This window comes from Schistocerca piceifrons, chromosome 2 (genome assembly GCF_021461385.2).
Source record: "Schistocerca piceifrons isolate TAMUIC-IGC-003096 chromosome 2, iqSchPice1.1, whole genome shotgun sequence".
In the NCBI taxonomy this organism is placed as follows: Eukaryota; Metazoa; Arthropoda; class Insecta; order Orthoptera; family Acrididae; genus Schistocerca; species Schistocerca piceifrons.
In genome coordinates this window covers 117297552-117441730 of record NC_060139.1, presented here as the reverse complement: position 1 = coordinate 117441730, position 144179 = coordinate 117297552, and the positions used below count along the sequence as shown (strand labels likewise).

Here is a 144179-nt window from a genome sequence, read left to right as displayed (position 1 = left end):
GCTCGTATATACTTCGTTGCTGGGGGTTGTAGGGGGTAGCTTGGTGATGCTGCGTATTAACCTCCTTTCCGTTTTGTATAGTTTTTCCGCTACGTGGGCCTGTATTCCCCCGAGTTGGGCGACTGCGTATTCGAGTATTGGTCTTATGAATGTTTTATATGTATGTAGGACTGTTTCGTCGCTGCAGCCGTGGAAGCGTCCTTGAACCTGTCTTATTAAGTTTTGTCGTAGTCGTGTTTTGTTCAGAAGGTGATTTAGGTGCGTTTTCCAGTTCAGGTGTCGGTCTAAATATACTCCTAGGTATCTGGCTGAGTTGGCCAGTGTGAGTGGCGTGTTCCATAGTCTTAGTCGGATGTCGTTGTCGTCTTGTTGTCGTTTTTCGGTCAGATGTCTGTGTTTGAAAAGAACTGTCTGTGTTTTGTTGGGATTGGGCCGAATTCGCCACTTGGTCATCCATTGCTCTAGTCGTGTAAGGTAGTCGTTCGTCTTTCGTTGTACAGTGTTTGTTCTTAGTTCGGTGCACCAGTAAGCTGTATCGTCTGCATACAGTCCTACGGTTTCGGTTTGTGTCCTGACAGTGGGTATGTCTGCTGTATATAACGTGTAGAGTAGGGGCGATAATATTCCGCCTTGGGGGGTAAAGGCTTCGGATTTTTCTTTTTCTACATGTACTATGCAGGTTCTGTCGGTTAAGTAAGCTTTTATAATTCTTGTCATTTTCGTTGGGATTCCTATTTCTGTTAATTTGTAAAGTAGTCCGTTGTGCCATAATTTGTCAAAGGCGCGCTCGATGTCCAGGAGTACAGCGAGCGTGCAGTGTCCTTTGTTAAACCCTTTCGCTATGCTGTCAGTCAGTCTCAGTAGGGGGTCGTTGGTGGAGTGCTTCTGTCGAAAGCCTGCCTGTATAGGGGGGATTAGTCCTTTGTCATCTGTGTATTTCCGTATCCTGTCTGCCAGTATCCGTTCATATGTTTTTCCTATTACGTCTAGTAGTGATATTGGTCTGTATGAACGGGGGTCAGTCCTTGGTTTGTCGGGTTTGGGGATCATTATAGTTCTGCTGGTTTTCCAATTTGTTGGGATAGTTTCGTGAGTCATGCAAAAGTTCGCTGCTTCCCTATTTATATATTCTAAACAATGGATGTTCACTTGGACCATTATTACTTAATAGTGACAACATATTTTAATCGTATTTACAATTAAAAGTTCCAAAGCTAAGATGTTCTGATTACACAGAATAATACGTCTAAAATTACAAAATTGAATAATATGTGAAATTTATAATGTACAAATGTTTTTAAATGTGAAAATTCCATCTAAATATGAGTACAATAATGAACTTCACAAAATTAATTAATACACGCTAATTATACAACGACTCACATTCCTAATAGTAATTGAAACTAAGAGGATAAAACGAAACAGGTTTTGATTGACAGAATTTGTAACACATGCCTAGAATTTTATAATTAGGCGTATATCTGGTTACAACAATACGATTTTAATTAATAAAATCATTAAGACGGAATGTTCTTTACAGCTTTCATCTTAAATTTACGTTTTACAATATGTGCCTTCATTTGCAAGCGACAGAATAACTTCTTGAATGAGTAAACTGCATTTGTAAAAGTCCAATTATTTGAATAATTACAATTGGTGATTAATACCGTATATTTTATTCCTACCATTTTCACTAATTCAAGTCTTTCCCATTACTATAATGAATGCCACAGTTTGTTAAAATACATCGTCGTTTGTTTTATTTTGTAATAGTGTCTGCTAATTAGACTTCAATTTAGTGTCATTTTTATGAAATTCACGAATCACCACAATACCAATCATTTTAAAGAGACGTATTGTACTACACGATGTCAGGGAATCGGAGTTTTCATTAAGTCTTTGTATATTAGGTATATTACAATTGTCAAAATGATGTTCACTGCAGATCACTGTAATTTCTGTTTGATTCAAGATCATTACCATCAGCATCACCATAACTTGAGTGCGTAGTACTGATGATAACTTAATCGATAATCATTCCCATTATTCCATCTCATGCCCAATACTCTTGCTCCAGCTGCTGCTCTTACTTGCCAGTCCTGTGCAGTAACTGAAAGGAAAGGAAAGCAGTATTAACAAATTCTGCAATATTTCCTTCGGCTTGTCGCCAGTGACATTGTTCTCCCTGAAATGTTGTTTTATTTTGGCCCATGTCAATTCTATAGGATTTATATCGCAGTAGTAGGGCAGTGAACGGACCGTTTTTGGCTTCTGCTCTCAGTGATTTCACGGCTGGTTTGTTTTCGTTTTTAAACAACATTTAAAGTCTCCCTCATTGAGTCGTTGCAGTTTATTTGCCTGCCTCGCAACCACTCTAACATCTTAAACCTGGAATCATATTTATTCGGCATTCTGACGAACTTCCTGTTGTGGTATGGCGTATTATCGTGCAATCATAGAATTGGGTGCAATATAGGAACTGCCATGTCTGCAAACACCCCCCCCCCCCCTCCGTCGTTATCCCGTAGTTTCGTCAATTTCAAGAAATTCCAGTTCGAGCCCCGGTCTGGCACACAGTTTTAATTTGTCATGAAGTTTCAAATCAGCGCACACTCCGCTGTAGGATGAAAATTCTTCTAGTTTCTTACATCTTACTGCAATTACTTGCCAAATTTGTCATTAAGTGAACATTTTTTTCAAACCTACCGAGATTGTGTGTGTTCCCGATGCGAAAATGTCAGTGTCGAAAATGAGAGTGGGAAAAAGACAGATGAGCCGAAAAAAATGTACCATTGGACCCCTCAAACACACATAATTGGCACCACCAGTAAAAGAAGCGCGAAATGAGTTTACCAATCAATTTGTTTCACTGGAAGGGAAAGCAGAATGGCGATATAAACGTCTTTAAATTTTAGCTTTTTTTTTTTTGTAATGTTACCGTAAACATAAATGCATTACATTTTTGGTAAAAGTAGTAAGTACTGCTTGCAAAAATCGAAGACTAATTAAAGGGCAGTCTCTTGGTGAGATACTGCGCCGCATTTTTCTTTCCTGTTATTCGGTATTTGATTATACAAGAGATGTTCGAAATTTGCATATGTTGGTCAAAGTCTTTAATCTAAGTGACATGTTCCGATTTTAATTAACTGAATAGTGTTTCTTGGTAACATCAATATGTACTCCTATAAAATTTTTCGCATTTTTTAATATTTGTGTTTCGTTACGATTTTTATTAATTAATAATAACGCAACAAGTGAAGACTGTTTAGATTTTTAAGAATAACTGCACTTCTGCAACAAGTACTTGCAAAATGTTCGTGAAATATACTTGCCCCGGTGACTTGACAAGCAAACTTGAGTAAGATTTCATTCTAATATAAACACCTCAGCAAGTGCTTACATAAGTTACTTGCTAGTAAACACAAGCCTTTCGTAATACTTCGAGTCCAGGGGCAGCTTGACGTTGGCAGCGCTCGAAGACAAATGAATATCTTTCAAGTGGTGTCGTATTTCTCTGCTTCTGGCAGCACTAGCGTAGTTGTCAACTTATGTATCGCATGTGGAAGCTGCGGAGCGTTACGCATCCGAAATGTTCCTTCGAGACGTGTAGACATGCTGAGCTGTACACAGTCCACACTGGACTGTTCACAACTGGAGACACATTGAACTCTACAAAACTGTAGTAAGAATAAAGGTTCATCTCCATTACACAGCGATTTCGGATCGCCAAAAAAAAATATCTTGTGAAAAATTTTCCAGTTCAAAAAAATATATGTTATGCAAGGTACAAGGGTGGTGCAAAAAATGGTTCAAATGGCTCTGAGCACTATGCGACTTAACTTCTGAGGTCATCAGTCGCCTAGAACTTAGAACTAATTAAACCTATCTAACCTAAGGACATCACACACATCCATGCCCGAGGCAGGATTCGAACCTGCGACCGGAGCGGTCGCTCGGCTCCAGACTGTAGCGCCTAGAACCGCACGGCCACTCCGGCCGGCCAAGGGTGGTGCAGAACAAGTCTTGCTTTTCATCTTTTCCACCAGTTGAGACAAATTATTATGCTTTAGCTGTGTATAAAAATGCCAGTTATTGTATGCACGTTGTATTAGTTGATTGGGATAAATCTTATCCCTTAATTTCAATAAGTATATTTCAAACCTAAAAAAATAGATCATACCGGATATCTTAAAACAACATAACGATTCAGTACCGAAATTCTTGGAATTCAACAAATAAATCCTCAGACATCACTGTGAAATAATCATCAGGCAGCACTGTGAATAGTATATAAGTTTCCATGATTGTGTGAAATTAACTGTTTTATTCGTTACCTTTGCATCTTGTCCATTTGTAAGACATTAGAGCACAAAAACTGGCGAGGAATGATTTCAGTTTCGTTATTGCTTCGACAGATGCTGCAAGCATAGTAACGAATCCTTTATCTCTACAATCATCCTGAATCAATTATCTTTACTGTTATCCTTTCAGCGTAGAAATAGGAAATCGTATGATACCTGTGTTGTAGGTGCTACGGATTGGGAAAATTCTTACGTTTGTTGAGAGCCTACCTTCTCAATGGTACCGTTGCTCCGTGGTCTTCCTGCAAGCCTCGGTATTCTTAAGTCTTTGCTGTCACTGGAAAAGAAACATTCATGTTGCCCTCGTACTGATGCTCAGCAATAGCGTGGGACTCTTCTGGAAACTTTGTATTGTTGAGAATTGCGTCACGTCGTGGTTTGTTATTTACTCTTAAGAGGATAGGCGGGAAATTATCGCCATATAATTAAGGAGCCTACTGCCTTAGGACTCGAAAAACAACTAACTGAATCTATGGAACCAAAGGGTATAAGTGTGACCCAATGTTGCGGCCAAGGCTATGACGGATTATCCGTCATTAATGAGGTGTGGAAAAAACTTAGCGCTTAAGACGCTGTAGAAACTAAATAAGAAACAACCATTAATTCGATACATTTGAGAGTAACTACACTGAAGAAGAGTTTCAATGATGTTCTCAAGGTTCTAACACAATTTTAATTAATTAGAAATACACTCCTGGAAATGGAAAAAAGAACACATTGACACCGGTGTGTCAGACACACCATACTTGCTCCGGACACTGCGAGAGGGCTGTACAAGCAATGATCACACGCACGGTACAGCGGACACACCAGTAACCGCGGTGTTGGCCGTCGAATGGCGCTAGCTGCGCAGCATTTGTGCACCGCCGCCGTCAGTGTCAGCCAGTCTGCCGTGACATACGGAGCTCCATCGCAGTCTTTAACACTGGTAGCATGCCGCGACAGCGTGGACGTGAACCGTATGTGCAGTTGACGGACTTTGAGCGAGGGCGTATAGTGGGCATGCGGGAGGCCGGGTGGACGTACCGCTGAATTGCTCAACACGTGGGGCGTGGGGCCTCCACAGTACATCGATGTTGTTGCCAGTGGTAGGCGGAAGGTGCACGTGCCCGTCGACCTGTGACCGGACCGCAGCGACGCACGGATGCACGCCAAGACCGTAGGATCCTACGCAGTGCCGTAGGGGACCGCACCGCCACTTCCCAGCAAATTAGGGACACTGTTCCTCCTGGGGTATCGGCGAGGACCATTCGCAACCGTCTCCATGAAGCTGGGCTACGGTCCCGCACACCGTTAGGCCGTCTTCCGCTCACGCCCCAACATCGTGCAGCCCGCCTCCAGTGGTGTCGCGACAGGCGTGAATGGAGGGACGAATGGAGACGTGTCGTCTTCAGCGATGAGAGTCGCTTCTGCCTTGGTGCCAATGATGGTCGTATGCGTGTTTGGCGCCGTGCAGGTGAGCGCCACAATCAGGACTGCATACGACCGAGGCACACAGGGCCAACACCCGGCATCATGGTGTGGGGAGCGATCTCCTACACTGGCCGTACACCACTGGTGATCGTCGAGGGGACACTGAATAGTGCACGGTACATCCAAACCGTCATCGAACCCATCGTTCTACCATTCCTAGACCGGCAAGGGAACTTGCTGTTTCAACAGGACAATGCACGTCCGCATGTATCCCGTGCCACCCAATGTGCTCTAGAAGGTGTAAGTCAACTACCCTGGCCAGCAAGATCTCCGGATCTGTCCCCCATTGAGCATGTTTGGGACTGGATGAAGCGTCGTCTCACGCAGTCGGCACGTCCAGCACGAACGCTGGTCCAACTGAGGCGCCAGGTGGAAATGGCATGGCAAGCCGTTCCACAGGACTACATCCAGCATCTCCACGATCGTCTCCATGGGAGAATAGCAGCCTGCATTGCTGCGAAAGGTGGATATACACTGTACAAGTGCCGACATTGTACATGCTCTGTTTCCTGTGTCTATGTGCCTGTGGTTCTGTCAGTGTGATCATGTGATGTATCTGACCCCAGGAATGTGTCAATAAAGTTTCCCCTTCCTGGGACAATGAATTCACGGTGTTCCTATTTCAATTTCCAGGAGTGTATTACGAATGAATTGTAGCTATAGGTCTTAAAACATTACTGAATCCTATAGGTTCGTTGTCCAGTGCAAAGTACTAGAAAGTTACAGTATTGATCCTACTGCCTTGAAACCTGATGGACGTTGTAGCTGCGTATAACCACTTAGGATCGATGCTGTCAGAAAGGACCATTCGACAAAAACAGCAAAGAAGCACTTCGACAAATTTTGCGAGCACAGGAGGCCGAATAGCCCGTAACTAGACTTAGAATGACTATTTATTTATCCAATGGTTGGCGACATTTATTCGCAGCTAAATACCTGGTTTTAAGGATTCCTATGTCATCTGCTCGTGACATTTCTCTTCCGTTGCCAGCATAGCTAACGTAGATAATGACTTTATCTAAAATATGTTTCGAAACTGTTAATGTACTGCAGCAAGCGCCTCGACTTTCTCCTGATAATAACATATTCGTAGCAGCGTATCGTACTTTCCTCTTGTGTGTATAGCTAAAATTTATTTTACGTTATTACCTTTGATTACTTTGCGACAAATATTTTTTCGTTTGTGCAATTTATGTAATTTGTTCGATGCATAAAATTCGCATACTGGAAACTGCCTATTTCACATACGGTTCAAAATTTGACCAAAGATATGATGTCATATTCGACATGTTGATTATGTAGTCTGACGCATAGTCACGTAGTTCATGCATGAGTAGTGAAAGTAAACACATGGTATCGTAATCTAAACATAATCACTTTTTTTCTCACAGCATTTATGATATTCTTGTGGATATTTTTTAAAGGTTACATATGTCGTTCCGAAACAACTGAAATCAAGCTCTGGATTATTTTAATAAATATAGCAACCAGCCACTTTGTTATGCATTTTTATTTAAACTAATACGCTTTAACTATGTACTGACCGACGACCTAAATATGTAGTACGCTAACTGAAGATGGGTGAAAGCTCGAAACGTGCTTTAGTGACTTCTTAGTCTTTATTTTATTGTTAGCTTTGGTTCCGTGACACACTGCAAATGTTCCATGACGACTTGGATGTTTTTCCAATGAGAGTTCTTTTACAAAACAGGGCAGACATTTAAAAGCAAAAATTGATTTAAGTTTTAAGACATATGAAAAAAGAAATAGACTATATTGTGCATAAATAAGAACAGAAATTGATAACAATTTTCATTAAACGGGGTTTTCAACAGTGAAAAAGTCAAGTCTGTATTAGGAGAAAACCACAGTTTGTTGACGTTCTCTAAGACCTAGAAAGAAAAAATGCAATTTATAAAGCAAGGAGGCCCTATGTATTGCCTTCTAAATATCGTTTGATATATAAGTATGTACTGTATATATTTTCTCTAGCAAATAAATGTGGATATTTTGAAATGCCTAGACGACACATTTCCTATTCATATTTTACTTCCAACGGGGTCCTTAGATAAAATATTTTTTGAATGATAATCTGCTGTACAGGCTGTGGTAATTTGCACTGGGATATTCTTTTGTTTTGTCTTTTGCATTGATGTCAAGTCCCGGCTGTCTCCATCTTCCAGTGCGTAAAGGTGTATCTTTTCAAAAATAGCGATCAAGACGGACAATAATATGGACATGTTCGTGTTACAGTTTCACTTGACCATACTTTGTTAAAATACAGCTGGACTGGAATATAAACATGAAACCAAGTGTTTCTTGAATAGCTGTGGCGTAACAGCTGACTCAGTGACGAATGTTACTTCACAGCTGTTCAAGAAACACTTGCTTTCATATTGTTTATTTTGAGGTCCGACCGTCAAACTGCATGTTAACAGTGTATGATCAACGTTTAAATTTGGCTTTAACCCAAATGTGTCCGTTTGACAGGTTATACGAGGACTGCCCAGAAAGTAATGCGCCGCATTTTTTTTCTCAGCCGAAAACAATGCCACGAATGCGAAACGTTACGTATGTATTAGTTCAAGTCTCCTGAGTGAGCACGCTAAGTTTCCGTCACTACCGACAGATAGTGTAGCTGCAGGACAGTTTCAGAATGGCATCTGTAGGTGATGTACGTTACAAGCAACGTGCCGTCATTGAATTTCTCACTGCAGAGAAAGAAGCTGTGAGGAATATTCACAAATGCTTGTGCAAAATCTATGGAGCATCCGCTGTCGACATAAGTACAGTTAGTCACTTGACACGGAGGGTGAGGCCATTAGAAGGCAGTTCGGCGGAGCTCCACGATTTGCAGCGGTCGGGGAGACCATCCGTTGCTGTCACACCTTACATGTTGCAATGAACTGATGTTGTCATCCGCGAGGACAGATGATTACGACTCGGCAGTTGGCGTTGCTTCTGTCAGTCAACAAAGGAAGTGTGGGTGCAGTTATCCGCACTCTTGGACATTCAAAAGTGTGTGCAAGATGGGTCCCACGGAGGCTGACGGTGGATGACAAATCACCCAGAAAAAACGTTTGTCTTGATTTTTTGCAACTTTTTAAGCTGAGGGGGAGGCCTTCTTGTTCCGGATTGTGACATGTGATGAAACCTGGGTTCACCAGTCGATGGAATGGCGCCATTCCCACTCCCCACAGAAGAAAAAATTTCGAAGCAACTGCTTCCGCTTGTAAGGTAATGATCACCGTGATCTGGGACTGTGAAGGTGTGGTTCTCATTGATATGACGCCAAAGGCGGTACCATTAATTCAGAAACATATGTCAACGCATGAACAAAACTCAAGAAGCGCTTCCGGCGATTTCGGCAGCACAGCAACCCAGGAGATGTTTTGCTGCAACAAGATAACACTCGGTCCCACACAAGTCTGAGGATTTCTGAACACATAGCAAAACAGGGTTGGACAGTGTTACCCCAACCACCCTGTAGCTCTGCCCTAGCCCCTCCGGACTTCCACTTGTTTGGGCCATAAAAGGATGTCATTCATGGAAGACATTTTGAGGATGATGAGGAGGTTATTCGCACAGTGGAGCACTGTCTCCGCCACCAGGACAAGGATTGGTACCGACAGGGCATACCCGCCCTTGTTTAGAGCTGGAGGAACGCCATAGAAGGGGATGGAGAATACATGAAACAATAGGGTGCGTAGATAAACACCATTCTTTCGTGTGTGTAATTCTCTTTATATCCAATAAAAAATTGTTGAAGAAAACAAATGCGTTATATTACTTTCTGGGCAACGCTCGTACCATGCACCTGAAAATGTGTAGTTGTAAAAAAAAGGGCAGAACAAAATCGGTCCGTGCACGACAGTTCCAAAAAGCCGTGCGCAAAAATTCGGTTTTTCAGGGAAACATAACTCGGGTTCTATTGATCACAGAGATAAGGGGTCGAGCATTTAACATAACCTTTGACCACTTATTTACCTATCGGAAGAACGGGCGTACTGTAGCTATTCTACAGTACAGAGTCAAAATTAAAACTTTACACACTTCCTCCAACCGAGACAAATTGCGTAAGTCGGAGGGCTCTTTAGTACTGGGTGTCGTCTAGGTTGGACCTTCGGCGGCTTTGTTCAAGCGCCCGGTTGTTGAGTGCGAAAAGTACCAGTTGTGGGGATGGCCACTTCTCCAATTCTGTTACCTGGCACAACACCGAAATTTTTACCATATGTTCTTAAGGTGATGTTCTTAGGGAACCTTGAAACGTTTTTCAATATCATTAGCCGTTACGGAAATCCACAGGTTCATATTTATCGTACTTATGCACGTAACATCCGGTCTGAAGAGCAAATGTAGTTATACCTGACGCAGTGAACACATGGTTAGGGTTCAAGGATCATTGCAAGGATTTTGAGGCCACACGACTGGTTTTTTTGGGAGGCATTTTTTCAGTAATAAAACATTATGACGCTCTGTCTCTGTATAATGAGAGGCAATAGCATTTATACTCTTTTAAGATACAAATCATAAGTCGGGTATTTGCGATGAATTGAGACCGACGAGGAAAAGCTTCCAAAAAAATGTAAAGCAAAAGACTTTATGTTAACCTTATACATTGAAGCGCCAAAGCAACCGGTATAGGGATGAGTATTCAAATACAGAGATATGTAAACAGGCAGAACACGTCGCTGCGATCGGCAACACTTACATAGGACAACAAAAGTCCAGCGCAGTTGTTAGACCGGTTGCTGCTGCTACAATGATAGGTTATCACAATTTAAGTGAGTCTGAACGTGCTCTCATAGTCGGCGCATGAACAGTGGGACACAGCATCTCCTAGGTAGCGATGAAGTAGGGATTTTCCCGTACGGAATCAGGTAAACATCAAATCTCCGACATCACTGTGCCCAGAAAAAGAGCCTGCAAGAACGGGACCAAAGACGACTGAGGAGAACCGTTCAACGTGACAGAAGTGCAACCCTTCTGCAAATTGCAGCAGATTTCAATGCTGGGCCTTCAACAAATGTTGGCGTGCGAACCATTCAACAAAACATCATCGATATGGGCTTTTGGAGCCGAAGGCACACTCGCGTACCCTTAATGACTGCACGACACAAAGCTTTACGCCTCGCCTGGTCCCTTCAACACCGACATTGAACTGTTCATGACTTGAAAATGTTGCCTGTAGGGCGAGTCTCGTTTCAAATTGTATCGAGCGGATGGACGTGTGCGTGTTTGGAGACAATCTCATGAGTCCATGGACCCTGCATGTCAGCAGGGGACTGTTAAAACTGGTGGAGGCTGTGAAACGGTGTGGGGCGTGTGCAGTTGGAGTGATACGGGACCCCATGATATGTCTAGACACTACTCTGACAGGTGAAACGTGCGTAAGCACCCTGTCTGACCACCTGCATCCATTCATGTCCATTGTGCATTCCGACGGACTTGGGCAACTCCAGGAGGAAAAAGCGAAACCCCACACGTCTAGAATTGCTACAGAGTGGCTCCAAGAACACTCTTCTATGTTTAAACACTTCCGCTGACCACCAATCTCCCCAGACATGAACATTAGTGAGGCATATCTGGGATGCCTCGCAACGTGTTGTTCAGAAGAGATCTGCACCCCTCATACTCTTACGGATTTATGGACAGTCCTGCAGGAACCATAGTGTCAGTTTCCTCCGGCACTACTTCAGACATTAGTCGAGTCCATGCTACGTCATGTTCCGGCACTTCTGCGTGCTGGTAGGGGCCCTACACGATATTAGGCAGGTGTACCACTTTCTTTGACTCTTTAGTGTATTATGCTTACTTATTTATTATTTACACTACTGGCCATTAAAATTGCTACAACACGAAGATGACGTGCTACACACGCGGAATTTAACCGACAGGAAGAAGATGCTGTGATATGCAAATGATTAGCTTTTCAGAGCATTCACACAAAGTTGGCGCCAGTGGCGACACCTACAACGTGCTGACATGAGGAAAGTTTCCAACCGATTTCTCATACACAAACAGCAGTTGACCGGCGTTGCATGGTGAAACGTTGTTGTGATGCCTCGTGTAAGGAGGAGAAATGCGTACCATCACGTTTCCGACTTTGATAAAGGCCGGATTGTAGCCTATCGCGATTGCGGTCTATCGTATCGCGACAATGCTGCTCGCGTTGGTCGAGATCCAATGACTGTTAGCAGAATATGGAATCGGTGGATTCAGGAGGGTAATACGGAACGCCGTGCTGGATCCCAACGGCCTCGTATCACTAGCAGTCGAGATGACAGGCATCTTATCCGCATGGCCGTAACGGATCGTGCAGCCACGTCTCGATCCCTGAGTCAACAGATGGGGACGTTTGCAAGACAACAACCATCTGCACGAGTAGTTCGACGACGTTTGCAGCAGCATGGACTATCAGCTCGGAGACCATGGCTGCGGTTACCCTTGACGCTACATCACAGACAGCAGCGCCTACGATGGTGTACTCAACGACGAACCTGGTTGCACGAATGGCAAAACGTCATTTTTTCGGATGAATCCAGGTTCTGTTTACAGCATCATGATGGTCGCATCCGTGTTTGGCGACATCGCGCTGAACGCACATGGGAAGCGTGTATTCGTCATCGCCATACTGGCGTATCACCTGGCGTGATGGTATGGGGTGCCTTTGGTTACACGTCTCGGTTACCTCTTGTTCGCATTCACGGCACTTTGAACAGTGGACGTCACATTTCAGATGTGTTACGACGCGTGGCTCTATCCTTCATTCGATTCCTGCGAAACCCTACATTTCAGCAGGATAATGCACGATCGCATGTTGCAGGTCCTGTACGGGACTTTCTGGATACAGAAAATGTTCGACTGCTGCCCTGACCAGCACGTTCTCCAGATGTCTCACCAATTGGAAACGTCTGGTCAATGGTGGCCGAGCATCTGGCTCATCACAATACGCCAGTCACTACTCTTGATGAACTGTGGTATCGTGTTGAAGCTGCATGGGCAGCTGTACCTGTACACGCCATCCAAGCTCTGTTTGACTCAATACCCAGGCGTATCAAGGCCGTTATTACGGCCTGAGGTGGTTGTTCTGGGTACTGATTTCTCAGGATCTATGCACCCAAATTGCGTGAAAATGTAATCACATGTCAGTTCTAGTATACGGTAATATATTTGCCCAATGAATACCCGTTTATCATCTGCATTTCTCCTTGGCGTAGCAATTTTAATGGCTAGTAGTGTATATGTGTCATAGTGTACAAATATGTCCAAGTATGTATATAAACTGTCAAAAATTTTCTGGCCTATAGAATTCATTTTAAATAAGTAGCCCCCTCTGCTGTCTTGGGTAAAAACTAGCGGAAAAATAATCTGTGACAGCACAAAATATGCGAATATGATCCTCTTTAAAAGACTTAGACAGAAAATTGAGGAACCAGCTGCCTCAATCCTCATTCCGCCTACCTCACCAAAAATTTTGGCTCGTGAACATTTTTGCACTTCTTTGCGCTGAAAGAGAGTACCAGCGACAGTGACCGTGGAACAGTGAGGAGACAGTGATGATGGGAGAGAAAACGTTTTAGTGAAAGAGTAAGAGAGATGGCTGGAGGCAATTGTAGTAGGAGCCAAAGAGAGAAGAGATACTGATGCTTAGTGAGGAAGAGTGGCTGTAAAAGAGAAAGAGAGATTGGTGGCGATAGAAAAAGTGGGAGCGAAAGAGAGAGGAGACAGTGGAGGACTGGACGCTTGCTCACCGAAGAACTTTAACACGTAGGTATTGCGCAGGGCGCATTCTGGACGGAGATTTTAAAGACTGGGCATAGGGGAAAAATAAGTTGGACCACCAGAAATTTTGAGCTGCGGTACGGTTGAGACAGTGGCAATGGGGAAAAAGGACAAACGGAGACAGTGTAAGTAAGAGAGCAGACAATGGCAGTGGGACATACTGTACATCAATGGAAGAAAAAGGAGACAGTGGGAGAGAGAAATACATACAGTGATCAGCCAGAGCATACTGACCACCCACCGAACAGCACGGATAACTGAGGCGACGCGTAGAGGCATGGAAGCAAGGTGCATTGGTAGGTAGCTGGAGGGAGTTGGCACCACTTCTGCACTCACAATTCACTTTATTCCCGTAAGTTCTGGGGAGGGAGCTGACGAGTTCTAACGCAACATTCAATCGGGTTCAGATTTGGCGAGTTGAGGGAACGGCACATCAATTGGAACTCACTCCATCACACTCCTTGCCTCGTGACATAGCGCATTGTCTTGCTGAAAAATGCCATGATCGTCATGAAGGGGTGTACGTGGTCTGCAACCAGTGTACGATATCCTTGGCCGTCATGGTGCCTTGCAGGAACTCCACTAGACCCATGGATACCCACATGAATGTTCCGCAGAGCATAACGGAATCACCATCAGCTTGTCTTTCGCCAACACCTAATGCTGATGGTCACGTGCCTATTTCAGTCGTAGTTGTCAATGTCGTGGTGTTAACATTGGTATATGCATGGGTCATCGGCTGAGGAGGCCCATTCTTAGGAGTGTTCGATGCACTGTGTATTTAGACACATTTCTGCTATGCCCGGCATTAAAGCCTGAAGTTATACCACTGGCCATTAAAATTGCTACAACACGAAGATGACGTGCAACAAACGCGAAATATAACCGACAGGAAGAAGGTGCTGTGATATGAAAATTATTAGCTTTTCAGAGCATTCACACAAGGTTGGCGCCGGTGGCGACACCTACAACGTGCTGACATCAGGAAAGTTTCCAACCGATTTCTCGTACACTAATAGCAGTTGACCGGCGTTGCCTGGTGAAACGTTGTTGTGATGCCAGGTGTAAGGAGGAGAAATGCGTACCTCCACGTTCCGACTTTGATAAAGGTCGGATTGTAGCCTATCGCGATTGCGGTTTATCGTATCGCGACATTGCTGCTCGCGTTGGTCGAGATCCAATGACTGTTAGCAGAATATGGAATCGGTGGGTTCAGGAGGGTAACACGGAACGCCGTGCTGGATCCCAACGGCCTCGAATCACCAGCAGTCGAGATGACAGGCATCTTATCCGCATGTCTGTAACAGAGCGTGCAGCCACGTCTCGATCCCTGAGTCAGCAGATGGGGACGTTTGCAAGACATCCATCTGCACGAACAGTTCGACGACGTTTGCAGCAGCATAGACTATCAGCTCGGAGACCATGACTGCGGTTACCCTTGACGCTGCATCACAGACAGGAGCTCCTGCGATGGTGTACTCAACGACGAACCTGGGTGCACGAATGGCGAAACGTCATTTTTTTCGGATGAATCCAGGTTCTGTTTACAGCATCATGATGGTCGCATCCATGTTTGGCGACATCGCGGTGAACGCACATTGGAAGCGTGTATTCGTCATCGCCATACTGACGCATCACCCGGCGTTATGATATGAGGTGCCACTGGTTACACGTGTCGGTCACCTCTTGTTCGCACTGACGGCACTTTGAACAGTGAACGTTACACTTCAGATGTGTTACGACCTGTAGCTCTACTCTTCATTCGATCCCTTCGAAACCCTACATTTCCGTAGGACAATGCACGACCGCATGTTGTAGGTCCTGTACGGGACTTTATGGATACAGAAAATATTCACTGCTGCCCTGGCCAGCACATTCTCCAGATCTCTCACCAATTGAAAACGTCTGAGCAATGGTGGCCGAGCATCTGGCTCGTCACAATACGCCAGTCACTACTCTTGATGAACTGTGGTATCGTGTTGAAGCTGCATGGGCAGCTGTACCTGTACACGCCATCCAAGCTCTGTTTGACTGAATGCCCCGTCGTATCAAGGCCGTTATTATGGCCAGAGGTGGTTGTTCTGGGTACTGTTTTCTCAGGAACAATGCACCGAAATTGCGTGAAAATGTAATCACATGTAAGTTCTAGTATAATATATTTGTCCAATGAATACCCGTTTATTATCTGCATTTCTTCTTGGTGTAGCAATTTTAATGGCCAGTTGTGCAGTTCCGTCACAGTTTGCCGCCTGTCCTGTTTTACCAGTCTGCCCAGCCTACAACGTCAGCCATCTGTAATGGGGAATGGTCGGCCAAACCCACGACGTTTGGACGTGGTTTCACCTTGGTTCGCCACTCACCACCACACTCCTCCAACACCCGTCATATCGTGCAGTTTCCAAAATCCTCGTGCCGAGCCTCCGGGCCATCACAACCTCCCCTCGGTCAAACTCAGGCAGATTGCGCGCCTTCCCCATTCTACACACGGACAGCACTCTCACTGATACTACACGCATCGTGCGTGTGTCTGATTAGCAGTCGCTCCTCGCCAGATGACGCTGATATAGCTTGGACGGGTTTATATCGATAGTGGGTCGGTGGTCATAATGTTATGGCTGATCAGGGTAGATAGTGGCAGTGTGAAAGGCATGCTGAGGTTTAAGGCTTACCTACAAACAGAGAATAGATTAAAGGAATTTAGAATAATCTCTGTTAAAAGAGCGCGAACATGTCCGTTTGCCAACATTTTTGGTGAGAAACGTGAAGTGTGGGTTGAAGCAGCTGGTTTCCCACTTTTCTGTCAGACTCTTTCAAAGAGCAACATTTTCGCTTTTTTTGTGCTCCGAAAGGCGTATTTTTCAGCTGGTGATTATAATCCAAATTACGAAAATCAGCGCTGCAGATTATCGTCATTCAAACAACTTTTCGTACAGTTTTAGTCCTCGGCAGTTTGGCATAACTACTCTGTTAAGAATATCCGTTATGAATTTTGCTACAGCCATTACTAAACTTTATCACTGCTAGTTTGTTTCGGATATGATATTCCAATTTCCGTATCACGGATGGACTCTCATAACCTTTCTTTAACAGTTCAGTACTGACCTAAGTGAAGTGCCGTTTTGTTGGCGTTTCGTCTAGAGTGAACACATCTCCACGTGACGGTAATGTCACCTCCATTTCCGTCAATGTCCAGTGTGAATCCAGGCGTGGATCCGGGTTCAGCTCTTTGCCGTCACAGGTTATTACCACCTCATCCCCGACCGCCGCCGTACCTCGGCCCACACACAAAGCTTTAGGGTCTGTCACATGGAGATCTCGGTACAGTGTATGTCCCCAAATGTCCCCAGTTCCTGTGTACACCTGTACTAGTCAGGGTACAAGTGAACATGTGAACTGTGAACTGGCGAGATAGAGTGTACCGAGATTGTTAATGTGATTCTGATTATGGCTGTGGCCGAAAAGCATTAAGGTGAATATATATATATATAACGATCAAGACGTACAATTGTATAGACATGTTGGGCTTTTAGTTACAACCTGGTCATACATTATTAAACTGCAGTAGGTTGGCTGTACTGTAAATAGCTGTCACGTAACAGCTTACTTAGTGACCAATGTTAATGCACAGCTGTTTAAAAAACACTTGGTTTCATATTGTTGATTTTGATGTCGGACCGTCCAACTCCATTTTAACAATGTATGATCAATGTTTCCATTTTGGCTGTAACCCAAATATGTCCCTTGGACGAGAAGATTTTAACAATAAGAAGAATAAACAATTAAGGTGTTTTAATGTAACGATAAAAACTCGACTACATGCGAGAATGTGGACATATTACAAGACAGCGCAACATGTTTTTTCATAACTTAAACCAGTGCTTCTCAACCTTTCTGAGGCCGCTGAGTGCAGTCAGCTGTGAGAAAGTTCCCCCCACCTCCAACGTCGGCAACATTAGTGTGTAACTAACTTTTATGTTTAGAATAATGGTTATTTATCGTATAATGAACAAATGGTTCTTCTCAGTTCTAATAACCTTTTCTTTTTCCTAGAATGATGAACCACTTAGCAGTGCAGTACTTGTAACTCCTCTACAGAAAAGAACGCTAACTATCCACATTGAGTATAGAGACTTGTTACAAAGAATGCTTCCACTGCACCACTTCTCTCACTAACAACTCTTACTACCCCCCCCCCCCCCCCCCCTCCCGACAAAAGCAACCGAATTAAAATGCGCTGCTACACTTACTGTTAGTAAATTACTTCATTACTGGACTCATTACTTCTGAACTGGCAAAGATTGGAAGACCTTATTCTGCCAATGCATTATGTCTGGGCACTGCTACCCCTACTACTACTACTAATAATAATAATAAAAATAATAACACTGTGTATGCCCTCCAGCAATTTAGTAATCGTTAGTTACTGTTGTGTTGTTCCGTCGATTAGATGGCTTATCTGTTGCCAAATGAATAATGAAGCAGTTTGTGGTCCACTGCGGGAACTACTTACAACTCGGAGAAGGCATTTTGATGAGATATAAAAGCATATGTGATATGCTGATATGTATCAATTTTCCTGTCATAAATGCGTGGCACAGAACATAATGCTTGTGTGTAGTAGGTGGCTATGTGAGGAAGAAGGTGTTCATAGATTCGTTTCATAGGTCTCAATCTCAACCAAATTGTGTCCCCAGGCTAGTGCTTGTATTTGGAAAAAAAGATAAGGGGTGAGAAGTTAGTAATCACTGTTACAGTCTTACAAAATAGTGATAATATTAATTCCTGCATAATTCTAATTCTTACGTCTAACCATTGAGATCAGAACACAAACACATTGTTTCAAAATTTATAGGAAACCTACAACTTCAGACAGAACAATATGTTCTTGCACGCAATACCCAGTAACACACAAATATGCTTAAGTCAGTGGTGAATCGTCTCATATCTCTTCCGAAGTCCAAAGATTTTCAGGTGCAGTTAGACATTATAAAATGTAGTATCTCAAGCAATGGGTACAATCCTTGCATAGCAAACGACGTCGAAAATTATTACCCCTCGTGTGTCCTGCCCCTGCTGCTCCTTCCACTGTCTGCAGCAAGTGATGTACAGTGCCGTACCTAGGACAAGTATCACACAGTGTAGCGAAAACACTCAAATTCTGCAAATATAGGATTTCCTAGTACGTGAGGCACACCACAGCACAGCGTATTTTCAATAGCAAATATAATACCCAATTACTAGCCAGCAGTGGTGCATATGAAATTTATTGTCCTGATAGTAATATGTCTTACATCAGTAATCAGGCAGAGACATAGCAGTTAGGAAGTCTGGAAATGAACGCAGCTGGAGGTCGCAGAATTATGACTCCATATTTGCTGAGCATGTACTGAGCGAGAGCCAAAGCTACCACCCACAGCCCCTTGTCCTTCTCTAAGCGAACAATGGCCCAAAACTCAAATTGTTGGAACCAGGGTAATCAACAAACATCTGGAGCACAGTTTTGATTTAATATTAAACGACCATACATAACTCAGTACTTCCCCACTTGTAAACTTCGCTTAATCCTCACAGTTTTCCGGATGCTTCCCACAACTCCTGTTCTTTTCTATTCCTCCATTTTCCTGTTTGTATTTATTTTATTATGATTGCCCACGTACCCCATTTATTCCGTTGTTACAATTGACAATTCTGCCTTTTACTCTATTCATGTATCCCGTTCTATTTGTAACACCCCTTCAAGTCATTCTTTAATATTCCTGTCAAGTGCTAATTTTATTATTTTTTGTTATTAATTTAATTTAAATTGTTACGTAGGCTTCGTTTTTCGAGTTTGGTATTAATGTTTTTCCTGGTTTGCTCTCTTAATATTTATTTACTGTTCAACTTTTTAACGTTTTAATTACATTCCTCTGCAACAAAAAGCATAGCATTTTCTGTGTGTTCACGCCTGAGTCTAGATGAATAACATCTATCCCAATATTGTTTGCAAATGTTGTAATTTCTTTGACGACGACAGTTGGTTGAAGTCTGCTGATGACCTTGTAAGCCTAAAAGCATTTAGCAAAGTAAATTAATACTGTACAATATATACAATATTGTGTTTTTCTTCATAAATTACAGTTACACAAAAAAGCTACGCACCGCGAAGGAATAATCCGAATGGGACGGAAATTATTGGATGGGAGGTACGTGCACAGACAAACAAATGAATACAGTTTCAGAAAAATTGGCTCATTTTTTCAAGAGGGAGAAAGAACTTTACAAACTGAACAAGTCAGTAATGCGTTGGTCCACCTTTAGCCCTTATGCAAGCAATTATTCCGCTTAGCATTCGTTGACAGAATTGTTTGACCTTCTCCTGAGGGATATCGCGGAAATTCTCTCCAAATGATGCATTACATCGTCAAAATATCGAGCTGCTTGGTGGGTCCTGCCCATAATGCACCAAACGTTTTCGGTTGGAGAGAGATTTCGGCGACCTTGCTGACCAATGTAGGGTTTGGGAAGCACGAAGATAAGCATAGAAACACTCGCCGTGTGCAGGAGGGTATTATCTTGCTGAAATGTAAGCCCAAGATAGCTCTGCATAAAGGGCAACAAAACAGTGCGTAAAACATCGTCGACGTACTGCTGCGCTATATAGATGCGCAGATGACAAACAGAGGGGCCCTACTATGAAAAGAAATGGCGCGCCAGACCATCACTCCTGGTTGTCGCGCCATATGGCGGACGATAGGCACGTTGGAGTCCACCGCTCTCCGGCCCCAGACACGTCGTCGGCCTGGGATAACGCTGAATGGAGCAGAATTATTTTCAGTGATGTGCCCTGCTTCGAACTGAGCTCCGATGGACAGCGATGGAACACCATCCTGAACGTTCAGAAGGCTCTAAGCCCTGTAGGACTTAACATCTGAGGTCATCAGTCCCCTAGACTTAGAACTACTTAAACCTAACTAACCTAAGGACATCACACACATCCCTGCCTGAGGCAGGATTCGAACCTGCGACCGTAGCAGCAGCGCAGTTCCGGACTGAAGCGCCTAGAACCGCTCGGCCACAGTGGCCGGCCCTGAACGTTCCTCGCCATACTGCCGGACAACCAGGGGTGATGGTCCAGGGTTCACTTCTTTTCACAGCAGAACGCCTTTGGTCGTCATTCGAGGCACTCTTACAGCACAGCCGCAACTCGACAATATTTTTATGCCAATTTTCTTGCCCTTCACGGTGAGCCATATTGGGCATGTTTTAGTAAGACAACGCTCGCCCGCACACGGCGAGAGTTTCTACTGCTTGTTTTCGTGCTTTCCAAACCACACCTTGGTCAGAAAGGTAGCCGAATCTCTCCTCAATCGAAAATGTTCGGAGCATTACGGGCAAGACCCGCCAACCAGCTTGCGTTTTTGACGATCTAACACGCTAATTGGACATAATTCGGCACAATATCCCAAGCAGAATAAGTGCCTGCATAAGTGCCAGAGATGGACCAAGGAGTTATTGACTTGCTCAATTTGTCAAGCTCTTTCTCTTGAATAAATTACCCAATTTTTCTAAGACTGTAATCATTTGTTTGTCTGTAAATGTACATCATTTTGTTTAGAGAATGTACACTCCTCGAAATGGAAAAAAGAACACATTGACACCGGTGTGTCAGACCCACCATACTTGCTCCGGACACTGCGAGAGGGCTGTACAAGCAATGATCACACGCACGGCACAGCGGACACACCAGGAACCGCGGTGTTGGCCGTCGAATGGCGCTAGCTGCGCAGCATTTGTGCACCGCCGCCGTCAGTGTCAGCCAGTTTGCCGTGGCATACGGAGCTCCATCGCAGTCTTTAACACTGGTAGCATGCCGCGACAGCGTGGACGTGAACCGTATGTGCAGTTGACGGACTTTGAGCGAGGGCGTATAGTGGGCATGCGGGAGGCCGGGTGGACGTACCGCCGAATTGCTCAACACGTGGGGCGTGAGGTCTCCACAGTACATCGATGTTGTCGCCAGTGGTCGGCGGAAGGTGCACGTGCCCGTCGACCTGGGACCGGACCGCAGCGACGCACGGATGCACGCCAAGACCGTAGGATCCTACGCAGTGCCGTAGGGGACCGCACCGCCACTTCCCAGCAAATTAGGGACACTGTTGCTCCTGGGGTATCGGCGAGGACCATTCGCAACCGTCTCCATGAAGCTGGGCTACGGTCCCGCACACCGTTAGGCCGTCTTCCGCTCACGCCCCAACATCGTGCAGCCCGCCTCCAGTGGTGTCGCGACAGGCGTGAATGGAGGGACGAATGGAGACGTGTCGTCTTCAGCGATGAGAGTCGCTTCTGCCTTGGTGCCAATGATGGTCGTATGCGTGTTTGGCGCCGTGCAGGTGAGCGCCACAATCAGGACTGCATACGACCGAGGCACACAGGGCCAACACCCGGCATCATGGTGTGGGGAGCGATCTCCTACACTGGCCGTACACCACTGGTGATTGTCGAGGGGACACTGAATAGTGCACGGTACATCCAAACCGTCATCGAACCCATCGTTCTACCATTCCTAGACCGGCAAGGGAACTTGCTGTTCCAACAGGACAATGCACGTCCGCATGTATCCCGTGCCACCCAACGTGCTCTAGAAGGTGTAAGTCAACTACCCTGGCCAGCAAGATCTCCGGATCTGTCCCCCATTGAGCATGTTTGGGACTGGATGAAGCGTCGTCTCACGCGGTCTGCACGTCCAGCACGAACGCTGGTCCAACTGAGGCGCCAGGTGGAAATGGCATGGCAAGCCGTTCCACAGGACTACATCCAGCATCTCTACGATCGTCTCCATGGGAGAATAGCAGCCTGCATTGCTGCGAAAGGTAGATATACACTGTACTAGTGCCGACATTGTGCATGCTCTGTTGCCTGTGTCTATGTGCCTGTGGTTCTGTCAGTGTGATCATGTGATGTATCTGACCCCAGGAATGTGTCAATAAAGTTTCCCCTTCCTGGGACAATGAATTCACGTGGTTCTTATTTCAATTTCCAGGAGTGTATGTTGTTCTACCAAGAAGCACAGAAAGAATCAGTTAACACGATCAATTTAAAAAGTGTAGTGCCTGGAAACTTTCACGACTTCAACAACATCGTAATTTGCCATCTAAAATCGAAATGAGCACGCACCAGTCTACGTGATTCACTGAGCACTACATCTGTGAACTTATGTCTGCAGACTTTGGCTTTGCGGGCCTGTAAACGAAGTGTATGTCATTTCTTTCAGTTTTTCTGCCAACGCTCGGAAAGTCAGTCTTCCAGCTAGTTGTTGTTGTTGTTGTTGTTGTTGTTGGTTTTTTTTTTTTTTTTTAAGTCTAAGTCCCTTCCCTCTCTGTCTTCCATTACTCGACAGTCGACTGCCTTTAGTTCATCTGTTCCACCTGTTGACTCCAAACTGTGTAGGATTTGTAGTTGACAGCAGGTATGCTCAGTGTGTGCATGTGCTCTTTGAACTGGCTACCATGTTACCGCCAGACCGCAAGTCTGTCAATATGGGCAGGCCCTTATGAAAGCAATTTAAAAAATATTTAATTTTTTATCCATTTCTGACAGTGTTTCTTCCGTGACTGTATTACTTCCGTAAAATAAAGAACAACCGCCTTAAACTACAATTGTGATTTTATTTCAATGCACGATGCGTTTCGAGTCCTGGGGGCACATCTTCAGGTGCTTTGACAGCCCACATCGATTATTTTTCCAGATTTAGGTTAATTCTGTGGTAATAATACAGTGGTATATTACAAAGGGGGTACATTGTGAATATAAGGTTACAAGACTCATACAAATCGAAAAATAACTTACTGTCTTCAATGAAGGATACATGGTTGTTGAAGTACAAAACATGGTTCAAATGGCTCTGAGCACTATGGGACTTAACATCTGAGGTCATCAGTCCCCTAGAACTTAGAACTACTTAAACCTAACTAACCTACGGACATCACACACATCCATGCCTGAGGCAGGATTCGAACCCGCGACCGTAGGGGTCGCGCGGTTCCAGACTGAAGCGCCTAGAACCGCTCGGCCACATTTTGAAGTACAGTATGAGTAAACATGTTTATGTACATATATAGTATTCATTGAACAGCACAGTTCGTAAAAACAAGTCAAAGAATTTCAAATTTAAAGATAGAACATTTAATAGTGCAACCATTTGATAACATAATCCACGTTTGACACATTCACTAATATTTGTTTTGTAAATGATATCATGTATAACTTATAATAATGGCTTTGCTTCTTCTTTAAATAATAACACTTTTGTATTCATAGGAATGCAACTTTTTTTTATTTGAAATTCTTTGATTGTGACTTGTGTCTACAAAATGTGATGTAGAACGAAAAGTGCATGTATGTACATGAACACGTTTTATCATACTGCGCTTCAGAAAACCTGTATCCACCACTAAGATCGTAAGTTATTTTTCGATTTCTATTGGTTTCGTAAATTTATGTCACAATCTGTAATCTTGCCAGGAGCAGAAAAAATGTAATTGTCGTGTGACTAGAGCCTCCCGTCGGGTAGACCGTTTGCCGGGTGCAAGTCTTTCGATTTGACGCCAATTCTGCGGCTTGCGTGTCGATGAGAATGAAATGATGATGAGGAGGACAACGCAACACCCACTCCCTAAGCGAATAAAATCTCCGACCCAGCCAGGAATCGAACCCGGGCCCTTAGGATTGACATTCTGTCGCGCTGACCACTTTTTTTTCCCACTTTGTTCGTTGTTGATCGTTGTGTTTGGTCGTTGCGGACGTCACATGACATCCGTTCAAGTTCGTTTGTTCATCCTTCCACTCAGTTTTTTATTTCAGAGGCCAATCGGCTCTCTGACACTCAGCTACCGAGGGCGGACGCCAGGAGTAGAATTAACCTACATCTGGAAAAATAGTCAATGTAGACTGTCAAAGCCCCTAAAGATGAGCCTCAAGGACTCGAAATGCATTGTGCATTGAATTAAAATCACGATAGTGACTGAAGGCGGTTGTTCCTATATTAAATATAGCTTACAATTTCTGGAATTCCTTACCACTTTGGTAAGCTTAGATTTCACGATACTTTATTCTACTAAAGTTACCTGCGAAATTTTGAAACTGAAGTATTTTTTTGGGTGTGGGGGGGGGGGGGCTATGACGCAATCCCCCCCCCTCTCTTCCCCTTTGTTCCGCGCCTACGTGAACCGACCTTTAATCGGTGCTGTCGAGTGCCCTGCACCTGTCGATCAGGCCGTTAGTCATCCGGAAGCGGGGAAGGGTGCACTCGACTCCGACGGGTCCGCCCACTGACTCACGAGACAGCGCGGCCGGGCCGTTCACTCGCGCAGTATCCGCTAGCGAGGACGCGGATTAGAGAACGCCTCGGAGCAGCCAGCGCTGTTGTGTAATCGAAACAGAACCAGTGCGGCCTCTGTCAGACTGCTGACTCACGATTTGTATGTGTAATAGGGTAACAGCGGCGGACCGATACCGGAACGGGCGGCGGTCGTCGTGGGGTTTCCGCGAGCTGGTCTGCTCGCAGCATAGCCGCACACACACACGCAAGGTGAGCGAGCGAGCGTGGCCGCGCAGCCGCGCCGGGTCGATGACGCACCAGTAGATGCGTGGCCTTGCCGCCGTCACCACCACAGCCACCAGCTGGCGCGGACGCTCACAGTCGCCTCTAGCGTGCTGGCGGCTGCACTCGGCCGCCTTCTGCAGAAGACCGCTGGCCATGGCGTCGAGCGCTCCCTTGTCGGTGTTGCTACTGCTGCTGGCCACTTCGGCTGCCTCGCCGGTGCTGCACGGTTACGACGAAGTCGACGGCTCTCCCGTGGACGGGCACTCCACTACCACCCTCCACGATCCGAGTGACTCCACCTCGCGGCACGAAACTGTCGGCTCTGGACGCAGCGACTCTGTATCAGTAACACACAGACAGCCTACGTCACGAGTTAGCCCAGATGGAGAATACGCTCCTCCTCGAGAACTAAACGCTGTCAGTGGGTGGAGTGACGAAGTTACGGACGACAGCCTATGGAACTTCATTGTCAGTCCATCAGATACGTATGAGCATGACGAACAGCAGCCACCAATTGCTGTTGGCAAGAACGGATCACCTGTCGACGAATTCACAGATGATCCAAATTCCGAGGACGCCCATTTTGGTGAGAGTGTTACAAACTGGGAAGAAGGCACTGGTATTTATCTGGACGGAGGAAATTACAACAAAAGTGTGCAGGAATCTGATGCGGAAAGCTTCGAAGGAGAGATGGGCGAGCAGACACCTGCACCGGGGAGGAATGCTAGCAAACTCGGCCCAGAGGTGGGCAGCGAGGAGTTCGAGCAGTCGCTGGGTGCCGCGCTGAACGAGACGCTGCGCAAGATGAAGGAGGTGCTCGCCGGGTCTGCTCCCCAGCAGGACGGCGGTGGCTGGCGGTCGGCGCTGTCGCGGCTGCGCGTCAAGCGCAGTGAGGACCAGAGCGAGGACGACGAAGACCTGCCGGTCAGGAGCCTCAACGACATCGTCGACGTGTTCCTCATCATAGCGCGACAGTCCCTGGAGGACCGCGGCCTCGACCAGGTGAGCATCGCCAGCCAAAATTACACCGTGAAAGAATGCGTTAAGAGGGGTAGGACGTCAAACGGGCCGACTTGGAGCAGGAGAGGCACCACAGGACATTTTAATTTCCACTGTCTATACTTTTACAAGTAAATTTATAAAACTTTGTCAGCATGACCAGGAAGGATTCAGGATTCACACTCGTAGCAGCGGAAGTTCAAAAACATAACAAAATAATTTTTTTTACATGTGAAATTTCATCATTTTTCCACTTACTATTGGCTGCATTTGTTGCTATAGGTACCCTTTTCTTCATAAGTAAGAGAGACTGTTCGATGAATTTTGCACAGCATTCAAACCATATTTACAGGTGTCTGAAACTCTAGAATCTATTTAATTTATGAAAAAATGAATGAGCTGTTACGTTTTAAACTTTATGTTTAGAAAATAATCAAATTTTGTAGTTAATTATCTCAATTTTTACCACAGTTTTTAATAGATTTGGAAAATTCTAGAGTTTCATACACCTGTAAGTATGGTTTGTATGCTGTGCAAAATTCAACAAAGAATCTCTCTTACTTGCGAAGAAAAATGTACCTATAGCAACAAATGCAGCCAACAGTAAGTGAAAAAATGATGAAATTTCATATCTAAAAAAAATTATTTTGTTATGTTTTTGCACTTCCACTGCTATGATTGTGAATCCTGAATCCTTCCTGGTCATGCTGACAAAGTTTTATGAATTTATTTGTAAAAGTATAGACAGTGGAAAATAAAATGTCCTGTGGTGCCTCTCCTGCTCCAAGTCGGCCCGTTTGACGTCCTACCCCCCCTTAATAATCGACTTTGTACTATAATGGGCATGTAAATTAACCGATAAGTCTGTAGAACCTTACCAAACAATCTTTTAGAGAAACTGACACTCTGGCATCATCGACTCAGCCTGCTTTGTGATGTTTTTGTTGTGGTTCAAATGGCTCTGAGCACTATGGGACTTAACTTCTGAGGTCATCAGTCCCCTAGAACTTAGAACAACTTAAACCTAACTAAGCTAAGGACATCACATACATCCATGCCCGAGGCAGGATTCAAACCTGCGACCGTAGCGTTCACGCAGTCCCAGACTGAAGCGCCTAGAACCGCTCGGCCACCCCGGCTGGCGTTTTTGTTGTGGTCTTCAGTCCAATGACTTGTGTGATGCAGCTCTCCATGCAACTTCCCCTGTGCAAGCCTCTTCGTCTCTGAGTATCTACTGTAACCTACATCCTTCTGAATCTGCTAACTGTATTCATCACTTGGTCTACTTCTACGACTTCCCTCCCATCCTCCTCCACCACCACCACCACACTGACTTCCAATACTAAATCGGTTGTCTCAAAATTTGTCCTATCAACCGATTCCTTCTTCTAGTCAGGTTGTGCCACGAATTTCTTTTCTCTCCATTTCTGTTATGGTATTCGGCCGAACGTTGGTCACCAATGTATTGGCGTTCGGCTTCTCACCCACACAAACGAACGGCTTGGGGCGAAGGGATTCGCCATGTGGAATCGCAGTTGGCTCTGATAACTTGCCGACTTTGCTCCCATTTTATTTTTGTTATAAACTAGCTTTATAATTACAATTTCACCTGCCGATATTATGAGGGAAGAAGAGGATTTAGCAGTCGCCGCATCTGCTGCATATGTTTTAGTGCAAGGAGATGATTATCAGAAAAAGAAAAAGAAACATCGCTTGGGGCGACCGCTCTTTTAAAAAGTAGGGAGCAGAATGGTGCGGTAAAACTAGTGTATCACCTTAAAGCTGACGTGGAATAAGGGCTATTTCGTAAATTTTTCCCGAATGGAAGATACACATTTCGAACTGTCACTGAATTGTGTAGGCCCTAAAATTTCCCAAAAATGACACCTCTTTTAGGAGAGCTGTGCCAGCAGCAGAAAGATTAATGGTCACTGCCAGTTGAGTTTCTCTATCTTTGTCATGCACGGCGAAAAGACGTCAGTTCGTTGTTGTTGCCTTCAGTGCAAGCTTCTTCATCTCCCAGTACCTACTGCAACCTACATTCATCTGAACTTGCTTAGTGTATTCATCTCTTGTTCTCCCTCTACGATTTTTACCCACCACGCTGTCTTCCAATACAAATTTGGTGATCCCTTGATGCCTCATAACATGTACTACCAACCGATCCCTTCTTCTAGTCAAGTTGTGCCACAAACTCCTCTTCTCCCCAGTTCTATTCATTACCTCCTCAATAGTTACGTGAACTATCCATCTAATCTTCTGTAACACCACATTTCAAAAGTTTCTGTTCTCTTCTCGTCTTAACTCTTTATCGTCCGTGTTTCACTTTCATACATGGCTGCACTCCATACAAATACTTTCAGAAACGACTTCCTGTCATTTAACTCTATATTAGATGTTAAAAAATTTAAATTTCTCTTCTTCAGAAACGCATTTCTTGCCATTGCCAGTCTACATTTTATATCCTCTCTACTTCGGCCATCACCAGTTATTTTGCTGCCCAGATACCAGAACTTATCTACTGCATTAAGTGGTTCGTTTTCTAATGCAATTCCCTCAGCATCACCTGATTTAATTCGAATACATTCCCTTTTTCCTTCTTTCGCTTTTGTTGATGTTCATATTATAGCGTCCTTTCAAAACACTTTCCATTCCGTTCAACTGTTCTTCCAAGTCCTTTGCTGTCTCTGACAGAATTATAATATCATCGGGAAACCTCAAAGTTTTATTTCTTCTCGCTAAACTTTAATTCCTTCTCCAAATTTTTCTTTGGTTTCATTTACTGCCTCCTGAACGTTATATACAATGTATTCTTGAGAATCAATCTAACTATTAGTGCTGGTCAGCAAGATGTATGAGACACGCGAATTACCCTCAGACTTGAAGAAGAATATAATAATTGCAATCCCAAAGAAAGAAGGGGTTGACAGATGTGAAAATTACCGAACTATCAGTTTAATAAGCCACGGCTGCAAAATACTAACACTAGTTCTGTACAGACGAATGGAAAAACTGGTAGAAGCCGACCTCGGGGAAGATCAGTTTGGATTCCGTGGAAATGTTGGAACACGCGATGCAGGACTGACCCTACGACTTATCTTAGAAAATAGATTAAGGAAAGGCAAACCTACGTTTCTAGCATTTGTAGACTTAGAGAAAGCTTTTGACAATGTTGACTGGAATACTCTCTTTCAAATTCGGAAGGTGGCAGGGGTAAAATATAGAGAGCGAAAGACCATTTACAGTTTGTACAGGAACCAGATGTCAGTCATAAGAGTCGAGGGGCATGAAAGGGAAGCAGTGTTTGGGAAGGGAGTGAGACAGGGTTGTAGCCTATCCCCGATGTTATTCAATCTGTATATTGAGCCAGCAGTAAAGGAAACAAAAGAAAAATTCGGAGTAAGAATTAAAATCCATGGAGAAGAAATTAAAACTTTGAGGTTCGTCGATGACATTGTAATTCTGTCAGAGACAGCAAAGCACCTGGAAGAGCAACTGAACGGAATAGATAGTGTCTTGAAAGGAGGATATAAGATGAACATCACCAAAAGCAAAGCGAGGATAATGGAATGTAGTCGAATTCAATCGGGTGATGCTGAGGGTATTAGATTAGGAAATGAGACGCTTAAAGTAGTAAATGAGTTTTGCTATTTGGGGAGCAAAATAACTAATGATTTTCGAAGTAGGGAGGATATAAAATGTAGACTGGCAATGGGAAGAAAAGCGTTTCTGAAGAAGAGAAATTTGTTAACATCGAGTATAGATTTAAGTGTCAGGAAGTCGTTTCTGAATGTATTTGTATGGAGTGTAGCCATGTATGGAAGTGAAACGTGGACGATAAATAGTTTAGACAAAAAGAGAATAGAAGCTTTCGAAATGTGGTGCTACAGAAGGATGCTGAAGATTAGATGGGTAGATCATATAACTAATGAGGAGGTACTGAATAGAACTGGGGAGAAGAGGAGTTTGTGGCACAACTTGACTAGAAGAAGGGATGGATTGGGAGGACATATTCTGAGGCATCAAGGGATCAATTTAGTATTGGAGGGCAGCACGGAGGGTAAAAATCGTAGAGGGAGACCAAGAGATGAATACACTAAACAGATTCAGAAGGAGGTAGGTTGCAGTAGCTACTGGGAGATGAAGAAGCTTGCACAGGATAGAGTAGCATGGAGAGTTGCATCAAACCAGTCTCTGGACTGAAGACCACAACAACAACAAGTTCTAGGGGACTGATGACCTCAGATGTTAAGTCCCATAGTGCTCAGAGCCATTTGAATCATTTGACTAAACCCCATAGGGATACCAAATTTCAGGGATATTGGTCGCTACGATTCACGTGCTGTTCGAAACAATCCTAGATATGAGGAGATACTAAAAGAAACCGAACTTATTTTTTAACTTATTTATTCACATTTTAAACACAAGCCTTCAATCCCCTTCAAAGTACTCTCCACTTGCACTAATACACTTGTCTAATCTTTTATTCCATTTTTCAAAACATGATTTAAATTCAAATTTTGTGACGCTTAACAGCGCCTCCGTCGTTTCTTCTTCACCTTAGAAACATCAGCAAAACGCTTGCCTTTCATTTCGCTTTTCATTCTAGCAAACAAAAAACAAACAAAAAATGCCGCGCGGGACAAGATCGGGTGAGTATGGGAGTTTGAGGAACGGGTCAAGAACTGTCACACCACCAGGACTGTGTGAGCAGGGGCATTGTCATGATGGAAAATCCAGTCACCCGACTGCCACAAATCATGTCGCTTCCGCCGCACACAGTAGGAAAAAAAAAAAAAAAAAAAAATGTTCAAATGGCTCTAAGCACTATGGGACTTAACATCTGAGGTCATCAGTCCCCTAGACTTAGAACTACTTAAACCTAACTAACCTAAGGACATAAAACACATCCACGCCCGAGGCAGGAATCGAATCTGCGACCGTAGCAGCAGCGCGGTTCCGGACTGAAGCGCCTAGAACCGTTCGGTCACAACGGCCGGTACAGTTTCGCAGTCTTTTCAAAACTTCCAAGCAGAAAGCCTTACCCTGTGCAACAAACTCCGAAAGTCACCTGTAATAATTTTTGAAAAAAATTTTTCGTCATTTCGGGTGTCTTCTTTCAAAGCATAACGTTCTTCCACAGGACCTTGTTTTTTGTTGAGCTGTCAGCAGTCGAGTCACGAATTCGAGAGCCATTCTTTTCATTCCCAAATCTTCTGTCACGGTGCACTGCACTGAGTCTCTCCTGACAGCTCAATAATTTCTTCAATGGTCCGTCATCGATCTTCGTTGATGACTGCATAAATGTTTTCAACATCTTTGTGTGTTCAGGACGTGGAAGGAGGGCCACAACGAAGTTTGTCGTCAACTGACATTTAACCAGTTTTAAACGGGAAAACCACTCAGACACTTGAATTTTCCCCACAGCATCGTTCTTGTACGCCGGTTTTAACAGTTCAAGAGTTTCTATTCCACTTTTTCCGAGCAAAAATCAGATTTTCACCGTTGTAGTCTATTCACGAAAATCAGCCATTGCAAAACCGATGTTCACACTAAACACTTTTCACTATAAATTCTGCCGAAACTAGTACTGACCTCCTTCAGCTATAGCACTCGGCTTGCTGGATCTGTAATGTGGGCTCTATGTGCCTTAGTGGGAATACGTGGTAGTACAAAAGCTCCGCCCACCAAAACATTAGTTCGGTTTCTTTTGTATTTCTATCGGATTAAGATCACGTGATTTAGCGGGTCAGTTGACGTGGAATAGAATGCATGAGGATTCGTCCAGTGAGGAAAGTGGACGTGCAGCTTTGTGAAGACGGCTGTGGTCATTTTCGAGGAATACTCCTCTTGAAGATACAGAAGAAAGGACAACATTCGGTCACCGAGAATGTTGAAATAAACACCCTCTTTCATGCCCACAGCAACGTGAATGAGTGGACCCAAAGCACAGTGCGAAAAACACCTGAAAAAGATCACATCATATTTCCAGCCTAAACTACATCAAACCACACTGCGGGTTAAACTCTTCATTGGATCGTCGTCCACCCCCGGTATCAGAGTGGTCAGCGCGACAGAATGTCAATCCTAAGGGCCCGGGTTCGATTCACGGCTGGATCGGAGATTTTCTCCGCTCAGGGACTGGGTGTTGTGTTGTCCTGCTCAACATTATTTCATCCCCATCGACGCGCAAGTCACCGAAATGGCGTTATTCAAAAGACCTGCACCCAGCGAACGGTCTACCCGACGGGAGGCCCTACTCATACGACATTTACGTTGGATCGTCGATACACTCGACGCCTTGCATCATTTGAAAAGAGGCAAAATCGCGCCTCTAGTCAGATAATACCCAATTTCTGTGTTTTTATGCCACTGTAAGCAATGGCCTTTTGTGAGGTGTCGGACTCCAGATGTTCATCCCATGCAGCTACCTTAGCAGCGCTCGCTAGGAAACTGCTTGAGACGGACCTGCAGTCACTGACAGGGTGCGACTCTCGCTTCCAATCTCTGCCGATCAGTACGTTCTTACGCCTCCTTACCTTGCTGCAAGTAGTAAACCAATCCTTCTGTTAGCGTCAAAAAGATCATATGCCATTACTGGCCAGGAGGCTACGTCTGCCATTGTTCGGGCGCCTGGTGCAAGTCTCTCTGTTTGACGCCCGTTCTGCGACTTACACGTCGACAAAGATGTGATGAATGACGAGGTCTACACAAACACCCAGTCTCCCGAGGTCTACACAAACACCCAGTCTCCCGAGCATAAAAAAAATTTATGACTCGGCCGTGAACCTGGGAGCCTGCAATTTAGAGACAATGGCTGTAACCACTCACCAACTGAATCCGCATTGATACACCAACCAGTCACGCAACTTTATTCACGCTGTGTTCATGCACAAAAACATGACAGCCCATTTCTGTCACTTCTACACGCCAGGCCATGTTACTGGGCTGAGCTGATTCCATACAATCGACAGCCATAACTAACATAAGCGGTGGACGGTCAGGTGACTGTCTGGTTCAGTTCTAGACTATCTGCAGCGCTCCAAAGCTACCGGTGTGATGTATTAAAAAAGCACGCCGTCTTCAGGCCACAAGTGGCCCATCGGGACCCTCCGACCGCCGTGTCATCCTCAGTTGAGGATGCGGATAGGTGCGGCGTGTGGTCAGCACACTGCTCTCCCAGTCGTTATGAGGTTTTCTGTGACCGGAGCCGTTACTATTCTGTCGAGTAGCTCCTCGGTTGGCATTACGAGGCTGAGTGCACCCCGAAAAATGGCAACAGCGCATGGCGGCCCGGATGGTCACCCATCCAAGTGCCGGCCACGCCCTACAGCGCTTAACTGCGGTGACCTGACGGGAACCGGTGTATCCACTGCGGCAAGGCCTTTGCTGATGTATTAAGGGGGCGACTAATATTTTGCTGGCGATAATATCGACTGGTCCATCCTTGCTTCCTAGGAGCTGTGAGCGAAGGTCTTTAGACATATCCTGTGCCAGTCTCTGTGAAGATTAATATAACCGTTGCTACTTCGAAATTTTGTTCAGAAAAACGGTATCTTTAATCCGGCCGGAAATACCTTTGTACCTTCCACTACTTACACCTGTAAATCCTCAGAAGTCGCAGTTAGCGGATTTACTATCCGTAACGGACCGTCAAGCAGACAATGTAATTAATGTCCAGAAATACTAGCCTGACCACGCGTTTTGTAAGGAGGCGTAATTTTTGTGTTTCCCTCTTCCCCCAAACATTTATCTGCTTCGTATTCGAACTATTTTACGTAGCTTAAGGCCCCACTGCACGCTGTTAACAAAGATACGAGCATAAGGAATAGGTTCCCAGATATGTGAATGATTCGAAGACTTCCTAAGCAATTGTTCCCAATACTCTGTCCTCGATGATGATGTTTATCAGAGACAAGAGTAGCGCCAGGAGTACGCCAGGGAAGGGCTGTTTGCTGATGACGCTGTGGCGTATGGGAGGATGTCGTCGTCGAGTGACTGTAGGAGGATACAAAATGACTTCGACAAAGTTTCTAGTTGGTGTGATGAATGGAAGCTGACTCTAAATGTAGAAAAATATAAGTTAAAGCGAATGAGTAGGAAAAACAAAACAGTAATGTTCTGATACAGCATTAGTAGCGTCCAGTTGACTATGTCAGGTCGTTTAAACATCTGAGAATAACGCTACAAAGCGATATGGAATGGAACAAGCATGTGAGGCAAATGGTCGACTTCAGTTTATTGGGAGAATTCTAGAAAAGTGTGGTTCAGCTGTAAAGGAGACCACGTACAGAACTCTAGTGCGACCCATTCTTGCGTACTGCTCGAGTTTCTGGGATCCCCGCCAGGTCGGATCAAAGGAAGACATCGAAGCAGTTCAGAGGCGTGCTTCTAGATTAGTTACCGGTAAGTTCGAGCAATAGGCGAGTATTACGGAGATGCTTCGTGAGCTCAAACAGGGGTCCCTGGAGGGAACACGACTTCCTTTTCGTGAAACGCTATTGAGAAACTTTAGAGAACTGGCATTTGAAGTTGACTGCAAAAATACTCTACTTTCGCCAACGTATAATTCACTTGAGGCCCACGAAGATATGATAAGAGAAATTAGGACTTTTACGGGACCATATAGATAGTATTTTTTCTTCCCTTATTTGCGAGTGGGACAGGAAAGAAAATGACTAGCAGTGGTACCGGGTACCTTCCGCCATGCACCATGCTGTGACTTGCAGAGTATGCATGTAGATGTAGGTGTAGGTGTAGGGCCGCCTCTGGTTAAATGATGCAGCAATTAAGGATCATGAATACGTATATTCCATTTTGCGAAGGAAAAATGTGAAGGATGTTTTATTCCAGTTTATTACACTATCATTCGCTTCACAATAGTTCTACAAGCGAATGATTTGTGATTCACCAGAGGTCAACAACACCTTGCCCTATGCCCTCTTTAAGTTTATTCAGAGGACGTGTATAAAAACTTTCGTCTGTTTCCCTCCACCGCTCGACACTCCGCACTTCAGCCATTCATTATCAGGCAAACAATTCGCTTTGTTGAGGAATGTTAATGTAAGATACAGATATAAGATAATTTACCAACAAACTTCGTGAATAAAAAAGTGAACAAATTTCTTAGTCAATCTAACACTTACACTTTGCAAATTATTTTCATTTACGTAAATACTTGGAATTTTCATGCAATTCATTTCTGTATTCATATGGTAAGTTTCATTTACAGCGAATCCTCCTTTTGAGCTTGTGGTATTTCACTAGAGAATCTTTGTAACAAATTTATGCTCAACTTAAGTATATGTCGTTTTTTCACTTACTTTGCATTTCCAATATCAACTACAAGGAAATTCACTTACATTCTTATGTCTTTATAAATTGCTCAGATATGCAACGTTAGAGGAGAAAGTAAAAAGTAGTTAGTCCTTCAAATTAGACATCAGTGCATCAGAACGGAATACATCTGTCTCTAGTTACCCTACCGTCGAAGGGGCGCTCAAAAATAAAGATATAAAGGGCGATTCAAAAATAACTGTGCATACGTCGTAGGAGTAATGTATGTATCAAAGTAAGCGTAAAATATTGCATCTACGCGATTACTCTGCTATTCACAATATAGTGCCTGGCAGAGGATCCAATGAACCACTTTAAAACTGTCTCTCTACCGTTCCACTCTCGAGAGGCGAGCGGGAAAAACGAGCATTTAAATTTTTCTGTGCGAGCCCTGGCTTCTTATTTTATCGTGATGATCATTTCTCCCTATGTAGGTGGGTGCCAACAGAATGCTATCGCAATTGGAGAAAAAATTGGTGATTGAAATTTCATGAGAAGACCCCGTCGCAACGAAATACGTCTTTATTTTAATGATAGCCACTCTAATTCACGTATCATGTCTGTGGCACTATCTCCCCTACTTCGCGATAATACAAAACGAGCTGCCTTTCTTTGTATTTTTTCGGTGTCACCCGTCAGTCCCATCTGATGCGGATCCCACACCGCGCAGTAATACTCCAGAATAGGGCGGACAAGCGTTGTGCAAGCAGTCTTTTTAGTAGATCTGTTGCACCTTCTAAGTGTTCTGCCAATAAATCGCAATATTTGGTTGGCTCTACCCACAACATTATCTATATGATCATTCAAATTTGGGGTATTTTTAATTGTAATCCCTAAGTATTTAGTTGAATTTACAGCCTTCATATTTGCGTGAGTTATCGCGTAATCGAAATTTAGCAGATTTCTTTTAGTACTCATGTGAATAACTCACACTTTTCTTTATTCAGGGTCAATTGCCACTTTTCGCTCCATACAGATATCTTATCTAAATCATTTTGCAATTCGTTTTGGTCATCTGATGACTTTACAAAACGATAAATGACAGCATCGTCTGCAAATAATCTAAGACGGGTACTGAGATTGTCTCCTATGTCATTAATACAGACCAGGAACAATAAAGGGCCTATAACACTTCCTTGGGGAACGCTGGATATTATTTCTGTTGTACTCGATGACTTTCCGTCTATTACTACGAACTGTGACCCTTCTGACAGGAAATCACGAATCCAGTCGCACAGCTGAGGCGATATTCCATAGGCACGCAGTTTGGTTAGAAGACGCTTGTGAGGAACGGTGTCAAAAGCCTTCTGGAAATATAAAAATATGGAATCAATAAGTAAAGGTAAAGGGCTAGTTGTGTTTCGCAAGAACGATATTTTTAAATTTGTGCTGACCATATGACAATAAATCGTTTTCTTCGAGGTACTTCATAATGTTCGAAAACCCTACTGCAAATCGACGTTAGTGATATGGGCCTGTAATTCAACGGATTACTCCTACTTCCCTTTTTGGGTATTGGTGTGACTTGGGTAATTTTCCAGTCTTTAGGTACGGATCTTTCTGTGAGCGAGCGGTTGTACATAACTGCTACCAAATATGGGGCTATCGTATCAGCATACTCTGAGAGGAACCTGACTGGTATACAGCCTAGCCCGAAGCCTTGCTTTTATTAAGTGATTTAAGCTGCTTTGCGACACCGAGGATATCTACTTCTATGTTTTTCATCTTGGCAGTTGTTCTTGATGGATTTCAGGAATATTTACTTCGTCTTCTTTGTTGAAGTTTTGGAAAATCGCGTGTAATAACTCTGCTTTAGTGACACTGTCATCAGTGACTTCACCGTTGTTATCGCGCGGTGAAGGTATTGACTGCGTCTTGCCATTGATGTGCATTATGTATGACCAAATCTCTTTGGGTTTTCTGCCAGATTTCGAGACAGTGTTTCGTTGTGGAAATTATTAAAAGCATCACTCATTGAAGTACGCGCTATATTTCGAACTTCTGCGAAACTTTGCCAGTCTTGGGGATTTTGCGTTCTTTTAAATTTGGCATGCTTTTTTCGCTACTTTTGCAACAGCGATATGACCCGTTTAGTGTACTATGGAGGCTCAGTACCATCACTTATTAATTTATGTGGTATATATCTCTCAATTGCTGTCGATACTATCTCTTTGAAAACATTCCACGATTTTTCTGCCCTTACATGATCAGATCATAAGGAGTGCAGACTGTCTCTTAAAAACAAGTTAAGAGCATTTTTATCGGCTTTTTTAAATAGATATACTTTGCGCTTCTTTTTGATGGTTGTAGGAGTTACGGTATTCAGCCTAGCAGCTACTGCTTTGTAGTCGCTAATTCCTGTATTCGTCACGATAGTCACTATTTGTCCAGGATTATTTGTTGCTAAGAAGTCAAGTATGCTTTCGCAACCATTTACGCTTCGAGTGGGCTCATGAACTAATTGTTGAAAATAATTTTCTGAGAAAGCATTCAGAACAGTTTCGGATGACTTTTATGCCTGCGTCCGGCTTTAAACTTATAATTTTTCCAGCATATCGAGGGTAGATTAAAGTCACCACCGACCTTAATTGTATGAGTGGGGTACCTACTTGAAATGACACTCAAGTTTTCTTTGAACTGTTTAGCAACTATATCTTCTGAGTCGGGGGTCGGTAAAACGACCCAATAGATAGTTTAGTCCGATTGTCAAGTATAACCTCTACCCATACTATTTCGCAAGAACTATCTATTTCAATTTCACTACAAGGCAAACTATTTCTGACAGCAATAAATACTCCACCACCTTTCTGAAAACTGTTAGATCGTTTGAAAAAATTTCTGCTGAACTTATTTCCGGCTTTAGCCAGCTTTCTGTACCTATAACTATTTGAGCTTCAGTGCTTTCTATTAGGGCTTGGAGCTCTGGTTCTTTCCCAACACAGCTACGACAATTTACAACTACAATACCGATCGTTTCTACAAGTAACTTACTGTGTTTTACCTGCCCTCTTTTAGACAGACGTCCTTTCTGTGGTTCCCTGAAGCTCTATGCCTAAAAAACCGGCCAGTCCCTTCCACACAGCCCCCGCTACCCGTGTAGCCGCTTCCTGTGTGTAGTGGACTCCTGACCTATTAGGCGGAATCCAGAAACCCACCACCCGATGGCCCAAGTCAATGAATCTGCAGCCCACACGGTCACAGAACCACCTGAGCCTCTGATTCAGACCCTCCACTCGGCGCTGTACCAAAGGACCACAGTCAGTTGATGCTGCAAATGGTGAGCTCCGCCTTAATCTCGGAAGCAAGACTGGCAGTCTTTACCATTTCCGCTAGCCGCCCAAAACCATAGACAATCTCCTCCGATCCAAAGCGACATACGTCATTAGTACCGACATGAGCCACCACCTGCAGTTGGCTGCGCCCTGTACTCCTCATGGCATGCGGAAGCAGCCTTTCCACATCCGTCAGGACTCCCCCCAGTATGCACACCGAGTGCACACTGGCTTCCTTTCCCACTTTGGCAGCCATGTTCCAAAGGGGCCGCATTACGCGCCTAACGTTGGAACTCCCAACTACCAGAAAACCCACCCTCTGTGAACTCCTAGACCTTGCGGGCCGAGAAGTTTCCCCTGGACAGGGTGGACGACTGCATCTGGCTCAGAGATATCGTCAGCCACAGATAACTCCCAAAATCTGTTCGTCAAACGAACCGGGGAGGCTATACCATTGGCCTCTCAGGAAGTTTTTCGCTGCCTGCCAGACTTTGGAATGATCTCCCACTCGACCACAGGTGAAGGGTCAACCTCAGTGCAGGCAGTATCCGGGGCAGACACAGCAGCGGACCGAACACGGGACACGTGGGACGTGCTCGACGTCTCTCGCATCCCCGAGTGCGATCCCCCACAGTGATGCAGCTTGGCAGCAGCCTCAAGCTGTGTGCCGGAAGCCTACGCAGCCTGGAGCTGTGAGCGAATGGTCGCCAACTCAGTTGGCATCTGTACACGGCAGTCACAGTTCCTATCCATTACTGCAGTCGCTCCCGTTTGAAGCTCGTAAAAACATACTACAAATTGTCAGTAGGCTGTTTAGGTTTTTATGTTGGTAACGCCACGTAGCGCTCTATATGAAAATCAGTGACTGCGCTGTGTGAAGTCCGTGGCTGGTTGGCATTGTTGGCATATTCGCTATTGTAGTGTTGGGCAGTCGGGTGTGAACAGCGCGTAGCGTTGCGCAGTTGGAGGTGAGCCGCCAGCAATGGTGGATGTAGGGAGAGAGATCGCAGAGTTTTGAGAGCGGATGATCTGGACGTGTGTCCATCAGAGACACTAAATTTGTAAGACTGGATGTCATGAACTGATATATATATTATGAATTTTGAACACTATTAAGATAAATACATTGTTTGTTCTCTATCAGAATCCTTCATTTGCTGACTATGCCTATCAGTAGTTAGTGCCTTCAGTAGTTAGAATCTTTTATTTAGCTGGCAGTTGTGGCGCTCGCTGTATTGCAGTAGTTCAAGTAACGAAGATTTTTGTGAGGTAAGTGATTCATGAAAGATATAGGCTATTGTTAGTCAGGGCCATTCTTTTGTAGGGATTATTGAAAGTCAGATTGCGTTGCGCTAAAAGTATTGTGTGTCAGTTTAGTGTTGATCAGAATAAGTAAAGAGAGAAATGTCGAAGTACGTTCAGTTTTCCTCATCTGTTTGAAAATCAAATAACGTAAGGGGTTTATCAGTTCAGCATTCATAAATTTTTCTAAGTGGACGTTTCAAAATGAACGGTGTACTCGGCTTGTTAGCAGCAGGAATTCGAAGTGCTCTCTCACTAACAGTCTCAAAAAAAAAACAAAAAAAAAAATGGTTCAAATGGCTCTGAGCACTACGGGACTCAACTTCTGAGGTCATCAGTCCTCTAGAACTTAAAACTACTTAAACCTAACTAACCTAAGGACATCACACACATCCATGCCCGAGGCAGGATTAGAACCTGCTACCGTAGCGGTCGCGCGGTTGCAGACTGACGCGCCTAGAACCGCTCGGCCACTCCGGCCGGCAAAACCCATTTCATGTTCTAAAAACTGTCGATACACTCTGTGAGTCAGGCGTTGTGTAATAAAATTCGGCACGAGTAACTGAATGTCCACAATATCACACCAAATGTTCACTGCAAAACGATTTTGATATCGTCGTACTATAGTTGCTTGAGTATTCTCATGCGAGTGTTCATGATACCCGCATGGCCAAAGAAGCTCTTATCCGTAAACAGTAACCGACGACCGAACAGTGTATCAGCAACATGGCACTGACAGAAATTCTGACGTTAGAGTTGTCTACAGGTATGTGTTCCTGTATATTCTGCAGGCGAAATGGGTGAAATTGCTGTCTCCGAAACAGGCACCCTAAATTTGATTTGAGGAACCCCTACAGTAGCACTAATACGGCGGCTTCACCTACCATTTCTAGGATGTTCTCAACACCTATTCCATCCACTCGAGGCCGACCTACCTGTGGCTCACCACAAATGCCGTATTCCCTTAAACGTCTCTCCTCAGCTGTAAAAGTCTGACGATTTTGTACTATATGTTTGTAAATAGTTCCATACGCTGTCGTCCTGCTGATCGTGCATTGCCTCCTGCTACGCCGTAAAGAAGGCGTAGATCCGCCTATTCACCGTTTGAATACGCCTTAGTACTGTACACAACGACTGCACTCCATGGACTGCCGACATAATCAGTGTACGTAGTACATCTGGTACCGCACCACTACAACAGCGCCACAGAATACAACGGACCGTATCGACGTCAATTAAACAAAAGCATTTCATGCGAAAATCAGCCTAGTACTGTAGAGAATACTACGAAGCAAGCGAATACGATAGGCCAAAAGCCTGCACTGGCCCATGAGTAATGCCTACCAAAAATGGCATTACGCATCATAACTCGGAAATAAGACAATTTCAGACAAAATTTTATTTAACATTTTACTCTTATTTTGATGCACATATTACACCATCGAAATGTGTACAGTTACATTTGATTCACCCCGTATATTGGGGTGTACAAACTTTTCCGTTTTCACGGAAGTATAAGTAAACGAAGCTGCTATTTATGCCTTTGGTATCCTTTTAGACGGCATACGTAGGGAACACAATGTGTCAAACAAAACAAATGAGACTGCAAACATTGTTTAGAAACTACGCTGCTGGCCATTGAAACTACAAGATTTTACTTATTGTGTATAACAGTGTAGTAGGAAGAACAATATTAAATTTGAAGGTTATAATGAGAAATTTAGTACACACAGCTGTCACTTCTGGCAGCAACAGCGGCTCTATCACGGCTGGACAACGAGTCGAACTAAGCTTGGATGACAGATACGAGCACATTATTCCATACTGCTTCAAGTCTCTGCCATAGTTCGTCAATCGTATCTCTGCAACCCATGACAAGATGTTTGCAATGGGTAAGAGATCTAGACAACGCGCTGGCCACAACAACAAACGGTGAGGCGAGTTCGTTCTTCGCACTTCTAACAGATCATTCCACCCGCGGTACCTCAATAAGCTTCTTAGTGTCTATCTGCTTCACTCTATGCTGGTGGATAGTTGTTCACTCGACCAAAAAAGCGTCGAATAAAATTCAACTGAATACCTACAAAGGCCGTATAACCCAATCTTGTACGCAGCTCTGTAATTTCGTAAGAGTATCGTGTTATGTATGAAGCGGAAATATGGGCCTCATGGAAAAAGGGTGACCAGGCTGAGTCACGCAATTTGACTCTTAGTCTGATCACGAGGTGTGGCCATTAACTGCACGCGTTGATCACGTAGGCTGACGTGAGGATCAATGCACTATACTTGAGAGATGTATCTGGAACATCTTAGGTGATTAGAAAGCTAGTAGGCAGGAATACAATTAAATACTCAGCTTTAATTCAGCATCAGCGGTGAACGTCGATCTTGACTTTGTACAATAATATTTACAAGTGCAGTTGTAGACTGAACTGCGAATACTTCTTTACAATTCTGATTGCTTCACACATATAGGTCAATTGTCAATGCATAAACTGTATGTGGCGCCTGGCTAGGTCGTAGCTACTGACTTAGCTGAAGGCTTTGCTAACTAGTGTCTCTGCAAATCAGATCTCTGAAGCTATAACAAGTGAACCATTCCTATTAACCCTGTGGTGCATGAATTTCACTGCAGTGGACAACTTTTAATGGTCTTTTTTTTGTTTTTTTCTTTATTGTGATTTCATTCCCCTGCCCCATATGGGCAGGCGAGGGCTGTCAGCAGCACAATCCGCCGCTCTTCAGCCGAGTGACATGACAACTAAAACAAGAATAAAATAATACATACATAAGGAGGTAAAAAAGGGGAACATAAAACAGAGGAAGGGGAGAAAATGGAGGTAAAAATACACTGACATGTACACGTTCATTGGGGACAGTTAAAAAAGTCACCAGAAAGTTAAAAAACACAGTTGGCGATTCTTAAAACACAGAGAAGACACTGGATGCGCATGCACAGGTTAAAAGTTGGCCACAGTATTAAAAACACTCTGAAACAACACACTTAAAACCCACTTGGAGCACACACGACGAAGAATAAAACTACCAGGTGGGACCTGCCGAGGGAAAGGTCAGAGAGAATGGAAAAGGAGGGGAGAGCATGGGGCAGCTGGGGAAGCGGCGGGATGAAGAGAGGAGGGGCAACCGTGGGTTCACGAAGAGGCAGGAGACACATGGGGCGGGAGAGGAAAAGGGAAGACAGGGCAGGAAGGAGCGCAGAGACACTGAAAGAAGGCACAAGAGACGGAGGGGGAGTAGGAGGGGAAATCCGCTCAGAAGGAGGGAGGGGAGGAGAGGGAGCCCTGAGGACGAGGCAGGAAGAGGGGGTTAGAGTTGGTAGGAAGGGTAGATGTCAGGGCGAAGCTCATCATCCAGGAGTGATAGACGGTGGAAGTTGTGTTGGGAAAGGAGATGGAGGGTGTGGAGATGGAGAGAGGGAGGGACACAACGGTAAAGGCGCGGCAACTGGTTGGGAGTGGAGAGGAAGGGAGACACCAGGGGGTGAGGGGGATCAAGGCGGTGGACTTTAATGGTCACTTCTCTGGTGTTTTTAATCAATCATGAGGCTGCAAATGCATGCAGGACTCAACACCAATAGGGAGTGTCCACTGCAGTGAACTGTGTGCATTTGCAGCCTCAGGACTGATTTAAAATGCCAAAGAAGCGACCATTAACAGCTGTCTACTGTAGTGAACACTATGCGCCACATGGTTAAAGTCGGCTGTAGAACTGGCCAGTGCACTAGCTTGTCTCCTAAGATCAGCCGAGTGGCGGCGCTCGGTCTGCTAGCGTCGACAGTGGCGACTCGCGGGTCCGATGTGTACTGACAGACCGCGGCCAATTTGAAGCCTACAACCTATCAAGTGTGGTGCCTTGCGGTGACACCACATATCGGTCGTGCGGTATTTTACAGTACTTTGCAGGGAAGTATTTGGTTGTCTCATAAGTTCGTTCGTTTTGCTCGCGCATTCCATTTATAGTGCCTGCATACCGTGCACCCGCCATGCCCCCCAGGGTAACACAGTTAGTTGTCTATCCGCCCCTACCACGAAGAGGTCGCCAAACACATGTGCAACTGGAGCACCTTTGGATATGTTAGTGTGTGTTTCTGCATCGATACTTCTCAATCTACCATACGGAGCGTGGCAGAGTGTACTCTGTACCACTACTAGTCATTTCCTTTCCTGTTACAGTCGCAAATAGAACGAGGAAAAAACGATTGTCTTTATGTCTCCGTATGAGCCCTAATTCTCTTATCTTGTATGTTGGCGGCAGTACAATCGTTCGGGAATCAGCTTCAACTGTCGATTCTCTAAATTTTCTCAGTGGTTTTTCTCGAAAGAAACGTCGCCTTCACTCCAGGGATTCCCGTATGAGTTCGCAAAGCAACTTCGTAACACTTACGTGTTGCATGAACCTACTGACAACAAATTTAGCAGCCCACCACTGAACTGCTTCGATGCCTTCCTTCAATCCGACCTAGCACGGTTATTAAACACTCGAGCAGCACTCAAGAATAGGTCGCACCAGCGTCCTTTATGCTGTCTCCAGAGTGACACATACCCTTGCTCCATAACAACTTATGGGACAGAAATGTAAATCAGGAGACTGGTGATCCGGAACTGTATGCCACCGCCTTCTGTAACAACGCTCTCCAGGCGCTGCCTGACCTTAGTAAACTGAGCCCTGGGGTGACAGCTTCCTCCCCTGTTCGTGGCTCACGGATATCAGCTTCCTCCAGTACTTGGGGCAGTGATTAACCTTACCCTCTCGCTTCATCACTGGACTTACGATCAAGCGTCTAATAAATATTACGGATAGACGAGGAGATTACAAAGTTAAGTGGGAATCGTGGAGCGGCTAAAATAAATAGTGATATTAGATGAAACCCTCAAATAGATACAAGAAGTTCACTTAATTAATTAATGTGATAACACTGAAATGATAATCAAAGCGCGCTTAAACTGTTCAATCTTTAGAGGTTATTGGACTGGTAGTAACGACACGGTCAACAGGAGAAAATCGCACACAATCATTATTGTAATACATTGGGAGTCACTTGTAATACAGTTGTCTGCCTCTGCCAAACTGCGGAAACTTTGCTGTAGCATAGACGTCAGAATGCAGCTGGACATGGTTCGTTCCTGAGTCAGTGATGTTTGCCACTTGCTATATGAGACTAGGAAAACGAGAGAGAGAGATTCAGTTGAAAGGTGCTACGAAAGCAACAGGACGTTTAGTAATAGAGTTGTGTCGTCGAGCGAATAACAGTATGCTTAAAATGTTTGCTCCTCGGAAACAGGCAGCCTCCTCCAAACTTCTAAGGCTTCACAATCAGGAGCACTCCTACATGTCGTGGCAACGTGTACTGCCTTCTTCATTGTGGTTCAAAAGGAGCAAGTCACTGTTCTACATCTACATCCATACTCGGCAAGCCACCTGACGGTGTGTGGCAGAGGGTACCTTGAGTATCTCTATCGGTTCTCCCTTCTATTCCAGTGTCGTATTGTTCGTGGAAAGAAAGATTGTCGATATGCCTCTGTGTGGGCTCTAATCTCTCTGATTTTATCCTCATGGTCTCTTCGCGAGATAAAACGTAGGAGGAGAAGGTATGTTCTCAAAACTTCAACAAAAGCCCGTACCGAGCTACTGAGCGTCTCTCTTGCAGAGTCTTCCACTGGAGTTTACCTATCATCTCTGTAACGCTTTCGCTATTACTAAATGATCCTGTAACGAAGCGCGCCGCTCTCCGTTGGATCTTCTCTATCTCTTCTATCAACCCTATCTGGTACGGACCCCACACCGGTGAGCAGTATTCAAGCAGTGGGTGAACAAGCGTACTGTAACCTACTTCCTTATGGTAATTCCATTTTAAATTACTCCTAACGCCTACCCGCAGATAATTTATGGAATTAACTGCTTCCAGGTGCTGACCTGCTATATTGTAGCTAAATGATAAAGGATCTTTATTTCTATGTATTCGCAGCACATTACACTTGTCTACATTGAGATTCAATTGCATTCCTTGCACCATGCATCAATTCGTTGCAGATCCTCCTGCATTTCAGTACAATTTTCCATTGTTACACCCTCTCGATATGCTACAGCATCACCCGCAAATAGCCTCAGTGAACTTCCAATGTTATCCGCAAGGACATTTATATATATTGTGAATAGCAACGGTCCTACGACACTCCCCTGCGGCACACCTGAAATCACTCTTACTTCGGAAGACTTCTCTCCATTGAGAATGACATGCTGCGTTCTGTTATCTAGGAACTCTTCAATACAATCACACAATTGGTCTGATAGTCCATATGCTCTTACTTTGTTCATTAAACGACTGTGGGGAACTGTATCGAACGCCCTGCAGAAGTCAAGAAACACGGCATCTACCTGGGGACCCGTGTCTATGGCCTTCTGAGTCTCGTGGACGAACAGCGCGAGCTGGGTTTCACACGATCGTCTTTTTCGAAACCCATGCTGATTCCTACAGAGTAGATTTCTAGTCTCCAGAAAAGTCATTATACTCGAACATAATACGTGTTCCAAAATTCTACAACTGATCGACGTTAGAGATATAGGTCTATAGTTCTGCACATCTGTTCGACGTCCCTTCTTGAAAACGGGGATGACCTGTGCCCTCTTCCAATCCTTTGGAATGCTAAGCTCTTCTAGAGACCTACGGTACACCGCTGCATGAAGGGGGGCAAGTTCCTTCGAGTACTCTGTGTAAAATCGAACTGGTATCCCATCAGGTCCAGCGGCCTTTCCTCTTTTTAATTGTTTTTCTATCCCTCTGTCATCTATTTCGATATCTACCATTTTGTCATCTGTGCGACGATCTAGAGAAGGAAGTACGGTGCAGTCTTCCTCTGTGAAACAGCTTTGGAAAGAGACATTTAGTATTTCGGCCTTTAGTTTGTCATCCTCTGTTTCAGTACCATTTTGGTCACATAGTGTCTGGACATTTTGTTTTGATCCACCTACCGCTTTGACATAAGACTAAAATTTCTTAGGATTTTCTACCAAGTCAGTACATAGAACATTACTTTCGAATTCATTGAACGCCTCTCGCACAGTTCGTTTTAGGAACTGTTTAAAACCCGGTTCCTAAAGAATGCGGTTGACAAACATGCTGCTTTACGACAGGTTCCATTGTCTTGCTGATACAATCATCGACTCCGAACTGCTCTCGTACTGTAAGCAGTACGCAATGCTGCAAAAGTCCGCATTTTTCGTTTTGTTAAGCGCAATCAAAGGGCCACACCATAACCACGAAAAACAACCCCATACCGTAAGACCATCTAATGCGTACTTCACTGCTGGCACTACATACGGTGGGCGGTAACATTCTCCAGCCGTTCGCAAAACGCAAGTCCTGCCATCGGACTGCCACAGGGTATGGCGTGATTCATTACTCCAAACCTCTCGTCTCGAGTCAACCAGAATGCAGCAGCGTCTCTCTTTATCCACCCCAAGTGTCGTTTAACATGGTCTGCAGAAATGTATAGCTTATGAAGAGCTGCTCGACCACCGTACCCCATTCTTTGTAACTCCCTACGCACAGGCATTGTGCTAGTTGGACTCACGAGTGATTCCTCACACTGGTTTCATTCTATGTTTTAGAACTACCCCCAAAAACACTCGACGGTTCCTTTTAGTCAGAACACAATGTCTGTCTTGTCTTGGTTTACTTGGGGTTGTTCCTCCGCTTTTCCACTTCAGAAATGCTGTTCCACTGAGACAGCAATATACACTACTGGCCATTAAAATTGCTACACCACAAAGATGACGTGCTACAGACGCGAAATGTAACCGACAGGAAGAAGATGCTGTGATATGCAAATGATTAGCTTTTCGGAGTATTCACACAAGGTTGGCGCCGGTGGCGACACCTACAACGTGCTGACATGAGGTGAGTTTCCAACCGATTTCTCATACACAAACAGCAGTTGACCGGCGTTGCCTGGTGAAACGTTGTTGTGATGCCTCGTGTAAGGAGGAGAAAAGCGTACCATCACGTTTTCCACTTTGATAAAGGTCGGATTGTAGCCTATCGCGATTGCAGTTTACCGTATCGCGACATTGCTTCTCGCGTTGGTCGACATGACTGTTAGCAGAATATGGAATCGGTGGGTTCAGGAGGGTAATACGGAACCCCGTGCTGGATCCCAACGACCTCGTATCACTAGCAGTCGAGATGAAAGGTATCTTATCCGCATGGCTGTAACGGATCGTGCAACCACGTCTCGATCCCTGAGTCAACAGATGGGGAAGGTTGCAAGACAACAACCATCTGCACGAACAGTTCGACGACGTTTGCAGCAGCATGGACTATCAGCTCGGAGACCATGGCTGCAGTTACCCTTGACGCTGCATTACAGACAGGAGCGCCTGTGATGGTGTACTCAACGACGAACCTGGGTGCACGAAAGGAAAATCGTCATTTTTTCGGATGAATCCAGGTTCTGTTTGCAGCATCATGATGATCGCATCCGTGTTTGGCGACATCGGGGTGAACGCACATTGGAAGCGTGTATTCGTCATCGCCATACTGGCGTATCACCCGGCGTAATGGTATGGGGTGCCACTGGTTACACGTCTCGGTCACTTCTTGTTCGCATTGACGGCACTTTGAACAGTGGACGTTACATTTCAGATGTGTTACGATCCGTGGCTCTACCCTTCATCCGATCCCTGCGAAACCCTACATTTCAGCAGGATAATGCACGACCGCATGTTGCAGGTCCTATACGGGCCTTTCTGGATACAGAAAATGTTCGACTGCTGCCCTGGCCAGCACATTCTCCAGACCTCTCACCAATTAAAACGTCTGGTCAATGATGGCCGAGCAACTGGCTCGCCACAATACGCCAGGCGCTACTCTTGATGAACTGCGGTACCGTGTTGAAGCCGCATGGGCAGCTGTACCTGTACACGCCATCCAAGCTCTGTTTGACTCAATGCCCAGGCGTATCAAGGCCGTTATTACGGCCAGAGGTGATTGTTCTGGGTACTGATTTCTCAGGATCTATGCACCCAAACTGCGTGAAAATGTAATCACATGTCAGTTCTAGTACAATATATTTGTCCAATGAATACTCGCATTTCATATTGGTGTAGCTATTTTAATTGCCAGTAGTGTACAATCTCACTGTCCACATTATAGAGTCCTTAAATAGTAAAATGTCACCAACAGGAATTTTCTGTGACTTGTCCAAAGCATTTGATGGTGTGAACCATGACATGGTACAGAAATTACAGTTCTATGGTATAAATGGAATAGAATATGAGTGGTTTAAGTCCTACCTACAGAACAGGAAGCAAAAAGTTTCCTTATATGGGTCAAGTGATTTAAATAAGTTGCCACTTCATCTAACTGTGGTGAAATTACATTAGGTGTTCCATGGGGTTCAATCGAGGGTCCATTCTGTTCTTGATATATGTGAACGACCTCCCTTCCTATCTGAAACAAGAAGCTGAACTGACGCTGTTTGCTGATGATACAAGCATCATTATTAATCTGGTAAAAGAAATTCCAATTGAAAATGATACAAATAAGGTCTTTGGAAAAGTCATTAACTGGTTTTCTGCAAATGGGCTTCCTCTAAACTTTGAAAAAACACAGTACATCCAATTTTCTGCTGCAAAAAGTACTGTTCCTTCAATAAATATAACACATCAACAGAAGTTAGTAGACAGGGTAGAGTATACTAATCTTTTGAGTGTACACATAGATGAGAATCTTAATTGGAAAATTCATATTTTGGATCTTCTAAAGCGACCAGGTTCAGCAACTTTTGCAATCAGAGTAATTGCCAATTTTGAGGACATAGGAACAAGTAAGCTAACATACTTTGCATACTTTCACTCTCTGATGTCATACAGAATAATATTTTGGGGTAACTCAACATTTAGACAAAAAGTATTCACTGCTCAAAAGAAAGTGGTTAGAATAATGTGTGGGGCTCATAGTCGCACATCTTGTAGGCATCTTTTTAAAAGATTGGGAATTCTTACAACAGCCTCACAGTACATTTACTCACTAATATAATTTGTTCTCAACAACATGGACCTGTTTAAAAACGACAGTGACATTGATGCTTATAATACCGGAAAAAAGAAAGACTTACACTATCCTTTACTCAACCTATCATTAGCACAGAAAGGGATAAAATATGCTGCTATAAAAATTTTCGACAAATTACCAGATGAAATAAAATGTCTGACAGGTAGCAGTAATAGCTTCAAAAATAAATTGAAATCATATCTCCTTGACAACTCCTTCTATACCATAGATGAATTCTTGAATAGGAATAAATAAATCTATAAATATAGTATATGCATTTTGTGCCATTTAAGGTAATGGGGTAAATAATAGAAATATTAATCCTTAACACTGTATCGTAATATATATATATATATATATATATATATATATATATATATATATATATATATTGTTTATATATATTTTGTTTCATATGTGCATTTCTTGTGACTTGACCCGTTCCACATCATAACGGCCACCGTACCGTGCGATTGATCAATGGAACATGCAACCAACCAACTAACTAACTAACAATCCCCTCACATCGATTTGGGCAGCTTTAGATGTCTAGAAATGTCCATGATGGATTTGTTACCTAGCTGACTTCCACTGACCGCTCCATATTCGAAGTCACTGAGCTGTCCTCACCGACCCATCCTGCAGTTGCTCTTTTTCTACCGACAACACAATACTTTCTGCCTCCCTTTATACTGGCTGCCATGCCTCTGCTGAAATACGGGGCTATCTGGATACTGTAGATCAGCTAGCGTATAAGCGACATCGGTTGTTGTTGAGATGTTTAATATAGTAGTAAATGCAATCAAACGGGCACATGTGGTTCGAAGAAGGCTGGAAGAAACGGCCTTGTGCCGAAATGTGAAGGAATTGGTAAGTGTTGTCTGGGCTCCGCCTAGGTGAGGAAGTTTCCCTATTGCGCAGAGCCCCGACTGCCACCGGACATGGTCCGTGTCTGAGCCAGCAATGCTTGTTGCCTGCTGGCCGAGATTAGATTTCACCTTCGTACGAAAGGAAAAGGCAACCAGTCGCCCTTGCGAGCATCCCCGAGAAACCTCAGTTTGTGGGACTGCTTCTGTAATCGGCCAGTCTGTGTAACTTTACGTAAGTAATTTTTCGCCATTGGGAAGCATATATGCACTTCAACACGAACCCAGCCCACCGTATACCCCAGCGTAAATTTCGATGAAACGTATAGATTTCTAAACTGTAAGAACTCTCTCTTTTTTGGAAATAATTTCCTGCCTAATATGCTTCCAACTCTCGCTGTAAGTAGAGTTTCATTATAATAAAATTTCAAAACAATAGTTGGAAATGATATTGAACTTCAATCTTATAGACGTCACAAGAGGTCTTAAGGATGCACCGCCCTAGCATAATTTGTGCATCACACTGGCACAGAAATTTGTATTTTCAGAAGGTTAAAACCATTTTTTCTGTATTCTGTAATAATGTATGGGTCATCATATTTAAAATTTACAGAACAGTGAATAATTCCCCTGTGTGTGGATATCACATTTAAAACGAATTCGTGCACCATGTTCACAAAAACAAATTTCTGTTCCCACGGGGCACGAATTCGTTGTAAATGTGATACCCAGACGTTCGTCACCGACGTACATCTGCATCTCCTCGATCTGATTACTATGTAATTGACTGGGAAATTGGGTTTAACGTCCCGTCGACATAGAGGTCATCAGAGCTGTAATTCATACTTTGATGCCTAGCAGAGGGCTCATAGAACAACTTTCCCACTGTATCTCTATGGTTCCACTCTCAAACAGCGTGTGATAGAAATGAACACCGAAACCTTTCCGTGCGAGCTCTAATTTTTCTTATTTTATTACGATGATCATTTCTAGCTGTATAGGTGGGCGTTAGTAAAATATTTTCGCATTCGGGATGACAAAGTTGACCATTAAAATTTCGTGAAAACATCTCGTTTCGGAGAAAAACGGCTTTGTTTCAACGATTTCCACCTCAACTCGCTTATCATATCCGAGGAACTCTCACTCCTCTTTCGTGACAATACAAAATGAGCTTTCCTTATTTGAACTTCTTCGACGTCATTCATCTATCCTACAGGATAAGGATTCCGTACCGCGCAGCAGTATTCTAGCAAAGGACAGAGAAGCGTAGTGTAGGCAGTCTCTTTAGTGGATTCGTTGCATCTTCTTAGTGTTCTGCCAGTGAGACGTAGTCTTTGGTTCGCCTACCCCACAATATTATCTATGTCATTGTTCCAGCTTAAGTTGTTAGTGATCGTAATCTCTAGGTATTAAGTTGAATTGACAGCTTTGTGATTTGTATGACTTATTGCGTAATCGAAATTTAATGGATTTCTTTTCGTATTTTTGTGGATGACCTCACACTTTGAGTTATTTAGGGTCAGTTGTCACCATATCTATACGAGCATCTTGTCTAAATAATTTTGCAGTTGGTTCCTATCTTCTGATGTCTTTAATAGACAGTAAATGACAACATCATCTGCAAACAATCTAAGAGAGCTGTTCAGATTGTCTCCTAAATCGTTTAGATTGATTAGGAGCAGAGGGCCTAAACACTTCCTACGGAACTTTCAGATAGCATTTCGGTTTTACTCGATGAATTGCGTCGTTTAGGTTATGAGAATAACAAGACTTTGTGTCAAAAGTTCTAAGTTTGGGTCTGATGATGACAGAAGTCGAAACATGCTTTAAAATAATGCAATGAATTAAAATTTAGTAAGCTCTTTGGACAATATTGTTCGTAACAGTTTTTAGTGGTCGCGGATACATTTCAGGTATTTCCTTTTTTGAAATGAATCTTACCGACACATGAATTGCTAATTGTTGAAGAACCCGCAAACATGAGTTAGGCTAAGTTATCTGAGGCTTTCTTGACTTAGCTGCTCGTCAACTTCAGGTACTATTTCATGATATAGTGTGCTTACGAGTCACATGTATTCAGCTTTCTCTAATTCCCACGGACATTACATATTAGCTTTCTCACTGTCGATATTAAAACTAAACCTATGTCCATCTTCAAGAGCTGAAGATCACGAGCTAATGATCGGTTGCCGTGTCAATCTCTGCCAATTTGTAATTTGGATGCAGCGCGAAGGGACAAGAAAAAACGTCTATGGAAAACTCTTATAATAAGAAGTGACAGGCTTACGGGACATCTACTACGGCGTCCAGGAATGATTAATTTGTTGCAGCAGTTGGAAAAAAATATCAGTCACTAGGCACAGAATGGATTCAAATGGTTCAAATGGCTCTGAGCACTATGGGACTTAGCATCGGAGGTCATCAGTCCCCTAGAACTTAGAACTACTTAAACCTAACTAACCTAAGGACATCACACACATCCATGTTCGAGGCAGGATTCGAACCTGCGACCGTAGCGGTCGCGTGGTTCCAGACTGAAGCGCCTGGGAACCGCTCGGCCACACTAGCTGGCCAGAATGGATTACGGTATACGTTGAGTGTAGTAGCTGCACAGAGATTAAAAGATTAGCACCAGATACGAAAGATTGATTGATGATTAAAAATGGAGTGATGTATAGTCAGCACATAACTTTCCCAGCAGTTTCTCAGTCTTGTGACTTTGTAGATGTCAATTGTTACTCAAGTGACTTCTCAGTTGCCCTCAAACTGCAGCGTGCACTCAGTTCCCGCACTCCCACAAATGAAAAAATCCTGATGGTATCGAGAATCGAACAAGTATTCTCTTTGTGGCAGTCACTCACCATGCAACTACCAAAACGGACTTACTACCTTATTAGAAATCAAAAATAAGAAGCAGATGAAATATTTTCCGTTTCTCAAAAACAAGTATAACTGAAGTGTTAACGTTTATACTGACATTATACAAGTATTGACTAGCAAAGGCATATCCTCTCATGTGACAGCACAATCAACTATTCTGATCTCTGCACCGCGTCAAAAACCATTCAGTAATAATGAGTATGCCCAAGTATGAAGAACTTCTTACAAGGGAACGTCCCCATCGCACCCCCCTCAGATTTAGTTATAAGTTGGCACAGTGGATAGGCCTTGAAAAACTGAACACAGATTAATCGAGAAAACTGGAAGAAGTTGTGTGGAACTATGAAAAAAATAAGCAAAATATACAAACTGAGTAGTCCATGTGCAAGATAGGCGACATCAAGGATCGTATAACCTCAGGTGCGCTATGGTCCCGTGGTTAGCGTGAGCAGCTGCGGATCGAGAGGTCCTTGGTTCAAGTCTTCCCTCGAGTGAGAAGTTTAATATTTTTTATAATCAACTTCGCTCTCCAAAATTCGAGGACATGTTCAGATTTGCTTGGACATATGCAGGATTTGACGGTCTACACACGGAAAAATTTGAAAACGTTAAAAACATATGTTTTGACGCAGCACAAGGAAAACTGTGCGACTGTGAAACTGTTGCATTTATTTGTTGCAGTTTATGTGACAAACTCTTATGTTTTCATCACTTTTTTGGGAGTGATTATCACATTCACAAGAAAACCTAAATCGGGCAAGGTAGAAGAATCTTTTTACCCATTCGCCAAGTGTACAAGTTAGGTGAGTCGAGAACATATTCCTGTCATGTGACGTACATGCCGTCACCAGTGTTGTGTAGAATATATCAGACGTGTTTTCCTGTGGAGGAATCGGTTGACCTATGACCTTGCGATCAAATGTTTTCGGTTTCCATTGGAGAGGCACGTCCTGTCGTCTACTAATAGCACGGTTTTGCGGTGCGGTCGCAAAACACAGACACTAAACTGACTACAGTGAACAGAGACGTCAATGAACGAACGGACAGATCATAACGTTGCGAAAATAAAGTAAATTTTTCACTCGAAGGAAGACTTGAACCAAGGACCTCTCGATCCGCAGCTGCTCACGCTAACCACGGGACCACGGCGCTCCTGAGCTCAGGTTATCCTTGATGTTGCCTATCTTGCACATGGACTACTCAGTTTGTATATTTTGCTTATTTTTTTCATAGTTCCACACAACGTCTTCCTGTTTTCTCGATTGATCTGTGTTCAGTTTTTCAAGGCCTATCCACTGTGCCAACTTATAACTAAATCTGAGGGGGGTGCGATGGGGAGGTTCCCTTGTTAGGTACTATACGAAATAGAAACACCTTCCATGATACCTGTTCGTCTAGCGGGTAACTATCGCTTCATCCTCGTGCATCGAATAATTACTAACAGCAAAATTCAGGCTGTGTCTCTAGATACGTGGAAAACAGCAACGAACAAAACGAAATCTGGGAAAAGAAAAGGAGTGATTCATGTCCGTTACCTACTTATTCCCGGTAACTTCATAGGAAGGAGCTGTAACGATATGACGCTGACATGTCATCTGTTGTACTCGTTCGGGGTTCTAGGGATTGGCTGAACGGTCTCTTCCGCATTTCAGAGAATCCATCGAAGAGTGCGAGGAATCCGACAGCCGGTTTGCTGTCACATGACCCAGAACATTAGTCTGCTACTGCAGTTAAGCAATAACTCTCCCTCCGGTATGCCTTCTTACGCCACGCCCTCTAACTTTTTATCGCAATATAGATCACATCAGGTCTTTCAGTATTTATCTTTAAGCCCTGGACAGTTAGGAGATACTGAACAACTACCCTTGAACTTTTGAAAGCATTCGTTTCTGAAGTGATTGGTGTGTAAAGTGTTATATTGTTCTGCTGCTCTTTCTTTTTGTGAATCAAAGTATATCAAGAGCGAGTTAAAACTGTGCAAGATCATATAATAATGTAAGATATGTACTGGGGCCTACCAAAGGGACATAAAAAGAGTATGAACAATACTAGAGCCAAGCAAAAAAAGTCATTGTGATGTTCTCGTAACTTATTACTCTTAAATTCGGCCTACTAGCGTTGCCATGCGTCCGGCAAATTATTTCGGACAGCGGAAGACAATATTAATGTGATGGTGTAGAAGACAATTCGATGCTTAATGTCATTAATGATGTACTTATGGATCAGAATCTCCAGCGTGACTACAATTCACAGTCCGTAATAAGTTCGATACTGTGCCACCGAATGCGAGTATGAAAGGAAAACATAACCCATTCGTTGAAGAGTGATCGTTTTATTCTGCAAATATTCTACTTATTGATGATACTGTATTATTACCACACTCGTACGATAAGAAAATGAAAGGTCCTCAAAGAAGTAATCGACGTTTGCCAAGCACGATTGGCTGTGACTACCATAAAAGTGGGTCTTACTTTATGGTGTACTTAACGTTCCATAAAATATTCACAAGTCTCTTTATTGTAGACACTCATTGCGGTGCTGCTTCGCTCTTTTGCTGGACACAGATTGCTACTCAATGGTGGCTTAGGAGCACGCAGCAAGAAACATTTGTTATTTTGTTTCTCTGTCGGTTATTTTTACAAAAGTAGAGGACAAGTGAACATATGTAGAAATGGAATCGAGAGACGATCAGTCACAAAAGGAAGGTAATTTAATGCTTTCTGTAGTGATTTTTGTAAAGTTAAATCTTTCTTATTTTAACACTTTTCCCAACACTCTCCTAGAAACGCAGTTTCATAGAAATTTACGGAATACAAATACACTACAGTCCCAATGAAGAGATGATACAACGAGTGAACGAAGATGTAGCTCGCTTTTTATTGAAGAATTTTAATTTGGATGCTAAAGGGTCATATAGAGCCACTAGTATCATACAATGAGTCGTAAATTAGAGCATTTGCAGTATGTGCTCTTATTATAAAACATGTGGGATGGACATTTAGCAGTGCGATGAATGTCAGGGTATAGGCTTTGCACGCCCCTAAAAATAAAGCATTTTTTGCATTTTCCAGAGCCAAACTGGTAGCTCTTATAGTACATGCCTTAGCAGATCCTACCTAACGCGTCCCTTTCATGGACTCCTGCTCTTGTCTGTTATTCCGTACAAACCTCCACTTCGTGTTTATCTTTCCAATTCACATTTAACACTCATCTATAGGACCACATTTCAAATTATTGCATTTACTTCTTCTCCGGCTTTATCTGTCACTTCCATTGAATGCTGTGTTTCAAAAGAACTGTTTCAGTAAAGTTTTCCCTAATAAGACGTCAACATTTTATACCAACGAAGCTCTTTTGTCGAAGGAATCATTCTTCGTATATATGAGATTGCATCTGATGTTATTCTCACTCTACTCTCCTTAAATTCTTGCTTCGTAGACAACAGAGTTCCTTCTTTCTCTCTTTCTGCTGTCTCTTCCTGAAAAATGGTTCAAATGGCTCTGAGCACTATGGGACTTAACATCTAAGGTCATCAGTCCCCTAGAACTTAGAACTACTTTAACCTAACTAACATAAGGACATCACAGACATCCATGCCCGAGGCAGGATCCGAACCTGCGGCCGTAGCGGTGTCTCTTCCTCAGTTTTGGTCATAGGGAAAGTACTATTTCCCATTTTCCCACGTACTATTCTTCGTTTCTTTTCTGTTTGCTTTGCTAAGAGTTACCCATTGCATTCAAATTTCTTCTGTGTTTTCTAGAAATGGGCTAATTAGTGCTTTTTATGGAACCATTCCTTTTGAGATAGTTCTTCATACTGAAATAACTACGTAGTTCATTTTTAATATTAAAGTACTGGTAAATAAGAGCACTTGGAAAAGCCCTTAAACTAACAGATTAGAAAGTAAAATTTTATTTCCTACAAATATTGAATGGCGTTAAGGAACAAACCTAGCATGAATATTTCTAAGAACTTTCCTTTTTGCCAGAAAGGACTGAGCGCTTTTAATTTTAACATAGGCCTTTACTTGGAAACCTGGGTAGTGGGAAGCAGTAAATATTAAGTTATTCTCATTGTCACACATGCAGCTACCGCCAACCTGTACGACCTAACAGCAACTGCGTTAAAGGGGTACAGTGAGGGCCAAGGGAGGGGAGGTGAGAATAGGAGATTGAACTGAACTAAGTGAACTAACGGAAGAGTTTTGATCATTCAATCTGGTGTAGTTCACACAGTTCGGAACTAACAGAACGGTTTCAGTTTTATAATAAAAAATTGGTTCAAATGGCTCTGAGCACTATGGGAGGTCATCAGTCCCCTAGAACATAGAACTACTTAAACCTAACTAACCTAAGGACATCACACACATCCATGCCCGAGGCAGGATTCGAACCTGCGACCGTAGCTGTCGCGCGGTTCCAGACTGAAGCGCCTAGAACCGCTCGGCCACTCCGGCAGGCCAGTTTTCTAATCAGTAGAATTCACGCAGTTCACCGTTATGAGTTCAGAATTACTATCGCTCAGTCAAGAGAGTGGGGCGTACTCAGCATCAAGAGAGAGGAGATTTATGGATGCGCAGTCTAACTTCCAGAAGGTAGGGGAGGCGAGAATCAAAAGAACGATATTTCACTAAAAGAAAGACTACTCTGGACAGTTCCTTTCCAGGAATGGTTCATTTGAACTAGTGCGTTTATCAACCACACATCGCTCGTGTTTTCCTACTACCTTCACTTTACCAAATCTCATTTCATTTGATAAATCCATGACGATAAGTCAGTTACACGTTGTTAATAGTGGTGAATGCCTGAAATAGATCAGTCGTCTAGAATGACGGAAATGGAAGGTGTTACACAGTGAAGCATCATTCCGACACTTTATCGAATTTTGTTATGTTCGTCACTCAATGGACAGTAAGTGAATAAACGTTCATTCTACTCAGAAATGATATCGATCATCAGCATCAGTATGAGATGTCACCGCCTCGGGCACGAATACACTCTTGCATTCTTTTTGTCATCTTCAGCAATTCCTTGTCATACCTGAAACAAATGCTGTGTCACATCGTGAAGATTACTGGCTGGAGGCTTCTATGAAGGTATAAGTTTTTCTCTCGCACCGCAGACATGGTCTATGAGTGATATATCAGGGGACCTGGGACACTACTCAGGATCCGTACGTACATTATTCGAGGCATTTGCCATTTGAGCTGAAATGTGTGGTCTAGCATTATCTTGCTGAAAAACACCATTGAGTACTCTGGTCACGAATGATAAGACAATCGGATTTACCATTCTTGCCACTACTGGCGAGTGTTCAGCCCCCCCCCCTCCCTTAAAAAAACCAACAAATCAGTTCTGTTTTTATTTCATATAGCTTGCAATACCATGATTCCAGAAATTTGAGAGGTATAGAACCATGGAATCGCTGCTCCCCGCGACTTTTTACCAGATACTCTGCAGAAAACGTTGACATGGAGCTGACAGCCACAAACACGAGCGAGGCTCGCCGCTTAACGCCACAGATTGCCACTCAGTCTCCCAACTGACTCTCGCTCCGCACCACGCAATCTTTATCTGTGGTATGGTGTCAGCGGTAAACAATGTATTGCAGCTTGAGATCTCAACCCATCTGCCAGTAATCTAGAACTGAGTATTCGTGGTGGCACTCTGCCTCTGATGTCTGTCGGGATTACAGCTGTTGTCATCCGTCTATGCATTGGAATCAGTCGAACGACCCCACCATATTCTCGTGGTGCAGCGGTTCTGGAAGGATCAATGGCTGTTCTTCTAGCCATATTGTTTTCCTGAATCCATCTTGTCGACGCTCGTTGTGACACAGCCAACTGTCTTTCTGATCTGCGGGTATTATTTTCCCATACCCTCATACTGTAATAATGCCTTCTTCCGACTAGTGTGTGTGTGTTTTTTTTTTTTTTTTTAATGTTTTAGAATCATAAGTGCCGGCCGTTGTGGCCGAGCGGTTCTAGGTGCTTCAGTCCGGAGCCGCGCTGCTGCTACGGTCACAGGTTCGAATCCTGCCTCGGGCATGGATGTGTGCGATGTCCTTAGGTTAGTTAGGTTTAAGTAGTTCTAAGTCTAGGGGACTGATGACCTCAGATGTTAAGTCCCATAGTGCCCAGAGCCATTTGAACCATTAGAATCAGAAGTAAAATGTGACGAAACAAGGTCGCATCACTTTGCCGACAGCAAGAGAACAATAAAATCATGAAAATGTAGACTTAATATTAATTATTTGAATTCTCCTGCTTCGTGTGACATCTTGACTTGATTAAATATCTATCATCTTTATGAAACTGAAACATCAGGCGCATAAGTCGTTGACGAAGAGCGGAAAAGTTTGCTGACACAAAACCGCGTCTAATGTTATTGGTCGGACTTCGTTAACGTTGTAAACTGCAGGCTCGAATGCTGTACGTTGAAATTTTGAAACAATGGCGCTCGATCGTGAAGTCACCAAAACAGTCACTTCGAACAAATTGATAGGGTGAAAATACATAAAAGTTTTAGGATTAGTGGGGCGTGGCGCTGATTACATTACTTAAGATAAAATATAATGCATTTTTAAAGCATTTAGTTGCAGAGCCTTCTCTTCTGGAAGCTCTTACAGGAAGCAAAACAAGCGTGAACCGTACGTCGCGTTTGCATTTTAAAACAACAGAACAACGATAATTGCACAGATAGCTGAATACCCACAAGAGATATACTTTCTACAGTACAGTTGAGTCTTTGACATCGAGGCATAATGATTTGTTACAATAGCAATGATTGGACCTTTCACAAAGTTTGAAAGATGGCAAGAACCTGCACGTGTTACGTCGTCAGGCCATTCTGTGTTGCTTCAAATGGTTCAAATGGCTCTAAGCACTATGGGACTTAATATCTGAGGTCATCAGTCCCCTAGACTTAGAACTACTTAAACCTAACTAACCTAAGGACATTACACACATCCATGCCCGAGGCAGGTTTCGAACCTGCGACCGTAGCAGCAGCGCTGATACGGACTGAAGCGCCTAGAACCGCTCGGCCACAGGGGCCGGCCTCTATGTTGCTCTTTCCACCTGAAGAGATACAGTACTGTTAGAATAACAGACTGTCATCATGTACTCTCACCATTGGTTATCCACTGAAATAGCCTTTTCTGTACTAAAGATAATCTCGTATAAGGATGAAATATGTTAATCAATATATTTCACTGGTACGAAAACATTGGAGTATCGGTTTGGAAGCGCTCAAGGTGTCAAATTGTGTAATACTATCCGTCCGGGTCAGGGCATAGCAGGTATGATTATTTGGATTCCTGGATCGGCAAGAGCAGTAGCCGGTGAAGGCCAGGGTCCAGATGCGATTCCCAATCTATAATCAGCAAGTTCGGTAATGGCTACGTGAACTTCTTTCAGATTCAAGGATAATTGAATTTTTCATCATCATCGTCATCATTTAAGACTGATTATGCCTTTCTGTGTTCAGTCTGGAGCATAGTCCCCCTTATAAGATTCCTCCATGATCCCCTATTCATTGCTAACATTGGTGCCTCTTCTGATGTTAAGCCTCTTACTTCAAAATCATTCTTAACCGAATCCAGGTACCTTCTCCTTGGTCTACCCCGACTCCTCCTACCCTCTACCGCTGAACCCATGAGTCTCTTGGGTAACCTTGCTTCTACCATGCGTGTAACATGACCCCACCATCTAAGCCTGTTCGCCCTGACTACTACATCTGTAGAGTTCATTCCCAGTTTTTCTTTGATTTCCTCATTTTGGACACCCTCCTGCCATTGTTCCCATCTACTAGTACCTGCAATCATCCTAGCTACTTTCATATCCGTAACCTCAACCTTATTGATAAGGTAGCCTGAATCCACCCAGCTTTCGCTCCCATACAACAAAGTTGGTCGAAAGATTGAACGGTGGACAGATAACTTAGTCTTGGTACTGACTTCCTTCTTGTAGAAGAGAGTAGATCGTAGCTGAGCGCTCACTGCATTAGCTTTGCTACACCTCGCTTCCAGTTCTTTCACTATGTTGCCATCCTGTGAGAATATGCATCCTAAGTACTTGAAACCGTCCACCTGTTCTAACATTGTTCCTCCTATTTGGCACTCAATCCGTTTATATCTCTTTCCCACTGATATTACTTTCGTTTTGGAGATGCTAATCTTCATACCATAGTCCTTATATTTCTGATGTAGATCTGAAATATTACTTTGCAAACTTTCAATCGAATCTGCCATCACAACTAAGTCATCCGCCCAACAAAATATTATCGGCTTTTCAATCGGCGAATATCTTTCAGGATCTGCAGTCTGTCGTTATCGGTAGCTACTATCAGTGTCAAACAGTACTGACCATGATCTGCAGCAGCCTTTAGCTTCCGTTGCCAGATAGGGACATTGTACAGGGTCGCAATTCGACTGTTAGCCTTTGTTCTGTTTCCTCTTGTTTACGTGGGCCAACAGCAGTTTGGTGTAACCGTAGCATCCACGCTCTGTTAATCTGCAGACTTTCGTCCATCCAGTTAAAACTGTTGTGTAATTTACTGTAGTACTCTCTCTAATTAAACACGAGTGATAATTTTTGTAACTTTGGCCACAGCTTTACGTTACTGAAATGGTTTACGTAACAACTACCTTAAGGTATGTTCGACGACGTCATAGTTCTTGGTGTCCCTCAACTTCAGCAGTCTCTTGTGTTTCAGATTAGATTAGATTAGATTTACTTTCATTCCCATTGATCCGTAGTGAGGAGGTCCTCCAGGATGTGGAATATGTCAGAAAAACAACAATACATGATAAATATTTACAATAGTGTTTAAGCTGGTACCGTTATTATGAAATATACCTTACTGCCGCATGTACTCTCTCGACAGAATAGTTTCATTTTTATATTTTCACTTCAGTAAATTGAGAAATTCTTTTATTACTTTTCTGCTATCGATTGATGAATGATTTTTTTATTCCACAAAGGTTCTGCAATACACGCAGTTATTGCCTTGTCAGCATCATTAAATATCAGTTGAGGTAACTACCATCGTTGAGTAATGGTATTAACACAACTTCAGTAGCGATAAAATACATTAAGTGAATGGTACTAGCCTTTATATTTTCACTACAGTAAATTGAGAAATTCTTTGATTACTATTCTGCTATCGATTGATGAATGATTTTTTTTATGCCACAAAGGTTCTGCGATACACGCAGTTATTGTCCTATCAGCATCATTAAATGTCAGTTGAGATAACTACCATCGTTGAGTAATGGTATTAACACAATTTCAGTAGCGATAAAATACATTAAATGAGCGGTTCTAGGCGCTTCAGTCTGGAACCGCGCGACCTATACGATCACAGGTTCGAATCCTGTCTCGGGCTTGGATGTGTGTGATGTCCTTAGGTTAGTTAGGTTGAAGTAGTTCTAAGTTCTAGGGAACTGATAACCTCAGATATTAAGTCCCATAGTGCTCAGAGCCATTTGAACCATTTTTTATTAATGATACTCTTCGCAATAGGTAAATGAGATGCGATGCAGCATACTACCGATGTTGCAGAATGGTGTCTTTTTACATATCACCAGATCTGGGAGACATAATTTTGTCCCTGACTTGTAAATAGGTTTCATCATGTTTTGCAAGTCGTCTTACATGCGATCTTGCCAACGAACCACCAAGCAATCTAAATCAGAAACGCCTCCATATGCACTCTTCTTAAGGCCATATCTGTGAGGCAGTAGTTTGTGCACAATAACATTCCTGAAATAAACTGGCTTCCTCAGAACTCCGATCTGAACACAATGGAACACCTTAGTGATGAGTCAGAATGTCGACTTCGGTCCAGAACTTAACGTCAAACATCATTACCTTCTTTGGTTTCAGGACTTGAGGGAGAATGGCTCGCCATTCCCCGACAGACGTTCAGACACATCAATGAAAGTATCCCCAACAGAGTTCATGCCGTCGTAAACGCAAAGCTTGGACACACCCCATATTACAAGCTACACTACTGGTCATTAAAATTGCTACACCGAGAAGAAATGCAGATGATAAACGGGTATTCATTGGACAAATATATTATACTAGAACAGACATGTGATTACATTTTCATGCAGTTTGGGTGCATAGATCCTGAGAAATCAGTACCCAGAACAACCACCTCTGGCCGTAATAACGGCATTGATACGTCTGGGCATTGGGGCAAACAGGGCTTGGATGGCTTGTACAGGTACAGCTGCCCATGCAGCTTCAACACGATACCACAATTCATCAAGAGTAGTGACTGGCGTATTGTGACGAGCCAGTTGCTCGGCCACCATTGACCAGACGTTTTCAACTGGTGAGAGATCTGGAGAATGTGCTGGCCAGGGCAGCAATCGAACAGTTTCTGTATCCAAAAAGGCCCGTACAGGACCTACATTATCCTGCTGAAATGTAGGGTTTCGCAGGGATCGAATGAAGGGTAGAGCCACGGGTCGTAATACATCTGAAATGTAACGTCCACTGTTCAAAGTCCCGTCAATTCGAACAAGAGGTGACCGAGACGTGTAACCAATGGCACCCCATACGATCACGCGGGGTAATACGCCAGTATGGCGATGACGAATACACGCTTCCAATGTGCGTTCACCGCGATTCGCCAAACACGGATGCGACCATCATGATGCTGCAAACAGAACGTGGATTCATCCGAAAAAATGATTTTTTGCCATTCGTGCACCCAGGTTCGTCGTTGAGTACACCATCGCAGGCGCTCCTGTCTGTGATGTTAGGTCAAGGGTAACCGCAGCCATGGTCTCCGAGCTGATAGGCCATGCTGCTGCAAACGTCGTCGAACTGTTCGTGCAGATGACTGTTGTCTTGTAAATGTCCCCATCTGTTCACTGAGGGATCGAGACGTGGCTACACGATCCGTTACAGCCATGCGGATAAGATGCCAGTTATCTCGATTGCTAGTGATACGAGGCCGATGGGATCCAGCACGGCGTTTCATATTACCCTCCTGAAACCACCGATTCCATATTCTGGTAACAGTCATTGGATCTCGACCAACACGAGCAGCAAAGTCGCGATCCGATAAACCGCAATTGCGATGGGCTACAATCAGACCTTTATCGAAGTCGGAAACGTGACGGTTCGCATTTCTCCTCCTTACACGAGGCATCACAACAACGTTTCACCAGGCAACGCCGGTCAACTGCTGTTTGTGAATGAGTAATCGGTTGGAAACTTTCTTCGTGTCAGCAGGTTGTAGGTGTCGCCACCGGCGCCAACCTTGTGTGAATGCTATGAAAAGCTAATCATTTGCATATCACAGCATTTTCTTCCTGTCCATTAAATTTCGCGTCTGTAGCACGTCATCTTCGTGGTGTAGCAATTTTAATGGCCAGTAGTGTAGTAATAGATGTCCATATACTTGTGATCGGACAGTGTATAACAGAAAGACACGCCAAATGTAGCCGTGCAGAGCATGTGATTTTTGTTATTCAAGTACAACGATGGTCACATCGATCTGTGCACCTGAAAATGAGCGTATGCTTGAAAGTGGCCAGTTCCGCTTAACAAAGCACTTATTTAAGAGCAAAGATGTCATGCTTTCTTATGCTTAATGCAGTTGTTTACTTGTATGAAGTTAAAAAAATGCAGCCTACACCTGAACTCTTACCCTGTGAGATGGCTCCTTATCCAGCAGTCCACATGGCAGAGTGACGTCAGGAATGCAGTGAGTGACCATGCACACGCCTGCCCACTGCACACAGCACTTGGCTTGTCACGGCGGTGCGGATCAGGGCCCGCTATAGTGGCTTCATCCGCCCTGTCTCTGCTTCGGCACAACGGGGTCAAGGCCACGCGTGCCGACTAAAGCAGACCTCCAGCTCGTAACGGTTACAAATGGTGCTAGAAAGCCTTTAACATTGCAAGACTCCAAGCAAAGTAGTCACAAATTGTTCATACAAAGGTGCAGTGATAAGTCTAGTCTATTTCTACCAAAAGGTTTATAAATGGAACAGCAACTAGCCACAACTATGATTATAAAAAGTGTATCAGAATCAAACCATGACTTCTTACAAATCCATTGCTTTTTTTTCCTCTCGAACTAGTAGAGATCGAAAATTATTTGTTCACAATTTGGTAAATTTACTAGAGATTTAGTTCTTTAGACCTCTATCAAAACACTCATGAAAAGATTTTAAATTATTAAAACTTGGAATGTGATGAAAACTTACGTTCTGTATGACGAGATCGGTCCTGCGTTTTTGTTATGGATTTTAAAATGAACACAGTTGTGGACGTGAACTATGTGAGTGCTGCTCAGTCCACTGGAAAACTCTTTACATCACATCATTCTCTGTTTAATGACAGTACACAGTATATACATTTACAAAACGTGGCCCAGCTTCACATGAGTAACATCAATAATAAAATAATGGCTCTGAGCACTATGGGACTTAACTTCTGAGGTCATCAGTCTCCTAGAACTTAGAACTACTTAAACCTAACTAACCTAAGGACATCACACACATCCATGCCCGAGGCAGGATTCGAACCTGCGACCGTAGCGGTCGCGCGGCTCCAGACTGTAGCGCCTAGAACCGCTCGGCCACCATGGCCGGCCATTAATAATATTTTAAAAGATGTTACAGTGGTAAAGATGTTACGTTACCGATCCTGTGAGAGTTTGTGGGTGCAGTAAAATATGTCTTTGCTAGTGCAGTAAAATAAGTTGAAAAATCGGAAAGAAAAGAAAATTATTTATAATGCTTTCTAATAAGGCATTATATTGAATGGTTAAGATTAGACATGCAGAGGTTCTATACAAGCAATACCAAACACGGTGAACAGTACATAAGCACACTAAGTTTTCTGTTACTGTGATAAAGCTAAATTTCAAAATGGGTTCTGTAGTTGCATTTCATATTATAAATAGTAATGTTTTAATACCTCAGACTATAAATATCGTTTAAAAGTGAATTTTACATAAAGGTTTAAGTAGTTAACATGACATTCATACAAGCTGGGAAAAATATTTTTGTAAACCAAGTTTTAAAAGTACTACAGCTACCTTGGGCTGTTGGAATTTTTTTTTTTTTTGGTCATCAGTCTACTGACTGGTTTGATGAGGCCCGCCACGAATTCCTTTCCTGTGCTAACCTCTTCATCTCAGAGTAGCACTTGCAACCTACGTCCTCAATTATATGCTTCACGTATTCCAATCTCTGTCTTCCTCTACAGTTTTTGCCCTCTACAGCTCCCTCTAGTACCATGGAAGTCATTCCCTCATGTCTTAGCAGATGTTCTATCATCCTGTCCCTTCTCCTTATCAGTGTTTTCCACATATTCCTTTCCTCTCAGATTCTGCGTAGAACTTCCTCATTCCTTACCTTATCAGTCCACCTAATTTTCAACATTCGTCTATAGCACCACATCTCAAATGCTTCGATTCTCTTCTGTTCCGGTTTTCCCACAGTCCATGTTTCACTACCATACAATGCTGTACTCCAGACGTACATCCTCAGAAATTTCTTCCTCAAATTAAGGCCGGTATTTGATATTAGTACACTTCTCTTGGCCAGAAATGCCTTTTTTGCCATAGCGAGTCTGCTTTTGATGTCCTCCTTGCTCCGTCCGTCATTGGTTATTTTACTGCCTAGGTAGCAGAATTCCTTAACTTCACTGACTTCGTGACCATCAATCCTGATGTTAAGTTTCTCACTGTTCTCATTTCCACTACTTCTCATTACCTTCGTCTTTCTCCGATTTACTCTCAAACCATACTGTGTACTCATTAGACTGTTCATTCCGTTCAGCAGATCATTTAATTCTTCTTCACTTTCACTCAGGGTAGCAATGTCATCAGCGGACCGTATCATTGATATCCTTTCACCTTGTATTTTAATTCCACTCCTGAACCTTTCTTTTATTTCCATCATTGCTTCCTCGATGTACAGATTGAAGAGTAGGGGCGAAAGGCTACAGTCTTGTCTTGCACCCTTCTTAATACGAGCACTTCGTTCTTGATCGTCCACTCTTATTATTCCCTCTTGGTTGTTGTACATATTGTATATGACCCGTCTCTCCCTATAGCTTACCCCTACTTTTTTCAGAATCCCGAACAGCTTGCACCATTTTATATTGTCGAACGCTTTTTCCTGGTCGACAAATCCTATGAAAGTGTCTTGATTTTTCTTTAGCCTTGCTTCCATTATTAGCCGTAACGTCAGAATTGCCTCTCTCGTCCATTTACTTTTCCTAAAGCCAAACTGATCGTCACCTAGCGCATTCTCAATTTTCTTTTCCATTCTTCTGTATATTATTCTTGTAAGCAGCTTCGATGCATGAGCTGTTAAGCTGATTGTGTGATAATTTCGCACTTGTCAGCTCTTGCCGTCTTCGGAATTGTGTGGATGATGCTTTTCCGAAAGTCAGATGGTATGTCGCCAGACTCATATATTCCACACACCAACGTGAATAGTCGTTTTGTTGCCACTTCCCCCAATGATTTTAGAAATTCTGATGGAATGTTATCTATCCCTTCTGCCTTATTTGACCGTAAGTCCTCCAAAGCTCTTTTAAATTCCGATTCTAATACTGGATCCCCTATCTCTTCTAAGTCGACTCCTGTTTCTTCTTCTATCACATTAGACAAATCTTCATCCTCGTAGAGGCTTTCAATGTATTCTTTCCACCTATCTGCTCTCTCCTCTGCATTTAACAGTGGAATTCCCGTTGCACTCTTAATGCTACCACCGTTGCTTTTAATGTCACCAAAGGTTGTTTTGACTTTCCTGTATGCTGAGTCTGTCCTTCCGACAATCATATCTTTTTCGGTGTCTTCACATTTTTCCTGCAGCCATTTCGTCTTGGCTCCCCTGCACTTCCTATTTATTTCATTCCTCAGCGACTTGTATTTCTGTATTCCTGATTTTCCCGGAACATGTTTTTACTTCTTCCTTTCATCAATCAACTGAAGTATTTCTTCTGTTACCCATGGTTTCTTCGCAGCTACCTTCTTTGTACCTAGGTTTTCCTTCCCAACTTCTGTGATGGCCCTTTTTAGAGATGTCAATTCCTCTTCAACTGTACTGCCTACTGCGCTATTCCTTATTGCTGTATCTATAGCGTTAGAGAACTTCAAACGTATCTCGTCATTCCTTAGTACTTCCGTATCCCACTTCTTTGCGTATTGATTCTTCCTGACTAATGTCTTGAACTTCAGCCTACTCTTCATCACTACTACATTGTGATCTGAGTCTATATCTGCTCCTGGGTACGCCTTACAATCCAGTATCTGATTTCGGAATCTCTGTCTGACCATGATGTAATCTAATTGAAATCGTCCCGTATCTCCCGGCCTTTTCCAAGTATACCTCCTCCTCTTGTGATTCTTGAACAGGGTATTCGCTATTACTAGCTGAAACTTGTTACAGAACTCAATTAGTCTTTCTCCTCTTTCATTCCTTGTCCCAAGCCCATATTCTCCGGTAACCTTTTCTTCTACTCCTTCCCCTACTACTGCATTCCAGTCGCCCATGACTATTAGATTTTCGTCCCCCTTTACATACTGCATTACCCTTTCAATATCCTCATACACTTTCTCTATCTGTTCATCTTCAGCTTGCGACGTCGGCATGTATACCTGAACTATCGTTGTCGGTGTTGGTCTGCTGTCGATTCTGATTAGAACAACCCGGTCACTGAACTGTTCACAGTAACACACCCTCTGCCCTACCTTCCTATTCATAACGAATCCTACACATGTTATACAATTTTCTGCTGCTGTTAATATTACCCGATACTCATCTGACCAGAAATCCTTGTCTTCCTTCCACTTCACTTCACCGACCCCTACTATATCTAGATTGAGCCTTTGCATTTCCCTTTTCAGATTTTCTAGTTTCCCTACCACGTTCAAGCTTCTGACATTCCACGTCCCGACTCGTAGAACGTTATCCTTTCGTTGATTATTCAATCTTTTTCTCATGGTAACCTCCCCCTTGGCAGTCCCCTCCCGGAGATCCGAATGGGGGACTATGCCGGAATCTTTTGCCAATGGAGAGATCATCATGATACTTCTTCAATTACAGGCCACATGTCCTGTGGATACACGTTACGTGGGAATATTATGTTGGTTTAAACGGAGAGAATATTTCTTGGAAATTATTTAGAAATGAGGTGTTGGATGACTCTGTTAATTCAGAATATATTAATCTCAGTCTACACTAGAAGAGTCATTGTGCCACCCTTATCTGTAAAGTGTAAGATCTGAAGGTTGTTTTCTGTATTGCCTACTACATGATTATTTTGTGCAAGATGGGTGGTAAAAACAGATATGTGTAAGTTATTCAGTCGTAGGACACCGAAGTGTTTCTCATACTTTCTCTCAAAATTTTTACCTATTTGGTCAGTGTAGAATTTGCGGCAATTATTACAGTTCATTTTATAGATTCCTGACCTTTTTTGGGGATACTAATTCGTGGAAGTCTGTGTACAGCTCTCTATTTGAAGTTTATTACGAAGGTCGTCCACAAAGTAAGTTCCGTTTCTATTTCTATGCGCGGCATTGCTACGATCGCAGTTCCGAGCATGCGCGGCATTTACTCTGACTCAAGGAGAAGACATGTACGCCATTTTCAGAGATCGCTGCTGCCGACGTGTGCTTTGTTGAGCTTCTTTATATGTCAACCGTAATGGAAAATGCCGCAGCGTGTGAAATCAGATCTGTGATTCGTTTTCTAAATGCAAAGAAAGTTAAACCAAAGCCTATGCAAATCTGCGAGGTTTACGGACAAAATGCTATGAGTGATTTAATGGTTAGTAGATGGGTCAGGCTGTCCAATGAAGGGCGTGATCAAGTGCACGATGAAGAACGAAATGGACGCCCGACTGTGGTTGCTGATGAACTGGTTCACACACTTGAAGAGAAGATTAAGCACAAACGTAAATTTACACTTAGTGCCCTTGCTATGGAAGTTCTGCAAATCTCACGATCACTAATTCATGGAATTGTTACCGAAAAACTGAAATTTCGAAAACTTCACTCACGTTGGGTACCCAAAATTCTTACTGAACAACACAAAAAACAACGGATGGGCAGTGCATTTCAGTTTTGACACGCTACAATGAAGAAGGCGATGGTTTTCTTTCTCAGGTAGTCACGGGGGATGAAAGTTGGGTATCATACGACACCCCTGAAACAAAACGGCAATCAGTGGAATGGAGACACACTTCATCCCCAACGAAGGTTAAGCCTAAGCAAATCTTGACACCTCGAAAAGTCATGTTCACCGTTTTTGGGACAGAAAAGGCATTTTGCTGATTGATTTCTTACCACGAGGCCAAACAATCAATGCACATGGTTACTGCGATACCATTAAGAAATTGCGCCGCGCAATACAGAACAAGCGCCGAGGATTACTACTGTCAAAAGGTGTTTTTTTTTTCTTTTCACGATAATGCCCAACATCACACGACGAATGTGACTAAATTACTCTTACAGGAATTTCACTGGGACGCTTTTGATCATCCTCCATACAGCCCGGACCTCACTCCTAGCGACTTTCATCTCTTCTTACATCTAAAATCTGTCCTTGGTCGTCAACACTTCAACGATGATGACGAGCTGAAAGAACATGTTACCACATGTTTGAATAAACAGGTGGCAACCTTCTATGAAGAAGGCATACGAAAACTTGTGCCATGCTGTGCCAAGTGCCTACAAAATTTCAGAAGCTATGCAGAAAAGTAGTTTAACAGTTGCAGATTTTTGTACAATAAGCACTTTTTCTGTATCTGTACACGTTTGTTTTATGTAACCAAACAGAACTTACTTTAGGGACATACCTCGTATTAGTGAAAAAAAAACCGATTTTGACATTCTTCTTTTTGAACAAATTGGAAATTGTATATGAAGTTGAACCTACGTATGGTATGACTCCATACTTTGTTGATTTTGTGTCCTATACAGTTGCTGTAGATGTTGTTTGTTCCACAAATTGATTCCCATAAATTCTTGTTTTTATTTTCTGGGAGAGCTTACCTATTATTGAAACATCATATGCGTTACTATAGTTACATTAACGAGGTCAAATGCGTCATATTGTTAGATCAAATATGCGTTTAAGATGAGAGAAACGTCTCTAAGCTCCTTCCTGACGCTCTATTAGTCACGAAAGTATTATAACATTTACTGTTTAAAACAACTGTTGCATTCACAAGACAGAAATTAAGACCAAGAAGCAATCATGAACAGTAGTCTGCTAATGTTCTGGGACATCCGATATGGATGCTCCGGCTTCAAAGCAATGTACAGCGTGAGTCTGTAGCGCCATCTCCCCTTATTGTACCTCCATGCAAGAAAAGTTCGTGGAAGGACATATGGAAATCGTGTTTGGAAACGTTACTGTTTAGTGAAATACACTGGCGACGTTATGAGACTAGATGAAACACAAATCCACCATTACACTTCAGACACGAAGCTGCAGCCAAAACAACTTGCTGACGATAGCGAAATTGCAAAAAAATAAAATACGAAGACTCATATGTCGGCGGGAAAAGTGATGACGTTTCTCCTTTGGGGCTTACACGATTACTAATAATGGACTATTTATGAAAGGTTTAACCAGTGATTGGCTCTTTTTGTGCAATGGTATTGGACTAAATGTGTGGTGAGTTACAACTGAAATGTTAACGTTCAGAGAGATTCTGAGGAGCACTTCAGCCTCAGGATGCTGTGGGCACAGTGCGACCTTCTTTCTCAGTCAATGAATCTCAAGGTGTTTTAAGCCGAAAGCAAATGTGGGGATACCAGAGTATGCTACACCACCACCCGAAGACATTATAAGGCCGTTTTGATCCTGAGAATGTAAGACCAAACGTGTGACGTGGACTTCCAGCAGATGGTTTTTCATCACGACTACACTCCAGCGCATCACTCAGAATTATATATTGGCTATTTAGCTATCGTAGGTCTCAAAATTCTTTTTAATGATTATATTTGCCCATGTGACAGTCAAGTTTAGACAGACTGCAAGGACGGTTGAAAAATTTCCTACATATGAGGGGCTATGAAGATTCCCAACTGTCGTGTGGCATAAACTGTGTGGTATGAATAGTTTCGAAGGATGATTTCCTAAACTACGACTGTTACACAGTAGCCCACTACAACGGAGCCGGCCGGAGTGACCGAGTGGTTCTAGGCGCTTCAGTCTGGAACCGCGCGACCGCTACGGTCGCAGGTTCGAATCCTGTCCCGAGCATGGATGTGTGTGATGTCCTTAGGTTAGTTAGGTTTAAGTAGTTCTAAGTTCTAGGGGACTGATGACCTCAGAAGTTAAGTCCCATAGTGCTCAGAGCCATTTGAACCATTTTCAACTACAACGGAAATCGGTCAGAGCAGGTCCATTCTTCTCGACAACATACGAGGCGGTGTCGGTCAGACCAGGGTTAGATGAACACATAATATCAGTGTTATAGTGGAAGTGGAAATTTCAGGGAAAGTATACCATCACTGATGATAGTGCACCTTCACTGGCCCATTTAGTCAAAGTGGATTACTGATTTCAGTTCTGTCAAACAATACAGATTGACTAGGGATAGTTCACTATACCTAGTGAAGGTGTACCTTCAATGCCAAGAGGTAAGGAATGTGAACCATGGCTGTAATATCAAAATAATCGTTCTTCGAAAGTTGCATTTATCACCTGTAGTTTGAAAACATAGTCATATTATATAAAATTCATGTATTGCAGCGAGGAAGTGCACCATGGCACTTTGATCTGCGCAATACATTTTTCTTTGTGCAAAAGCATCTCAGAGTCTGATATTTTTGCTGCCAGTTGCATTTGAAGAGTCCCTGGCCGCTTCCCATTGGCTGAGACGTCGCAACTGTCCCCAGGGCAACAGTTTTCTCTTCTTCCTTTGACATTATTCGTAGAGACAAGTACTGAACTGGGACATGAAACAAAATGTTGAAGTTGTAGCCGTTGGGGCATATCGTATCGTCCCTCCCATAATCATTTAAAAACAAACAATTTATTACCGTGCGTATAGCTGGCTCAGCACACCAGCTCTCGTTCCGATCCGATAGAAGCCATCGGCCGTTGTCTCGAGGACTACAGCCAAGATCGACCTAGCATCTCCTCTTTCCCTGTCGAAGTCTGGAACTGGAACTTTCACAGAACAGCCCACTGTTGTAAAGCAAAAATCTGAACACTGCCGCATTCCTTGCGCTTGTTCTTCTAAGCACTTGTACGCTTCAGGTCTGTGTTTTTTGATAGCACGAGTTGACTCGTCTAAATCAGTCGGACAGTAGTCATTATTGTATCAGGAATACTTTCTTTTCTCTGTTCTCAACCTCTGTTCCTATTGGTATGTTATCCTCTTGCAATGGAGATTTACTGTGTTCATTATCCTGCAACGGTTCAGTCCCTATCTCACTGCTAACTATCACTTGAGTAATTATACTTTCAGGGTCATCCTCAGAATGAATGTCCATCAATGCTTCAGGAGGCAAACTTGTTGAAGACAAACCACGTATAGGAGGGCAGCCAAACATCGCTTCATACGGAGATCTTTTAATTCCAAAATGTACAGCGCTATTCTTCATTAGCTGCACAAATCTTAATGCACGGCTACACACGGCGGTGTTGTGCTCCTGCATCCATATAGTTAGCATATTTTCTATGTCTTGATTTGGTCGCTCTACGCTGCCTTGGCTCTGACTGTGTCTAGGTTTACCATGAGCAATATTAAAATTGAGCCATAGTTCAGTTAACCTGTTCATTATTTTGCTAACGAACTCTCTACCACTGTCAGACTGTAATACTGAGGCAGCGCCTAACAACATAAAAATGTCAATAATATTATCGCATACCTCTTCAGCTGGTTCGGACTTCAGTGGCCTGAGAACAACGAATTAAATGAGGTGGTCCTGATAAACCATTACGAATTTGTAAACTCCATCTGATTGCGATTGGAAGTCGATGAGATCAACTTGACATCTGTAATTAAGCCCCTTGAGCAGCATTGGCTCACTACTATTCCTTTTTTCTGACCTTTTTGCTCACACAAACTAAGATAAATTTTGACATCTCTGTACGTGATATTACAGATCTTTGACTTCAAGCTTTTCATCATTCGGTCACGTCCACCGTGGCCAGTCATTACATGAGCGTCATGCAGAATATCATACAGTTCTTCATCATAAACATAGTATTTAATCTTACCTTTTTCAGTTACAGGTTGTATTAATTTGGTTACTCCATTCACTTCCAGCACTTCACATCTCTTCAAGAACTTGTAGTCGTTGCCGTCCCTCTTTCGTCCACATTTTAGTGATTTAGCCTTGCTGATAAGTGACTCGTACTTTTCTCTGTTCATGAAGACAGAATTATAACTGAGATTTCCCTGTTCCTCTCTAAGACGTTCGTAGAACACTGGTTCAATCTTAACTGCACTCGTGCACTAGTGTAAACCGTAACTACACTGAGGTTAACCATAACTGCACTGCTGTATAACATAACGATAACGAGCTGACAACAGTTACACTCAAGCTGATGCGTGGTAGCATTGTTAATAACCCGGGAGCAGCAATGTTACACCTTCACTAGTGGATTTTTTTTTTTTTCAGCTTATGGTAAGCTCTCACTGATAATTTTAGTGGTGGTGTACATCCACTAGGGAAGGTGTACTTTCCCTAAACTTCCACTTCCACTATAACATCAGTATTTAGGGGGATCACACTAAAACTGACGTGAAATGGGAAGATCGCCAAAATCATTATTACGGAAGGTGAATGGAACGCTTAGAATTGAGGAAGGACTCTGGGACGGTGCACTGCTTCTAGAGTAGTGGTCCAGTGTCTTGAGTCCTTATCAAGCAGACGTGATAGTGGACACAGAAAAAATTAAAAACCGCGCTGCTAGAATCCTGACAGGTCAGTATAACCAACACAACAGTGTAACAGATATGCTCATGGAATTTAAGTGGGAATCCTTGGAAGAAAGAAGATGAAATTTTCGCGAAAACGTGTTGGGTAATTCCAAATAAAAGACAGTCTCTGCTGCAATATTTATTGATTAATCAAGCGTTTCGCACTCTTAGCACATCATCAGATTCCAATTTCGAATTGACCCTCTTGGAGGAGCTCAAAGTAACGAAACTTCGTAGGTCATCTGGTCAGTAAAATCTAAATCTACTATGATACTATGAAGTCAGTTTTGCCAAAGTTTACTCGATTTAGTTTCAGATTTATTCTATGTTTGTTTTTCGCATCTCTCGCGCACTTGCACCGCTTCCCCCCCCCCCTCCCCCCTCTCCCCACCTCTTTCACTGTGTTTTCGTGTTCCCTTACGTTTGTCCTCCAAATTGGTTTTTAACATTTTTTTTTTCAGTTCTAGCGGTTTCCTATTGTTTCCCCGTCCCATCTTCGTTCCCCTCCCCCCCCCCCCCCAATTTACAACATACTCGTATAATCCCTTATCCCCCTCCCTTCTTCCCCTCCTATTTTCCCTGCACTCTCTGTTCTCCCACTCCTCATTTCCTTAGTTTTTGCTATTTCTTTTTATTCATTTATCTTAAGACCTCCACATTCGATTACTCTTTTGCTAATGACCATTTTATTGTTGTTTATATTTTACTAATCTTGTTCTCACTGCCATTCACATTTTATAATTCGTATTACTCTTCATATTTTGCTTATATAACATGAAATGCTTTTATAGGCTCACTGCTTAATTTCTCGATTTTTTGTCATTGCCAGCCATGGTGGCCGAGCGGCTCTAGGCGCTGCAGTCTGGAACCGCGTAACCACTACGGTCGCAGGTTCGAATCCTGCCTCGGGCATAGATGTGTGTGGTGTCCTTAGGTTAGTTAGGTTCAATTAGTTCTAAGTTCTAGAGGACTGATGACCTCAGAAGTTAAGTCCCATAGTGCTCAGAGCCACTTTTGTCGCTTCCTGTTGTGTGTTTCATTATTACACTACCGGCCTCTAAAATTGCTACATCAAGAAGAAATGCAGATGATAAACGGGTATTCATTGGACAAATATATTACACTAGAACATCCCCTAGTGCCCTTCTGCCACCCCCCCCCCCCTGCCCACTCCCCCCCTCCCCCCTCTATGGACTAGGGCCAGCACGAATTGCTGTAGTGACGTAGGACTAACCACACCGGCGCTTTAGATCTCACCCTGTAAGAGTAGCACGCCATGGAGGGTTGATAGTTCATGTCTCCTGTGCCAGTATACCTGGATTTTCTGGTTCTTGATGTGTCTTTGATCGAGGGGCCATCTCGGCTGATTCAAACGATGGGGTCCCCTGATGACTTGGTCGTCTGTGGAATGGTTGGCCACCAGCGTCGTGTCCAGTGGGAGGCTGACTACTGCTGCTTCTGCCTCGTTGCCTAAGTAGAAATATACTTCTGGGTCCCCCTCAAATTCTGGGTGCAAACCTATTGGTAACTGGGACAGAAGATCAGCATTAGCATGGTGTGCCGAAGAATGGAATTGGATGTCATAATTATAAGCTGATAAAAATAGTGCCCATCGCTGTAGGCGGCGAGTAGTCTTGATGGAGATGGATGCTGAAGCCATGAAAAGGGCTAACAACAGCTTATGGTCTGTCAGCAATGTGAATTTCCTATCATATATGTAATCATCAATGTTTTTGAGGCTGAAGATAATGGCGAATGTCTCTTTCTCAATCTGGCTATCGTTGAGTCTTGGAGATGAATGCAATGGGCCGCTCGATCGTACTCTCACTGGTAGGTGACAGTGCTACACATCGCTGCTCTAGGCTACTCAGTTTACGTGAATGTAAAGCGATTCATGGCAGTCTTGTATTACCACTACAGCGAGCACAACGTATCACATCGGATAATATAAGAACGAAAACAGAGTATCCTAGCGGAGCGACTTGTAACACTGCCCCCTACCGGCGAGGCTGATATCGACAAGCCTAACCGCTGCACGTGCAGTGAGGTACGTCATTTGGTGACGTCACATGTACATCATCTGTCATCCGCTTCTGGAGTATTTCCCGACATTTGCGGCCCCTTGTGTTCTATATTAAATTACTTGTCTGAGCGGCATCTACGTCGTTTCGCAGGTTTTTAACGTTAATAAGAATCACCGTGTATGTTGTAAATAGTAACGACCCTCTCACACATCGTTGGGGTACATCCGAAATTACTTTTACATTCGTCTCGCTAAGAAAAGCTTGTTGTGTCTGATAGAAAGTGATGAATCCAGTCACAAATCTGGTCCGGTACTCAGTAAGCCCATATTTTGTTCATTAAACAACAGTGCGACATTGACCCACCAGGGTAGCCGAGAGCGTTAACGCGCTGCTTCCTGGACTCGGGTAGGCGCGCCGGCCCCGGATCGAATCCGCCCGGCGGATTAACGACGAGGGCCGGTGTGGTTTTTCGGCGGTTTTCCACATCCCGCTAGTTTAATACCGGGCTGGTCCCCACGTTCCGCCTCAGTTACACGCGTCGCAGACATTTGAAACACATTCGCACTATTTCACGATTTACACTAGGCGCAGACAGCTGGGGTACACTGATTCCATCCCTGGGGGGTACGTGGTGGCGGCAGGAAGGGTATCCGGCCACCCCTAAAAACTAACCTTGCCAAATCCGTTGTAACCACGCCGACCCTGCGATCGCTGCGGGACTATGGTGTAAGCGAAAGTAAGTAAGTAAGTAAGCAACAGTGCGAAATTCTGTCGAATGCCTTCCGGAATTCAAGGACACTTTATCAATGAAGTTGTCTTTTTCACTTCTCCTGTACAACTCCTATTCCACTGACGAATTTCTACTTAAAAACAGGCAGCCAGTAAACAAAAAAGTTGTTGTTAAGTGTAATTGAATGGCTAGGAATAAAATAATAGTGTGTTCATTAATGTCAACACTAATTATGCGTACATATCCAGTAAACTGGCTCGTTCCACTACAGTTCGATAAAAGAATCGTTCAAATGATCTGTGGAACGCGTAACTAACTGTCTAGAAAGTTCTGCATTCCATGGACGAACAAAGACAGCTGTGTTTCACAAGCTGTTACGGAATCGATATTGAGTTTTATAAAGGCGGGTTATGTTCTCTGAATTCGTCACACTGCCTGAGCTTAAAACATGCTCCATAAGTCTACCACGGATTGACGTCGGTGATATAGACCTACAGTTGTTTGCGCCTATCCGAAGACAGATGGTTTATGGTAATCTCTTTGACTTACAACATGCAGTTATCAGAAGTGATATTACCCCACACCAAGGAAAGAACTGTGAATAGAATAGTAGCTCGCAAGTTGTTGTTACCTTGTCAGTGACCAGTCAGGCTGTGGTTCAAAAATGGTTCAATTGGCTCTGAACACTATGAGACTTAACATCTGAGGTCGTCAGTCCCCTAGAACCTACTACTTAAACCTAAGTAACCTAAGGACATCACACACACCCATGATCGGGGCAGGATTCGAACCTGCGACCATAGCGATAGCGCGGTTCCAGACTGAAGCGCCTAGAACCGCTCGGGCACTGCGGCCTGCGGCTGTGGTCTGCCACCAATTCAACAACAGTTTGGTGATTATAGTACTTCGCTGTTACCCGAATCTGGCCACGATCAAATGAGCCTACTTCCTGAATATTGCAAGAGATTGCCACTCTGCTGTTCAGTACTAGGCCTGACGTCATCACTGTTACGTATCACACCAAACTATTCCATTTCATGAGGAAGCAAGTGCCAATTTTTGCAGTACGACTCCCGAAAGCTGTGTTAAAGTACAGTTCCCTTTGCAGTACTGCGTAAATGTGAGAGATAAATAGAACAGGCATCTTTTTTTACTTACTGTACTGGAAATTGAAATGAGCCGTTTGGCGTCATAAGCCGGGAGGCCCCTTGCGGGGCAGGTCCGGCCGCTTATTACATTCGACGCCACATTGGGCGACCTGCGCCCCGGATGGGGATGAAATTACGAGGAAGACCACATAACACCCAGTCCGTGAGCGGAGAAAATCTCCGACCCATCCGGGAATTAAACCCGGGCCCGTAGGACGGCAATCCGTCACGCTGACCACTCAGCTATCGGGGCGGTCACTTACTGAACTGCATGCATGTGATACAGGATCTCCCTGCATGACCTATTCATTTATACCAATTACAAAACACATCTGGAGTAATCAGCGTGTTGGCATCCTCTGTGTTACGTATCTGCTAAACAGCACCTGGGGCACTTGGCTAATTCAGCAGTCCCATGGACAAAAGTGCATAAACATTGCCTGGATTCAGAACAAGTAACGTGATAGACTTCCACGAACACGCAGTGGACTGAATACTGCAATGCTGTCTATTTGCTCGAAGTTAAATCTAAATAATGCGTACATGAATTCCCTTTAGGTCTAATCGACGTTCCTCGTCACCAAAGTCAAACTCAGTCCCATACTCAGCCAATGAGAGTTGTAAACAATGCAAGCATCCAACAACGATGAAAATTTCTTCAACCCCGAAGTTTTAGCTGGGTGCATCTACGTCGTATAATGCAGTGTGCTACTGTACTCGGCTCCGGAGGTGAGTTTCATCTCTGGCGAAACACATTTTAACGCTTCAGGTATCTCCATTTTCAACGAATGGATACCAGTTCCACGTAACAAAGAAAACTCCTTGACTAAGTGAGATTTCTGGAAAACCTGTTCTACTGTTTTGACATCATTCATTTTACCCAAATACGCACGAATTATAACTTCCTCAGCTAAAACTGTCTCTGTTCTTAGAGACTATCAGCGTATGTTGACACACAATTTGTTGACATTTAGTACTGTTTTTCCATCGAACGAGTTTGGGCGTTATATTCTCATAGAATTTTGCGAAGCATCGTAGTGTTGAGCTTCCTTAGTAACAAATACATTTCCATGTTTTATTTCCGCATTGCCATACGCAACTGTTTCAGGCTGTACTAACTGCGCAATGTAATGTAACAGAGTTTCGTTGACATTGTACTTGAAGAGATGTTTAGTCATCATATTTCTGAAGGATATGCCTGGAGTGTAAACAGGACGAGAAAACATCAGCATACTGATACCGGTGGTTATAATATTAAAAAAAATTGTTCAAATGGCTCTGAGCACTATGGGACTTAACTGCTGTAGTCATCAGTCCCCTAGAACTTAGAACTACTTAAACCTAACTAACCTAAGGACATCACACACATCCATGCCCGAGGCAGGATTCGAACCTGCGACCGTAGCGGTCACGCGGTTCCAGACTGGAGCGCCTAGAACCGCACGGCCACTCCGGCGGCGGTTATCATCAGACGGTGTTGCGAGTGCTGCACTGAGGGCTATATACGTCGCAGGACGCGAAAACATCTCAGGTACGTTCATTAGTCGGTGGGTTGTGCCGAAAGAGATAACAGTTCTAGTAAGTGCCATCAGGTGAAAACATGGCGCTGTAAGCAGTCGGAATGTGGTGTGGCTGCAGGAAAAGGAGAGGAACGATGAAACATATGATAGCGATGGTTCTGGCACGTTTATTAGGAGATAGTCACAAGTTACAGCAATGTGTTCAGTATGATCTCCCGACTCAGCAACATGCTGCATTCATAACAGAGCACTGTCGACAGTTGCTCGCAGCATATCTGATGCAATGAGAGTAATATGTTGTCGTATGCTATCCTTCAGATCAGGAAGAGCCCGAATACACCACTGACAGATAACATCTTTCAGAGACCCCTCACAACCAAAAATCTACTGGATTTATATCAGGGGATCTGGAAGGACACACTTCTTGAAATTGCCTAGAGATTTCTCGAAGCAAATTTTTCTATTGGTAAGCAACATGTGGTGTCGCCCCATCTTGCATGAAAATAGTGGTGTCGGCACAGTTGCGTTCTTGCAAAGCTGGAATCACATATTGCACAAGGAGGTCCTTATAAAGTGCAGATATCATTGTACATCTAACAGGCCCGAACATGTGGCGCAGTGGAAACCCATATGCGACAGTTCTGTGCATTCACGACATCGTGCAGTGCAAAATGTGCCTCGTTTGTCCAAAGAATATATCCCGCCCACATGTATCCATTTCCACGCGTGCCAAAAAACGAACGGCAAAGTCCTGGCGTTGTAGCCTATCTTGGGATCTCATGTCGTGCACAATCTGAATCTTGTAGGGACACTAGTGTAAAATGCGCCGCAAAACATTCTTTAATTGTTGTCCAGAGGAGAGACAATTCCCGTTACACAGCTCGAGCACTGACTACAGAATTTGAGAAATCTGCTGCATGGTAGGCTATAGCTACAGCAGTTTCGTCAGTAACTGACGTGGTAATGGGCGGCCTCCATCTCCCTGCTGCACCACATAATTCACGTGTTTCTTCAGTTTTCTTGATCATATTGTTTAGCCCATTTATTGACAATTGGTTTCTTTGCAACTGTTTCTGTCGGAGATTGGGTTTCGGTTGTTTGGGGAAGGAGACCAGACAGCGAGGTCATCGGTCTCATAGGATTAGGGAAGGACGGGGAAGGAAGTCGGCCGTGCCCTTTCAAAGGAGACATCCCGGCATTTGCCTGGAGCGACTTAGGGAAATCACAGAAAACCTAAATCAGGATGGCCGGACGCGGGATTGAACCGTCGTCCTCCCGAATGCGAGTCCAGTGTGCTAGCCACTGCGCCACATCGCTCGGTCTGTCAGAGATATTCACGCAATGCACCGCTGATATTCCTGCCGTTATAATAAAACAACTTTATCAACAGTGCACGGGCTTCCTTCTCAATAGCCATTGCGTTTCGTACACAGAACGTCAACCTTTACAACGTTTTACACCAACAGTCACTTCACGAAAGAAATCAACACACATGGACATGTGACAAACAACATACTGACTTCAAAACAAGAAACATTTCTTATTCTGATTGCTTACAGCGTCATATTTTCACTGGGTGGCAGAAAGTGGAACTATTATTTTTTCAGCATACTCCTCGAACGCTCCGACTAATGAACGTACCTACGATGTTCCAACGTCCTGCGATGTACGTAGCTTACTTGTAAGCACCTGGTATATCACTTCAGTAACGACCGAGGTTGATTCTGTACTTTTTATGACCATTCATAATGGTTCTTTCACCCTTCACCCCACTTTTAATCAAGGATGTAGCATGATAGAGACACTGTCATATCAAGTGTAGGGTCAGAGACGCGCAACAGTGATTAATGCACTGAATTATTATTCTGGAGGAAGCTTGTTAATTAACCGTTCGGTCAATCTGATTTGTGTTTTCAGTATTTTTAATACATTAACTCAGGCCATTGACAGCATAGTCTCACTAATAAGCACACGGAAAATTTCCTCCCGTGCAATAGTCCAATGAGTAAGCACTTCGCTTGTTAATAACCAAGATCGCTGATGGGACAGTGAACAGTAACTTTCCTCTTTGAGGACAGCGAAATGACGTCTGAATCAGTTGTGAACTATGTGCAAGGAGCGATAGACCTACGGGATTGTGTGAAACATCAAGGCCTACTGGTCCGCTCTAGTGGAATAAGACTGATCTGAGGAAACGTGATGATGTCAGCCACTAGGAAGCCATTACTCAACTCTTCTCCCAGTTATGGTTAAGCCAAGAGCAAAGAAACTTTTTCGCTTACGAGCTCATCTGCCAGCACACCTCTCCTCCTAAAAATTTCTGTCCACAAGACACATGTTCGTTCCTTTTGTGGATACATTACCAATACACTTAATAATCGTCTACTAACTGCAGTGTGATTCGTACGCTTATACGTGGCAGCGTTCGCAAAACTTGCATAGTAGTTGTGACTATCTTATGCGATGATGATATAAAGCGAGAGCCAACACGACCACAATTACTTACGTTTATGACCACCAGTTTTCGTCTGTTTTTGTGCCATTGATCAGATGTAACAGCTTATTCCGCCAATAGTGGAAGCAGTTAGTGTTTGCCTGAAGTTCTTATCTCCTCCCAGTTTATCGCTGATTTTATTCCACCCCTGTAATTTGTTACAAGATTTCAAAGAAACGCACCATAGATTGTCTTTGGCGGTTCCCAGACATGATATGTCTTTTTGTACAATGGACGGTGCCTGCCGGTACTGAACAAGTAAATAGCTCTACCCCAAGAGACATAGCCCATCAAATTGGGTGCTGGGCTATAATTACACACATTTGCGTTTGGTTTCCTGGTATAGAAAATGAACTATAATTGTTCAACAGAATAAACGCGATGGAGCTATTGAGATACATTTATGATTCTACACAGAAAGTGAGAAATAATTTGCTCCGCTTCTAACTGCAGTCTGTCGTAAGTCAGTGCAGTAACGAGGAGATCCAAATGATTGGAAAAATACGTGGGTTATTCCCACTCTCAAGAAGGGTCGTCGAACAGAGGCGCAAAACTACGTCCGTCAGTTGTAGAATTTTGGAAGTTGTTTTATGCTTCTGTATTATGACATTTCTGGAGGCCAAAAATCTCCTCTATTTGAATCAACATGGGCTCCGAAAACAGCGATCGTATGAAGCACGGATCGTTCGGTCCGTCCACGAGACTCCGAAGGCAGTAGATACTGGAGACCAGATTTATGCCTTCTTCCTTGACTTCTGGAAGGTGTTTGATGAAATCCCGCATCCTCACCTAACGAACAAAATGCGAGCGCATGGAATATCAGACCAGTTTAGTGATTAAATTGAAGACATACTTTCCAATAGAATTCGCAATGTCATTTTTAACAGAGAAAAAATTTTTAATGTAAAAGTAACTACGGGCCTGTTCCAAGGGAGCGTCAGATGATCGTTACTGTTCACAATATAAGTACACTACTGGCATTAAAATTGCTACACCAAGAAGAAATTCAGATGATAAACAGGTATTCATTGGACAAATATATTATACTAGAACTGACATGTGATTACGTTTTCACGCAGTTTGGGTGCACAGATCCTGAGAAATCAGTAGCCAGAACAACCACCTCTGGCGGTAATAACGGCCTTGTTGCGGCTAGGCATTGAGTCAAACTGAGCTTGGATGGCGTGTACAGGTACAGCTGCCCATGCAGCTTCAAAGCGATAACACAGTTCACCAAAAGTAGTGACTGGCGTATTGTGACGAGCCAGTTGCTCGGCCACCATTGACCAGACGTTTTCAATTGGTGAGAGATCCGGAGAATGTGCTGGCCACGGCAGCAGTCGAACATTTTGTGTATCCAAAAAGGCCCGTATAGGACCTGCAACATGCGTTCGTGCATTATTCTGCTGAAATGTAGGGTTTCGCAGGGATAGAATGAAGGGTAGAGCAACGGGTCATAACACGTCTGAAATGTAACGTCCACTGTTCAAAACGCCGTCAATGCGAACAAGAGGTGACCGAGACGTGTAACCAATGGCACCCCATACCGTCACGCCGGGTGATACGCCAGTATGGCGATGACGAATATACACTTCCAATGTGCGTTCACCGCGATGTCGCTAAACACGGATGCGACCATCATGATGCTGTAAACAGAACCTGGATTCATCGGAAAAAATGACATTTTGCCATTCGTGCACCCGGGTTCGTCGTTGAGTATACCATCACAGGCGCTCCCGTCTGTGATGCAGCGTCAAGGGTAACCGCAGCCATAGTCTCCGAGCTGATAACCCATGCTGCTGCAAACATCGTCGAACTGTTCGTGCAGATGGTTGTTGTCTTGCAAACGTCCCCATCTGTTGACTCAGGGATCGAGACGTAGCTGCACGACCCGTTACAGCCATGCGGATAAGATGCCTGTCATCTCGACTGCTAGTGATACGAGGCCTTTGGGATCCAGCACGACGTTCCGTATTACCCTCCTGAACCCACCGATTCCATATACTGCTAACAGTCATTTGATCTCGACCAACGCGAGCAGCAATGTCGCGATACGATAAACCGAAATCGCGATAGGCTACAATCCGACCTTTATCAAAGTCGGAAACGTGATGGTACGCATTTCTCCTACTTACACGAGGCATCACAAAAACGTTTCACCAGCCGGTCAACTGCTGTTTGTGTATGAGAAATTGGTTGGAAACTTTCCTCATGTCAGCACGTTGTAGGTGTCGCCACCGGGCGCCAACCTTGTATGAATGCTCTGAAAAGCTAAACATTTGCATATCACAGCATCTTCTTCCTGCCGGTTAAATTTCACGTCTGTAGCACGTCATCTTCGTGGTGTAGCAATTTTAATGGGCAGTAGTGTAAGTAGTTGACCTAGTTGCCTAGAGGCTGTTTGTGGATGATGCTGTTATATGTAGAGAAGTCACAACATTAGAAAATCGTAGTGAAATCCAGGAGGACCTGCAGAAGTTCGACACTTGGTCTGATATCCCTGGATGCGCTGCTCTGCTCCTTGCGGCTCGCCCGTGGATGGTGTCGCCCGTGGCGGCTATCGGAACTTCGCTCTGTCGTCGCCCTACATTGCCCTGTCTCCTGCTATGACTCCAAGTCACACTCTGTTGTCGTACTGTGAATTTCTATCTGGCTGAAAGCTGCGAGATCTTTCTGTTATATGCCACAATCATTACAGAAACCTTAGTACACCCTATTTAATGTTTTGTTTTTCTACCCGACACCAGGCACCAGTTAAACTTTTTCTGTCGCCTCCCAAACGCTATAGTTGGAATATGGTGACAGGGTTTGAGGAGAAGGAGAAACAGTCGGTTGGTATAAGTGAGAGGGAGTCTTGACCTGACAATGTTTTTAAAACTACCTTATTGCAAAAGATAAGGATTGGAATTGGTACTGAATGACGAACACTATGAGTGTTTTACAACTTATGATTTTATTTAGAAAATAGCCTCAACCTAGTATACATTTGATCTAAATGAACTGTATCCACGAAAGACGGTGGCGGTAACTAAGCACGTTCCATCTGTTAAAAGAACCTGTCCGTTTTAACTGTATGCACACACAAGACACGCAGGAGTCCTCTGCTATCCAGACAGAGCTTCATCCGCTGTTCCGAAGATAATTCTGCTCAGTCCTGCTTGGCTACTAACTTGGGCTGTTTCTGCCAGTACTGCTCTCTCTCCAGTTCCACTAGGGCCTGCCTGTCCTATCTATCCTCTACCTCTTTCTGCTCCAACTGCCGTGGCTCTGCCTTCGGAGCATGTGCATCTGAGTTTTAATCGATTTTGCCTTCGCCACCGCCAGTCCATTACTTGACTTAACGATGAAGAGTCCTCGCCATCTCATTGGTTCTAATTGTGAACTGCTTTTCAGAAAATGAGTGGATGGAGCGAGGCGTCTGTTGTAAATTCGCGCCATGAACCTGCTATAGGCTCTTCTTGACGTATATGTGGCTCTTCCAGAGGCTCTGCCCCTTATTCCTCTCTTACGCCCTCTCTGAATTGATATTTACAGTTAACAGTGTGGCTTTTCAAGCGCAGTTGGCGTCTTTATGGCGTCACCAGCTGAAGACATTTCCTTCTTTTACGTGACTTGAAACATTTGACATTCTATGTAACCCTGTTGTCGTGCTCTGGTGCTCAATACTGACTGCGTGCCTCGTGAAGCCTTCCTCTGTTATTAACTCGTAAGACCTGGCTGTCATTCCCGTATCTCTTTTTCCAACAAACAGCTCAGTTCATACATACAATACCAGGAACAAAAATGATTTGCACAAGGACTTAAAAGCACTTACTTTAGTTCAAAAGGGGGTCCACTACGCAGGAACACTCATCTTCAATAATCTGCCAGCAAACATAAAAAATTTAGTTACAAATAAAGATCAGTTTAAAAGGAGCCTGAAAGACTTACTAGTGGCCAACTCCTTCTACACCATTGACGAATTTTTTAATAGAAACAAATGATGCATTGTATATACTCATACTATTAGTATTGTTATTTCAGCTTTAAAAAAAATTGACATGTTCCACATTCACGAGGATCTCCTCAGCACGGATCTATGGAACAAAAAACTAATCTAATCTAATCTAATCTGGATACAAGACAATTTGCAGCCTGTTAAAACGTTTACAGAAATACCCGTGGTGAAATTTTAATCGGATATTGCAGAGGCGAGGTGCCTAGATGTTGAAAGTGTTCGGGATTTTGTGGAATAGGGAGCCAATGGGTGAGTTAATCCTTGTTTCTTGACTTTTGTGTCTTGTTGTTTCCTCCCATTCCCATTGACTGTTTGTTATTATGAGTCTATTTAGTTCACGCTGCCATTCTGAAACTGGTATTGCAGTTCAGGTGGTAGGCCCTGTCATTGAATGTCCCTTGGTTAAGCAGTCGATTGCTCTGTTGCCAGGGATCCCACCGTCCGGTTTCGCCCAAGTGAAGTTAAAGGTATTGGCTCACACTCGCTCGAGCCTTGGTATCCGCAGACGTGATACTGCCTCTATACACCGCAGTGAGAACAGTCATGGGATACCTCCAAATATCGTGTCGGACCTCTTTTTGACAGGCGTAGTGCAACAACCCGACGTGCCGTAGACACAACAAGTCGTTGGGAGTCCGTTACAGAAATACTGAGCCATTCTGCGTCTATAGTTGTCCATAACTGCGAAAGTTTTGCTGGTGCATGAGTTTGTGCACGAACTGACCTCTCGAATACGTCCCATAAATTTTCGATGGGAGTCATGTCAGTCGATCTGGGTGGCCAAATAATCCACTCAAATTGTTCTTCAAACTAATCGCGAAAAATTATGGCCCAGTGACCATTCCATAGTTGTTTGGGAACATGAAGTCCGTGACTGGCTGCAGATGGTCTTCAAGTAGCCGAACATAACCATTTCCAGCCAACTATCGGTTCAGTTGGACTACACGACACAGTCCATTCCACGTAAACACACGCCAAACCATTATGGAGCCACCAACAGCTTGCACAGTGTCTTGCCTTGTTGACAACTCGGACCAATGGCTTCGTAGTGTCTCTGCCACACTCAGACCCTACCGTCAGCTCTTAGCAACTAAAATCGAGTCTAATCTGTCAACACCAAGGTTTTCCGTTCAAATTCAAAATGGTTCAAATGGCCCTAAGCACTATGGGACTTAACATCTGAGGTCATCAGTCCCCTAGACTTAGAACTACTTAAACCTAACTAACCTAAGGACATCACACACATACATGCCCGAGGCAGGATTCCAACCTGTGACCGTAGCAGCAGCGCAGTTCCGGACTGAAGCGCCTAGAACCGCTCGCTCACAGCGGCCGGCGGTTTTCCGTTCATCTAGGGTCCAACCGACACGGTCACGAGCCCAGGACAGGCGCTGCAGGTGATGCCGTGCAGGCGCGTCGAGCGTCTGCTGCCATAGCCCGTTAGCGCCAGATTTCACCGCACGGTCCTAATGCATACGGTTGTCGTACATTGATTTCTGCGGTTATTTCACGCAGTGTTGCTTGTCTGTTAGCACCGACAACTCTACACAAACGCCGCTGCTCTCGGCGGTTAAGTGAAGGTCGTCGATCAGTGTGGTGTTCGTGCTGAGAGGTAATGTCTGAAATTTGGTATTCTCGGCACATTCTTGGTTCTGTGGATCTCGGAATACTTAATTCCCTAACGATTTCCGAAATGGAATGTCCCATGCGTCTGGCAAGAACTACCATCTACATCCATACTCCGCAAGCCACCTCTGATATTATTCTCATGGTCTCTTCGCGAGATATGCGTAGGAGGGAGCAATATACTGCTTGACACCTCGGTGAAGGTATGTTCTCGAAACTTCAACAAAAGCCCGTACCGAGATACTGAGTGTAACACTTTGGCGATTACTAAATGATCCTGTAACGAAGCGCCCTGCTCTCCGTTGGATCTTCTCTATCTCTTCTATCAACCCTATCTGGTACGGATCCCACACTGGTGAGCAGTATTCAAGCAGTGGGCGAACAAGTCTACTGTAACCTACTTCCTTTGTTTTCGGATTGCATTTCCTTAGGATTCATCCAATGAATCTCAGTCTGGCACCTGCTTTACTGACGATTAATATTATATGGTCATTCCATTTTAAATCACTCCTAATGCCTACTCCCAGACAATTTATGGAATTAACTGCTTCCAGTTGCTGACCTGCTATATTGTAGCTAAATAATAAGGGATCTTTCTTTCTATGTATTCGCAGCACATTACACTTGTCTACATTGAGATTCAATTGCCATTCCCTGCACCATGCGCCAATTCGCTGCAGATCCTCCTGCATTTCAGTACAATTTCCCATTCTTACAACCTCTCGATATACCACAGCATCATCCGCAAAAAGCCTCAGTGAACTTCCGATGTTATCCACAAGGTCCTACGACACTCCCCTGCGGCACACCTGAAATCACTCTTACTTCGGAAGACTTCTCTCCGTTGAGAATGATATGCTGCGCTCTGTTAACTAGGAACTCTTCAATCCAATCACACAATTGGTCTGATAGTCCATATGCTCTTGCTTTGTTCATTAAACGACTGTGGGGAACTGTATCGACCGCCTTGAGGAAGTCAAGAAACACGGCATCTACCTGTGAACCCGTGTCTATGGCCCTCTGAGTCTCGTGGACGAATAGCGTGAGCTGGGTTTCACACGATCGTCTTTTTCGAAACCCATGCTGATTCCTACAGTTATGTTCACGGACGAGTCCACGTTCACGTTCTAAGTCTTAATTCCCGTCGTGCGGCTGTAATCACATCGGACAGCTTTTCACATGAATCAGCTGGGTACAAGCGACAGCTCCACCAACGGACTGCCCTTCTATACTTCGTGTATGCTGTGGCCTTCTCCACCAGACATCACGGCGCCTAGAGTATCAGCAACCAAACTGACAGCCTGTAGCCGCGCGTTGCCCGCGTCGCGGGCACTCCGAAGCACTACATAACCGACAGGCAATATTGATAAACGGCCACAGCAACAACGACAACAACAACACCACAGCAAAGACACCAGCGGTCACCAGGGGCCACTACCGGTCCACATAAACATAAGGAAGAGGTCGTTGCAGATCCCGGAACTATTTTCACACGTCAAACCACCTGATGGAAAATAGTTCCGAGATAGAATGAGATTTTCACTCTGCAGCGGAGTGTGCGCTGATATGAAGCTTCCTGGCAGATTAAAACTGTGTGCCCGACCGAGACTCGAACTCGGGACCTTGCCTTTCGCGGGCAAGTGCTCTACCAACTGAGCTACCGAAACACGACTCACGACCGGTACTCACAGCTTTACTTCTGCCAGTACCTTGTCTCCTACCTTCCAAACTTTACAGAAGCACTCCTGAAAGAAAGGATATTGCGGAGACATGGCTTAGCCACAGCCTGGGGGATGTTTCCAGAATGAGATTTTCACTCTGCAGCGGAGTGTGCGCTGATATGAAACTTCCTGGCAGATTAAAACAGTGTGCCCGACCGAGACTCGAACTCGGGACCTTTGCCTTTCGTGGGCAAGTGCTCTACCAACTGAGCTACCGAAGCACGACTCACGACCGGTACTCACAGCTTTACTTCTGCCAGTACCTCGTCTCCTGCCTTCCAAACTTTACAGAAGCTCTCCTGCGAACCTTGCAGAACTAGCACTCCTGAAAGAAAGGATATTGCGGAGACATGGCTTAGCCACAGCCTGGGGGCCGAGTTCGAGTCTCGGTCGGGCACACAGTTTTAATCTGCCAGGAAGTTTCAGTTCAGAGATACTCATCCGCCGAAGCGCTATAAAGGCCGGCGCTCGGCCGCAAATCGACCGCACCATCTGCCGACGCCATATTCCTATTCGGCTCCCGCAGGTGTTGGTCCTCGGTACCCCAGTCCCTTGGACTCGTACTCGTACTGCAAAGTACTTGGGCGTTACCCTGGACCAGCGCCTCACCTGGCGCCCCCACATCGATGACATGCGTCGAAAGACGATAGGGCGACTATGCCAGCTCTACCCCCTCATCAATCCCACCTTTTCACTCCCTACACACCTTGCTGTCAGATTGTACACCTCCCTTGTTCGTCCCATCCTTGAATATGCGACGGTGGTGTGGGGCAATGCTGCCCCCACCCACCTCTGACGACTCCAAACTGTCCAGAACCGGGCTCTCCGGCGTGCCCTCCGCCTCCCCTTCGACTTCCCTACCCAAGAACTCCACATCCTGGCCGAGGTGCCTCTCCTTCAATCCCGCATCCTCTCCGCTGCCACTTCCTTTTACCTGCAAACCCGCCACTCTCCCAATCCTTTAACCCTTTCCCTGGGCACCCGTGTCCACCGTCTGGCCACCACTCGATGGCCTGACCTTCTCTTCCGCCCCCCATGACTCCACATTCACTAGCCACCTCATTTCGTATCAATTACTCTTTCTCACATCATCGACCCATCTCCACACCACGTCATGCCATTCAGCCCCCCCCCCCCCCGAACACACCACCCCCGCATCCCCCAACGTTGGCCTAATCCGGACAGGCCGATCCTCTTTCACTTCTCCATCTGTCACTCTCTGACTTCTTTCTCTTTCCCCCCTCCCACTCCAACGCCTCAAGATTGTCTGCCACCGCCATCACCGACGCCGCCACGAAGAAGAGGCCAGGATAATGGCCTTTCGCTTTCATTTAACTCCTACTGTCCCTGCTCCTCTCCTTTAATCTGTCTTTTAGCTGTAATTGCCGGCTAGCCAATGGGCTGTTCGATTTCCTCACACTCCTACTGTCTCTTCGACTGGCCTGTCAGCTTTCATTTAAATACCACGCCGGCCAGTCAATTGGGCCGTTCGTTTTCCTGCCTCTTCTACTATCCCTCTGACTATTCTTTCAACTTTATTAAAAAAAACACACAGCACAAAAGTCAAATCAAAAACTATAACCACCATGTCATCTCCACACCACCACACCATGCAAGAAAGAGAAGCGCCCCAGAGGCGCTAAGACATCACTCCCAGCACAGGGTCCAAACCACTGTCATGTGCGTCTGCGTCTGCACATCGACCGCCAGCAGACTTGGATAGCTGCCGCCCCGGCAGCCCGGCTTGGATCTTCTCGCTGATCTCTGGATTAGGCTTGGTATATCGGAAAAGTCTCTGGCGGAGACTAGTAGGAAATTATTTCAGTTGCTTTCTATCTTATTCTTGTATCTAGTTGTGATTCGAAGACGGATCATTGTTTTGTGTTGGTGTTATACTTGGAGAATTTCTTTTGGTTAATGGAACAGTCCAATAAATTGTTTTCGGACCTTGATCGTTAGTTTCTTCTGCTTACGCAGCCATATCAGTGTACGCGATAGTAACGCCATCTGTGTTTGCATATTGCTGTCTCATGGCTTTGTAAAGTCGCTGTACTCTAGTACTGTTTAGGCAGAAGAGTAGGCGTGACGTAACGAGGTGGCGGCTGTCCGGCAGGTGAAGATCCCGCCGCTGGAGCGGACGTTCTCGCGCTCGCTGGGGGTGGGCACGCTACGCGGCTTCTTCCGCGGCGACGACGGCTGGGTGCGCCGACTCACCACCGTACACCGAGTCGGAGACGTCCGACTGGACCGCGGCCGGCGGCCTCCAGGTGAGCAGCTCATTCTCCTTACCTTCTCCATACACTCACGATTTTATTTATCTACTAGCTGACAAACCGGGCGTTGCTTGGGTGTTCATTTTGCCAATTTTCTATTGGAAACGAAAATAAAAGTAATATACACTCAGGACAATATTATGGAAATGGAAGAGGCCGTAGGTGAAGATGAAATGGGAGATATCATACTGCGTGAAGAGTTTGACAGAGCACTGAAAGACCTGAATCGAAACAAGGCCCCGGGAATAGACAACATTCCATTAGAACTACTGACGGCCTTTGGAGAGCCACTCCTGACAAAACTCTACCATCTGGTGAGGAAGATGTGTGACAGGCGAAATACCCTCAGACATTAAGAAGAATTTAATAATTCCAATCCCAAAGAAAGCAGGTGTTGACAGATGCGAAAATTGCCGAACTGTCAGTTTAGTAAGTCACGGATGCAAAATACTAACGTGAATTCTTTACAGACGAATGGAAAAAATGGTAGAAGCCGACCTCGGGGAAGATCAGTTTAAATTCCGTAGAAATGTTGGAACGCGTGAGGCAATACTGACCCTACGACTTATCTTAGAAGCTAGATTAAGGAAAGGCAAACCTACGTTTCTAGCATTTGTAGACTTAGAGAAACTATAAAAAGGTGCTAATTTAAGGAGATGGGACCTGGATAAACTGACTAAACCTGGGCAGCAGACGATCAAGTAGGTAAAAAGACGAGGGCTAATATAAATCCTTGGGTAACAGAAGAAATATTGAATTTAATTGATGAAAGGAGAAAATATAAAAATGCAGTAAATGAAGTAGGCAAAAAGGAATACGTACAAACGTCTCAAAAATGAGATCGACAGGAAGTGCAAAATGGCTAAGCAGGGATGGCTAGAGGACAAATGTAAGGATGTAGAGGCTTATCTCACTAGGGGTAAGATAGATACTGCCTACAGGAAAGTTAAACAGACCTTTGGAGAGAAGAGAACCACTTGTATGAATATCACGAGCTCAGATGGAAACCCAGTTCGAAGCAAATAAGGGAAGGCAGAAAGGTGGAAGGAGTATATAGAGGGTTTATACAAGGGCGATGTACTTGACGACAGTAGTATGGAAATGGAAGAGGCTGTAGATGAAGACGAAATGGGAGATAAGATACTGCGTGAAGAGTTTGACAGAGCACTGAAAGACCTGAGTCGAAACAGGGCCCCGGGAGTAGGCAAAATTCCATTAGAACTACTGACAGCCTTGGGAGAGCCAGTCCTGACAAAACTCTACCATCTGGTGAGCAAGATGTATGAGACAGGCGAAATACCCTCAGACTTAAAGAAGAATATAATAATTCCAATCCCAAAGAAAGCAGGTGTTGACAGATGTGAAAATTACCGAACCATCAGTTTAATAAGTGACGGCTGCAAAATACTAACGCAAATTCTTTACAGACGAATGGAAAAACTGGTAGAAGCCGGCCTCGGGGGAGATCAGTTAGGATTCCGTACAAATATTGGAACATGTTAGGCAATACTGACCCTACGTCTTATCTTAGAATATAGATTAAGGAAAGGCAAACCTACGTTTCTAGCATTTGTAGACTCAGAGAAAGCTTTTGACAATGTTCACTGGAATACTCTCTTTCAAATTCTGATAGAGGGAGCGAAAGGCTATTTACAATTTGTACAGAAACCAGATGGCAGTTACAAGAGTCGAGGGACACGAAAGGGAAGCAGTGGCTGGGAAGGGAGTGAGACAGGGTTGTAGCCTATCCACGATGTTATTCAATCTGTATATTGAGCAATCAGTGAAGGAAACAAAAGAAAAATTCGGAGTAGGTATTAAAATCCATGGAGAAGAAATAAAAACTTTGAGGTTCGCCGATGACTTTGTAATTCTGTCAGAGACAGCAAAGGACTCGGAAGAGCAGTTGAACGGAATGGATAGTGTCTTGAAAGGAGGATATAAGATGAACATCAACAAAAGCAAAACGAGGATAATGGATTGTAGTCGAATTACGTCGGGTAATGCTAAAAGGTATCAGATAGATTATATAGTGGTAAGCCAGAGATTTAGGAACCAGGTTTTAAACTGTAAGACATTTCCAGGGGCAGATGTGGACTCTGACCATAAACTATTGGTTATGAACTGTAGATTAAAACTGAAGAAACTGCAAAAAGGTGGGAATTTAAGGTGATGGGAGCTGAATAAACTGACTGTACCAGAGGTTGTACAGAGTTTCAGGGAGAGCATAAGGGAACAATTGACAGGAATGGGGGAAAGAAATACAGTAGAAGAAGAATGTGTAGCTTTGAGGGATGAAATAGTGAAGGCACTAGAGGATCAAATAGGTAAAAAGACGAGGGCTAGTAGAAACCCTTAGGTAACAGAAGAAATATTGAATTTAATTGATGAAAGGAGAAAATATAAAAATGCAGTAAATGAAGCTGGCAAAAAGGAATACAAACGCCTCAAATATGAGATAGCCAGGAAGTGCAAAATGGCTAAGCAGGGATGGCTAGAGGACAAATGTAAGGATGTAGAGGCTTATCTCACTAGGGGTAAGATAGATACTGCCTACAGGAAAATTAAACAGACCTTTGGAGAAAGGAGAACCACTTGCATGAATATCAAGAGCTTTGATGGAAACCCAGTTCTAAGCAAAGAAGGGAAAGCAGAAATGTGGAAGGAGTATATACAGGGTTTATACAAGGGCGATGTACTTGAGAACAATATTATGGAAATGGAGGAGGATGTAGATGAAGATGAAATTGGAGATATGATACTGCGTGAAGAGTTTGACAGAGCACTGAAAGACCTGAGTCGAAACAAGGCCCCCGGAGTAGACAACATTCCATTAGAACTACTGACAGCCTTGGGAGAGCCAGTCCTGACAAAACTCTACCATCTGGTGAGGAAGATGTGTGACAGGCGAAATACCCTCAGACTTCATGAAGAATATAATAATTCCAATCCCAAAGAAAGCAGGTGTTCACAGATGCGAAAATTACCGGTCAGTTCCACAAGTCACGGCTGCAAAATACTAACGCGAATTCTTTACAGACGAATGGAAAAACTGGTTGAAGCCAACCTCGGGGAAGATCAGTTTGGATTCCGTAGAAATCTTGGAACACGTGAGGCAATACTGACCCTACGACTTATCTTAGAAGCTAGATTAAGGAAAGGCAAACCTACGTTTCCAGCATTTGTAGACTTAGAGAAAACATTTGACAATGTTGACTGGAATACTCTCTTTCAAATTCTAAAGGTGGCAGAGGTAAAATACAGGGAGCGAAAACCTATTTACAATTTGTACAGAAACCGGATGGCAGTTATAAGAGTCGAGGGGCAGAAAAGGGAAGCAGTGGTTGGGAAGGGAGTGAGACAGGGTTGTAGCCTATCCACGATGTTATTCAATCTGTATATTGAGCAAGCAATGAAGGAAACAAAAGAAAAATTCGGAGTAGGTTATAAAATCCATGGAGAAGAAAAGAAACTTCGAGTTTCGCCGATGACATTGTAATTCTGTCATAGACAGCAAAGGATTTGGAAGAGCAGTTGAACGGAAGGGATAGTGTCTTGAAAGGAGGATATGAGATGAACATCAACAAAAGCAAAACGAGGATATTGGAATGTAGTCGAATTAAATCGGGTGATGCTGCGGGAATTAGATTAGGAAATGAGACACTTAAAGTAGTAAAGGAGTTTTGCTATTTGGGGTGCAAAATAACTGTGATGGTCGAAGTAGAGAGGATATAAAATGTAAACTGGCAGTGGCAAGGAAAGCGTTTCTGAAGAAGAGAAATTTGTTAACATCGAGTATAGATTTAAGTGTCACGAAGTCGTTTCTGAAAGTATTTGTATGGAGTGCAGCCATGTATGGAAGTGAAACATGGACGATAAATAGTTTGGACAAGAAGAGAATAGAAGCTTTCGAAATGTGGTGCTACAGAAGAATGCTGAAGATTAGATGGGTAGATCACATAACTAATGAGGAGGTATTGAATAAGATTGGGGAGAAGAGAATTTTTTGGCACTACTTGACTAGAAGAAGGGATCTGTTGGTAGGACATGTTCTGAGGCATCAAGGGATCACCAATTTAGTATTGGAGGGCAGCGTGGGGGGTAAAAATCGTAGAGGGTGACCAAAAGATGAATACACTAAGCAGATTCTGAAGGATGTAGGTTGCAGTAGGTACTGGGAGATGAAGAAGCTTGCACAGGATAGAGCACCATGCAGAGCTGCATCAAACCAGTCTCAGGACTGAAGACCAAAACAACAACATACACTCATGCTCATAAATTAAGGATAATGCTGATACATGGTGAAACAACGCTCTGGTGGGCGGTTTGCGGGCTTAAATCACCTCGGGGTATGACCATACAGTGCATTTGACCTGCGGTCGACCCACGGTGGCGCTGGCAGCAGTCCACATACGCAGAAGTGTGTTGGTGCAGCGAGTAAGTGTGCAGACATTTTCAGAGGTGCCAATGGTGACTGTGTGCTGAAAATGGCTCAAAGAACACATATTGATGACATTACGAGTGTTAGAATACTAGGGCGACTGGAGGCTGGTCAAACACAGCAGGTCGTAGCACGGGCCCTCCGTGTGGCACAAAGTGTGATCTCCCGATTATGGCAACGATTCCAGCAGACAGGAAACGTATCCAGGCGCTACAGTATGGGACGTCCACAGTGTACGACACCACAAGAAGACCGATATCTCACCATCAGTGCCCGCAGACGGCCACGGAGTACTGCAGGTAGCCTTGCATGGGACCTCACCGCAGCCACTGGAACAGTCTACAGACGACTGAACAGACATGGTTTATTCGCCCAGAGACCTGCAAGGTGCGTTCCTCTGATTCCTGGTCACAGGAGAGCCCGTAAAGCCTGGTGTCAAGTACACAGTATATGGTCAGTGGAACAGTGGACCCAGGTTATGTTCACGGACAAGTCCAGGTATAGTCTGTACAGTGATTCTCGCCGGGTTTTCATCTGGAGTGAACCAGGAACCAGATACCAACCCCTTAATGTCCTTGAAAGGGACCTGTATCGAGATCGTGGTTTGATGGTGTGGAGTGGGATTATGATTGGTGCACGTACACCCCTGCATGTCTTTAACAGAGGAACTGTAACAGGTCAGGTGTATCGGGACGTCATTTTGCACCAGTATGTCCGCCTTTTCGGAGGTGCAGTTGGTTCTACCTTCCTCGTGATGGATGATAACGCACGGCCCCACCGAACTGCCATCGTGGAGGAGTACCTTGAAACAGAAGATATCAGGCGAATGGAGTCGCTTGCCTGTTCTCCAGACCTAAACCCCATCGAGCACGTCTGGGATGCTCTCGGTCGACGTATCGCTGCACGTCTTCGAACCCCTACGACACTTCAGGAGTTCCGACAGGCGCTGGTGCAAGAAAGGGAGGCTTTACCCCAGCAGCTGCTCGACTACCTGATCCAGAGTATGCCAACCCGTTGTGCGGCCTGTGTACGTGTGCATGGTAATCATATCCCATATTGATGTCGGGGCACATGCGCAGTAAACAGTGGCGTTTTGTAGCACATGTGTTTCTGGACGGTTTTCTCAACTTATCACCAATACCATGGACTTACAGATCTGGGTCGTGTGTGTTCCCTATGTGCCTATGCTATTAGTGCCAGTTTTGTGTAGTGCCACGTTGTGTGGCACCACAATCTGCAATTATTCCTAGTTTATGAGCATGAGTGTAGTAATCATTACAATGTGCATAGTATTAATTGTCCACTCTAGGATGTGTCACGGCACGGAGGCCCATGGCTGCAGATGTTGCGATAAAAGTTGAATGGTCTCCGTCAGTGCTGACAGCTTTTACAGCATAGCCAACCTAGTCAACTACAATTCGCAAACAACAGTATGCAGTGTAGCCGCGCGGGATTGGCCGAGCGGTCTGGGGCGCTGCAGTCATGGACTGTGCGGCTGGTCCCGGCGGAGGTACGAGTCCTCCCTCGGGCATGGGTGCGTGTGTTTGTCCTTAGGATAATTTAGGTTACGTAGTGTGTAAGCTTAGGGACTGATGACCTTAGCAATTAAGTCCCATAAGATTTCACACACAGTATGCAGTGTATTTAGGGTAATTTCCATTTATTGTTCCTTCTCAGTTGCACATTTTTAATTAGATTACCTGTTTAGATCACTCATGATTATCTTGAGATCTAAGTAGCAGCGTCAGCAACCCGTTTCGTCTACTCAGAACCACATTTCAGAGTACTTTGATTCTGAGTAGACAAGACGGGTTGCTGACGCTGCTGCTTAGATCTGAAGATAATTCAGAGTGATCGAAACACGCAATCTAACTAAAAATGTGCAGCTGAGAGGGAAGAATAAATGAGAATTATCTTAAATATCTATACAGCTGCTGCATCTCTCAAGACGATTATGTCGACTATAGCGAACGTGCACTGTGTTCAGCGCAACTGCGCAATCGTAAACGAAAGCAGACATAACAACGGAATTAGAGTTCACTGTAATGGTATTGCCTATCTAACTAAATTTGAAATGGCTCGGATTTGTTGATACATTCGATGAAGATACTCTTTGCACACACGATTTAAAGCTAAAGTTGGTACATACCAGAAACGAAGGCACGTCGGTTCGACGTCATACGTCTTCTACCAACTTCTATTGAAACAGTTATTCCCATCCACGCACGGTAACTCATAAAACAGTGAACAACTGAAAAGGTGGGAGGAAGAAAGCGCTAATGCACAGAAGCGTACATTTTAGTATTCATGTTGTATGTCTGGTTAAACTCAAAGGCAAGATCATATAAATACAATAAGACAAAACAATTTATTGTGTGCTCATAATGAAAGAACCAGTTTCATAACGCTGCAGAAAGGGAACCACTGCTCAAAATGCCGTGAAATTCGAGCAGCATATTACTGAAGCAGGGAGAAACGTCATGGAAAAACCAAAAATTTAATGAAAATTGTACCAATAGATTGGGCTGTATGCATCTTAAAATGACAATGAACCGCAAAACGACGGCTAAGGTTTGAGTTGCACACTACACTACACATCGGAGAGGAAAAGTCTATTTTTAATTGCCCTGAGGCCAAAAACCGCAAAAAATGCAAAATGACATCGGTTTCTAGCTGTCATGAGACTGGCGCAAGACATGTTCAATGTGCTGTCCACCATTTTCTTCCACAAGTTGAAATCGAGAAGCAGAATGTTCCACAACAGAACGGAGTGTTTCGGGCGTCACGTTCAGAATGCGTTGCGCAGTGAATGCCTTCAGCTCAGCTACGTTCATAATGAAGCACTGAACACAACATATTCCAGATAACCCTACAGCCAGAAATTCAAAATGGTTCAAATGGCTCCAAGCACTATGGGACTTAACTTCTGAGGTCATCAGTCACCTAGAACTTAGAACTACTTAAACCTAACTAACCTAAGGACATCACACACATCCATGCCCGAGGCAGGATTCGAACCTGCGACCGTAGCGGTCGCGCGTTTCCAGACTGTAGCGCCTAAAAACGCTCTGCCACTCCGGCCGGCCAGCCAGAAATCACATGGACTAAGATCAGGTGATCTGGGCGGCCAGGCTGTAGGCAAATGAAAAATGCTGAAGGTTCGTAACGACGTTGGTGCGAAAAACACTCTGATAGCGTTTACAGGTGACGGTACAGGTAACAGCACCCGCACAACTCATCTCCTAGAAACATCACGGCCCTTCGATACACGATGCCGTCAACCCGCACCGCAAGGTCACCTTTGCAGAATAAACTGGTACTGGTTGATGTGCGTGCGGATTTTCCGTTGCCCATATTCTGCAGTTCTGCTTACGGCCATGTCATTGGGGATGGAAATGTGCTTCGTCTGTCCACAGAATGTCCATGGCCATTCTTTGTCCACTTCCGCGCAGGCAAGGAAGCAACTCCTGAACATGGGTGGCTTTGTATGGATAGCAATGCTAAACGCTTCGTAGCATTTTATACATTGTGCTCGCAAGCGTGCCAAACGTTCGGACAATTCCCCGTGCGCTGTATGTTTGCACACCACCGCTCCACCCCTCTTGCAATGCTGTGGCCATACCTTCGATAGACGTCGGATCAACTGATTTCCTCCTTCTGTCACACTGCACTTCAAAAGAATCTCTCTTTTCGAATTTTGCAATCATTTGCTCCATATCCTTAGCAAACAGACTTTTTTCATACCCTTGAGTGTCCAGAACTTCTGCAGGGCTCCTGCCGCACAGTCACCATTCTTGTAAAAGAGCTTTACCAGCAGCGCGCTATCCTCCACGTAGATAGTCATGGTAGGACTCTCGGACGCAAACTGAGGAACAGCCGTGTGCCAAGCGCGACTTGTTGGTGTGCATATTCAGACGCTTACAGCACCAACTATTAGTCAAATTTTCGTTTTTTTTTTATTCCATGACGTTTCTCATTGCGTCAATAATACGCTGTTCAAATTTGATGTCATTCTGAGCGGTGGTTCTCTTTGTACAACGTTTTGAAACTGAAACTTTAATTATGGACACACTGTATATACAAGGTACTCGGATGTTCCCGTAGCAAATTTCTAGGACCTGTGGTGGGGAGTGGATACATAACATTTTGAATTGGAACCCATATCCGGAAACGTCATCCAACGCTACAATGTCATAGGCTCCGGGGCCTGTAAATGTATGTACACTACTGGCCATTAAAATTGCTACACCACGAAGATGACGTGCTGCAGACGCGAAATTTAACCGACAGGAAGAAGATGCTGTGATATGCAAATGATTAGCTTTTCAGAGCATCCACACAAGGTTGGCGCCGGTGGCGACACCTACAACGTGCTGACATGGGGAAAGTTTCCAACCGATTTCTCATACAAAAACAGCAGTTGACCGGCGTTGCCTGGTGAAACGTTGTTGTGATGCCTCGTGTAAGGAGTAGACTTTGATAAAGGTCGGATTGTAGTATATCGCGATTGCGGTTTATCGTATCGCGACATTGCTGCTCGTGTTGGTCGAGATCCAATGACTGGTAGCAGAATATGGAATCGGTGGGTTCAGGAGGGTAATACGGAACGCCGTGCTGGATCCCAATGGCCTCGTCTTATCCGCATGGCTGTAACGGATCGTGCAGCCACGTCTCGATCTCTGAGTCAACAGATGGGGAAGTTTGCAAAACAACAACTATCCGCACGAAAAGTTCGACGACGTTTGCAGCAGCATGGACTATCAGCTCGGAGACCATGGCTGCGGTTACCCTTGACGCTGCATCACAGACAGGAGCGCCTGCGATGGTGTACTCAACGACGAACCTAAGTGCAGGAATGGCAAAACGTCATTTTTTCGGATGAATCCACGTTCGGTTTACAGCATCATGATAGTCGCATCCGTGTTTGGCGACATCGCGGTGAACGGTCATTGGAAGCGTGTATTCGTCATCGCCATACTGGGGTATCACCCAGCGTTATGTATATGGGGCGCCATTGGTTACACGTCTCGGTCACCTCTTGTTCGCACTGACGGCACTTTGAGCAGTGGACGTTACATTTCAGATGTTTTACGACCCGTGGCTCTACCCTTCATTCGATCCCTGCGAAACCCTACATTTCAGCAGGATAATGCACGACCGCCTGTTGCAGGTCCTGTATGGGCCTTTCTGGATACAGAAAATGTTCGACTGCTGCCCTGGCCAGCATATTCTCCAAATCTCTCACCAATTGAAAACGTCTGGTCAATGGTGGCCGAGCAACTGGCTCGTCATAATACGCCAGTCACTACTCTTGATGAACTGTGGCATCGTGTTGAAGCTGCATGGGCAGCTGTACCTGTACAAGCCATCCAAGCTCTGTTTGACCCAATGCCCAGGCTATCAAGGACGTTATTACGGCCAGAGGTGATTGTTCTGGGTACTGATTTCTCAGGATCTATGCACCCAAATTGCGTGAAAATGTAATCACATGTCAGTTCTAGTATAATATACTTGTCCAATGAATACCCTTTCATCATCTGCATTTATTCTTGGTATAGCAATTTTAATGGCCAGTAGTGTATGTACGGGGTGATTCGACGACGAGGTCACAGACTTTCAGGGACGATGTAAAAGAATAAATGTTTCAATTTAAAGTACGGGTCCCTGTACCGGAAATGAACGAGTCGAAAGTCATAAGCGAAAACCGTTCTGATACCTCTGACAGTGGAACATTTGTACCGGTACTGTTGTTGCTAAAACTGTAGGGTACGCGTCTTTCAGAGGTGGTAGTATGGACCAAAACAAGAAAAAATGTCTAGTAGGCATAGGCTCTAACTATGAGCAATTATTATTTAATAAATGAGTTGTTTTTCACTTTAGCGAAGATGAACAAGCTATCATAGCTCTTCAGGTATGCATTTTAGAGCACACGTTTACTGGATATTTTTCTTGTTTTGGGCCATTCTACCTCCCCTGAAAGTTGCATTCCACACTTTTAGTAACAACAGTACCGCTGCATGTATTCAGCTGTTAGAGGTATCAAAATGACTTTTCGCTTATGACTTACGCCTCGTTCGTTTCCGAACCAGGGACCCTTGCCTCAGATTGATAGAGTCGTCCTTCACCACCATCGTTGGAAGTTTGTAACATCATCACGGAATGACCCTGTTCGCAGGAAATCGAACTGACTGGAAACGGAGGAAAAACGATCTTACGGAAATTTGTCCAGAAATGGACGGTGTAGGCGCAATGACAACAAATCGTCCCAGAACACAGTACAGAGCTGCATTGCATCCAATTCACAACAGAAGTTCAAAGTGGCCTCCATGGGACGCAATGGACGCGTTCAATGGTCGCATCGTGGAATGCCGCACTTCGGCTTACACCAGTGTTGGCGGGCCACTTGCCTGGAGTTCGTACTACGGTTCGTCTCGATACCCTGTAGAACGCGGTCCTCCAAATCTGGTGTACTCACAGTCCGCCGTCTCCCTGCACGTTCGTCTGTCTGGAAGGCTCCGTGATCACACAGACGCCCAAAAAGGGCTTTAAATGCTGTGTGATGTGGTTTGTGTCTGTAGGGATACTTGTTTTGGTATAGCCGCGCTCTTCGTTGACCGTTTCCGTCTGCTTGACCGACCATCTCGGCTTGTTCTCGACATGAATACCTAACCCTTCTGCTGCTTACAGTACGCTGCATCAATCACACAGCCTGCAACACACAAGGAACACAGAATTTGGAGTTGGAACAGCTGCTTGGGTCGGGTGCGGGGGCTCATATTGGTGTGGTTCCTGTTGATTATCTCAGTAGGTGGGACTATACCAGGCACGGCCTACATCTCAACAGGAAAGGGAAGGGGAAACTGGCTGGGGTAATAGCAGGAAATTTAAGGTGGGGAGGCACTGCCATGAATGGTAAAATACCAGTGGTTACAGGTGTTGGAGCAGCACCTTTTTTAGGATAGGTAAGACAGAAAGATGTCAAGTTCTACGAGAGGTCAGGATTGAAACAAATCTCCAGTTTAGGAAAGAAATTAAACAGCACAATTCTAGCACATTTGATCACCAATCACAGCTATCAATTATAAATTTTCACCAATCACCAGAAATTTTATCTCCACCAAGTTGTATCTCAGTCCTAGGTAATTGCATTGATGAATTAAAGTCACCCAACCCAGTTGACATAATCTGCCTCTCTGAACACCATGTGACCACTGGTATAGGAACTAGGCCTAAGCACAATGAGAAACTCAGACAGGAGAGTACTGCAAATGTTAGAATAAGGAAAGGTTCTCATAAAAGTATAATTAAAAATAATGTAAGTATATTTCGTCAAAATATTGGGAGTTTAAAGAATAAAGTAGATGAGCTTCTGGTTTGTTTAGAAGATTTAGAAGCTGAGAATGAAATAGATATACTATGCCTGTCTGAGCATCACATTGTTACTGATATGGATAAGGTAAATGTAAGTGGATATAAGCTCTCTGCACATGTAATGAGAGAAAATATGGAGAAAGGAGGAGTTGCCATATATGTCAAAAGTTATCATTGTGCAAAAAGTATAGAAACAAAAAAGTTTTGTGTAGAGAAACATATAGAAGCATGTGCCTGTGAGCTTAAATTAAATAAAGGCACATTTATAATTGTAACTGTATATAGGTCCCCATCAGGAAATTTTCATCTATTTCTGAAAAATTTGGACTCCTTGTTGTGCTATCTGTCAGACAGGGGGAAGCAAATTATTATTTGTGGGGACTTCAATGTAGATTCTCTGAAAGAGGTCATTTTTGACCTTGAAGTATTACTCGGTTCTTTCAATTTGCACGCGTTATTGACTTTCCTACTCGGGTGGTAAAGGATAGCAGCTCACTGATAGATAACTTCTTTATAGACCAAGATAAGTTTAACCAGATAAATGCTCAGCCTGTTGAGAATGGTCTTTCTGATCATGGTGCACAGCTAGTTACAATATATGACATAGCTCCATTCAGCAATACTAAACAGTCCTCCAAAGCAGTACGTTCAGTCAACGATTTAACAATTGCAAATTTCAGGGAAAGCCTACAGCAGTTAGACTGGGATGAGGTGTATCGTGAACCTGATGCCAATTTAAAATATAATGTATTTCATGACATTTTTGTAAATGCATTTGAAAACTGCTTCCCCAAGAAAATAGTTAAATATACTCGTAAGAAACCTTGTAACAAACCATGGCTTACTAAGGGTATAAAAATATCTTGTAACCGGAAAAGGGAAATGTATCTGACAGCAAGAAAGAGTAGTGACCCAGAAACTATCAAAAATTATAAAAACTACTGTGTTATATTAAGAAAAGTTATTAAAAAATCCAGGAGTATGTGTATCATGTCTGAAATCAGCAACTATGATAATAAAATTAAAACAATTTGGAATATTATTAAAAGAGAAACAGGTCAACCAAGAGCAGAGGAAGACAGTATTACCATCAAATTGAATGAAAACTTTACGAACAAAAAGTCAGAAGTTGAAAATATTTTTAATAATCATTTTCTAAATGTTGTGGATATAGTATGATCCAAGTGTTCATTAGAAGATGCTAGGCTGTTAATGGAAGAGGCCATACCTATGCAATTTGATACAATTGAAATCTCACCCACTTCTCCCTCTGAAATTACGAAAATAATAAACTTGCTTAAAAGCAAAAACTCACATGGAATTGATGGCATTTCCAGCAAAATACTAAAAGCTTGTTCTCAACAGATAAGTAAGATTCTCAGCCACCTGTGTAATAGCTCTCTGGAACAGGGCATTTTCCCTGATAGACTGAAATATGCTATTGTTATACCTTTGCATAAAAAGGGGGATAGATCTGATGTCGACAATTACCGTCCAATCCCCCTTCTAACAGCTTTATCCAAAATTTTTGAGAAAGTAATGTATTCAAGAGTAGCTTCACATATCTGTAAAAACGAAGTACTAACAAAATGTCAGTTTGGTTTCCAGAAAGGTTTTTCAACAGAAAATGCCATATATGCTTTCACCAGTCAAATTTTGAATGATCTGAATAACCGAACACCACCCATTGGGATTTTTTGTGATCTCTCAAAGGCTTTTGATTGTGTAAATCATGAAATTCTGCTAGACAAGCTCAAGTATTGTGGCATGAGTGGGACAGTGCACAAATGGTTTAATTCGTACCTAACTGGAAGAGTGCAGAAAGTTGAAATAAGTAGTTCTCGTAACATGCAAAGATCAGCACATTCTTCAAACTGGGGAACTATCAAGAATGGGGTTCCACAAGGGTCAGTCTTGGGTCCTTTGTTGTTCTTATTATATAGTAATGACTTGCCATTCTATATTCATGAAGAGGCAAAGTTAGTTCTCTTTGCTGATGATACAAGTATAGTAATCACACTTGAGAAACAAGAATTAACTGATGAAATTGTCAATACTGTCTTTCAGAAAATTACTAAGTGGTTCCTTGTAAACGGATTCTCACTGAATTTTGATAAGACACAGTACATACAGTTCCGTACAGGGAATGGTATGACGCCATTAATAAATATAGACCTTAATCAGAAGCATATAGCTAAGGTAGAATATTCCAAATTTTTAGGTATGTCCATTGATGAGAGATTAAATTGGAAGAAACACATTGATGATCTGCTGAAACGCTTGAGTTCAGCTACTTATGCAATAAGGGTCATTGCAAATTTTGGTGATAAACATCTTAGTAAATTAGCTTACTACGCCTATTTTCACTCATTGCTTTCATATGGCATCATATTTTGGGGGAATTCATCACTGAGGAATAAAGTATTTATTGCACAAAAGCGTGTAATCAGAATAATAGCTGGAGTCCACCCAAGATCATCCTGCAGACATTTATTGAAGGATCTAGGGATATTCACAGTAGCTTCTCAGTATATATACTCTCTTATGAAATTTGTTATTAACAACCAAACCCAATTCAAAAGTAATAGCAGTGTGCATAACTACAATACTAGGAGAAAGGATGATCTTCACTATTCAAGATTAAATCTAACTTTGGCACAGAAAGGGGTGAATTATACTGGCACTAAAGTCTTTGGTCACTTACCAAATAGTATCAAAAGTCTGACAGATAACCAACAAGTATTTAAGAAGAAATTAAAAGAATTTCTGAATGACAACTCCTTCTACTCCATAGAGGAATTTTTATATATAAATTAAGAAAAAAAAGAAAAAAATATTTAAAAAATAAAAAAAATAAAAAATAAATAAAAACAAAAAACACAAAAAAATAAAGTTGTTATATTAACTTAAGTATGTTGTTAAATTAACCTAATTATGTCATGTATTAGAAAATTCGACTCGTTCCACATCATTACGAAATATCGTATTCATGATCCATGGAACTAGTATTAATCTAATCTAATCTAATCTAATCTACACGTGGTCAGAGGAGCGTTCATTCGTCAGCACCATCTACGGTGGCGACGGTGCGTTTCCGGAGACATGATCACAGGACCCTCCATTACCAGTCGCGAATCCGCCGCTGCAGTTTGTTGGTTTTATTTATGTTCACCCTGTATACGTTCGGCCACGGCATTGCCGCAGTGGATACATCGGTTCTCGTCAGATCACCGCTGTTAAGCGCTGTCGGGCGTGGCCGGCCCTTGGATGGGTGACCATCCGGGCCGCCATGCGCTGTTGCCATTTTTCGGGGTGCACTCAGCCTCGTCATGCCAATTGAGGAGCTACTCGACCGAATAGTACCGGCTCCGGTCAAAGAAAACCATCATAACGACCGGAAGAGCGGTGTGCTGACCACACGCCCCTCCTATACGCAGGATGACACGCCTGTCGGACGGTCCCGATGGGCCACTTGTGGCCTGAAGACGGAGTGCTGTACACGTACGTTTACAGGCGCCGGCACCCATAACTTTGACGATCTGTAACGTTCTTGGATGATGTTCCCGCACATGGGTTCTTATGTAAAACTTGAGTCTACTAAGTGCCCTCTACAACCTCTAGAAGTGTGTTACACGAATTGTGGAACACCCTGTACATAGAAACTTCCATTTATTTTTCACATCTAAAACGTTTTAAATTCACTGTAATAAACCACCTTTCTGTTTCTTCTTTTTCCGTCTCATTTAATTTTTATTTTCAACTGGATGAAGAGTGGGTTGGCTGTACCACTGATACCCTACCCGGAGCCCATATGGGACGCGGGGGAATGGGAAAAAAACGGAAGGAAGGAGGGCGAGGTCTGAGTTAAGTGACGTCAGCATATTATAATACCGCAGCTGGGTTTTGAAGGTGTGTGATCCAACCTGTGTACAATTTGCGAATGCGTCAGATTATAGACTACTGGCCATTAAAATTGCTACACCAAGAAGAAATGCAGATGATAAACGGGTATTCATTGGACAAATATATTATACTAGAACTGACATGTGATTACATTTTCACGCAATTTGGGTGCATAGATCCTCAGAAGTCAGAACCCAGTACAACCTCCTCTGGGCGTAATAACGACCTTGATACGCCTGGGCATTGAGTCAAACAGAGCTTGGATGGCTTGTACAGGTACAGCTGCCCATGCAGCTTCAAAGCGATAACACAGTTCATCAAGAGTAGTTACTGGCGTATTGTGACGAGCTAGTTGCTCGGCCACCATTGACCAGACATTTTCAATTGGTGAGAGATCTGGGGAATGTGCTGGCCAGGGCAGCAGTCGAACATTTCCTGTATCCAGAAAGTCCCGTATAGGACCCGCAACATGCGGTCGTGCATTATCTTGCTGAAATGTAGGGTTTCGCAGGGATAGAATGAAGGGTTGAGTCATGGGTCGTAACACGTCTGAAATGTAACGTCCACTGTTCAAAGTGCCGTCAATGCGAACAAGAGGTGACCGAGACGTGTAACCAATGGCACCCTATACCATCTCGTCGGGTGATACGCCAGTATGGCGACGACGAATACACACTTCCAATGTGCGTTCACCGCGACGTCACTAAACACGGATGCGACTATCATTATGCTGCAAACAGAACCTGTATTCATCCAAAAAAATGACGTTTTGCCATTCGTGCACCCAGGTTCGTCGTCGAGTACACCATCGCAGGCGCTCGTGTCTGTGATGCAGCGTCAAGGGCAACAGCAGTCACGGCCTCCGAGCTGATAGTCCGTGCTGCTGCAAACGTCGTCGAACTGTTCGTGCAGATGGTTGTTGTTTTGCAAACGTCCCCACCTGTTGACTCAGGGATCGAGACGTGGCTGCACGATCCATTACAGCCATGCGGATGTCATCTCGACTGCTAGTGATACGAGGCCGTTGGGATCCAGCCGGGCGTTCCGTATTACCCTCCTGGACCCACCGATTCCATATTCTGCTAACAGTCACTGGATCTTGACCAACGCGGGCAGCAATGTCGCGATACGATAAACCGCAATCGCGATAGGCTACAATCCGACCTTTATCAAAGTCGGAAACGTGATGGTACGCATTTCTACTCCTTACACGAGGCATCACAACAACGTTTCACCAGGCAACGCCGGTCTACTGCTGTTTGTGTATGAGAAATCGGTCGGAAACTTTCCTCATGTCAGCACGTTGTAGGTGTCGCCACCGGCGCCAACCTTGTGTGGATGCTCTGAAAAGCTAATCATTTGCATATCACAGCATCTTCTTCCTGTCGGTTAAATTTCGCGTCTGTAGCACGTCATCTTCGTGGTGTAGCAGTTTTAATGGCCAGTAGTGTACAAATTCAGGTGGCACATGGAAACAAAGGAATTATTAAGGAGAGGATATGCTGGCAGGAGCGAAGCTGTGGGGGCGGGTCGTGAGTCTTGCCTGGCAAGCTCGTTCAGTGAGAGCTTTCCCCCGAAGGTAAGGTTCCGAGTTCTGTTCCCGATCCAGCACACAGCTTTAACTTGCCGGGCTTCAGAACACGCAGTAGGTGGTGATGAAGGAATTGATTGTGTCTGGACAGACGGTGAGCCGTGGGACCTGCGCTCGGTTTCTGTGGCGACCAGCCTGGGCCTGGAGGAGCTGACAGTCGGCTTCGAGAGGTACGTGGCCGACGTGCGCGCCCTGCCCACAGTGTCGGGACGCCTGCTCGCCGACATCGACGAGAACTCCGTGAGTACCCGCTCCCTGTCTAGACACACCACATTCACTCCGGCTCACAGCCTCTCTAGTGCACGCCACACCGGCGGCTTACTTGTGAACGCTATACATTCACTCATCAACCAGTACAAGCCTTAAATAACAATATATCGCCAGCTGATATTTACTGTGACCTCTCCATGGTCTTCGACTGTGTAGATCGTGATACTCTTTTACAAGGGAAATTCCCCATCGTACCCCACTTAGATTTAGTGGTAAAATTGCCCAGTGCATAGCTCGTCAAAAACTGAACACAGATCAAGCATGAAAACAGGAAAAAGGTGTACTGAAGTGTGAAAAAAGAACCAAAATAGAAACAGTGATAGATCCATGCTCACGACCCGCAACAACGAGCGATTCGGAAGAATCACGGGTTCGTGATTCTGTGGTCACGGTGTTGGACGGCAAAGCTGGAGATCCGTGTTCAAATCTCCCTCGTGCCCCATTTCTTTTTTTTTTCCACGAAATTATAAACTTTCCGTCCGATCACTGACGTGTTTGTTCTCCTTCAGTTCTAGGCTCTACAGTCTGGAACCGCGGGACCGCTACGGTCGCAGGTTCGAATCCTGCCTTGGGCATGGATGTGTGTGGTGTCCTTAGGTTAGTTAAGTTTAAGTAGTTCTAAGTTCTAGGGGACTGATGATCTCAGAAGTTAAGTCCCATAGTGCTCAGTGCCTTTTGAACCATTTTCTCCTTCAGTAGTCTTGGCAATTGTCATACTGTACCCTGGTTGCAGAACATGAAACGTGTGGTGAGAATATGGTACCGTCGCAAATAAATGTGATGAACAGGGAGAGCAGGCGAGATGCCACATAGACCTCTCACAGAAACGAAAGCAACAAATAAACGGGTGTGAACTACGTTACAACAAAGGAATTCAAGAGTCAAAACCTCCAAACCGGAACGCAAGAACATGTGGTACTTGTCTAGAACAACTAGGAGGCACGTACGTCTCGAGCTCCCTTCCTTACAGCTCGTTGTTGCAAATGGACATTACACCATGATACAGACACGAACTTGAATACGGCGAACAGACACGTCAATCATTGGAGGGACAGTTCATAATTGTGTGAAAAAATGGGGCACAATGGAGATTTGAAAACGGATCTCCCCCTTCACAGTCCAACACTGTGACCACATAACAAAGATGACGCTATTCAAATCCGCTCGATGTTGCACAACTTGAGCTTGGGCCGTTGACTGTCTCCATTTTGTTTCTATTTTCACAGTTCAGTACACCGTCTTCCCGTTTTCGTGCTTGATCTGTGTTCAGTTTTTGACAGGCTATCCACTGAGACATCTTACCACTAAATTTGAAGGGATGCGACAGGGCGTTTCTCTTGTTATAAAACCTTAAGTTTTATAGAATTGATGGTTTTACACTCACCTGGTTTGAATCATACTTGACAAAGAAGGTTGTGTGAATAATTCAGACAATGTTGGAAAGGTGGAAAATTTTAATTATTGAGGCAAAAAAATCACAAAGGGGGTCCCACAGGGTTCAACTGTGGGTGCACTTCTATACCTTATATGTGTCAACGATCTTCCACTTACCATCCAACAAGCAAAACAGATACTTTTTGCAGACGATACTAGTGTTATAATAAATCCCACTAGACAGAAAGAATTATTAAGTCAATCTCTGAAAATAGTCACTTCCTAAAATTTGAAAAAAACCATATTACCTCCACTTCTGTACAGCAAATAGAGTCATACCAACAATTGATGTAGCACGTTAGCAGGAGTCAGTAAATAGGGTAGAATGTCCAAATTTTTGGGTGTAGATATTGATGAAAACTTGAACTGGAAGAAGCATATTACTGAGCTTCTCAAACAATCAAGTCATTGCTAGTCTTGGAAACAAATGTATCACCTTCCTGACATATTTTGCATATTTCCACTCAGTAATGTAGTATAGAATAATTTTCTGGGGTAACTCATCACTTACAAAGAAAGTACTGATTGCACAAAAGAGAGCAGTAAGAATAACATGTGATGTTCACCCACAGACATCATGTAGGTACCTCCTCAAGGACTAGGCATTTTAACTATGCCGTCACAATACACATTTTCGCTAAAGAAATTCGTCATTGATAATGCATCACAAATGAGAAGAAAATATTACCCATTGTTAAAGCTGTCAGCTGTCAGTGGTGAGACTTGAGTTCAATATGTAGCAATAAAAATTTTTCATCATTTGCCAAGTCACTTAAAATGTCTGACACTTAGCGAAGCAAGTTTTAATCTAATTTAAAATCATTTCTGCTGGACAACCTTTATTCCATTGACGAATTTCTACTTAAAAATGGTAGCCAGTAAAAAGAACAAAAAGAGAATTCTTGTTTTCAAGTTTAGTTGTATGAGTAGGAATAAAATGATAATGCATTCGTAAATGTTAACTGTAATCATTTATACATATTCTGTAAACTGGCTCGTTCCACATCATTTCGATAAAATAATCGTTTAAATGATCTATGGAACATGTATTTAGGTAACTAATTAACTTACTGAGATTAATTGTTTTGTTTGTTGAAATCATTGCGAGAGCCATGACAAAACAACTCCACTTGCTATGCAAGGTACGAGAGGATACCCAAAAGAAAATTGGAATAACATTGCTGTGGGCGTAGCCTGTGTAGTACGCATTTTTGCCGCTAGGTGTGTACAGTGCAACTCATTGCCAGCTCAGTGCTGTCTGTGTTGTCGTCCTGGCTTGTGTGCTCACCTGCAGTGATTGTTTTTGTTAGTGCTGTTTTGTTCTTGTTTCAATTTTTATGATGGCAAATATAAGTGAAGAACATCCAGCTGTGAAATTTTGAGACAAGTGATCAACTGTCAGAAGTTTTAAGAAGATTATGCAACAGTCTTCGTCAAAAAAGATCCGATTGGTGGCAAACAGCAGACTGATTCTTCTATCAAGACAATGCATTTCCACACAAAGCCATGTCTGTTAGACAGTTTTTGGCTAAAAATGGCACAGTTCCGCCGCCCCCCGCACCTTACTCGCCTGACCTGGCTCCGTGCGACTTTTTCTTGTTTCCACCACTGAAAGAGGCATGAACAGACACCGATTTGACAACACTGAGGAAGTTAAGAAAAAAACGAAGGAGGAGCTGTCAGTCATTTCTAAAGATGGCTGCAAAATATGTTTCAAACAGTGGAAGCACCAATGGTACAAATGTATCGGGTGTAATGGAGAGTATTTTGAAGGGCATAAGTTTGCTTTGTTAACAATTTGAAAATATTTAGCTTTTAAAAAATAATTCCGTTTTTTTGGGCACCCCCTATTATATCAGGCAGGCGAAATGCCCACAGATTTGAAGAAGAACGTAAAAATTCCATTTCGTAAAAGGCAAGTGCTGACAGGTGTGAATATTACTGAAATCAATTTAATAAGTCATGGTTGCAAAATACTGACACAGATTATTTACAGAAGAATGGAAAAACTGGTAGCAGTCGACCTTCCGAAAGTTCAATTTGGGTTCTGGAGAAATGAGGGCAGTTGCGAGGCAAGACTGGCCCTGAGGCATATCTTAGAAGTTATTCTGAAGAAAGGCAGATGTACACTTTTACCATTTGTAGATTTAGAGGTTGACAATTCGGAGTAGGAATTAAAATCCATGAAGAAGAAATAAAAACTGAGGTTTGCCGATGACATTGTAATTCTGTCAGAGACAGCAGAGGACTTGGAAGGGCAGTTGAACGGAATGGAGAGTGTCTTGAAAGGAGGGTATAAGATGAACATCAACAAAAACAAAACCAGGATAATGGAATGTAGTCGAATTAAATCGTGTAATGCTGAGGGAATTAGATTAGGAAATGAGACACTTAAAGTAGTAAAGCAGTTTTGCTATTTGGGGAGCAAAATAATTCATGATGGTCGAAGTAGAGAGGATATAAATTGTAGACTGGCAATGGCAAGGAATGCGTTTCTGAAGAAGAGAAATATGTTAACATCGAGTATAGATTTAAGTGTCAGTAAGTCGTTTCTGAAAGTATTTGTATCGAGTGTAGCCATGTATGAAAGTGAAACATGGACGATAAATACGTAGTTTGGACAAGAAGAGAATAGAAGCTTTCGAAATGTGGTGCTACAGAAGAATGCTGAAGATTAGATGGGTAGATCACATAACTGATGAGGAGGTATTGAATAGAATAGGGGAGAAGAGGAGTTTGTGGCACAACTTGACTAGAAGAAGGGATCGGTTGGTAGGACATGTTCTGAGGCATCAAGGGATCACCAATTTGGTACTGAAGGGCAGCGTGGAGAGTAAAAATCATAGAGGGAGACCAAGAGATGAATACACTAAGTAGATTCAGAAGGATGTAGGCTGCAGTAGGTACTGGGAGATGAAGAAGCTTGCACAGGATAGAGTAGCTTGGAGAGCTGCATCAAACCAGTCTCAGAACTGAAGACCACAAAAACAACAGTGTACTTGTCAAACGTTTCGGACGCCACAGACAACTGAACAATGGAAAGTAATTAACTTAGCGAAGCGAAGTATCGCGTTTACTTTATGCCCACGTTCTGAAAATGTTGCAATCTAGCCATTATTTATATTTTAAAATTTTGAAAAAAAAATTGTTTTTAGTGATTTCTTATACCAGACTCCGTAATTGTTTTCAATTTTTCGGTAAAACGTAACCCAAAAATTTAAAGTGTAGCAGTAAATGTTACTTTTCGCAAGAAATGTCAAATTTTATGTTTTCAGGTTCTGTATGTTGAGAATAAAACATAAAACTCAACGGCAATTGACGAACTTTTTTTTTTTTTTTTTTTTTTTTTTTTTTTTTTTTTTTTTTTTTTTGTGGCCGAAACGTACCGCTCCTCTCTATGTTGACATTACAGAATTTGCGTTGGTACTGCTAAGATTGCGCTAAAAGATGTTTTCAGGACCCTACATATACATCAGAACCCAATTAAAAAGGATGTCCTTAATAAGGTTTTTTTTTTTTAATTTCCTTGTGGTGAGCATGAATTACCCCACCCCCGCTTAGAAGGCTTTATGGAAAATACGTTGGTATTGCTAGGGTTAATGAACACGAAAAGATTCATGGTGAGCATTATCGTGTGTTCTTCCTAAAGCGAGCCTGAGCGCAGCCTTGCTTTCATGCAGTCCTCTGCCCCGCGCAGCGGCAGCTAGCTAGTGCCGTAGCCTTCTGGCAGCTGCGTGCAGGCCGCAAGCCTGTGATCACGTGCCACACGAGCGCTCTCCGATCTGCTAATTACTGTCACCCTGCCGGAACAAACTGCCCCCAGAAATTACACGTTTCGCTCTCGGTGCTGTCCTTGCAGGGAATTCATCGTTCTATTCCTGGGAAGCGTTGACTTCTGTCAAGGTCACATTAGGACATCACATGTTTTGAGTTATTACAGGTAAAGTCTGTCTTTACCCGCGTGGAACATTCCAGTTTCTAAATAAATGTCACATTTCGAGTGTGTGAATTCGATATTTCCAAAACCGGCTAGAGGATCCCAGCGTATCAAAAACTGTTACGGTAGATGTTCTTCCATGACAGACTGAACCTGGTGGGTATAATAAGTATACAAATACATAGTAATTTTAAAAAACTGATGATGGGATTAATGTGAGGTGTGAGATTTAATGGCGGAGCTCTCTTTCTAACATCAGTCCCACGCAAATGATACTTGAATGATCTGAGATCGATGAAACAGTTTTGAATGATAGTCTGTGCTTGTGTGTGAATTTCTGTGCAATGGAGGCGGCACAATAGCTAAAGATAATTACAAAGCGATTGCAGTGCAAGGGAAGCAGAATAAGACGCATGCACACTTCACGTACAATACTACTGTAAACTCCCAAGCCACTTAAAAATGAGAATAAATTCCTGAAACGCGTCGTGCTACGCATGAGGAAACCAAACTGGTGCAGTACATTAGTATTTAAATCCTTATTGGTACAGTTGCAGTAGTTCAAAAAAATATTGTTTGTGATGGGTAAAACAAAGTATCTAATCTTAATCTAATCATCCACAAGCAGTTGAGGGAAGTGATGGAAGATTGCTCTCCCATGTAACTTTACGAAGTGATGTACAGTGATTCCTTCATATTGAGAGACGTGAATTCATAGACTTCTAGCTGTGAGTGCTTCACTTCTAAACGGATTTTTCTTCTTTTCCAATTTAGAACTGACCAGCTAGTTAGTTACATTTACATGACTAGATCATGTTCACAATAAAATATATGAATTATTTTTGTATATGCAGCATACTGTTTATTGGGGCATATGGAACTGACACACAGTATTTTCCTCTTCTGAAGAACTTATCAACGACATAGAAAACAGTCAAAGTGTGACTATTATTATTTTACAACATACGTCTACAGTAAATTTATCACGTTTTCTTTTTCTGGATATTTTATCATAACGTATTTTTAGCTGTGGCCTAAACATCTTTCTGATGCAAGAATAGACTGACATTTTCAAACTGGACAAGTTTGTTGCAAAAATTCCTAATGCTAAAAACGTGATATTTTTGTGGCTTATCAAGAGACATACGCTGACCGGTGTGAAAAATGTATCATTTCAACGTCTGAAGTAAAATATATTTTCAATACTATTTGTGGCTTATCAAGAGACATACGCTGACCGGTGTGAAAAATGTATCATTTCAACGTCTGAAGTAAAATATATTTTCAATACTATGTTTTAATTTTGGTCATTTTTATGACACTAATCTGCTATTTTATGATAAAATATTGTGGCACCAATACATTTACATGTCTAACAATGAAAAAAAGGCTAATATAAACAAATTAAGCCAGAGGTGTGGAAGTAACACGAATGTATTCACACTTCAAGCAAATTTTGAGGAAGCTCATGAAGATAATCTGATCTGTTTCGATTTTCTTCACTTCACACTTCATGGACCTCTCTTCACGTCTTCAAAAGATGTATTACCTCTCCTTGCAGCAATCACAGCATCCAGACTATCAAGTATGCTCCTGATTAATGATGCGATGATCTCTTAAGGAAACTTTCTCATTTTTTCAGTATTTCTACCCATAGGTCCTGTGGGATATCTGAATAGTGCCGATGGGCCCTTCTTCCTAGCTGTTCCAATGCATGCTAAATAGGATTCAAATCAAGGCTTTGAGCAGGCCAGGCCAAAGCATGAATGTTCTCTTCATCCAACGACTCTTCTACAGTTCTTGCAACACATGGGCAGGCATTGACGTACACTGGTGTAAAATCATCACCAATAAATGGAGCGAAAGGTGCAACATGCTGCAAAAGGAATTCCTCCAAATACCGATACTGTATTCTATAAGGCTCCCAAACTCCACTCCTTACAGTCATACTGATTCCTGCCCACACCATCAAAGAACCATCATGAAAAAGTGTCCTGGAGGAGAATGTGCAAAGGCAATACCTTTCCCAGGCCTTCTACAGAACATTTCTCTACCCTTGCGTCATCGCTGGACAAATTGCGACTCATTGGCGAACAACACTTACTCTCGTCATTGCAATCTCCAGCCGCGATGTCCCCTTGACGAACGTAGTCAGCTCTCTGGCGAGTTCTGAGCCTGTAGCAGGTCTTCTGGACTGAAGATTAGCTCCTTCCAGTCTTCTTCAAACGGTTCTTTCCCAACACTGAGCCCTCGAATATGGTATAGTCGACTTTGTGCTTCAACAGCAGTGGTGCGACGGTTGCAGTGAATTTGAAGGTGTAAGAAGTGCTCTTCCCGATGTTGCTCCTCTCGGGTCTGATCCTGGCTTCCTTGCATGATCTGCAGTTTCACTGTATCTATCCGTGGAATGTAATGCATGCTGAGATCATCTTCCAACAAAGCGACAGCTTTAACAGCATCCTCCTTGCTTAACGGTGTGATTACTCCGGAAAACTAATTAAGATAATTGCAGAAAGATCCTATAAACACGTGTGATTGAAGGGGGAATAAGTACTACAAGAGTGGGAAAACATTATTGCCTCACAGCCTTGTGTTTTTCATGTTGCGCGGGAGATAACAACTGAGATTAGTTCAATAAACAACTGTCGCTTCGTTATTTGCTCGCAAAGCAACGTCAATAACTTATCAATAACGTACCCCATCAAAAAATGTACATGGGGCATTCAATGAGCCAATGAGAAATGCAATACATTTTTTTTCTTGGCCAGTTTCGGTTGACGTAATGCGGATTTCATTGTGAGACATCGCTTCAGCCCCTATAACTTAATGAAGTTCCAATAGGTGGTGACGATATATGTAGCCTTCAAAATGGCATCTGTAATGGAGGTGCACTTCAAGCAGAGAGCTGTCACTGAGTTTCTGAGTTCCTTTTTGCAGAAAACCAGAGAATCGCAGATAGTCATGGGCACTTTCAGAATGTCTACAGAGACCTGGCAGTGATCAAAAGCACGTGAGTTGTTGGGTGAGAGGTCTGTCATCATTGCAACAAGGTCGCGCAAACCTGTTTGATCTCCCATGAGCCAGCTAGCTGCACACAGCTATGACTCCTGCAATACTGGAACATGTGGACACTCACATTCAAGGTGATCAACAGATCACAATCAAGCATTTTGTTGCTCAACTGGATGTCTCTGTTGATAGTGCTAACACACTCATCTACCAGTTGAGGTACTCAAAGATGTGTGCCCGTTGGGTTCCCCACCATGTAACAGAAGACGTAAAGGACAATGAAGGACCACCTGTGTAGAATTGCTTAAGTATTACAAGGTTGATCGTGTCAGTTTTCTGTTCAACATCATCACAGGCAATGAAACATTGGTTCATCACTTCAAATGTCCGCCCCTAGTAGCTGAGTGGTCAGTGCGACAGAATGTCAATCCTAAGGGCCCGGATTCAATTCGCGGCTGGGTCGGAAATTTTCTCCACTCGGGGACTGGGTGTGGTGTTGTCCTAATCATCATCATTTTCATCACCAGCGACACACAAGTTGCCGAAGTGGCGTCAAATCGAAAGACTTGCACCCGGCGAACAGTCTACCCGATGGGAGGCCCTAGTCACATGACATTTCCATTTATCACTTAAAACCAGAGACAAAATGGCACTCCATGGAGTGGTGCCACACCACCCTCTCCTCCAAACAAAAAGCTCAAATCTGCATTCTCAGCTGGTAAAGTCATGATGATGGTCTTCTGGGACTCTGGAAGGGCTATTTTGTTTGATGTCCTTCATCATGGTGTAACAATCAGTTCTGAGGTGTACTGTGTTACCCTCAGGAAACTGAAGAAACTACTCAATGCAAAACCTCACACAAATCTGGGCACCTGAGAGGAGCTCATCAAAGTTTCTTTGGGCTGTTCTTCCTCTTCCCCCCCTATAGCCTGGATCTCTCACCTTTGGACTTCGATCTGTTTGGCCCAATGAAGGATGCACTCCACAGGAAGCAATACACGGATGATGGAGAGGTTATTGATGCAGCAAGACATTGGCTCTGATGTCAACCAGTAGAACGGTACCATGCAGGCATACAATCCTCCCCAGTAAGGTGGCGTAAGGGCGTCACATTGAACACAGATTATGTAGAAAACCAGGATTTTGTAGCCAAAAGAGTGGTAAATAATATGGTGTATTGGAGTCCTGAATAAAACCAACCTTCTTTCAGAAAAAAAGTATGTTGCATTACCTATTTAGCAGCTCTCATAGTAAAGAGCACTACACTTTGATTAAATCAGTAATTAAACATCATTTATTATGTGTTGCATGCACAAGCCACTAAGCATATAAAGATTCTGTTTAAAGCCACTGGAACTTCCTCTGTCTACTTAAACTGTAAAAGTGCTAAAAATTGTTTTAGGCTTTTTCAATAATATTTTAGATGGAAATCAAGAATAAAAAACAACAGTTGAAAAACTATTGATTTACTCTCAGTTGCACTATTTTCGTTCTATTACACGTGCAAACAGCTGTATCTTGGAAAACACTGAAGATAGAGCATATATTTATGTGATAATAATAATCAGCATGGTCCATTCTGTTTCTGCCTGAAATGCCGTGTGTAAAGTACTGTAGAAAACAGTTGACTGTTGTGTATTGTCATCACCTACAATCACTAAATGAAAGATCAGCATCCCTCATATACAATGGAGGGTGAAATATGGTCAAATTATGATGTTTGGAAATTTGCAAATGATTGGTCCCCTTCAATGTTTTATTATTAGTATCATTACTACAATTATTATTATTATTATTATCATTATTATAGTACTTCAGACACAGTGAAGTATGTTCAAAAGTCATGGAACAAAGAGAAGCAGACAAGTGATGAATGAGGAAATGAATTACAAAATGTGACATTATCACGGGATGACAAACAGACCACACACAGAGATTTGACAACTGTAAAGCTTCATGTTGAGTATGGAAACAGGATTGTTGTACTGTTACACCTGTGGGCTGCCAAATCTGTTGTGAGATGCTTGTACATGTTTCTTTGATGTCAAAATTCAGCATTTAATCATGTGGCCTAATGGTTCAATGATTTCCACAGATGAAATAATGCACAAAATCACTAAACAAATAAACAACATTCATTCATTCATTCATTCATTCATTCATTCATTGTGTTCCACAGTTGCAATCATGTACAACAACATTCAAGGGCATGGACTGCTTCAAGTTATTCATTAACAAAAGATAAGCAAACCACAGAAGCAATCTGTATACAGTATTAATAATAAACTATCAGTGTACTGCTTAATGCTATTCATGCTGAGAAACTGGATCATATAAATTAGAAAGAAAGCTTCTATTTTGAAAAATATTTCCACCCCCTTAGTTGCACTTAGAGAGGCAGAAGGATAGATAAACATTCCAATGTATGAGGCTCACAGTATACCATCATAATTTTGGAGAAACATCATCCACACAGTTCCGAAGACAGCAAGAGTCAACAAGTGTGAGAATTGCCTCAGAATCAGCTTAACAGCTCATGCATCCAAGTTGCTTACAAGAATAATACACAGAAGAATGGAAAAGAAAATTGAGGATGTGCTAGATGATGATCACTTTGGCTGAGAGAGGCATTTGCGGTTAATACTGGAAGCAAGGCTAAACAAAAATCAAGACACATTCATAGGATTTGTCAACCTGGAAAAAGTGTTTGATAATGTAAAATGGTGCAAGATGTTCAAAATTCTGAAAAAAGTAGGAGTAAGCTACAGGGAGAGATGAGTCATATACAATATGTACAACAGCTGAGACGGAATAATAAGAGTGGATGACCAAGAACAAAACGCTGGTATTATAAAGGGTGTAAGACAAAAATGTTGGCTTTCACCCCTACTGTTCAATCTGTACATTGAGGAAGCAATGACGGAAATAAAAGGAAGGTTCAAGAGTGGAATTAAAATTCAAGGTGAAAGAATATCAGTGATACAATTCACTGATGACACTGCCATCCTGAGTGAAAGTGAAGAAAGATTATATGATCTGCTGATCGGAATGAACAGTCTAATGAGTACAGAGTATGGATTGAGAGTAAATTGAAGAAAGACGATGGTAATGAGAAGTAACAGAAATGAGAACAGCGAGAAACTTAACATCAGGATTTATGGTCATGAAGTAGATGAAGTTAGGGAATTTTGCTACCTAGGCAGCAAAATAACCAATGACAGATTGAACAAGAAGGACATCAAAAGCAGACTAGCAATGGTGAAAAGGGAATTCCTGGCCAAGAGAAGTCTACTAATATCAAATATCAGCCTTAATTTGAGGAAGAAATTTCTGAGAATGTACATCTGGAGTACAGCATTGTATGGTAGTGAAACATGGACTGTGGGAAAACCGGAACAGAAGAGAATCAAACCATTTGAGATGTGATGCTACAGATGAATGTTGAAAATTAGGTGGACTGACAAGGTAAGGAATGAGGAGGTTCTGCGCATAATCGGAGAGGAAGGAAACATGTGGAAAACACTGATAAGGAGAAGGGACAGGATGATAGGACATCTATTAAGATATGTGGGAATGACTTCCATGGTACTAGAGAGAGCTGTAGAGGGCAAAAACTGTGGAGGAGGACAGAGATTGGAGTACATCCAGCAAATGATTGAGGATGTAGGTTGCAAGTGCTACTCTGAGATGAAGAGGTTAGCACAGGAGAGGAATTTGTGTTGGGCTGCTGGGCTGCATCAAACCAGCCAGAAGACTGATGAAAAAAAAAATAGACAGAAACTTGTTGAATAGCTTTGTACTGAAGTACATAACACCACTCTGAATCTTAGACAAGAAGCCAAAGTGTACATGAAAAATATTTTCATGCTTTGTAGAGCAGTCGAATACATTGCAGTTCAGTTGAAAATGATTTTTAGTGTCAATGAAAAAAATCATTAATCAGTAAATGTAGTGAAAAATATCATAAGGATTCCAAGATCCTTAACAAGGTTTCTCCAGAATATGTTATTATCTACTTTAACAATATTCTTGCTATTCAATTGTGCTTTGTAGATATTATATTTACTGTTGTTTCAGGTACAGTCTACACACTAGTTTCTTAATTAGTTTCTGTAAGTGTTGATTTTGTTTTAATTTGTTATCCATCTGGACCCCAAGAAATTGTACCTAGAATGTTTCATTTAGTGTATGACTGTTATTAATGTCTACTCCTGGTGCTAGCAGATCATTTTCGCTGTGGCCTCAGTGACCAGGGGCAGTAGTCAGGTGTGTGTGAATTGTGCTTGCATGAATGTGTGTGCATTTTCTACATTAGAAGAAGGCCTATTGGCTGAAAGCTCATATGTATAACAGTCTTTTTGTTGTGGTTGTCTGTGACTCAAGTTCTCCTCTATATGGTGAGTAGCAATCTATCCTTTGATAATGTTGTATTTTTTTCAAAATGGGGGCTTTTCTGTTAACTTCTATTAGCTTAAGATTAGTTCAGGTAAGTTCAAACAATTTATACGAGCTTAACATTAGTAACAACTGCTTCACTTATTAAATATATTCTTGGCTCTATTCACATCCCTAAACGTTCTCCTTTATGATGGAACCCTAAAAACACAATGAATGAATGAATAATACAAATTCACATCATACCCATAAAACATAGACAGTTATTGATAAATACATCTTTGTGTATGCAAATATTACATAACTTTTCTTATTTGGTATAACTGAAGTAAAAACATACCCATCTAATGGAGTAGAAATAACAAACTTGTAAACTGTTGCTAACAATGTTAATACAGACTTCTATGTCATAGTATTTATTTTTATGAAGTAGACATTTAAGTCAGTTGTACTGCATATATGCCGTGCATATTTCTGAACATGAAATTAAAATATGTTTAAATGCATAATAGTAGGATGTTTCTTCTTACACTCATTTCAGAGATAAAATGGTTAGCCTATATGCATCTTTTGTAACAAAACATTTAATAAAATCTCTATTACAAACAAAAATCAAAACATGTGTATCTTGTAGAACAGCAGCTGGTAAGAATTTGAAGAAACTGTTTATGACAGTTATGTTCCTTTTTTTTCAGGTACTGCTGAATATATCATTTAGTAAAAGAGATGATGATCCAAAAGGCTGTGATGTGGTCCTACAAGAACTGGATGTACAACGTTTGGAGGGAATAAATTTGAAGCTGACAGGCTTAGGTCCTTTTAATTGGCTCCTGTCACGTATAGCAACATGGCTTACAAAACATTCTCAGGATAAAGTGGCAGATGTTGTTGAAAAGGAACTGGCTCAAATTGCAAACAAAGAACTTCAAAACATACCTTGTGATGCTGATTTTATAACTGCAATAAGCATGCTTTGAGTCTGAACACCCATCAATGAACTGTCTTAACAAATACTGACATGTGAATAATTGGGTGCCAACTGTCCTCATTCTGAGAAACAGGACAAAGAGTAGATACAAAGTAGACTGCAAGTATCCAGGTTGGAGACATTTGCTGTATGAATGTGTTGCATCTGTCATTACAAATCTCATGTTTTATCATTGATCAACATACAAAAGCATTTGTCTTATACATTGAAACCAAATAAATAAGTAAAATTGTGTGTTCCTATATTTTTTTTATTAATATGATTATATTTACTTGATGTAATACAATATTTCGTGTGCTCATAATGGGCTCAATCCCAGCTGAGCATGATTCGTAACAAAAGTGTGTTCTGTTTCACTTTTTTTTATAGCTCTTTGATACATTTTTTATTTATGTCACATCACTTATACATCTCAAACATCTATTACTCTGTACAACATTTGAACATAGAAAACCAGCTCCAAGTTTTAAAATGTATATGCACAACACTTCACACAAGCCACATGGTTTAATTGTTGGTGTTTGGTGCAAATTTCTTAACTGCTTTTAGATATTCACTTTGTGAATAACTGTGCAATGTCCAGCAGAGATTATTTTTTTAGTATGCCATATGTTAGAATATTTCCCATTCCTTTCTCAGATGTATTTTGGAGAGAATAATTGCTTGTATGTGTCTGTGTATCCTGTTAATATTCTTCATGGACTCTATAGCAGTGATACCTAGGAGGTTGACAAATATTTGTAGTTTCCATTCCATTCTCAGAATTTTCCAAGTACTTTTTCCAGAACCACCCAGATGGTTGAGGGTGTTAATTCACTTCTTCCAGGGTTTGGGGAGGTGCACCAACCTAAGACTGGATTTGCCCTGTGCATTAACAGTGAGGGTCAGTGGTTGGGCAGCCTGGACACGGCATCTGGGTAGATTCCCCCTTCCAACTATATAAATACAAGGCCGGTTCCCACATCCCTGCTTCAGACACCATGATGCACAACCATTTAGAAAACAATCTCGCACTTGAAGTTGTGCTTGACTCTAGACACAGGCAGATAGGGTACATGAATACTGTCCCAGAGGAAAAGGTGTGTCATCAGAAAGGGCATCCAGCCACCCACTGTCACTAATGTTATGGGAAATGTGAAGGGTTCACTGCATTTGGGCATGGTTCTCTGCCAAAGATGGGATGGACTTGTGCAGCTGAAGAAGATCCTGGTGGGGATACAGACATAACAGTGCATTTTCTTCTTCATGTAATAGTCTGGTGTACTAGCAGATGGCAAGGCAGCACAGGGTATGGTGAACAAGTGCTGCCCAGGAGGCAATACTGAGTTGGCGTATCTGGTATGCTGGCACTGAGCTGGCAGCAGTGGTCAAACACTGCTCATGGCTTTGGGCAGCACTGAGCAGCTGGCTTTGTTGGCTGCCCAGCCTTTTTTTTTTAAAGAAACAGATTTAAAATTATAAGCCAAAAGCACCCTCTAAATATCAAGTTACAGTTTATTCAGAGGCAGAAAGAAACAAATTTTGAGTGTGTGATCTGGCACCAGCAGATTACAGTGACAGCTCCTGTTGACACAGACTGGCCAAATGCTGATGGACCTGTTCAGGTGAGCTTAAATACTTCTACAACTCACTGACTTTGTAGGAGTTGTGGAACTCACTGACTTTGTAGGAGGTGTGGCATTAGTGTGTCACACCGAATTATGTGAAAAAAAAGTGATGACTTGCTGTCATAGTTGGCAGAGGGTTGAGCTGCAGTTTATCCAAAAGTGACCAGCCTGATTTTGTTACACAGAAAGGTGTGATGCATTAGTAGTAGAATTCCACACAGCTTGAGGTCACTGACTGGTGGCTGTCTGACTACAGTATGTGCCCTAGTTACCATCCTGGGCCACCATCACTGACTCCAATTACTATTTAACTTATTACCTTTACTAACATTGCTTCAACCCATTGACACTGTAGTGGAACAGGACAAGGCAAGGCTGAAGAAAAAGAAGAAGAAGACAACGAAGACTTTTTCAAAGTACATTCAGTACCTTTCTGTTAGTACCTGCTCACTGTTATTTTTCAGCATTTCCATTACACACTCCTGCAGGTCAGTCAGAGTTATAACTAGTGTACAGCTGGTAGTTGTACACACTTAGTGTTCCTTGTCAGTCCGTTTTCATATTGATCCCACACACTTAATCAGTATGGTCCACACAAGTACTTCATAAAAATATTTTCTACAAGTTGTTTCCATAAGAGCATGCAAAAATGCAGTAGGAGATAGAGAATGCTCCACTGAACATTTTGAGGTAGGGAACCTGGGGTCGGAGAAGCTTGCTTAAGGTGATATGGAAGTAAATTTGTCAACTGCTCTGTCTAACATTACTGTTTTCCAGCTTATTTACCACTAACATGTGTACACATTTACACATGCTGTGCTGTTTATTTACATGTACATTCTTTATTTCCTGCAAGGAAACAAGGAGGACAAGCCTGATTATTAGGAAGTCATGATGCAGGTTTTGTTTACTTTACTTGTGCATAAGGTGACTCTGTTGTGTTAAATTTACATTGTCCCACAACAGAACATGTTCTGAATCTATGACAGACCCATTTATTACTCAGGGCTATTCAGAGACTTGCACTACAATAAGATGAAGCAGTATTGGTACAGTTTCTAGAACTCACTGACATGCTCCTTGTGTATGGGGCAGTACATTGCAGTGCTTCCACTGCTGAAAGGCTGCACAGGGAATAATTTGCTAACAGGCATTGTCCGCCATGAAGAGTGTTTATTTCTCTTGATCAACGAAAATTGACTCCTTAACCTCTCCCTTAAAACCCACATCCTTTCGTCTTTCCCTCTCCTTCCCTCTTTCCTGATGAGGCAACAGTTTGTTGCGAAAGCTTGAATTTCATGTGTATGTTTGTGTTTGTTTGTGTGTCTATCGACCTGCCAGCACTTTCGTTCGGTAAGTCACATCATCTGTGTTTGGGCCCAAACTCTTTGCCTTTACAAATGTCTGCTTGTGTCTGTGTATGTGTGGATGGATATGTGTGTGTGTGCGAGTGTATACCTGTCCTTTTTTCCCCCTAAGGTAAGTCTTTCCGCTCCCGGGATTGGAATGACTCCTTACCCTCTCCCTTAAAACCCATATCCTTTTGTCTTTCCTTCTCCTTCCCTCTTTCCTGACGAGGCAACCATTGGTTGCGAAAGCTAGAATTTTGTGTGTATGTTTGTGTTTGTTTGTGTGTCTATCGACCTGCCAGCGCTTTTGTTTGGTAAGTTTCATCATCTTTCTTTTTAGATATATATATATATATATATATATATATATATAGGGAAACATTCCACGTGGGACAAATATATCTAAAAACAAAGATGATGTGACTTACCAAATGAAAGCGCTGGCAGGTTGATAGACACACAAACAAACACAAACATACACACAAAATTCAAGCTTTCGCAACCAACGGTTGCTTCATCAGGAGAGGGGGAAGGAGAGGGAAAGACGAAAGGATGTGGGTTTTAAGGGAGAGGGTAAGGAGTCATTCCAATCCTGGGAGTGGAAAGACTTACCTTAGGGGGAAAAAAGGACAGGTATACACTCGCACACACACACATATCCATCCGCACATACAGAGACACAAGCAGACATTTGTAAAGGCAAGGAGTTTGGGCAGAGATCAGTCGAGGCAGAAGTACAGAGGCAAAGATGTTGTTGAAAGACAGGTGAGGTATGAGCGGCGGCAACTTGAAATTAGTGGAGGTTGAGGCCTGGCGGATAACGAGAAGAGAGGATATACTGAAGGGCAAGTTCCCATCTCCGGAGTTCTGACAGGTTGGTGTTAGTGGGAAGTATCCAGATAACCCGGATGGTGTAACACTGTGCCAAGATGTACTGGCCATGCACCAAGGCATGTTTAGCCACAGGGTGATCCTCATTACCAACAAACACTGTCTGCCTGTGTCCATTCATGCAAATGGACAGTTTGTTGCTGGTCATTCCCACATAGAAAGCTTCACAGTGTAGGCAGGTCAGTTGGTAAATCATGTGGGTGCTTTCACACGTGGCTCTGCCTTTGATCGTGTACACCTTCCAGGTTACAGGACTGGAGTAGGTGGTGGTGGGAGGGTGCATGGGACAGGTTTTACACCGGGGGCGGTTGCAAGGGTAGGAGCCAGAGGGTAGGGAAGGTGATTTGGGGATTTCATAGGGATGGACTAAGAGGTTACGAAGGTTAGGTGGACAGTGGAAAGACACTCTTGGTGGAGTGGGGAGGATTTCATGAAAGATGGATCTCATTTCAGGGCAGGATTTGAGGAAGTCCTATCCCTGCTGGAGAGCCACATTCAGAGTCTGATCCAGTCCTGGAAAGTATCCTGTCACAAGTGGGGCACTTTTGGGGTTCTTCTGTGGGAGGTTCTGGGTTTGAGGGGATGAGGAAGTGGCTCTGGTTATTTGCTTCTGTACCAGGTCGGGAGGGTAGTTGTGGGATGCGAAAGCTGTTTTCAGGTTGTTGGTGTAATGGTTCAGGGATTCCGGACTGGAGCAGATTCGTTTGCCACAAAGACCTAGCCTGTAGGGAAGGGACCGTTTGATGTGGAATGTGTGGCAGCTGTCATAATGGAGGTACTGTTGCTTGTTGGTGGGTTTGATGTGGACGGACATGTGAAGCTGGCCATTGGACAAATGGAGGTCAACGTCAACGAAAGTGGCATGGGATTTGGAGTAGGACCAGGTGAATCTGATGGAACCAAAGGAGTTGAGGTTGGAGAGGAAATTCTGGAGTTCTTCTTCGCTGTGAGTCCAGATCATGAAGATATCATCAATAAATCTGTACCAAACTTTGGGTTGGCAGACCTGGGTAACCAAGAAGGCTTCCTTTAAGTGACCCATGAATAGGTTGGCGTACAAGGGGGCCACCCTGGTACCCATGGCTGTTCCCTTTAATTGTTGGTATGTCTGGCCTCCGAAAGTGAAGAAGTTGTGGGTCAGGATGCAGCTGGCTAAGGTAATGAGGAAAGAGGTTTTAGGTCGGGTGGCAGGTGATCGGCGTGAAAGGAAGTGCTCCATCGCAGCGAGGCCCTGGACACGTGGAATATTTGTGTATAAGGAAGTGGCATCAATGGTTACAAGGATGGTTTCCGGGTTAACAGATTGGGTAAGGATTCCAGGCGTTCGAGAAAGTGGTTAGTGTCTTTGATGAAGGATGAGAGACTGCACGTAATGTGTTGAAGGTGTTGATCTACGTAGGCAGAGATACGTTCTGTGGGGGCTTGGTAACCAGCTACAGTGGGGTGGCCGGGATGATTGGGTTTGTGAATTTTAGGAAGAAGGTAGAAGGTAGGGGTGCGGGGTGTCGGTGTGGTCAGTAGGTTGATGGAGTCAGGCGAAAGGTTGTGTAGGGGGCATATATATGCTAAGATGGCGACCGCTCAACAGAAAGCTTTTTGTGTTTTTGAGTACGGCAGAAGTGAATCGACGACAGTTGTTCAGCGTGCATTTTGAACGAAGTATGGTGTTAAACCTCCTGATAGGTGGTGTATTAAATGTTGGTATAAACAGTTTACAGAGAATGGGTGTTTGTGCAACGGGAAAAGTTCTGGACAGCCGAGAACGAGTGATGAAAATGTAGCACGCATCCAGCAAGCATTTGTTCGCAGCCCAGGAAAATCGACTCGCAGAGCTAGCAGAGAGCTGCAAATTCCACAATCAACTGTATGGAGAGTCCTACAAAAAAGGTTGGTTATGAAACCTTATCGTCTGAAATTGGTTCAAGCACTGTCGGCGATGGATCGGCCGCCAGGCAGCCCTTGACAGAGCACTTCACCACTGGCCTCCAAGAAGCCCTGATCTTACCCCCTGCGATTTTTTCTTATGGGGTATGTTAAGGATATGGTGTTTCAGCCACCTCTCCCAGCCACCATTGATGATTTGAAACGAGAAATAACAGCAGCTATCCAAACTGTTACACCTGATATGCTACAGGGAGTGTGGAACGAGTTGGAGTATCGGGTTGATATTGCTCGAGTGTCTGGAGGGGGCCATATTGAACATCTCTGAACTTGTTTTTGAGTGAAAAAAAACCTTTTTAAATACTCTTTGTAATGATGTATAACAGAAGGTTATATTATGTTTCTTTCATTAAATACACATTTTTAAAGTTGTGGTATTCTTTTTGAATCACCCTGTATATATAAAAACAAAGATGATGTGACTTACCAAATGAAAGTGCTGGCAGGTCGACAGACACGCAAACAAACACAAACACAAACACAAACAAACACAAACACACAAAATTCAAGCTTTCGCAACAAACTGTTGCCTCATCAGGAAAGAGGGAAGGAGAGGGAAAGACGAAAGGATGTGGGTTTTAAGGGAGAGGGTAAGGAGTCATTCCAATCCCGGGAGCGGAAAGACTTACCTTAGGGGGAAAAAAGGACGGGTATACACTCGCACACACGAGGCACATGAGGCAACAGTTTGTTGCGAAAGCTTGAATTTTGTGTGTATGTTTGTGTTTGTTTGTGTGTCTGTCGACCTGCCAGCACTTTCATTTGATAAGTCACATCATCTTTGTTTTTAGATATATTTTTCCTACGTGGAATGTTTCCCTCTATTATAACTATACATATATATATATATATCATTTATTTTAGTTTAATATTAATATTCACTTAAAGAATATAAACATTTGTCAATCAAGAAATATTTCAGTTTCACTTTCAATAAGTTCCCTTTGTGGCACCTTATAGAGCTTGGTTATCTGTTGTACCATATTTGACCACTAATGCATGGACTATGGTCTGTTGTTTTTAGCCGGCCGCGGTGGTCTAGTGGTTCTAGGCGCACAGTCCGGAACCGCGGGACTGCTACGGTCGCAGGTTCGAATCCTGCCTCGGGCATGGATGTGTGTGATGTCCTTAGGTTAGTTAGATTTAAGTAGTTCTAAGTTCTAGGGGACTGATGACCACAGAAGTTAAGTCCCATAGTGCTCAGAGCCATTTTTGTTGTTTTTAATTTTGTTCTTTGTCTGTAGTACCAGTCTTTATTTCTTGTATTATAGGCATGCATATCAGAGCACCTTGTTGCTCTGTTTTGATGTGTCACAAAAAATATAATTAATTTGTAAAGATACAGTGAGTAGACTGTGAGGTATTTATGATGAACAAAGATTTCCCTGCATGAATCTCTGTTCCCTAATCCATGGATAATTCTGATTGCTCTTTTCTGTAGGGTTAATATTCTGTTCATGTGTATGTCGGCAGCACAACCCCATATCTCTATCCCGTAATTAATCTGTTCAAAAATGGTTCCATAATTAATTGTTTTTATGTCTGATGTGGGACTACTTTTGATAACTGGCTGATTAGATATAATGAACTGCTGATTTTATTGCATAAAAATTTGATATGGTTAACCCATTACGAAATATCGTATTCATGATCCATGGAACTAGTATTAATCTAATCTAATCTAATTTAATCTAATCTACCATCCTAGATTTTCATCTAGGTGAATACCTAGAAATCTGCAGCCTTCTGTGTCCACTACTTCAATTCCACCTATGTTACTGATAGAGGTTTGGTGTGAGTTTGTAAGTTTAAATGGCAATAACTGAGATTTACTGATATTAACTTTCAAACCTTGATCTTGGAAATAAGTAGTTATTTGACGTAGTCCCTCAGTTGCTACCAACGTTAACTCATCATTTTGTTTACCAAGAAATATCAGTGAGGTATCGTCTGCATAGGTTACCAATTGAGAGTTGAAAGGTTGCTCTATCTCATTTATGTACACTAGGAAAAGGAAAGGGCCCAAAATTGAGCCCTGGGGTACACCTTGTGTGACTGTCTCATACTTGGGCTGGAAATTAATGATCTGATTATTAATTTTGTAAGTCAGCTTTGTACACTGCTTGCAGTTAAATAAATATGTACCCAGCAATTGCATGGATGTAGCATTTACATTGTATGACTCAAGTAACTCATGGTTTACTGAGTCAAAGGCTTTAGTAAGGTCTAGAAATATGCCAGCTGTTTGCATTCCTTAATCAAGGGCACCATACATTTTGTGAAGAAATTCCGTAATTGCTGTGATAGTACTATGATCTTTTCGGAATCCATGTTGTGTCTCTGTTAGGAACTTATTTTTCAAGAAATAGTCACTAAGTTGTGTCAGCAGCACAATTTCAAATACTTTGCTGAAGACAGGTATTAATGATATGGGCCTGAAATTTGAAACCTCTTCCTTGGATCCTTTTTTATGCACTGGTTTAACTGTGCTCCATTTCAATACATTTGGAAATGTATATTCTCTCATACTGCAGTTTACCAGGTGGGTGATTATTTTAACTAATTCCTTATTACATTTTTTAATCACGATTCTACTCAAACCATCCCATCCAGATGAGAACTTATTCTTTAGGTTATTTATTATCCTGCCTATTTCTTTTTCACTTACTTGTTTGAATTCAAAAGGTGGCTCTTCAAAGGGGCAGAGCTTTACCTCACTACTCACAATTGTGTTATTAATTGGACTAACAGCTGCAGATATAAAGTATTTATTGAAAACATTGCAGACTTTATTAGGATCTTTAATTGTGTTTCCTTCATGTCTTATATTTACAATTTCAGTTTCTGGCTTCAGTGTGGCTTTGCGAAATTGATTTACAATTCTCCATGAGGTCTTGGCTATATTGTCTGATTGAGCTATTTCACTGCTGTATATCTGTTTTCTTAGATTTGAAAGCTCTTTCTTAAAGATTTTCTTGGCTTCGTTGTACTTGGCCTTGAAAACCTGCAGGTTTGTTGACTTGTGTAACACATCCAGGTCCTGGATGTTTTGCCTGAGTTTTATCATATTTGCTAGAAGTATCAGTCTGTTGGTTTTTGCACTTTGGTTATGGGTGAACACTCTTTGTATTTTTTTAACAGGGCAGCATCTGTCAAAGTGTCTTAGCATAGTATCATAGAATTTGGCCCATTTGTTTTCAGATCCTTCAGTCTGGTAAACATGATCCCAGTCCTCTATAGCTAATTTATTTCCTAGGCCAAGGATGTTACCCTCTCTTAGGATTCTTTTACTTTCGATAACTTTTGTCATTTTTGGGATGCTTGTGTTTACATACTCTACAAGCTGGCATTTGTGGTCAGAGTAGTGAAAATCGATATTCCAGCACCTAACACTGTCTTTAATATGTTTACATAGTATAACGTAATCAATTCTGCTAGATGTGGACTTCGTTACCCTGGTATCACTATTTACTACATTTACGAGATTATATGAGTTAAGAGTATCTATTAACCTCATATTACACAAACTGGAAGATTTTGCCTCAATATTCAGATCACCAAGTACAGTTAGGTCACTGGGACCACAACGTCCCACTACTCTACTAAATATGTCTATGAAGCTAACTACATCAGCCTTTGGTGGATGATAAATCCCAATAACGTTATGTTTTCTCATAACCTCTCTACACTCTTTGGTGTGGACTTCAATGCCTGTCACTTCAATCAAGCCTTCTCTGTTGTACTGGTCTGGATTGTTTATTTTCTTGTACTCGAGATTCTCACTAATGTAAACTGCCACACCACCACCCTTATGTTGCTGTCTACAATAACTATTTGCTAAGGAGTAGCCCTCTAGTTTACAGTAAATAATTTCATCAGATTTTAATCCATGCTCAGTTAACACTACTATATGAGGTGACTATTCATTTGCAAAAACCTGTAATATATTAAGCTTACTTCTAAGGTACTGTATGTTTAGGTGCATGAGCCTTAGTGGTATTTTTAACTGGTCACTCTGATCATCTTCCTTTAAAATGCACTGAGTTAGTTCACTTACATAAGTTCTGGATCCAGGCATTAAAAGTGTTCCTGTTCTTTGGCAATCTTGCATTTCTCAATCTACTACCCAACCTGGCTTCTGTCTGTCTAGTTGTCAAGGTAGCTGTAGAGGTGCCTTCTTGCTCCGTACAGTCCGGGGAGTTGCTGAACTGCCTGGTCTTGCAGTAACTGGAGTTGTATACTCCACCACATTTGGTTGAGTAAGTGATGCTGAAGAGTCTGCAGTTGATGCCACAGCTTCTGTTGTTTTAACTAGCTGGCTTGGCAAGTTGTTTTTACCCAGTCCTGGGAATTTTTTAGTTGCTTTACTTTCCCACAAAAACATGTCACTTTGAACTCTGGGTTTTATTGATCTTGAGGATCTTCTAGGAGCACAATGTGTTTCTGGACTTTTGAATATCCTGTTGCTGCAGACTGATCTTCCTACTACATTTTTCATTACTGTCCTCTTGATAACATTGTGGTTGATTTCTGGTACTGTAATTTTTTTTGCTGTGATATTATTTGCTCAGTTCCATCTGGATCCTTCCACTCAAGTGATATTGCAGGCTTTAGTTGATTTTTTGGAGAGATGACTGCAAGTAAAGTTTTGGCCATTTCTTCCTTGCCATTAGCATTTAGGTGTAGTCCGTGAGAAGTGTACCAGTCTCTGTTCTCAGGGACTGTTAAAAAATGAGTGTTTTGGAAAGATTTCACTATTTTGACTATTTTCCTATTTGTTCGCCTGGTTTCATTGTTCACACAAGACCAGTTTTCAAGATCATATCTATGGGGTATCCGTACTATGATTACATTTGTGTGCTGAAGCTTAATTAATGCTGATGTTATAGCATTTAATACCTTGTCTGCTTCGTTTTTGGCTACATCATTTGTGCCACCCCAGATTATAACTGTGCCATTCATTGTGAGATTCTGTAAGTTGTTACAGCTTCCAGGTATTGAAGTTAATGGTGCACCTGGTATAACATTTCCTTGGATTACGAAATTATTATGACTTTGATGCATTAAGTTAGCTGCAACTGATCGCCCATGGCTGTCTGCAAACACTGTTATTCTTTTTTTGTGTTTAGGTGAGCTTTTTATGTTACTGCTGTGTGTTGTACGAATGTTTCTTGCTACTTATGCTGTTTTTTTGAACTATGAAGTTTTTATTTACCTCAATGCTTTGTTGTCCACAATTTTCATCTTTTTGTAGCACATAAAACCTGTTCCTTGTCGTAATGGAATGAGTTGGAGCAGACCCCACTACAAGTACTCATCATATTGCATGTGAAATAGGCACAGCACATGCTAGCATGTGGCAAGTACTGCACAAGCAACAATTACAGCCATATCACCCACAACGAGTTCATTCAATGCTTGTGACTGACTTTGCACCGACGATAACATTGTGTCAATGGTTGCTACAACAATGGATTGATTGACCTGATTTCCTCCAGATTGTGCTGTTTACTGACTTGGCCTCATTTGATCATGATGGTATTCTGAACAGCAATAATAGCCATGTGTGGGATGAGGAAAACCCCCATGCTGTAGTAGAGTCACACCATCAAGTATATTTTGCTATGAATACCTGGGCTGGCATTGTAGGCAACAGTCTCATTGGGCCATATCTTCTACCTGGCCATCTGAATGGTCACCTGTACTTGAGGTTCATACAAAGAGTTCTACCTGAGTGTTGGAAAACATACCCTTGGCTGTTCATGACAGGATGTGGACACAACATGACAGCGCACCACCTCACTGCAATGCCAATGTCCGCAACCATCCCAGTGCTGTATTTTGTGGTTGCTGGATTGGAAGGGGAGGTCCTATTCCATAGCCTGCAAAGTCACCTGACGAATCCCCTTGATTACTTCCTATGGGGATATCTAAAGTCATTTGTGTGTGAGACTCCAGTGGATACAGAGCTGGAATTAGTTGCTAGAATTGTAGCTGCTTGAGACATGCTTTGAAACACACCAGGGATATTTGTCAGGGTGCATTAGAATCATGTTTGCCAGTGTCATGCTTGCATTGAGGTTGATGACCATCAGTTTCAGTACTTTTCATAAGATACGACATAAATGGTATGTTCATTGTGTCAATAATGGTATTTGCAGTTAAGTACAACTAATGTAAATAAAAAAGTACACAGTAATGTGATTTTATTCCTATTATCTCCTTAAGCTGGCTTCTCTGACCCCATGTTCTCTACCTCAAATTGTTCAGTGGAGCATCCTCTATGTCTTGTCAAATTTTTGCATGTTCTTACAGAAACACTGTGTAAAAAAGTTTCAGTATCTTACAAATACAGGGTGTCTCAAATCTTTTGGGTGAAATTTAAGTAGGTGATAGTGGGTAGACAACTGATTATATTAAGATAGGGGAATTAGTGTTTGGAAATGCATATTTGTTGTTTTATGGACATGCATGGAATGTACCACATAACAAACATGTAGCTCATAGTAATTGTTCAAAGTGACGACTGCAAGTGTCAAAGCACACATGCCAATGGCGCATGAAGTTTTGCTGCATTCTCTTGAAGAGTAGTGTCTGTTGTACCAGGAGACAGGCAGCTTGGACCTTAGCAATCAGGTCTTCATCCACTTCTATGGGGTTTCATACACCAATTCCTTGATGTAACCCCAGAGGAAAAAGTCCAAAAATGTGAGATCCAGCGGTCATGCTAGCCATGAGACAGGATCTCTGCTCTCAACCCAACAATGAGGATACATGTTGTTCAGGTGTTCACAGGCATTAACATCAATTTGGGTCATGTAATGTCAGTTGAAACAACACTCTTTCATGGACAACAAAGGGTACAGTCTCCAAGAACTGTGGTATAAAATCTAGCAGGAACACCACACAACATGGACCAGTCAAGTGGGAAGGCAGCAAATTGGGTCCTATGAGGCGATAAGTGATCTTGGGCAAAGCCCACCCATACATTGACAGAGAATCATTGCTAGTGGCCATCAATGAGGGTACTGTGGGGATTGTCCTCACTTAAGTCATGGCTGATGCGGCTGTTTAAAACACCATCACGGGTGAATGAGACCTTATCTGTGAACAATACAAACTGTACAAAGTTCAGCACTACAGCATTGTGATGGGTAATCCATTGACAGAAGTGAATTCAGGGCTCACAGCCCATTGGTTCAACTATTTGCACAAGTTCTTTATGACAGGGGTGTAATACCTGTTTCCACCAGTGCTCTCCACAATATATCCTTTGAAGTGTGTATTTCCCAAGCAAGTTGACAGGTGCTTATTGCTGGGTGGTTGGCCACACAATCCAGCACCATCTCCTCAAAGTCTGGTGTTTGGACATGTCTTTGACAGGAACCTTGGCAAGCTATCTGTGGTGTGAATGACCTTGTCTCTCACAAGTTGGTATCCACACAGTATCTGTACATTTGTGCTGAACTATTGGCCACATTCTGGTGCACCATACATTAAATGCATGTCTGCCAACTCCTGTAATGAGCAACGTTCCATCTTTATCCATGCATCACACAATGTACACAGTAACACATCTCACTGCGGATGACATCACAAGCTATGTGATGCAACGGAGAACTGATTCCAGGGATAGTGATATCCATGCAACAGAAATTAATGTGCCAGTGTGGTTCATGCAGTTGTCACATGACACACATGCTATGAGCTAAGTTATGTACAGCATATTTGTTTGGTGGTCAATGGTTTACACTGTTTATCACTCGCTACCTGTTCCAGTGTACATCAGACCTGGGATCTTTGCAGGAGTGCAGCAGAACTGCATGCGCCATTGCAACGCATGCACTCAGACCGGCAGTCATTGCTTTGAACAATTACTATAAGCTACATTGTTGTTATGTGGTTGCTTTGAACTATTACTATAAGCTACATTGTTGTTATGTGGTATATGTCCATCACATAATAAATGTGCATTTCTATCGTTTGGTCACCCATCTCAGTATAATTGGTTGTGGACCCATTACCACCTGTTTCAATTTAACCCAAAAGGCTTGAGACACCCCGTATATCAAAGCCTGATGCTATTTGCTTTACCCATTAGTTAGGTTTTCACTAAGTATTCTCTACATGGAAAGCAACATTTGACTCACACATGAAGATCTGCCAGAGAAATAGTATCCTGATAACATGATCTGTATTGTTGTAAGGGCCTTTCATTGTGAAGACCACAAAGTGTTTATGGGAATAACCAGAGCAAAATGGTTTAATAATAATGGCACTTTGTGAGAATGGAGTTTCACTTCCATAACAGAATGTAGAGTCTCACAAAATACTATAAAAAGAGAATATAAAGTCCTGTTGGGAGAGGTCTTCTGAATTCTGTGATCATAATAAAAGATTGATATAAGCTTATCTGTTTGAAACATTACCAAAGCAATAGCTGAACATGACTACAGCCTATGAACAGTGACCAATTAAAGTACTACTCTTTAACTTTTATAAAACTCAATACTGTGTACTTTTAATCAAATAAAAATTACCTATTGGCACCAGATCATTGACCTTAATGATTATGACCTAGATATAGCCTCAGAGTCCAGAGAGACAGAGAAAAAGACAAAGGGTCAGAGCATCACAAGCCTAAATGTTCTCTGGAATGGTTTCTCTGGAATATAGAGTAGGATTGAACGAAAGAATTACCAGAAATGTATTCTCTTTTTCTTTCTTTACACAGAAATTAGAGTGCCATTTTGAAGCCCTGTTTCATTTAGCATATCAGATATCAAATAATGCATACACATTACAAACTGCTACTCTCAAGTTATCCTAAAGGCCATAAATGTAACATATTGCATGATGTGTCTACATTTTGTGGCGTGCACCGCAGCTGTAGCGGTTATAAAGCTAAGTACTGACAAACTTATTTGTGCACTGTTATACAGTTATTAAATTTAATAGTTTTCACTGGTGTTTTGTGCTGTTTGTGGTGAAATAACGATTTAATGAACTTTTGGAATCATTCGCTCACTGTGTTTTTTAGAGTTTTCTGTGCATTGAAATCGATTAGTAAATTTTGTGCTTTAGTTTTAAACTGATGTTTCTTATTATTTCTAGTGAAATATTTCAGTAAAATTTTCATCCAGTGTTTTAACATCATTTAGTGTTCCAGTGGCCATTTGAATTTTTTGGTTTTAGCTAATAATTTTGTGAAGTTTTGTTGGTATTGGAATTAGCTGTGGTGTAGTAGTATTAATACAAGTAGTTGCTTTCTTAGTTGGCAGAGAATTTTGAGACCATTATTGTTAGTTCTATAAATAGGTCTACTGGTGTAACTGACTTTGGTAATGTAGACATATAGTTTTTTCAGTAACTGTAAAATTTTACCATGAGTGAGAAGTGTGAGCTCTGTCGCAGGTTTGCGAGTAGTGGGTTACGGTGTGGGATTTGTTCAAGGTATTTTCATTGGGTGGAATGCAGTGGGGAAGCCAGTGGTCATTTTAGTGAGATCCTCTCCTGAGAATGCAGAATCTGTAGTAGAAATAAGTTGATAGAGGAGCAGGAGTGTAAGATCTGTGCCCTTCAGGTGCAGTTACAACCCACAAAGGAGGAACTAGGTAGGGTGAGGAGGGTGAAGGGTGGTGGGGAATGGGAACTGGCAGTTGGCAAGAAGGCAGCTAGGAAGAGGAGAAGAGGTATTCAGACAGTTTTACTTTGTGTATATGCAATAGATTTGACCAACTGTCAGAGTTGAGTGGAGAGGAGCCTCTTGTAGCTGTAGATGTAGGGAACATGCAGCAGTCCTCAGCAATTAGGAAGCCTAGGTTAATTGCAAAGTCTAGTAGAAAGAAGAATGTTCTGCTGGTAGGTAGTTCTTACAGTAGAGGTGTGGGCCAGCATTTGCAGGAAGTGTTGGGGAGTGCGTACCAGGTCACCAGGATTGTGAAGCCTAGTGCAGGGTTGGCTCAAGTGACTGACAGCATAGGGGAGATATGTAGGAATTTTATGAGGGAGGATCAGGTAGCGATAGTGGGTGAAGCAGGGAACAGTCTTGATAGGGACGGGGAATATGATGTAGGTGGTGACCTGGTAAAGATAGCTACTCGAACTCGTGGCACTAATGTGCATTTCATGCAACTGTTTCAGCATCGTGATCGGCCTCACCTTAATGCAGCGTTAATGTGGGGCTGGGGAGGGCACTGATGGTGGAGGGCATGGGTCACATCTCAGTGGTGCCAGTTGGGTCTATCAGTAGATTGGGTTTCATGAGGCATGGCCTGCACCTCAATAGGTATGGGAAGGGGAGGCTGGCAAAACTTATAGGTGACAGTGTAGTGGGTGGTGGTGGTGGTGGGGTCACTCATGGAAAAATTCCTGTAGTAGTTGGCGTTAGAGCTGCACCTTTTTTAGATTGAAGTCAGCTGATAGGTACACCTGCTTAAAGGAAGTCCCTCTAACTAAGGGCTCACCTTCTGAGGATGTAATGTTTCCAAGTAGAGAAGGAATTAGCATATTTCATCAAAGTATAAGAGGTATTAGAGATAAAGTTAGTGAACTGCTTATAGATGTTGTCTCTGAAATTATTGGTATATCAGAGCACCACTTAAATAAATTGACAATTCAGAGGCTTCCTTTACCAGGATACAAAAAATGGTTCAAATGGCTCTGAGCACTATGGGACTTAACATCTGTGGTCATCAGTCCCCTAGAACGTAGAACTACTTAAGCCTAACTAACCTAAGGACATCACACACATCCATGCCCAAGGCAGGATTCGAACCTGCGACCGCAGCGGTCACGCGGTTCCAGACTGAAGCGCCTAGAACCGCACGGCCACACCGGCCAGCTACCAAGATACAGATTAGCTAGCTGTTTCTCAAGGAGTTCCTTACCAGTTGGGAGAGTGGCTATGTATGTAAAAAACAATATCCCATTTGAGTCCATAGACGTATCACGACATTGCACTGAACAGATATTTTAATGTTGTGCAGGGGCAGTTGAATTTAGTGAAACTAAACTTCTATTCGTTGTTGTTTATAAGTCCCCCAACTCTGACTTCAGAGCATTTCTGCTCAAGCTAGAGAGGGTTCTTGATGTACTTTGTAGGAAGTACCAGAAATTAGTTATATGTGGTGACTTCAGTATAAAATTTGTATTTGATGGTGCAAGAAAAAGGATGTTGGTAGATCTCCCAAATTCATATGATCTGGTACAGACTGCATTTTTTCCAACTAAGGTGCAGGGGAACAGTAGCAAAGCCATAGACAATATTTTTATTCATTCTTCATTATTAGATGGGCATTCTGTTAGTAAAAGAGTGAATGGCCTTTCACACAATAATGCACAAATTTTAACACTAAAAGGCTTTTGTACTCAAACCAATGTCATATTTAACTACAAACCATGTATGAAAGTTAATCCAACAGCAACAGAGAGTTTTTTTAAATCTTGTCAAGGAACAAGAGGGGCAGAATGATTATAGTGCCGATAACATAGACAATAAATACAATGCTTTCCTTAACACATTTCTCATGCTCTTTGAGAGTTGCTTTCCATTAGAACAGTCTAAATGGGGTATTATCAGTAATAGGCAGCCTGGGGGGGCTGACTAGTGGGATAAGGATATCTTGTAGAACAAAGCGGGAATTATATCAAAATGTTAGAGGCAGTCACAATCAACCTGCAGTAGCCCATTACAGACAGGACTGTAAGATGCTTAAAAATGTTATTAGGAAGGCAAAGAGTATGTGGTGTGCAAATAAAATAGCTAATTCACAGGATAAAATTAAAACCATATGGTCAGTTGTGAAGGTAGTGTCTGGTCAGCAGCAGATGGTCGGTGATATACAGTCAGTTTGCAGTAAAAATATTTCTGTTACTGATAAATCAGATATATGTACACTATTTAACAATCATTTTCTGAGCATTGCTGGTGAATTAAATAAAAATTTAGTTTGTAAAGTAAATCATATAACATTCTTGTCAAATGCCTTTCCAAGACTGATGTCTGTAATACTCCTCTGTGATACAGACAAGAGGGAGATTGAGTCAGCAATTAAATCACTGAAGACTAAGGTCTCTTATGGTTATGATGGAGTGTCTAGTATAATATTAAAGTACTGTGCTGCACATGTTAGCCCTGTATTTAGCCATATTTGTACTTTTTCCTTTAGGAATTGTCAGTTTCCTGAGCGATTTAAGTACTCAGTAGTAAAGCCACTTTATAAAAAGGGAAAAGGGATAACGTAGATAATTTTAGACCTATTTCTATGCCATCAGTGTTTGCAAAAGTTATTGAAAAGGCTATGTACGTAAGGATAATTGATCATTTTATAGCAAATGATTTGCTATCAAATGTACAGTTCTGCTTTAGAAGTTTTTTAACAACTGAAAATGCTATATTCTCTTTTCTCTGTGAGGTACTGGATGTGCTAAACAAAAGGTTTCGAACACTTGGTGTAGTTTTTTATTTAACTAAGGCATTTGATTGTGTTAATCACAAAATATTGCTCCAAAAGTTGGACCATTACAGAATACAGGGAGTAGCTCACAATTGGTTCACCTCTTACTTTAGCAACAGGCAGCAAAAGATCATTATTCACAATGTTGATAATGGCTGTGATGTGGGATCTGGGCGGGGTACTGTCAAGTGGGGGGGAGGGGGGGGGGGCAGGGATCAGTGTTGGGGCCACTCCTGTTCCTTATTTATATAAATGATAAGCCCTCTAACTCCAAAATATTTCTGCTTGCTGATGACACTAGCTTGATAGTAAAGGATGTTGTGTGCAACATTGGCTCGATTTCAAATAGTGCAGTACATGACCTAAGTTCATGGCCTGTAGAAAATAAACTAACACTAAATCACAGTAAGACTCAGTTTTTATAGTTTCTAACACACGATTCAACAAAACCTGACGTTTTAATTTCACAGAACAGGCATATGATTAGTGAATCTGAACAGTTCAAATTTCTAGGTGTTCAGATACATAGTGAGCGGTTATGGAAAGCCCATGTTCAGGATCATGTTCAAAGACTTAATGCTGCCATTTTTGCTATTCGAAGGGTATCAGAAGTGTGTGATCATTCAACACGAAAATTAGTCTACTCTACTTATTTTCATTCGCTTATGTCGTATGGTATTATAATTTGGGGTAACTCTTCCCATTCTAAAAGGATATTTTTGGCTCAGAAACAGGCAATAAGTGGTGTAAGTTCACTAACCTCTTGTTGACCCATGTTCATGGGTCTGGGTATTGGGTATTTTGACATTGGCCTCTCAATATATATATTCCTTACTGTCAGTTCTTGTTAACAATATTAGCTTATTCCGATGAATAAGCTGCTTTCACTCAGTTAATACTTGGCAGAAATCAAACCTGCATTTGGATTGGTCTTCCTCAACTCTTGTGCAAAAAGGTGTGCTGTATACTGCTGCATCCATTTTCAATAAGCTACCACTCGAATTCAAAAATCTTAGCAGTAATCCACTCTCTTACAAATTGAAACTGAAGAGTTTCCTCATGGATTACTCCTTCTATTCTGTCGAGGAGTTTCTTGAAAAATTAAGCTGATTCTTATTATATTGTTGATTGCAATTACTTAAACTTATGGATTGACTTTTTTTGGGTTCATGAACATTTATTTTTATCTGTTATTAC

General features: G+C 43.0%; 1 protein-coding gene across 1 annotated transcript; it reads left to right on the top strand.

Annotated features, from left to right (window-relative positions):
• The first annotated feature begins 24989 nt into the window (after positions 1–24989).
• LOC124776993 lies at positions 24990–124970 on the top strand. Its single transcript, XM_047252241.1, has 4 exons — positions 24990–26205; positions 93238–93391; positions 110795–110943; positions 124444–124970. The coding sequence occupies exons 1-4, from the start codon at positions 25243–25245 to the stop codon at positions 124723–124725; spliced, it is 1548 nt and encodes a 515-aa protein (XP_047108197.1). The 5' UTR covers positions 24990–25242; the 3' UTR covers positions 124726–124970.
• Positions 124971–144179: the final 19209 nt, after the last annotated feature.

Excerpts from the sequence above, each read along its gene's own strand:
- LOC124776993 (XM_047252241.1), top strand. The coding sequence starts at position 25,243 with ATGCGTGGCCTTGCCGCCGTCACCACCACAGCCACCAGCTGGCGCGGA. Across the intron at positions 26,206-93,237 it reads AGGACCGCGGCCTCGACCAG|GTGAAGATCCCGCCGCTGGA; the intron begins GTGAGCATCGCC and ends GCTGTCCGGCAG. Across the intron at positions 93,392-110,794 it reads CCGCGGCCGGCGGCCTCCAG|ACGGTGAGCCGTGGGACCTG; the intron begins GTGAGCAGCTCA and ends GTGTCTGGACAG.